Genomic DNA, 144,179 nt, shown 5'->3' on the forward strand with positions numbered 1-144,179 from the left:
CCCCGGGGCTGGGAGAGGCGAGCGAGTGGCCCGGGAAGTTAAAGCAGCCCTAAATAAAGAGCGGTTTTAAAAGAAGCCACGGTGTCACTGGTTTAAAAAGAGCTGCGTTTTTAGTGCTGTCGACTATGCTCTAGGTTGTCCTTCCAGAGCTCTAGTCACACATCCTCACCACGTACCTCTGCTTGCCCATTTATCTCGACAGAGTAAGCTTTGTGTTTCCTAGCAAAGTAAAGCTAGATTGTTACACTAAAGGGGCAGAATATTGCATTAGCAGGTCTCCAGAAATGTTTTTAAAGTGGTATCCTGTTACAGATGTGCAAGAGCTGAGCTATTGCTTAAGTCTTGTATGTGATATGTTAAGTCAGTAGCTGGCATTAGTTTGATTTCTATTTGTATCTGTTTTCGGTTTGAACAGCTCATAATGACATCACCATTGGCAAATGCAATGGAAGAGGGCAAGGTTGAAGATGTCCAGGATATCCTATGACTGAACGTGCGAGGCTGTTTATACACAGCCGGGTGTGAGTCTCCGTGCCACTCTGAGGATTCCAAGATTTCCTCTGAAAGTGGATGAATCAGGTAAATACCGAAGCTCTAAATATCACATTCTGATCGTGGAGCTCTCTGGCAAATACATGCTTTTATATATATATATTTACGCATTTTATCGTCTATCTTTTCCCAGTCTGCTGAGCATCAGTTGGCTTCTAATTCCCGGTTGTAAAACAATTCTGCATGCATGACTTTATCTATAGGTAGTTCATCTGAATTCCACAAATCTATTTGTGCTTGCAAACACACACATTTGTACAGTGCCACGTCCCTGTCCAAACTGTGGCTTTGGAATGTACTTCTTCAATAATAATACAAAAATAGATAAAACTGAAGTTGGCAGAGTGTTTGGCATTTATCTTGGGTCTGTCTGTGAACCCCTATAATCTCTCATTCCTTCTGTTCATTACATGAAGAGATTTGGGTCTAATCTTTATTTCAGACAGTAAAAATTGCATTTTTCACCACCATGACCTGATATAAAAGTTTGAATAAAACTATTCATGGGTAAAATTTCACACTTGTTTGTGACTTAGAAATCCTGCCAAGGTAGATCCAGTTAAAAGAGACGATGGATGAAGAATAGTAATTCCTTGTTGCGTACATAAAACTGTTTAAAATCCCGAAATGTTTAACATAAGGAGTTTGCATAACACAGCAGGACTTTGCTACCATCTTTCACAGTTGCAGTGAACAGCCTGTTGTACAGACCGTATGGTTTGGTTGGTTTTTGTGGGGTCCTTGAGCCCTGCAGGCAAAGGAGAGAAAAAGAAACAAACAAAGTATAACTTGAGCAATATTCAGGGAAGGTTTGACGAGATGTGTACTGGAACTGATGCTGATTTTAACTCTTTTAAATGGTCTAGAAGCAAAATTGAACAGATCCCTGCAACAGTGAGTAAAGAGTGATTTCACTGAAACTCCAAAGAAATGTTTACTGCACTAAGAATTTTATCTTCAAATAACAAATATTCCAGGAAAACAAAATACCATTTTAAAAGAATAAAGACAGTATACTTACTCCTCCTCAGTAAAACCAACACAGAAGTTTTGTAGAAAAGGCTGCTTGATGATTTGGTAAAGTATTTAAAATAACTTACTGTTTTCAGGAGCATATTTAATTGACTGAGGTGGAAACCTGTTTAAATATCTTTTGGATTGTCTTCATGGAGAAATTCAGATTCCTGGAGATGAAAAAGTTAGAACTGCACTGCAGGAGGAAGCAATTATTTTGGAATCCCCTATCCATACAGTCTGTCTGATCATGCTAATGAAATGGAAATATAGTTTTCAAGGCCCAATACAGAGCTTAAAAAGGTTCTGACATTTCTTAAAATTTTGATGCTGAATTCTCCAACCTGTGCCATTCTTTAGCATCAAACACTAAATCTACATAATGTCCAAGTTAGCACTTAGTGCCCACACTAAATCATGCGTAAATTCAGAGTTTTAGGTTATAAGTCCTAGTGTTGATAATGCAATCAGTATAATTAAGGACACCAGCTTTTGCCATCATTGCAATACAGCAACAGTTTAAATGTGAGTGTTGTACATGCAAGTCTGCTGTAGAACTTGTGTAGTAGGGAGGAAATTTAGTTTCCTGTTTGGCTTCAAATCTTACTTGAAATTAGATTTGATCCCTTTGATCCCTTCAAGTTGTTTGGGATGGGGTTTCTTTTTCAGTTTTACAAAGTATTCCTAAAACTTGTAAGAGAAAATGTACTCTGACGTTTCTTTAGAATGAGAAAGGAGAAAAGATAATTAGTGTATTATTTAAAATCCTAAGGTTTTAGAGTGTTGTAACTTAAAAGCTAATTCTAATTAACTGGCAGGAAATTAAGTCATACTACCAGCTCTGGCTGTTATTCCTGACAGTCATCTATGTTTTCTTAGCAAGTTATTTTTCTCTGTATTTCACGTTCTCCCTTACTAATATCCTTTTGAAAAGTGTAAAACAATTCCAGGCCTTTCAGTTTCTCTGCATGTTAGGGAGCTGCCTTGCCTTTAACTATTTCTGTTGCCCTTCTGGACCTCTTAGTTTCACAACATTCTCTGGTAACATCAGATAAGAAATAACTGCAGACATTATTCTAGAAAAACTATCTCCTCAATTTACTTAAAAGAGCTCACTGGTACAGTTAAAAAAACTTAAATATAAAAGCTTATTCAACTAAAAATAATGCATTCTTATTAATATTCTATATGTTTTATGTTTTTTCTAGGCTTTATTGGCTTTCTGTGATTCTTACCATTTAGTTTGCATCAAGCCTACAGTTTGGCTCCTGCACTATCTCAACACTTCTGGAGCAAGCTGTGAAAGTAAAATTATTGGTGTGTATGCCATAAGAGCTGATGGGACTGATTAATAAGGCACTAGGAATGAAAATTCATGGTAAAAGCATGTAAAAAAAATTAGTTGACTGTCAAACATGAAAGCACTCTGAAGTGAGAATAAATACATATTATAACTATGCCTAAATATTATCATATGGGGCATAATGCAGCATTATTGTACTATAAATCTGTGGAAAGAATCTTTCCAGCTCCCAAATCAGCTGGATAATAGAATGGCCAAATTAAACAAATAAACAAGATAAAAACTAAACTTGCAGGTTAAGAATTTGAGAGAATACACACAAGTGGTTAGCATGCAGTTGCTCTAAGTTCTTATTTTGCTTGACTTACTATTTTTAAAATACAATTAAAACAACAATTAAAAATTACTTTCTAATGTTTAAACTAAATACAGCGAATAAACCCCCATACAGAAAACCCTGCAGAAATATTTGCAAAGTTGGTTGTGATTCATGCACTTCTTTTGTGCAGTCTTCTAAGATAGCTGAACACTGAGAACCAAAGATGAAAGGAAATGGCTTTAATTCTTTAAAGAACATGTACAGCTGTAGCACACTATGAATGTATTTACATGGCAGTAATTGGAAGTTATTGGCAGACCTGTACTTACAACTGGAAGCAGTTGGTCTTTGTCACTCTCACAGTGCAGTGTCAGAAGTGTCACTGTGCATCTTTTGATTAAGATAGTGCTCTTGACACTTCATCATCTTTATAATTAGGATGCATATCTTCCTAAATTTAGGCTGGGAACATTAATATTCATTCCAGGGGTATTTGGCAACATATCAGGTATCTGTTCTCCTACTGTGTATTCTAGAAAAATAGGTTTTACATAATTAATTCTGTAATTATTCTTCTGTGAACATCTATCCTTTCATGAATATCCAGTTTTAGCAATAGGCATTCACAGGAGGATTAGAACCTCTTATTTGAATAAAAACAAAACCAGAGTAACAGTTTCCTTTGTGCTTTATAAAACATTTACTGCTAAGTCCTTATAGTTAGGATTTGGTAAAAAGAATGATATATTTCACCAATGATACATTTAAGGACTTAGCAAACTAATCATGTAACTGTTACCTTTAAAACAATATTCCTAGAGAAGCTGGAAATAACATCCAATACATCTGGAGCTATTACTCAGTAGCTGAGCTGAAAAAGATGATGGATGCTTTCAATGCCTGGGAAGGGAGATGTACAGTAGTAATTTTTTATTTCAGTATTACTACTTTTTAACATAAAAATAAGAAAAAATATTTGCTAACTAATTATAATAAAAACCTCTACATAAACTTTCATAACATTGTAAAATAGTAGTGGCTCTTTGGAGGGAAGAAAATGTTTTATGGGATGTTCCATAGAGGGGACAGGAATTGACATGAATTAAGGAGCATGTTGGCTGTCAGTAATGCTCATATCAGCAGGTTGAGACTGAAATTCTGCATAATAAAATACAAGTATTCATGTATTTAGTCAGGTGTAAACATGCATGGCTGTGTTCTCTCAGCTCACCAGTGCAATGCTGCTATGAAATGCAGGTGTCAGCTACTGCAGAGTGCCTCAGGAGCTGACTGAATGTTGGACTCTGGAAGAATGCCCTCTGAGAGGCAGTTTGCATCATGTGCTTCCAGTTTATAAAAGGTACGCTGATTCACATAGGTGGTGTAAAATTAATTAACAAATACAGTGCCATCTTTTTCTTTTTTCCCCCCTCTATAATTTCAGGTTCCTTAAATATCTATGCATGTTGAGATTTCTCTGGTTTTTTTAAAATTAATTTTTATAAAACATTATAGAGCTCTTACTTGCACAACTGAGCTCGCTAGAAAAAAATTATGGGTTTTTTTAGGCTGCTGACATTTCTCAGCAGCCTGGCAAGGAGTAACTTGAAAAACTAGAGAGCAGTATTAGTTAAATGGACTGCTAAATCCGAAATTTAAGTGAAAACTTTAAAAGGTTAACTAGTTTTCACATCTGTGAGATGCATTCTTTCAGAAGAAGTTTCTAAAACTTCCTCTCTGCAGTTTTATGGTGATATTTGTGATTACACCTCCGTTCTCCACATGTTACCTAAAAGCAGCCTTTTGCTGGCACAGTCACAGAGAGATTGATGGTTCTATTCACAGAAAGGCAGCCCTGGTTGTAGTGATGAACTGTTAGGAGCACTAATTTATGCTTCTTACAGTATCATTTAAATCTATTTGTGAAAGGCTGTTGCAGATGGTCTGCTTTGTAATAACGTTATAAAAATAACAATTTACATATATAGTTCATTTTAAAAAATTAAAGTTCTTTGTTTTACAGATGATTAATTGACTGTACTGAAGTGGAAGGCTGTTTACCATGTAAAGTAGGTCTCCAGCCAATTAGATTCTCAGGTCCCTCAACAAGTACCCACATAAAAGTCAAGAATTCATCTTCATTAAAGATAGCTGCTTGCAATGCTTCATATTCTGCAGCAATTCTTAAATGACCCCATAGTGAAAATCTGATGCTGCACAAAGAAGCTTCTCAAACCACATCCACAACATGCACACCAGTGCCCAGCAAGTCTCAGGCTCCCTGAAGAAGGCAGACTGCTGGCAATGGCCACTGAGCCAAATGCCATTCCAAGCTCCAGGGAGTAAGAAGCCTGTGAACAACCGTGCAGTGAAGGCAAAAAGGACTCCACTTTCCTTGTGACACCATCTCAGCCACCACCTTCTACATCCAGTAAAACAAGTGAACAGGACAATGTTGAAATTCCTACAGTGCTAAACAAGAAACAACCAGCTGTATTAGCAGAAAGTATTACCCTTCAGAATGATAAAAGGGGTAATGTTTGACTCAGTCTGATAGACTGGACAGATCTACATTATATGGTTGAAGAAGAGGTCATTATCTCATGTGATCCTTTATTCAAGATTAGGTAGAAAATTGTGATGAAAAAGATAATGAAAAGCACAGGAAGAAATTGTTTTAAGAGCATTGAAATGTGTTTTCTGCTTTATTTCTAGATATTTTTTAGATGTTGGTAAGTGAGGAAGAAAATGGATTAAAAAATCGCTCAGGCACATGTAGCTTAACATTCCAGTAACTCCCATTTGTATTTCTGTTGCACCGTACTGTAAAGTGAGTACTTGCACAGCATAAAAGAAAACCTTTATCAACTTTAACTACAGCGAGCCTCAGTTTGTACCTTTAAAGGGGGAAGGGGGAAGAATAGATAAAAGTAAGTAGCTTTTATTAGATAGAAGTTTGCAACAAGTGTACAACATATGTGTGCTGCAGAGACATGGGAAGATGAATGCACTTACTGGTGCTTCTGGTGAGGGTAAATCACCATTTTTTGCTCTTACTAGCAATGCAAGGGGTCACCTGTGCTTGTACACTGAGAGAAAATTCAGAAACACAGGATGGGGAGAAGTGTGCTGTGTGAGTAACAAGGCTGCTCTCTCTGGAGAGACACACATTTACAGACACACACAATACTGTGGTGTGATCTGCCACTGGGGCAAGGCTGGTGCAGCTGCGGCGTTTTCTGTCACACTGCTAGGGGCTGGCTTTTCTGCCAGGGTCTGAGTTACACCAGGGCTGGCTTTTCTGCCAGGCTGCAGGGTCTGAGTTACACCTGGCCTTCCATGTCCTTCTGCAGATCCTTTCACATTAGGAGGGCACAACCTCACCTTGTGTGCAGCAAAGCACAGAAGTTGAGGTCGAAGTGCGGTGGTTTAAAGAAAAAGCCTCCCTCCTTCCCCCGCCCCGCCCCGTGCAGGCTGGAGGAGACATTCTTGTAGCAGGGCAAATGTTGAGTAATGATACTGAAACAAAGAGGTGCTGTATGTTTCTATCAGCAGAGGAAAGGCAAGTTTGGATCGTTGATTTTCAAGAGCCCTTTTAGCGGTTTAAATCAGTGAACAAAACCTGGCTTTGTTTTGTACTCTTACTTAAGAGTTGCTTGCTGGGTTTTTTTTTGCTGTTTTTATGACTACTTTGCTTCCCCAGCACAGTAAATACAGCCGTCTTTGAGAACATTGCCAAAAAGCAAATTCTTAAAATTCCTGAGACTATCAGAATTACAGAAAGGTTCTTTAAATGTTCTATTTGCTAGATGATTTAAAGCCATCACATTTTCAGGTTTTGCTTCCAACCATAAGGACTTGAAACATAATTTGTCCAATAAAAAGCCCCAATTTTTTTCTGTATTAACATGTTTTTAATGAGACATCTTGCCATAAACAGTAGTGACTATAAAGGTGTAGAGCACCATAATTTTCTGCTATGGCGTGTATATGGAAAAACAGCTGACCTTAGATTATTAAAGCCAGTGTTTTTTTCTTTAAAAATAAACCTGAAGATCAACAATCCCAAGACCCTTCCTATCTCAACAAAAAAGTTTCACTGAATAAAGGACAAAGCAGAAATTATGGAAGGATATTAACATAATGCACTCTAGTTTCTGAACATGCAGTTCATTGAGATTATCTTTGTGAAATTTGTTTTTCATAATAATCTGACTGAAAAGCAATTTTTAATACTTCTGTGTGATTTCTACTGCACTATTTATTCAATGTCTGAGCACTTTACCATGCACCTTAAAATCTTTTTACAAGGCTGTCTAAAGCTGATTTCTTTCAACTTTTAAATTTAGAAAGCTTCTATAAACATGGAATCAGAGAATATAATTTAAGTAATAAAAGACACACAAGAAAAAGCTTTGAGAATATTCCTACAGTACTTTGAGTTTGTACTACCTCAGTGTTTACTTAATTATTTTGGTAGTACTTTTCGAGTAACATTTGTGCCATTTGCATTACAGCAGCATTAATGAGTCTTCTTTTTACTGTGGACATACTAGCTTGTGGTTAAAAGAATAACAAACAACACCCTTGAATTTCAGTAGATGAAATGAAGTTAAAGAAAGAAGGACTTGATTTTATTTATTTATTTTCAATTGGATGGGGTGCTAACATGGTGTTTTAACTTATCTAGGTAGGCACTTCCAGCATGTATTTTATATCACAGAATCTTGTTCACTTTTGATTAACTGCTAAGAGTGATACTGAAGCATTTTATGATAGATGGAGAGCATTAACTTTCATGATGACTGAACTAGATGCACTGTCAAGTGGTGTGACAATGGTTTACTTTAAATCTTTGTAAAATTATAAATCATTATAGCAGAGATCATGTTAAAAAAGAAATGCTCAGTAAGTTTCCAGACTAATTAGGTTTTCTTTAAAGGAGACATTTTCCAGCATATTAAGTGCTGGGTTTTTTATCTTTTCTTTTTTCCCAAACAAGGTTAACTAATGTAAGTATTCCAAAGAGCTTGACTGCATTAAGCTACCTTCACTTTTTAGTTTTCCAGCTGTGTATATGCATCTTTATTTTGCTGGGTTCTGCCCTTACTCCGAATTTAATCTTACACAAAAGATAAATAGATTCAATCTGCTTTAAAATACTGTCCCTTTAAGATGTGTTTCCACTTCTGGAAGAGCACAAAGTGCAGTGGGAATTCCATGTTTGTGTTTGAGTGCGGCCAAACAGCTGTATTTGCTTTGCTAATTGAGGGGACTTTTTATAAAAGAGGACTGGCCTGGAAGGGAAGCCTTGCCCTGCCATAAATTCCTTCACTGCCCCTCAACAAGTCCCTTAAAAGGAGAATTGCAGGTAGTTGTCTCTGCAATGAGAAGATAAAAACAAAGTTTTGTTGAAGATGGGCCCTAGAGCTTTTGGCTACTTGTAACTACCATGAAATTGGCAGATGTAATTCCAAGTATACAGACACACATGAATTGAAAGATGAAGATTCTGACACAGTTCTAGAGCACAGTCACATAATGTGGTCAAAATGTGCATTGGAATAACCTTCCCAAACCAGTACAGATACTAGACAAAACTTGGTGTGCTAAAACTGCAGCATTCCCACGATGCAGCCCTCTCTATAGCCTTACCAAACCCATGCACAGCTCTTTAACAAAAAAGATGTCTTTACATCATCAGAGAAAAGAGAAATGCCATCTCTCACCTGTTAGTCCTGGGTCTGTCACACACTGAGCCTCCAGGACATCAAAGCTTGGCTGGTACTGAAGAGAACAAGGTGGTCCTGTTGTGCTGAGTTATGACTTAGTTACAGATTTTATTTATTTATCTGCAGAAGATCACTTGTGAGAAACTGACTTAAGGAATAAAGTAACTTTCAATAATGCAATAATCAAGTGTAGAAGCTATAAGGAAAGAATAAATGTTATTACAGGTAAGTTAGATTTTCTTTTTTTTTTAGGAAGGATTACAAGATGAGACACATTTCACAACTTACATATAGATAAGAAGTTCCTGTGTAATATCTGCATAGAATTTGTAATTAAATCTCTTAGAGTGAGGTTACAGTGAAACTAAGGCAGCAGATAAATTTTGAAAAGCTACCTATCTGATGGGTACGCACAACAAAGATTCTGGAATTTCAGTTCCATCTACTCCAAAACATTCAGCTTAAAAGTGTGATAGGTAATTAACTAGGATAATAGCAGAGCTTGCTGGGCTAAGAAAGCCAGTGTCTACCTACACATTCATTTTTCTTTTACCACTCTTCCAGATGACGATGAGTTACTGGCCTTCTAAAATCAGGTTTTACCAATATTCACATGTGGGACACTGTATTCACATATAAAGAAAAATAAAAATATGGGAATGCACTTTGCTCTTCCCTTGGAGATTATTTTCCAAGGTCCCCAGAGGGGAATAATCCAGTCAGTACTAAGGAAGTGTACAGTCAGAGAACAGAAATTAGGCAGAGGAAATTGGTAAAAAGCAATGGTGAACAATCACCTAGGTGTAAACTTCTAAAGCTACTTAAGTGTCCTCCTGCTCTTACTGACCTTTAACACCTTTTTGATTCTGACACTTAGGCCAACAGGTCACTTGACACCAGCTTTGGATTCTGACACCTTACTATGTTAAACAGTAACTTCCTGTAAAATGTGCTCAGCTCGAAGGTGGCTCTCACGGCAAGGCTGTGGCATTAGAATCAAGCTAGAAGCAAAAGCCTAGTCCAGTCCAAACTCAGCTGAAAGCCTCCCATTGATACCAGTTCCACTATGCAAATACAATTTGAGTAAGAGCACAAGGTTAGGCACTGCAAAGCAGCAAACACCAGAGTATTTTAGAAAGAAGATTTTAATTATTTGGAAGAAACAGGTTTTCTGAAATACAGAATCAGAACATAAGGACTAAGTAATTTATTAGTCATAGCTCTTGTTATGGACAGATGGTTCCTACAGCAAAAATATAGAAAAATAATTTGAATTCAAGTCTAGAAGACCTGCAACTTTTCATATGCAAAAAATAAATCCAACTAGTCATAGAAAAGTGGCTGATAAGGATGGAGAACAGGGCTGTGCATCTGAATAGCCATTACTATATACATTCCAAACTTAAATGAGCGTATTTCCTCAGCCTCATAAAAATAGTTTGTCCATGAAAAATACCAATATGTAATACATTTAATACAATTTATACTTGAATTTAAAGATCTCAGATTATGGAATAATAAGCTAAAATCAAATAAACTGCTTTTTCAACTCTTCTTGAATAGAACAATACTTTCTGTGTATACAGTGTGCATGCATGTACATGTATACACACACAGAAAGAAAGAAGTGTATAGAGATTTGCTGAAAAATTCTACAAGATTATTGATTTCATTGCAGACCATAGCATACAGACTTCCTGGGATCCTTCTAAGACAGGCTGTTCTATGAAATAATACGGTTGACTGGTATAACCACATATCTACAACAGGTTTTTGCTATTATGAATTTAATTACCAATTTATCTTTCCAATCTAGATTTCATTTTTCTAAGAAGTAAATGCTGCTTTGGTAAGATTCCGTACAGTCATGACAAAATAAATGCAAACATATTGGGGAAAGCCTTGAAAGTATGATTTAATTTTGATAATTAGTAGTAATAAAGATACCAACAAGTTTTAAGCAGCAAAAGATTTAAAAGACTATGTTCTGACTTATTTTCTTCACCAACAAGCTTTTCGAGCAACAAACTAAAATGAAGAGATTGAACTTCTCTGCCTGCCATTACTGTGACATTTTAAGCCACCAAAGTCACAGCTGGCACTGAAAGAACAGTGGCATCAGCAGAGACCTCCATCCTTGTAGGACATAAATTGCATTGTGACACCCTGCCAACGCTGCCTTGGAAAGGCCTGTGCTCTGCGGTGTCCGGTGTGTGGTGCTTCCGTCGGGACTTCTCCGAATGCGTCGGATTCTCTGTGGTCCTTGCAGTTGTAGACTGCTCTTGATTTTTCATAGCTCCTTTATTTTTAGATCGAAAGCTGTTATGCTGCTGTCGTCTGTGTTCAGGCCTGGAACCACTCTTGGTATTTTGATCTGCCTCATTACTGGCACCTAGTGACTTATGAGATCCATTGAGCCGCATGTTTTGGTGCTGTGGGTTGAATCTCCGTCTCTGGCTAGAAGGCCCATTCTACCCAGAAAGAAATCAGATAACTGTTAGGTTGTCTGAATCCTTCCAATCGGCCAAGAAACACAGCAGTCAAAATTAACAGTGTTACTGTTAGGAGGGAACAGGAGAGGGAAAACACATAAAAGTTTTGATTGTTACCAGAGTCTCTTTATAATACCTATAACCAGAACTACGAGTACCATACTATATCTGAGTAGCCTGGAGATACAGACAGCAGGTTCATCGCTGATGCCAAATTAAAATCTGCCATGATTCAAGAGAATACAGAAAAGGGGATGAAATTCTAGACATCTCAACAGCAGTTGCTGAGAAAAGGGATCTGCATGTTCTGGTCAAGAGAAGTTAAATATGAATCAGCAGTGCCCTCCAGCCAGAAGGGCCAAGCATGTCCTGCAGGGCATCAGGCACGGCATCTCCAGCTGGGCAAGCAAGGGGATTGTCCTGCTCTGCTCTGCACTGGGGCAGCCTCACCTCGAGTGCTGGGGGCAGTTTTGGGAGCCATGATACAGGAAAGACATGAAACTATTAGTGTCCAAAGGAGAGCCATGAAGATGGTGAAGGCCCTTGAGGAGAAGCTGTATGAGGAGTGGCTGAGGTCACTTGGTCTGTTCAGCCTGGAGGAGACCTCACTGCAGTCACAACTTCCTTGTGAGGGGAAGAGGAGGGGCAGGCACTGATCTCTTCTTGCTGGTGACCAGTGACAGGACCAGAGGGAATGGCCTGAAGTTGGGTATGGGGAGGAGGTTTTGGTTGTGTATCAGGGAGAAGTTCTTTACCCAGAGGGTGGCTGCGCACTAAAACAGGCTCTCCAGGGAAGGGGTCACAGCATCAACCCTGAGAGAGCCTGGAGAAGTGGATGGACAATGCTCTGAGGCACATGGTAGGATTCTTGGGGTGTCTTGTGCAGGGCCTGGAGTGGGACTCAGGATACTCTGTGATTCTCTAAGCAGTTAAGAAGTACTGAAGAACTTAAAACTGACTTTTTCCAGAATCATGACTATTGCTCTTCTAGTAAAGCACTGTACAAGTACTACAGTATGACTGCAGGAAGAACAGACAGTCGCATGTACACTGAAGTCAAGTGAAGAATCCTCAATGTGGAAGACACGTCCATTGTGATATTTTGCTCAGAGGATGCTTTGATTCTTGTGGGAGGTGGCTGAATTACTTTTATTTGCATGCCTGACAGGACAGGTGATTCCATACATGCTCTGACATTATGCACTGTCTTACATTTCTCTCCTGGCATCTACTTGAGCCTAAAATCCCTACTGGGACAAAGTTCAGACCAACTTTAGTGGCAGCTTTACCTAAGAACAATAGTACTGAGACATTCTAAGGTGCTATTACAACAAAATATAATTAATATATGTATCATATATTTATAAAATAATACTACTAATATAGCACAATACTATAACCTGTATTATAGAGCTTCTGAAATAATATGCTTTTAAACCTGGCAGGACATGGCTGCTTTCAAAGTGTATCTAATAACTGTGCTTCAACAGCACATCAGCTGACCATTTGTCAAGGACTAAATGTTTCTCCTCCACAGCAGTTACCTATAATGGAAGGTTTTTTCCCCCCACTCTATTATTGCCACTAGATACTTCTAAACAGACAGCTGTCTTTACTTTACTCATATGCTATTTCTACTGTGTATGTTCACACTGACTTGAAAATGAAGCTGTAAAATATATGCTTATTACCTTCAAGAATTATTAATTAATTAAAGACCACAAACCAGTATTTGATTTTGTATTAACAACTTTCAATGCTGTATTTTTCTGAAAGTTTTGAAGCAATTTTAGTTCATTTCATGGCTGATTTGACATCTTACCTGCTTATTTGTTGTGACTCCTTGAGAAGAAGATTCTGTAGGACTGGAAGAAGGATAACTTTGTACTTTACTGCTGGCTGTTTTATTATCAGAGTTCTTGGCATTACTAGAGGACTTTCGGTTGTGCGTATTTTGCTTGCCAGTTGTTGCGTGTGAGGTCATTGAAGACAGCAGTAAACTACATGGTGTTCTTGAGGAATAGTTGTTCTTTGGGTGAGAAACTGTAAAAAAAAAAAGGGATTATGTGTTATCAGTTAAATGATCACCATCTAAACAGAAGGCTGTATTCTTACCCTGCTTACAGTTAATTTTGGAAGCACTGTTTCAGTCTCACTTTGACTAATGAAGTAAGCTAACTATTGAAGTAACTTGGTTGGAATCAGGCTAGAGTGTTCTACAACTGCAAGTCTGCCTCACTGCAAAGCACTTCTGGAGATAAAAGAGCCAACGTGGTGGCACTGCACTAAAACTGGAAGAATCCTGGCAGAAGGCCAGGCTTTTGGCATTCACGAGAACTTTACTTATTCCTCTCTAAAGGAAATGGGTAAAAAAGGTTCTTCTGTATCATGGGTATCTATAAAAAACTGGAACTGAATGCAATGCACTAATCTACTTCATGCAGACTACAGCAGTGTGCACCATCAGGAACCACTACTGCCCATCTCAGTATACTCCTACTCTCTACTTCTCAATTTTTTGAGATTGCCTAATTTACTAAGCACTGTCATGTTTGGATATGAAATGCACCCAAAATATCCTTGATTCCTCTCTGCATTTCTTCAAGCTGCCTTTGCGAAATGGCCCCTAAGCAGTCTTGAAGAGGATTCTGGGGCTAATGAAGTTCTTGATCTTAATTTGCTGTCCTGATTTTTCTGATTATGGAATTTTTCTGTTTCCTTCTGGTACAGATGACAAATTTGAGGCTCACTCCAGAGAGACACCTGTTGTTTTTATCTAGGAGGTACTTTTGTTTTTTCACTTCTAGTACAGAGAAGTAAGATGAGGAATCATTTTAGTAACTAAGCATAATCTGTTAGGTTTTCTGAGGATCTTATTCACTTACACCAACAGCTACTTCTCCCACTAGGTGTCCTCGTCAGAAAAACAATGCACATTGAACTGAATTTTCTCTCCTGAGCTCAGTGAGGCCAACCATCCCTGAATTCTATTAATTCTCTCTCATCTAAAACAGACTGCTGCACATGGAAGCCCATATAAAAATCCAGATGCTAGTCACAAAAATCTATTTTTAACAAAGAAGATGTACAAGGAAAGGACAGTGTGTATTCTGATGTATGTCAATCCAATTATTTTTGTTTCTTCCTGTCCTTCATTTTGAGTATAGGCTGTCTATGATCTCCCAATGCTAGAACATTCCTTCCTTTGCATAAATTCTGTGGGTTTGGTTATTGCTTTTGTTAAAGCTCTTAAGAGTGGCTGTTCTCCGCTATAGCTTTGTATAATCTCTTGTCTGAGGGGTATTTGCAGCTCCTAGCTGGGTATGGGTCTCATTGAGAGAAGATGCTAAGAGAAACATCTTTTCTACTAAAAAGCTCTTGTCAAAGACACCAATCATCACAAGCTGCTCATCTAAGGTCACTGAGGGCAGGTATGAGCAAAGCTCTTCAGACACGCAGTGCACTATCAATCATTTCTAGGATGACACTGCTCCCTGGATAATAGCTGCTCTTCTGACTTCACTGACCTGATTTAAACAGACCTGCATCACACTATGCTTATGTAATGCTTTACTGAAATGAGGTATAAATAATTAACTTGCAGAATTAACTGCAGCTGGAAGTTATTTAGGAAAGTAGTTCAGTGAGTTTTAAAAAATAGTCTATGGTTGTATCAATAGCAGCTGTGGTATTATTAGTCAGTATAATCTTTATGGAATTTTCAATCTCTTCTGCTTCAGGGTATTAGTGTCTATGAGGTGACTGTAAACAATTAGATGCATTACTGGGAAGTTTATGTCTTCCTCTGAAACATCCTGGGTTGGTTTCACCGAGAGACAGGATGTGGGGTTAGATGGAACTTCAAAGTGTTCTGCAAAAGCAATTCTTACGGTCTAATGAGTTAAACTGGTTATGCCTCCAAGCAGTCAGTTCTTAAGCTGTGCAATCAGAAGCTTGTATTGGCAGACTGTGTAGTACTTTCTCTGTTTTCTACTTTTAGGAACTGCTTGAAAACATTTATTATTTTCCGTCTGCCAAGATGCACTTGTTCGGTGTTGTTTTACCAGTTTTCTCCTGAATGGAATACCATAGGACATGGTAATGTACTGGGCAAAGCCTTCTATCATTTACTTTGTTTTAGGAGAAAAAAAAAGCATGACAGAGACAAGAAATAGGCTCCTATTTTGCAACAGGGACATGATACTTGAGGCAAAAAAATGTGAACCTGAATTCCCAAGCAGAAGGGCAGATGATTTACAAACAGAAGCTTGGAGAAAAAGAGGCTGAGGGGAGACCTTACTGCTCTCTACAAGTACCTAAAAGGAGGTTGTAGCAAGGTGGGATCAGTCCAACCTTAGTGATTCTATGATTTGGGACTCTAGATGGGCTCCTGAAAAACCCAGTGAATACTGTTAAAAAGCAGGGGAGTTACTTCTTAGGAGAGATCTGAATTGGTCTCATTACATTATGCTCACACAAAGAAGCTTCCAATTTACTATTTATTTATAAATTACTGAATTTGTGTATTCCCTAAAGTTGGGATCCTGTTTAGATTGAAAACTCCAACTGATCTGAGTAATACCTGGAAATCTCTGACAAAGATGGTACTGTGCACCTGCAGATGGAAAGTGCAGCCCAGGCACAGTGAGTTTAACATGTTGCAAACTGTTGACTTGTGTGTGTTCAGCAGCCCTGCTGCATCCAGAGACACCATTCATACTGGGCTTGCTGCACACTCACACACTGGCAGCACACGTGCTGTCAGCTCTGCTGAAGAGATAAAATCTGAGAAATTCAGTGAGAGGGATCATCAGCACTTACTTTCTCCACAGAGCTGAATCTGGGTCTTCAGCTGCTCTGTATCACAGGAAAATCGGGCAGATCTGCCCAGCTCTTCATCGTATTTCCGCTCACTCACAAAGTGCTGCAAGAATAGACACATGAACAGTGATTCACATTCTGAGCAAAAGACTGTGGGGATGGTAAAAGAACCAATCAATACTTAAGTTCACTTAAAGGCTCAAGAAATTCTGGACCCTGCCCTGTTCACAAGATCTCTGTGCAGAACCAAGTATTCTCCCTTCCTCACCAAATTACATCTCAGAGCTCAGTGATGGGTGGATCACTCCCACACTTGGGAAGTGGGTCATTTCAGTGGAGAATATATGTTTGATCATTGAACCTGAAGCTATCAGGTTTACTTGCTGAATCTAAATGATACACAAACAACAAAACTCCCCACTGCTACACTTAGGAGGAGATAGCTTATACTTCTCTGATAGCATCTGTACACGGCTCAGAGGTGCTACAATGCTTTAAGAAGCTAGACTTTCCCTAAGGAAAGCTATCTACCCCTCCACCCCTAGCAGGAATAAACAGCCTGGGCATGTTAATGTGACAACTCTTCCTTGGCATTTCTGCAAATGGCTAAAATACCCAAGCAGAAGTGAATGCCTGACCTTAATTTCAGCCCTGAGTTCAGAGAGTTGTGCTTCAGCCATCTGACTGGCTAGGTCTGCCAGTCTCTTCAGCTCCTCTGCTTTCTTCTGCCGAGCAGTCAGGATTTCCACTGCCAAATACCAACAGTCAGTCATTAATGCTAGGAAGGTAAATTGGTCTCTAATTTATTAGTCTTTGGGCATTAACGTGGTATATCCCATGTGATACAAACACATGGACCACTGATTTGCACAATATGATACTTGCACAGATTCAGTTGATCAGTATATTTCACTGAACTGCTTGATTTTGAAAAAGATCTGCAAATGGGATAGCTGTCAGAAACTCAAAGTTAAACCAATCATCCAACATTCAGATGAACAGGGGCAAAGACATGTTTTGAGTTTTCTAGTGCTTTATTTTGAAGCATAAAAACAGGGAGTCTTCCAGAGACTTGGAAAGAAGCATTACATTGAGTCAACAGCCTGTTTCTGAAGACATGCTGTATTTGATTTACAGAGAGGAAATTCACTTCCTCTGAAAAAAACCTGTTCATACATAGTTTATGTTAAAGTCACTGGCATCGCAATTTTACTTTCACATATGGAACATACGTATTTGCCATTTCAACAGCAAAGCAGCATTGAAGGCAAACAGTCTTTGTGAAAAAAATACTAAATATTCATTGCTGCCTGTGTTTTATATTCTATGTAAGGAAGGAGTGAGTAGTTATATTCTTATAGGGAAAGATTAATCATAAACCATGAAGCAATGGTTTAGTTGTACACAAGATAAGATGACATTATAATTTTGGTGGAAATATGTGCAAACTATTACCAAAATGGTGACTCAGAGAAAAAGCAACAGCTGATTAATTGGATGACGGGATCAGTATTTATGGGAGGGAGGAAACATCATCTAAATGTAAAATAGTAACAATCATAGTCTTTTGTCTTGAACTTACACATACAGTCAGGGGGAGTGGTACTTAATATAAATGATCCTAAGGACATAGACTCCATTACAGCAGTAGAGATTTTGGCTTCTTTGCCTTCTTTTTTTCTGCAAATTTCCACAGCACACTTGACAAGTCATGTAACCAGCCTATACTTTCTACTGCAATTTTTAAAGGTGAGAATGAATGATATTTCATGGACAGTTTGTTTCTCAACCCACTATCATTTATTTAATCAGATAACACCTTCTTTTGAAAGCACTGTAAAGTCAATAAACAGTTTGGGCCGGAAGCGACCTTTAAAGGTCTCTAGTCCAACCCCCTGCAATCAACAGGGATGTCTTCAATAGGTGGGGTTGCTCAGAGCCTGACCTTGAATGCTTCCAGGGATGAGGATCTCCTCTCCTCTGGGAAACCTGTTCCAATGTTTTACTGAGTACAACATGGTCCAGCAGGCACAGGGAGACACAGCTGCACCTGTACAGCTGTGTGGGAGCAAACAAACTGCAGCTGTAGAGGAGTGTGTGTCACACAAGGCAGGGAAGGCAGAGGGTGGCTATAGCTCCTTTAGCCCTGCTGGTAAATCTGTGCCTATATTATTATTTATGCTAAGAACTGCTGCTATCTTCCCAGCTGATCTTTTCTATTTCATTTTTTTAGAATATGGTCTACGAGAGTGAGAAAATTTTATCACATTAAATGAACAGTTTACCAGGCGCTTACCTTGTCCAATAGCTCTGCTTTACTGCTTATTCTAGGTAATGCGAATATTGTTCCTCCCCAAGATCAATATCCTCTCTTTGCTAAAGCGACTACCCAGACCATATGATCTCATCTCATACTGGCATTTATTTCCATAAGATGCCAGCCAAATACCCATGTTTTAAAAAAACCCCGAAATTATAATATTTGGAATTTTTCCTGGTGTTGACAGCAAGAATAAGATCACCCTCTATAAAACAGTCCTTGAGTGCAGCAAAGACTTATGAAAATAAATAATGTTCTAAATCTTGCTGAGCATGTTACAGTCCTGTAACAACTTTCTGCCTAAGTTTCTGAAGGCACTTTATAGCCTAGAGCAGCCTTGAGAGACAGCAGAAACCACACTGCTGGAGACAGGTACTGGGCCGTCCGCTGCCGTGCGTGGAGCTGGCAGGGAAATGGAAACAGAACACGCCATGTGCAAATGCAGCGCTCCGTGTGCTGCTAGGTAGGAATTAGGTTTACTTTCTACAAAAATTTCTATAACTGGCCAAGATTAATTAAGGGGCCCTATAATACCATCAATCCTGGACAGTGGATTTCCAAAATATGGATTTGTTTGTGCAGTTAGGGCTTAAAACTGTGTCTGCTGATCAGTGGGAATGCTGCCATTGCTTTTTCCTGGGAATGAGTGCATGTCCTATAGCTGATTATGGCTACCTGGTATCTGGTAACCAAAGGTAACCAAAAACTGCTGATATATATCCCTCCACAGGCCCTTCCCAGAATAACACAAAGCTTCAAATTCGCATCTCTTTCACGTTATTCCTAGAACATTAGCAAATAAAATTCAAAACACAAACTTTGCAAATCTTTGCTGTTGCAACTTTGTACCTTCTAGTTTCAACACATATACAACTGCAAGAGACTTGGACAGCAACAGAGAATTTAGAGCATTTTTTTTCAACAAAACTTCAATTGCTATACTTTTGTAAACTAAGTGAGTTCTAAATGCAGATGAAGCATTCAAGATGTTAAATGTATTTGTGACTGTGCTTGGAAGGACCTTAAATTCACAAAGCAATAAAAGGATTGTATGCATTAATATCAAGGACATCTGCCGAAAATATCATTCTAATAATGCTTTGGTTACTCTTCAATTTCTTGCTTAGGATTCTCTACTGAAACAGGTCCCCATGTACTTCGTGGAGGTAAATACAAACATTGTATCTTGGATGGAGCCTGAGACAGATATTGTGGCATCCTAATACAAGGTTCATCTTGCTTCCCTTCCTCCCCTAACAGAATATATATACACAAAAATGCAAAAACCAAAGGCAACATGAAAGCCTGGAATCAGACTGACTCCCATAGATTATTAAGAGAAAACAGACTGCAGTAAAGATCTGGTTTTTGATTTAAAAAAAAAATTCTAATTTACAAGCTTGATCACTATCCCTTAAAGCTATGCAAGGCAACACAGTAACCTACTCCCAACTTCCAATATTCTAACTTAGGGAGGTAACATAAGCAAGCAAAAGTGATTGAAAAATGGAAACAAAGTAATTGAATAGCCACAGAAATGAAAGGGTGGGGGGAAAGTGGTCAAAAAGCTCTGATATGTAAGCAGAAGGAGTAAGTAATTTAAATCTAACTCCTTATCACTTTTTGGTTTACCTTAACTTCATAATACTGAAATTTTGATGCACAACCCTCATAGAAACTACCCTGGCACATTAAAGCCTTATCTGACTACACATATAGAGTGAAAGATAATGGAATGCTGCTAACCAAATTTATGGATTGTGTTATTTTCTGCCAAACAAAATAACTGTTTCAACAGTATTCCAAAATTTCCCTGGGTATTTTTTTTTTTTTTTACTTACTGGCTTCTTCTTTAACTTTATCAATTTCTGCCATTAATGACACTTCTTTGTCTACGATGCTAAAAAAGAAAAAAAAAAGGAAAAAATAATTATTTAATTCATGCTAGAACTCCATCAAAATCAAAAGCTATAACTATACAGACTTCAGACATTAATAATGAGCAGTTTTGAAATGACTGAGACTTAAAAAATTGGAGCTGAAGAAATACCTAGACAAGCCAGCTACAAAAAATTAGTGATAATGACCGTGTGCTGCTTTACACAAACCTCTCAGTGGCCTCCCCACATATCTGCACAGATGTGGAAATCAGTCTCATTCAGCACAGCAATCCTCAAATGACTTAACAGTCTGTTTCCTAATTAAGCCAGATAGACCACTGCTGCTACCCAGATTAATACAGCTTAGGTGTCGGCATAAAACTAAGCATGAAACAAAATTAAAGATGGCTGGAATGAGGGAGTTCCTTTTCTTCCTTAGAGATATTTTTGCAAAATATGTCAGGGTAAACAAGAAAGTGGTTTGTGATGTAAATAAGCATTGAAGTATCTCCATAACAGAAGTCAGCTTCCTTGCCCCCTACTCCCTCCAGCACCGAGAAGGAGTTTTTCCACTTTTACCTGGCCTTCCTAAAGGATTTGTGTGCCTCTCCTTTTAAAAGTGCCTGGTGTGCAATCCCTGACAGTGCTTATATGCTGCCAGAGTGCAACTGATCAGGTGGGTCTGCTGAGAGCAGACAGGACATGTGCTAAGTTGGTACCATTATGAACACAGTGACATTGTCCAGGGGAATAACAATTCTGCAGAATGCCCTCCAGGGCACAGTGCTCTGGTGTGCCATTCTGTTTTCCTCTCACTAGATTATTCTTAAAGTTAAGTTCACATTTAATAAACACCACCAATGTTAGTGTTTGTGTTTGCATAACTGAGGAAATTCAAGCAGCTGAGGGGGAAATTGCAAAAAGTAGGTCTGACACCAGGAGTGGATCTAGGCACACACTCAAGGGAAGAGTGGAGCTCTCAACCCTGTTAGTAAAATCAACCTTAAGCATTAGCTTCTGGACCCAGTGAAGACACTGAATTACATGTGAACAGGCTTCTACTGAAGGAAGAAGTTATAGAAAACTTCAAACCAAAACATTCGTCTAGAACATCCTTAGCAAGAAAGGGAAGACCCTGCAGAGTTCAGTGGGCAGTAAAGAGAGACACAAACTTAGAGAAATATTGACAGGTCCTTAACTAAACCAGGGAAAGATTGGTGAGCAGGCAGTGTGGGGAACACACGGCAAACACACAGAAACAACCAAACATTCACCAGCTACAACATGTTCAAGTGCCATTCATCCTTCCTTGAAATCTTCCAAGCAACCTCACACAGGAGGTTTGCAACAGAAGCTCTGCAGTCTGCTGTCCTTGAGTTTTCCCAGTCTACCATGCCCCTGGAGAGGAGAAGGCCTTTACCCTGCCTCTCAGGAGCCAACAAGAGGGACAGAAGCAGGGTGGCTGATAACAAAGGTTGCAGCCAGACAACATAAATGCAGTAACACATTTTTTTTGTTTCATACACAGAAACAAGACTAAAATGTTTGTTTTAGCCTGCCAGATCAATTTAGTGTGACCTATCCACCAGAGGAAATAAAACAGCAGGGTTTTTTTACGGTAGAGCAAATCAGTTAAGAGGTAGTGACAATGGAAGGACATGATTGTTCCAGTTGGCACTCAATACTCTCTAGGCATAAGCGTTAAGCTTGAATGCCAAATAAGCAGGTGATGACTCCAGCTTGCTAATCTAAATAGTCACAGCTTCCCAGAATTAATCTATTTTCAATTAGTTTTGTAACTACACGGTTTAATAAACTTCCTTGACTTTCACAACAGGTGGCTGAAACAAGTCTTGTAAGTTCTTACCTATTTCTATTCTCCCCAAAGAGAATCTAGTTATCTTTACTACTTGCTCTTAAATTAAAAAAAAAACCTGCAGATTTTTACTTTTTCTGTCTCTGTTATCACAGTGTCTCCCTAGTGCTACACAATAAACTTTTGACTGGAAAACAAGGTCACAACAGCAGAGCTCATCAGAAGAGTGCTTTAGTGCAGCTCTTTCCAGGATTGTCCTCTCTGCACTCCAACAACAGATCCTTAGTAAACTGGTGGCCCCTAACATTTTATTTTGATGCCAAATTGAACTACTTTTAATATTAGAACGAAAACAAGGCCACAGCAGTCCTGTATTTATCATATTTTATAGTCAAATCCTATCTGTTACTAGACAGTTTTCCACTCCTAATGTTTCATTTTGTTCTCTGACGAACATTTCAGGAAAGTGTTTGTAAGTTGTAGCAGTAGAGGACAGAACTGATGAATTTAAAGAACAACCACCTGAGTACTTCCTTTCTAGCTATAAACTAACATTGGAAAAAATTAAAGAATAATACAACAGAGAAACTGTTCGGTACCTTTGTCCATGTAAGAAACTAAGTTTCTTTAACAGATCTTGAAAAGGTTTTCTTTCCCTGAAGACAATGCAGCTGTACTAATTTATATCAGCAGAGGACATGCCCTCTCTCTCTTGGCTAAAGGAAAGGAACATTAATTTTCATCTGGAAGCATACAACCACATTTTTCAGCTTGGAAACCATAAACTGCCATGTGTCATATATGGGGAAAGTTAATGTTTCTTTAGAAATGTCCTAGGCTAGCCAGCAACAGAAAATGCAAAACAGAGCAATACTGCCTCCAACAGAATTTATCAAAGTTATAAACAAATGAAAACAACAGACAGAAAACTGGAAAAAAAACCCCTGGCCTGGGGGGAAAAAAAAAAGACAAATGACAAATGCAAAAAGAAATCTTAACGCTAACATATAGAAGGAGAAAGGAGAAGAACAGTGTGGAAAAATCAATGGATCAAATCTTGTCTCTCATTCCTGCAAGTATCCCACTGTTGTCACACAAAGGTCTGACAGTCACTTAAACTGAACAGCTCCCTAACTTAGGAGTTCAACCATTTTTAATGCATTTTCTGGAAAAAATGCCCTACTCAGCCTTAATACAGTGACTGTGATTAGACCACAGCAAAAGCATTATTGAGAACTGCTCGAAGCTCAGCATGGCAATACCTCCCAGGAAAGCATTTTCTTTTAATGCTTCTTAGTATCATTTGGCACTAAAATGTTGTATCAAGTTGGTACACTCCAGTGCACAGCCTGCAGCCATTGGTGGGCTGTGGAGAACTGGATACTGACTGCTGCAGGAACTTTCTGCACAATCAGGTATGATCAGATTTGAGCTCTAGCAGGGCAAGGAACAGAAGCAAGCATCTCAGATCTAAAGACAACTGAGGGAAAACATTCTGCTAATTCCTTCCTCTACAGTTATGTTGTTTCTCTTGGGTTTTCTATAGTTGTTTGGAACTGGGTTTAAAATCATGAACATACTACTTTAGGTGATGTTCTGAAGAATTCATAATCCTGTCAATTTTTTCTGATTACTCCGAGCACTAAAAATCTGAAATCTCCTCACCTTGAATATCAGTATCAACACCTGAACATATTTCCACGTACTATTTGAGACTCTGGTGACAAACACACAACTCAGAACCACTTCTTTCTTTGAATGTACCTGAATCCATGCCCTAATCATCAGTTCCCCGCTGTAGTAGACCAAACACTGGGACTCAATTTCCCCCTTCACCAATCAGACTCAAGACAGATCTGAATCAAGTGAGCCTTATCTCTATGACTGATGATACAGAAAAAACAGAGTAACATTACTATCTCTTTCTTTTCTGCCTTCTTTCACTACACCTGTCTCCTGAAAGGATTGATTCTTTCATTTCTTACCCCTCACATTTTCAGGATCAGGACCTGGGTACCAAACTTGAGCTATCAGCACCATATCACTGTTCACCACAGGTGAGTATCTGCAGTTTGGAGCACAGGATTTAGCATTTTTGAGTTCAATATCCAGGTGAAATTTCGAAGTGGGGCTCAGGAAGGAGAAAATTTTGTTAAGGGCAAAGCAGAGGCTTAACACAGAGGGCATGCAAATGAGACACAGCCAGAGCATGTGCTGTAGAGGTATGAGATGCAGCAGGAGAGACAGCAGCTCTCTAGGAATCATTCTGCTGAATGGATTTTGAAGGCAAAAACAGAAGTGCCCTATTCCTGGTCAAATGAATAGTACTCATGCCTTGGCCTTACAGAGGATGGCAGGATTCACACTAGTGTACAATGGCAAAAGAGCTGCAAATGCCAAACTACACTGAGCTGCTGGCACAGCAATGATAGGGGCAAATCACGCTGACAGCTGCCTCATTTCACAGTTTTGTACTCAGAACAAATTCTGAATTTGTTCTGACATTAGTGAAACAAAATAATCGTCCTCTAGTTTACAGCATGAAATCTAGTACTTGCACAGTGCTAAAGAAAATATATTTTCAGTCAGCTGCAATACCTCCAAATTCCAAATTTTAACTTTAAAATGATTAAAGTTATTAGTGCCTCTTGAGAAAAGCTGCTTCAGATTGCCAGGCTGGCTGATTTGTAGCTTTACTGAAGAGAATCATAAGGTTTCCAGATGACCAGAATCGTCTCTTTCTTTCTGCCTCTTCTAGGCATTATGACAAACCTACTGTGCCTGAAGAGATGGGGAAATAAAAAGGCCAAGCTGACATGGAGGCAAAAATGCTGACACAGCTCTCAAAGGTAGTCCCAGCTGCATGGCACAGAGGTTACTCTTAAGCATAATTTGAATGAGTCCTTTCATAACCCTCTAAACCCTTCAAAATGCCCATTTTCTCCTTGGGGTGTTTAATAAGCTTTACTCCTCCTGAACCAGCTTTGTGCACAGTTTGAGAATTACAGTTCTTCTGGAGACTGAGGAACACAGTGTCAGCTGTGGCATCCTGAATAACTGCAGCAGGGCTCCTCATCCAGAAGGAGGAAGAGCTATTTTTCCTGGACATCCTCTGGGAGCTGGTTCAGCTGGAGAGCTGCTAAACAACGAGGTACAATTTGAACCCTTTTTTCATGAGGAAGGGAGTTTGAGTAGTGAGACACTGTTTGAGCCTGACAGTTTAGGCATCAACAAAAATACAACATACTCCAATGATGTTGCTCTGTCAACGCTTTGGAACAGACCCAGTAGCTCCTTGAAGCTGTGCTGATTGACAAGCTGCTGACAAGCCCAAGCAAGTTTGAGGGATGTTAGCACTGTTACTGTCTCTGCTGTATTTGAGCTGAGGTTGCATGCAAATTCATAAGATGGTCCTGATAAGCTCTGCTTTAAGTATTATGCTTTTTTTATGGCACGTATTTCCCTTCTGGCATGAACATACTTGACCCACAGGCAGTGTGAAAAGACAACTGATAAGAATCTCTAATCCAATTGTGTATTTCACAAAAGAATCCTGCATGTCAATCCAAAAACTACAACTGTCCCTGTCAAACTTCTGGCACAAGGAGCTAGAATGATGTGATGAGAATGTAAATATAAAGCCCAATCACCTATACTAGGTGATTATAAGTGTTACAGGTTTACTGACTAACCATGCTATTTTATGCTATAATTGGAGAAATGCTATAATTGGAGAAATGATATTTCTACTTTCCTTTATATTAATAGGAGATATATATATATATATTGTAGAAAATACCTTGTAGGAAAACCTGGTACATTACATATTTTGCAATGTTTCAGTAGATTATATTCTTCCAGTATTAGCTCAATATTATTTAAATGTTCACAATGCTTGAAGTTATTTGATTACCATATCAGCATATGCACAATGATTACACAGCAAACCAGATTACATGAATTTTCATTCTGATCACTAGTACAGTCTGACAATAAGAATAGAAACAAAAGACAGCATAAATCTATTTCACTGAAATTCTTCCCTCTGCAGAGCACAATCTAGTAGAACTGAAAATGCCCTAAGGCTTTTAGTTATTCAAGTTCATTTTGTGTAATTTTTTATCTACCTTCACCAATGCTGCTCTCTCTAGCAGCCAGCCAGCACAGTGTGATCTGGTAAATGCACCATAATTAAAGGCCTATTTGCAATTTCTTTTAAGATCTCTTTACAAACAATTAGAAATTTATTGCCTCATCACAAAAATCTGTTTAAGCTAAAAACTGACACGGAAAACCTTTTCCTGAAAGAACATTTCTAAATTTTACTTATTTAGAAATATAGGCATCATCTCACAATTTGGCAATTCTAACAATGGTGAGTATGAGTTGCACCATGGCTTGTTAGCATCCTGCACGTTTTTACACAAACTTGTAAAGTATTTCTTTCCTATTTGAGTTTCTGTTCTGATTCCTGATGTATCTGAATACCTTACTGGTTAAATATTTTAGCCTAAATGCACTCCAGCAAGGAGAAGACAGTTGTTGAGGTCCTGCTACAGAAAAAAAATAACTTTCTCAAAAGCACATTGGAAAGTCACCTCAAAGAAAGGTCTGGCTTTTTGGTGTAATGTCAGTTGAAATTTTTCAAGATAATTATTCTCTTTTTGTGTTTAGTACGCCAGATTTCTCATTAGTCTGACAACTGAGAGATCAGAAAGGAGATAGCCACTATTACACATACAAAATCCATGTACAAAAATCAAGAGTATACCTGCACAGCCTCAAAACTTGTGTGTTCTGTTTTACTGAGGATGACAAACACACCTATGAATGACTGGGAGGGAAGAGGGCAGACACAGCACCATAAAATATGGACAACAGCTAAGAAACAATGTAATCCACCTGTGAATCTCACCTCTTTAATCCAGCTTCACAAACTTGTTAAAAAAAAATGTAATGAAGTAATTGTAAAAGACAAAGGGGTCAGAAGAGGGACTTAGGTATCTCATTGAAACATAACTCCCCCAGTTCAAGAACTCTGCCTGTTTCTCCACTAATGCACAGCAAGGGTGATCCCAGACTGCTGGAGGTCGTGACAAAGAGCGCCAACACAAGCGCCTCTCCCAGTGCTGCAGCTCTCCAGGCAGGTACCCAGCCTGGAGATCAGGTTGGATCAGGTTCTCCCAGACCACCCAGGCAGCAGGGCCTTGGTCAAAGCACTTATCTTTGAAAGTACCTGAAAACCCAGCAGGGCTAAGGAAACAGGAATGCAAGATTATTTTTATCTTCTCTGTGCTGACAAGGTCAAGGACTGGATCATGTGACTATGGGCAAACAAACATCACAACAAACTGCAAGAGGATTTGAAAGCCTGGACTTAAGAAGAATAAGGACTGCCAAAGGCTGGCTGTCAGACAGACAGAAACCTCAGAAGAATTGCCTGGAAATGGAGAGAAAAACAGCACACAACTCTGTTCCATGTAAAGCAATACTAGTCCTGGCCTTTCCAGCCATCTGCCCATCTCCAAACAACCATAGCACAAACAGGCAGCTCTCATCTGGTGCCACTGATTCTGGGCTAGGGGTGACAGGAAACCATTATCTTTAGTTTGTCAAGTAGGGGTTCCAGAAAGGGTCAACTGTGTCCTCACTGTTCTGCAACTGAGCACTGGCACCACTGCTCACTACCCCACTCTGAGTCAGTACAAACACACCTATGTAAGTACAAAGATAATTACTTAATTTTCCCCAAACATACAGCACACGCTTTCTAATTGTTACCCTGAATCTATTTTATTTTTAACTGTCAGTATTGCCAAACTCCATCTTCCCAGCACTATGTCAGAATAATTTTTTTATCTAGCCTATAGCAAAGCTTTCAACTACTTTTTCTCCACTCCAAAAACTCAGTTGTATTGATTTTCATGCTCTCTACACAGCGCTGGACATATAGATATGTACAAAAGAGTAGAGAAGCTTGTATTTATGTGGTTCAGTTCCACATACAGCATAATTAAACCTGGTTCTTACTGTTTTCTATAGACCATTTGTGGCTGGCAGCAGACCATATGGGCAAGTAGCAGATGTTCCCTTTTAGTTTTCCATATTACTGTATGAATGCCCAATATGTGAAAATTATTTTCTGGCAAGAGGTGTTATGGGGAACTGTGGCTCCTTTTGTGCTCTACACATTTCACTCAGATTTCCTGGGGCTCTCCTTTTATCCCCAAGATGCTTATTCAGTCCCTTGGTGGAAAAGAAGTGAGAACTCAGTTAATGCCTGCAGGTTTTAAGCTTAGCAACCTTCCCCGGCAACTTAAGGACTATTTGGTAGCCTTCCTTTCTATGCTCTACACTACCATGGGACATGGCTATGCTCTGATATATTTTATATCAAAGTAGTAAGGGAAGCACCTCGTGTTCTCACTGACACCAAGGTATTGCGGGAAAACCACACAGCAAAGCTGAATGCAATGAGGACAAACACTGGATCAAGAACTACTATCAAGAAGATTTCTCTCCTAACTTTCAGGCCCATGTGAAGCTGAGGAACACTGCCCTTCAGCTACTTTGCCAAGTGCTCTCTTATCCTTGGGAAAGCAATGGCTCAGAAAGCCCAGCAAGAACAGGGGTGACCAGAGTGCTGGATCACAGCAGGAGCACAATCCACATGAGACTGCAAAAGACTTCTTGTGGGGCTAAGTGACCTGCCTGGTCCAGCCCATGGCTTGTAAAATGCTATAGTGTCTTCTAGCATGAAAAGAACTCAATAAATGCAAGCTGTTTTCACTTCTTCTGAGCACACAGAGAATTACTCCAGTTACCAGAAACTTCAGTGAGGTCCTTTAAGAAAGAGGAAGTGAGCCAAATGCAATGTTTTAAAATAAACATCTTTCAGGGATTGTTATTTGCCCCATTTTACTACAAAGTCAAAACTGAAGTAAGCATTGCATTTTCCCCCCAAGCTTTTACAGGGGTTCACAGCACATCTGCTCCTTAGCGCTGTTTTTCAGATTGTGGGAGGGTATGCACTATTTTGCCAGATAGGTGACTTTTTAAATAGCAGCATTACACATGTTCAGGAGTAACTTCCCTATTGTCTAGGTCAAGCTGTGAAAAATCAGCCAGAGAGAAGCATGGATATTCACTAGCAGCTATCACTCAATAGTTTCTGCTGTTAAGAAGTTCTTGTGAATATTTCTGCTGAAGCTTTCAGGACATCTTAGGGCACATGTGCTATTCATTTAACTCCATAATAATGGTTTCATTTACTGTCTGAAAGTAGGAGGAAGATACATGATATTATCTTTGCATTCTTCATTCTTTCTGTGATTGGTAAAATAAGGAAAGATTAAAAAAAAAACCAAAACAGATTATCAGAAAGTCAAAAATATTACTGACTCTTGCAATGCAGTTTTGATTCTGACCTTGATAGCAAAAAAGGACACAAAAGTGGTCTTATATACTATTATCAAAGGAAGAAAAATAAACCCAGAAGAGACAAATTAGTACGTGTTTCGGCATTCAGCTGAAATTCAAGATAAAAGCTTCTGACTTCATTTAGCTTCAGTAAAACCCCTTAGGTGGTGACAGCTGTGTGTAACAGGAAGGGGTTACAGTACTGAGCCCATTCCAGTGATCCTGGCAGGCCTGTACACAGACAGCACTTGGTGGCTGCTGTATCTGCTGTCCATCTCAAGCAGCCCATACTCCTGCAGGAACTGGGAGAGGAACTTGGAAAAAGCTTTGGAATCATGACTGCAATGGAGACCTGACATCATGCCCTTGCTTTGGTCATTCCACAGCATTCTGGGAGCCACAGTTTAGCTGAATTCCTTCATTTTTTCATGACAAGTTGACTGTGTCACAGTGAAGCTCCATGGCAAAGGAGAGTAAGAAATATGCTCACTGAAAACCTTATCCCTCCTGCAAGCACTGGGGATATTTTGTTCAATTATGGAGCAAGGAAACTCCCATGTAAATAACACACACCAAACCCTGCAGCTCAGGAATACAGTGTGATCCTTGTATGAGGTCTGAAGCTGTATGTATCACTGGTTCAGGTGATTTCTACACAATTCCAGTACATCTACAGCAGTTGTCAGGGAGTTTTTGGAAACAAGCCATTAAAACAGCTGTGCCCATCTTCCTCAAAGTTTAGGCCACAAGATCATAAGAAATATCACAACAATCTCTTTAATTTTAGCAAAGAAGAGGTTAAGTCAGGCAGTTTTACTGTTTAAACAAAAAATCTACTTCATTCATTTGAAAAAAACCCTAAATGTTAGACTTATGAGCTGCCAAAAGCAACACAGCCAGCACTGAGATTTCCATAAACATCTCCTGACATTGTACTGTCCTCATTGCAATGTTATGCTGAAGCACAAATATTCAGACCACAGATCTGTTAGATTCTAGAGCTTCCAGCAGACTCCAATAATTTAGGCACTGAAGCTGGTAGGAGGCAAAATAAAATGAAGCCTATTGAAAAGTTTTCCAGGCTATTTTAATAATTTTAAGTACTTGCATTTACAAACTCTTTTGGGGTATTTTAGTATTAGGCAATACGCTTCACTGCTTTTCAAACTGAAATATGAATACATGAAAAATGAAGAATTTCAGTTCTGAACTTACTACCTGCTGCATTTTTAGATCATGATAGAATTCTAAGTCTGTTCTGTGATGAGAGTGACAATTGCTTAAAGACTGACTTGCCTGTGACTGCCAGCAGTCAAGGTGAGACATGTGATGTAAGATATTTTTAACACTCCTACCAAAAATAAAAAAGTGAGTGTGAACTACTCAGCAAATGAGATCCAACTATAGATTTCTCAGAGAAAAGGTCCCCTCTGAGAACGACCAAAACAAGGTGCAAGGAGTTGATGAACTCTGCTCAATTTCTTTATCCCAACAATCTTATTACTACATATAAGTTCATTAGCAAAAATCACTGTAATGGCTCCAGAACAATCCTGACAACATTCCTGAGTTGAGTACAATGGGTGATCACAGCTCACATTCACTGGAGAAACAGAAACACAGCTCTCCCTGCTATACAGTAAAGTACACTGGGGGCTCAGTGAACCAGAATCTTCCCCAAAATGAGCACAGCAGCACTTGGATTTTCTGCCCATAGAGAAGTGGAGCCCCAGTAGCCCTAAAGTTCCTTTATATGCATCTTTGAAGACAATGAATATACCACTGAAGTCCAAAGTTAACAAACTTCTGCCAATACTACTGCTCTTTTATAACATACACTCATAAATATATGACAAATACTGTGATTGAATTAAAGGGGGAAGGTTTTTTACTCTTTTCTGATTTGTTACCAAGTATTGTACATTTTAACATGATTTTTTCTTTTTATTCCAACACTGTCTATACATAGGTTTTATATGACATCTATGCTTAACCAAGGCTGAGTGAAACTCAATGGAGGAAATACTTTTCTATGACAAGAACATATCAAAAATGCAACTTGCTACTACAGCAATTATTTCTGCTATAAGTTTTCAAAGGGTGTAGGTATACATGCCAAAGATCAGCAGTAATCAAAATTATAATGAAAAATAGATTAAAGACATTAAAAAATGAGGAAAAAGAATGAACTAGAGATGCAAATTGGAAATTAAATGATAGATGGGAAACTTAGAAGGAACTATGAGGGAAAGTTAAGAAAACAATGGTAGGATAAGAAGCAAAGATGATGGGACATGAAGAGACAGTAAAGGACTGTCTGCCAAAGGAGGGAAGATCAAAGATGCAGCATAGAAAGAAGAGATTTAAAGAAGGTAAAAGAGACTTCAGAAAATCCCAGACAGGATATTTAGAACAGCTTTCATTTGCTCATATATGTTGCCACTGAATCTGATACAAAAGAATTAGGTCAAGATGGATAATTAAGGAGTAAAAAAATCTGAGTTTTTTTCAAAGAACTTTATGTATGTATACAATATATGCATATATTACTTCCTGGTAGGTGAGGAGTGTCATTACTTAATGGCACCATGGGGGTTTTTTAATGAAACCAAATGCTGCAGACAAAGAGGGTGTTAGTGACCCCTCCCCACTAATACCAGTCGCTTAATTAGTCCCTTCTCTAAGTGAAGCTGATGGATCCCTGCAGCTGATTTACCTACCAGCTGTGTAATTCTGCAAAAGCAGCTTTGATCTTCTTCACTGAATTATCCACTTCCTCTTTGATCATCACACGATATCTGGTTAGAGAAACAGTGCAACGCTGCAAGTCTTTTACTGACTTTTCAATGTTTGGCCCTAAAATAGAAAACAAAAATTGCACATAAGTCAGAAAGTTGGTTTTAGTTTTTCTGAATGAGGTACCAGGAATAGTTGAACGTATTATTTGCCCAGTTTAGAATGAAGCAGGCATTCTACTGAAGTCCGTAAATCCAACTTTTTTCATGGTCCCTTCCTAGTGCCCTTCAGTTTCTAAACATGTTTGCTGAAATGCATCCCCCAAATCAAATAAATGTTAGAAAGGCATTATTAATTGAAATTATTCAGTTTAGTATGTTAAATAAAGCATAAATTGTTTAATTCATTTTGTTATAATTCTGCTTGTACTTTCCAACACATCTCTTTTTAACTTTTGTGAATTCAGAGGTTTTTTCCTGGAGGCCTCAGCTGTTTTTGACCTCAGAACACAGGAACCAGAGACCAAATTTACCTCTTTTTTTGACTGAATCATCTGTCTTTGTTTCAAGTAGGGTTGACACACTGGGTGATTTAACTGTGGAAGATTTTGACTTTGGCCTGCCTGCGTTACACTGGAGCTGAACTGGTGACTGAAGGGGCTCATGCTGTTCTACTCCATTCACAGTCTTTGGGTTTGATTCCACAGATACTCTCTGGCGTTCCCGTTCTCTGTCTGCAAGAAAGCATTAAGGAAGAAAACAGGGAGCTGTAAGATTAAGAAAGGTATGAAGCCCTACTGTTGAGTCAGAATGACTTTATGGTGTTCTCCTGGCTCACATTCTACAGAACCTCAGAGAGCTATGACAACAAATGAAATTGTTTTGGTAATTAAACACTAATTGGAACCCTTCTTTAGTTCAACAGCGTATGAAAGAAAAACTCAACAAAAAAATCAACTCTTTCATGCCAATGGGGAAAACACCTCATAACATAAAAAGCATGCAGCCAATTATAGTATTTGTCCAAATATACATATATACAGCACACATAAAAATATTCCTAATTTTACTAAAAAGCATTTTAAAAGCACTGACTAAACATTCCTACCTGAAATACTTACCTTGCTGACTACAGATTTCTATCAAAAGCTGCTGCTAAGAGGAACCAAGCAGGAAATGAAACTATGTCAAAGATTAGGCTCCTGGGTTCAACAGCTTCAGAGGGATAAGATAACAATGCCTGAGCCTGTTTGGCTGCCACAAGACAACCCGGTTTCCTCTTTCCAAAACTTCAAAGGGATTCAAGATACCAGCATCATTACAGAGGAACAAGCAGCCAAAGCATGACTGTGAAAACTGACAGGCAAGGTCAGCTATTACTGCCACTGTGAATTTTAGTTAAGGAAACAAGCATAAAAAAGTGATTTGCTGTGTTAACTCATTTTTCTAATTTTTACACTCACTTCAATGAATGAATGATTCTTCATTCTGAAGATGCTTTTTATGCATTACTTTATTCAACTGATAATGCGTGGTGTCTGGAGAAAAGGAACTTGTCAGATATACAGCTGGATTACGGCCCATGGAATGGGAAAAACACTGCTGGGATTGAGGGATATCAAATGGACAGGCACAGCATATCAACTAGTGACTTCTTTCTGCCCAGGCTAGGCATTAGGACAGGTGGAAAGCACATCTTGGTATATTTAATGGCAATCATGTAACACCAGAGGAACAAGGAGGAACATCAGTGCTCACATTTTAAATCAGCTTTTAAGGGCTTTAAAAGGTTGAGTCTAAAACCAGAAAAGGTATCTTGCATTAAACAGTATGTAAGAAGGTAATGAAAGAAGCCAAAGAAATCAGTGAATCTGTGAAAGCAAGGAACTCCAGTAATGCAGGGTTCTGGACACATCAAAGTTTTGATGCCAACACCGGTCTTGCACACACTGAAGAACTCTCCTCTGAGAGAATTGCCACTAACCCTGTTCAACCCTGGCTGCATCTCACACTAGTGCAAATAGAACATTCTTTATAAATCAAGGCTTTCTACTCTCAGTTGAGGCTGTCCTTGCTACATAATTCTAACAGCTAATTAGAAACCAGCAATCTATCAGCTGACCTATAAAGAAAGGCCAGGGCTCTTCAGGTTCTGTCCCTAAGATTTGATCTTCTATAATTTGTTGTTAACATGCATAAAACTGTTTTTACTGCATTTAATTAACAGCTTTGGTACACTTGTCAAGATAAATTACAAACCTGACAGCCTAAAGAAGGTCACCTAGAACAACAATTATACTCTAAATTAAACTTTTTGATCATCTTTTGTCCGCAATATACTTTGACTCTGTTTCTTCCAAAACTACATGAGCTACTTTGAAACCCAGTAGAAAGATGACCAACATAGTAGTTTTGACCAAACATGACCAAACAGTAGTTTTGTATGCTGTAACTGAACTTTCAAATTTGACTGAAGACAATCAACACAACTAAAAATAGATTAAGTCTGCAGCAAGTCTCTGAAGACTCGTACCAGTAAAGACACATGTATAACAAAATCTAGGAATCAAAGTCTTTGTCAAATACCTGCAAGAGAAGTCAAAAGTCTGGATAAGAGTAGCTGCAAGTAAACTGTTCCATGGTTGAGGATGTGGTGGCTTGGAACTTCAACACCAGTTTATTGTGTGACATCTGCTGTATTAACAGTCAAGTATGACCACACCTGCCAGCTGATGGCAGCAGCCCAGATTTACTTGCTCTGAAATATGCTGAGCTGCCATCTTCAAAATGAGTGGTTTATCTTTTTGCAGCAGCTTGTCATTCAATACCTTCCAAATCAAGTGAACCTCATAGATTCTTCAGTTGAAGGAAGAAAAAAACTGTATGCCTCCTGAGATCTAAACAGGAACTTTGAAAGACTCATTAAAAATCTTGCTACATGAAAAGTAAGTAGGGAAGAGGTCAGGATCTGATTTTACCAAGGTCCCTGCAAAAGCAATAGCATGGCAAGGCAGCACTAAATATCCTTTCAGTGCATTCACACTGCTTCTTTACAAGGCCATACATGTCAAGGGTAACAGCAACGAAAGATGTCTAAGAAAAAGAAAGATGGAATAATGGCAAGAAATAAGCATCCCTGAACTAAAGGCAAACAGCCAAATGTTTCTCTCCCTAATTTTTTATTTTTTATTTTTTTATGCATCCTCCCTTCTAGCTCCTGAAATTCCTTCCAGGCTGCCAGGATTTTATGGCTATGAAAGTCCTCACAGACTGAGAACTGGTACAGGCAACCTCATATTCCTCATGGGGAGGAAAGTATTAGGGACTCTCAGCAGACATCTATGATCCTTCTGAGCTGTGAGCCCTCTGAAGGAGAAGGTGACTACAGTAACATTTATTTGATAGGGAAGGAACCAAAACAAACAAGGCAGATAAGGACAATACAAGAGATCACTAACAGCACGGGTACTCTTCTCGCATTTTGTACCCCTGAGAAAACACTCCCCATGCACAGGCAATTAAGTCTACATATCTTTATTCATGCATGTATCATCTCAAAAAATGTCACTCTAAGAAGTCTGATTTGTACCACAAATGTTTGTGTCTTGAAAGTAAGTGGCAAAAATGCTTTTAGTATTATGGAAATGCAGAATTTTCTGGCTTATGGCATATTTTATCCAAAGTTAAGTGGAAGTCTAGCAAGGGCCGGGAGCATATCTCTGGCTCTTAGTGAGGCATCAAATTTTTAGGACAAATTTTCTTGGTAAGTAGTTTGTTTGGCTGCTATAGGTTGCATAGTCTTCATTTAATTAACCAGAGGCTGACACCACTAAAGTCATCTGAAAGCAGCAGATAATTCATTTCAGGACAATTCTTACTTTGGCACATTCCTTTAAAATGGAGTTTGAGACCTGCATTCGTAACCATGGAAAACGGGATTTCAACGAAAGATTTTAAGACACAGGAAGAAAATACTAACAGCAGCAATAACCCAGGCCTGTCAGATGTCTGAAATGTGAAGAGCTGAAGAAACAGTACCAGTACTGACAACATATAAATATGAGTTTTATGAACTTGTAGACAAAAGCTTTCACAGAGCTTCTGCCCCAGAGCAGTGAGTTTATTCACACTGGTGTTGGTATAAGCGCAACTGTGTACTTACCACAGCAAGGAAGAACTTTGTGTTACTGCCCCTCCCAGTTTCAGAAATGCTAACTAGATAACCAGACCTGTGAAAAACTAAGTGCATGTACTAAAAGGCTGTCAGAGGGCCTTTCCACATCATAAAGGCCCTCCCTTCCCTGCTAAGAAAAGCCAGTGGAGGTCTACTGTGACTAGGCTGTGTAGGGAAGATGAGAAAAACAAAAAATGGACTAGTTTGGACTAAGCAATAAAGAAATACAGTAATGTGCCAAAAATTCAGTGCTCAGATATCTTTACCCCAGATGAGGGATTTATTCATTTTGCTAACAATTTGACACTCAAGCCATTTTCTAACCCTGCATTTTTCTACATTTCTACCTGTAATATTCTGGATCACCAGAGCTGTCTATAGGAGAAGAAAGACATATTGCAAGGAAACATATTACAAGGTGAACAGTGTGCAGATATTAATGTATTGGCATAACACTGATAGTTATGTGCATTATTCTTCCATGAAAACATCTCTACAACATTTTCATGGCAATAAAAATACCACGGTCTTTATGTCAATGGAGGCTTGGCTACTGCCAGTTGCAAAGGTGCTCTCTGTCAGATGAACTGACCTTTGATTTCTGGAGAGTCCAGTGCCAATCCTGCAAATCCGGAGCCTTTGTTCTCAGGAGAAGTGGATTCCAGTTTCTGATTGGCAGAACCATGGCCAGAGTTGTCCTTAGGGCATCCATTCATATGACAGTCATTTATTCGCTGAGGCTCTTGAGATGCCTTCTCAGGTCCACTATTTTTGTTTTTAGGATCTTTATTGCCTTGGTGCTGTTTAGATTTGCTTCTTTTTCTCCTATTGTTCTAAATGGAGAAATATCGCAAGACCAGAGACATCACTCAATGCAAATTGTACAAACTCAAAAGACAATCAGTAAATTGAGCACTCTAAGCAGCTGTGACTATTCAGGACACAGTTTCCTATTAAAAGTGTTTCTGTACATGGGCTGTTTTGGGATTTGTCCTGTGCTTGTCCAGGGTCCCACATCCAGGTACACAAATGTGCTGTCCCAGAAATTTGCTCAGAACACTGGGCTTAGTGAGACAGTGGCAGAAGAATAGGACTAAAAATAGCACACACACTGTCTACTTCAAGTACTGTCTATAGGTGTGAATGAAGTCACCTGAGCTGGAAAAGGCCAAGTACTGACCCAAAGTAGTACAATTCAAGTTCAGACAGCTGTCAAGTGATTTAAATGCCTTGACTCTAAAGAGCAAGTACTTACCTTCTTTTTCCCTGTCATATTCCATTCCTTTAGAACCTGAGTTGCGCTGCCTAGAGAAAGATAAAACATTTCAACAGAAGTTCAGCTATGAAAAAGAACCATGTGTTCATGATCAGTTTCTATCCTCCCAGCTGAGGAGCATTTCAATTTGTTGTGAATTCTCTTATGCGGGGAGAACAAAATGGACAATGCTGCCTTTCTTCTTCTCAGTTACTGGTTTTGATTCCACTGCTTATAGTGGATGGTCTACTTGGTACTACTGGCTTTTTATGGACTTTACTGCACAAAGTGTGTGCCTAACTTAAAACATTAGCATAACTCCCAGAAAAATCAACACTCAAATATCTTGCTTGAAAAGTAAAGTATCTCAGCACCCAGAGTCAACAATGAGTACATTAAATAGTCCACCCTGACTCTAGAGCATTCAAAAGTTTTAAAAACTTCTGGCATTTTTATAACGTATTTTCTATGTGTTACCTGTCATCTTCAGAAGACATAAGAGTATAAAAAGTAAAGAATTACCATCCAAAAGAGTAATTTCATGGACTCTTGCTTAAAATCTGCATCACACAAATGCAGTAAACTTGGGCCTGGCAGAAAAGAATGGTAAAAAATTATACTGAAAAGTAATTACAGTTAGACTTGAAATTCTGCCTGTCAGCCATAATGAGTTGCTTAGATAAATTTATGGAACAAAGCAGGCAGAGCTTTGGTCAGACCAGTGCCTGCTGCCATGTTAGAAGAAAACTCTTCTCCTTCTAATTAACATCATCATTTTGTTCTCCTGTAGCCTAACGCTGAAAATAGATCTCATGGTAAGCACACAGTCTGAACTGTCATCCAAACTACTATGGCAGCATCTGCTACAATAATATTTTTAAATGCCAGCAGATTAAAGGTCTTCTGCTAGAATTTAACAATCACTTCACAAATCCAGTAAATACTCAATTATTTGCCTTTTCAAATGGATTTCATACTCAGGCATTCTTCTCAATCCTTTCAGTGAAATCTTGGTATTAGTATTAAGAAGAATCAATGTTTTCAGACCACCATGAGTTGTCAACCTGTATTCAGCCAAAGACGTGTGAGGTTTCTGGATGTACCAAAATTACTTTTCCATCACAATAAACCAGATCCAAGATTATCTGGTGAGCCTCTCACACACAGTAGGAAAGATTACTAATCTTGCTAAGTCTGTTAAATTGTAAAAAAACTTGCATGGAATCTATCAAAGCCATGTTTTATTTGCTAGATGACATGACAATGCAGATAGAAGGCTAAGACAACTTCTATTTCATGTATAACTATATGTATATTTACAATTAGTTACACACACACACTTATGTACATGTAAGTACAATCCCCTCTCCTAAAGGTACCTCATCTTTTGACAGGCACCATGTTTCTGTATCAAGTAATAAACATTTGCTCCTCATTTTACTCCATGCTGCTGAAAATATGTGATTTCACGTGACAGCTTTGATAACTGTTTTCACAGTAGCAACCAACACCCTTTTTGTGTTGGCTGGTGGTCTCTTTGCTTTGCTTCCCTCAGCTTCCCTGTGAATACTATGCATGCTGAGAGTTACTTTAGGGATTCATCCAACTATCCTCTCTTTCCTCCAATTGGAAATGCACTAACTGTTCAAATCCCAAAGGCCTCATTTGAATACACCAGTATATTTTCTCAAACACATCTACAAAGCAGCTGAACAGACCTTCTGGTTATGCTTAATTAGGTAAACTAACATAGCAAATAAAACATTTGAACCCTCTTTCATATAAATAAAATTTTACATATGGAATAAAATTCGTAACAGAGGGATCACCTAAATGTCACTCCAGATATGAAGCAAGATTGGAAACTAAATACGAATATTTCTTGATTCAGCAAGCAGCACCTCTGAGAGAAGCACTGCACGGAGGTGGCTCAACCTTTCCACTCAGCATGGCCACCCCAATGTTTTTCATTGCAGGACTTCTCAGCAAGTGTTATTTCAATCTTAGCAATTTTTGTCATTCGTGTGAAAAAATATTTCAGTTATTCATTCCATCCACAGTGGCAGCTACGTGGATATGTATCTTTTCTGCTCTTTCCAGACAGTAACAAATATTAGCAATTTTCATATACTCCCTCACAAAGACTTCTGAACAGTAATCATGAACTGGTGAAGTTCAAAAAAAGGTCATCTGAAGTCAGGTATAACAGCTTGCTTTTCTTCATGATTTCAATGCATTTCTTGCAAAGCTTGTGTTCGTCCTGTTTCTTCCTTACAGCAGGTGATGAAAGAACTTCCTCTTTTGAGGAACCACTGGCAACAATTCATAAGCCACAAGCAAGCTATGATAACTCTACTACAAAATAAAGTGAAAGCAACTTTCTGAATAGTCATCAAACAGTCCTCCGCTACCTTCTCCAGGATATACATTACAGGAAAAAAAATATTGTTAATTGGATGCATCACATTTCCCTTTTTCTGTGTGTGTGTGTGCACAGACAAATGCAATTTCATTACATCCCTCAGAATGTAACTGTCTGTGCAGCTGCCTGAAGCAAAAAGAACCATATAGATCTGATGGAAGAATTTTGATACATTTATAAATAGTCCAGTTTGCTGGCATACGCTTTTTGCATATTGGTAATTCCTGGTATACGATGATGCTTTTTGGCTGAAACATTTTGGTAAGTTATGCCAAATCAAACCCAAAAATACTTTGAAGTAAAACAGGCATGAATTAAACAACTTGCTGAGATAGCAAAAATGAGGCATTTTTCAGATATACAGGGCCATTTAAGACCACTGAACTTCTACTATCATGTATGTAACTAACCCCAAGCTACAAAAACTTTGAAAAAGATTGCTCATGGTATGCCATTACTTCTGCAAAGGGTTTCTCACAGATTCTGGTGAAAGTTCAAAAATACTTGACTTTACATATTCACCAGGAAAGTGATACTAAAATACAAGTGACCTTTCATTAGAAGTGGTCTCATGATGCAAAATACAAACACGGATCCAGGTTTAAATGGCTCGAACTTTCAATGGAGTCTTGGTTCAGCCATTATAAATGTCAAGGCTATTTGCAAAATTCAGATTGAGGTTTGAATGTCAATGTATGCATCAAGTACAGGGGTTTAGGGGCCTGGTTATGTGCTTCAGAACTAACCCAAATTGTTCTTAGTTATTGTATCTTCAGTAGTGAATAATTTCCTGACATATTATTTTAAAAAGCATTAACTTTCATGCAGAATAAAGAAGCAGGTCTGCAGTAAGAATGGCTTCAAGAATGGCAAAGTCAGGTAGAACAGACGAACAACCACGTCAAACTCGTACTATGAAGAAGCAAAGATGCAGCCAGGAGGATCAATTTTTTTATAATTCACAAGTGTCACACATCAGATTTCAGAACTACATAATGTATTCTGATCCACTAGAGACAACAAACACTTTGGCATGTAATTGAATCCCTCCTTCATTAGTGAAAAAGGTACATTGTACTCACCATCCATGAAAGCTTGAACTGCCTTGTCTACATTGTTATCAAATTGCTGCAACACCAGAACTATCTCATTATTGCTTTTGTTCGGAACAATTGATCGGATTGCATTGATCTGTAAGTAAAGGAAGACAATCACATGAATTTCTCATACTCCTTCAGACTATAAGGTACCTCTGTGCCAATGCATGTTTATACAAATGCCTGTTACACTGATGTGCTCACAAGCACACAGCAATGTATCTATCTGCACAAAGCAATACCCATCCTATCCTCACTCAGCCATGCAAATAATGAAGCAGTTTCTGCATGACATCAAAACACAGAACTGGCAGCCAGTAATACTGGAAACAAATCCAACTCTCAGTCACAGCAGAAGAATTCCAGCTTAATTCAACTGACAGAATTTGGCCTTATGCTCCTTTCCTAAATGGTTTATTTGCTGCTGAGTGTCTTGACATATTACCTATGCAAATTTAGTGAGCACACAACTTCTTCAACAAGGCTCTTGCATGGCCTTGCTACACCAAAGTTATGACTGATGTTTTTTTGGCATCTGAAAAACAGTCGCATGCATGAAAACAGTCGAAGGCTAAAAGAGAACAATATAATTTTTAAAAGTTCTAGTGGCTGCTCAACATTATTTCAGCTTGCTGTTCCATATACAAGTGACCAGGAAGCTTGTGTAACAAAATCCTGAACAAAGGACATGGGATGCCAAATGCTTCCTTCAGGAAACTGCTGATGGATGAGGTGTTACACCTACTCTGGCATGCAATGCTTAAATTTCACAGCATTTGCTACTAGCTATACTGTCAGTATCCATTGATACAAAATGGAATTCAACTCATGATATTTTAATAAAATATTCCTAATGGAATCACATTATCATTTATTTTTTCATCCCTACTGAAAGCAAACAGCTACATGAAACTTTGTTGCTATTTTATTTTAATGCTATAAAAATTTTAGTAGATCAGACCAAAACAAAAATATTTAAACATAATTAGCAAAACAAAAGCCTATGATAAAAAAATGAGAGACTCTGCCAGACCAGTTTAGCTGTTCCAAATTAGCTTTATGAGCTTCTGTGTATTTACAATCAGAAACTTGTTATTGTCCTGCAAATGTTTATCTGGCACCCTCCTTTCTCATCTTTCTGTGGGAATACATCCTTGATTAGCGTGTACTTTATTTACTGCATCCCAATGTCATCGTGCTAATTGTGAAGCAGTGTGGTCTTTTAATCGCACTGTGAAATATCATTTTGAAAAAGCAGTACATGGAGGTAGAGCTGTTTAAGGGCATTAGGCTGGCTCGCATGGCAAAAGCATTCACACTACCTTGTTTTAGCTGCCCAGTTAGGTGCTGAAGGACAATCTCTATGGAGTTTCCATTAATGGGGACATCAGAAGGTGATTGAGAACACTCAACTGCTCAGATTTGACCAAAAAAATCTTATTTTCCTGTAGTATATGCACCCCACTCCTCAACCACTGTGTTTTCCTGTCCTGTATACTACCATAAACCAGGAATCATGGCATGCTCTCTCAGTGCAGTGATGGGACAGCTCAGATTCCTGATGCCTACTGGACTCAGCTTCAGAACTGCAAAAGGCTCATACCTGGCTTCAGCACATGTTAGTACAGCTACTTAGGATGATTTACAGTGCTCCTGTCCATCATGCCATTACAACCCTCTCTGCAGCTTCACATTCACCCACAGCACCTCCCAGGTAGCAAGCCTAGCCTTGGACAGTCCAGCCAAACCCATAATTTAGAAGGCAGTGGAGCTGAAGTGCTTGCCAACTTCCCAAGGACCCTTTGCCAGAGGCCTATCCCATTGTCTGTCTAATGTTGCCATGCTACAACTGAACCAGGCCAGCCCACAAACTCGGCCCCAGCCAAGAGAGGCTGCTTTAGAGTATCTACTAAACAGGGGTAACTTTATGTTAAAGTTCATACAGAGTAGGCTGACAAGTGGACGGCTTGAACCAGAGTTTGTTGTTGCCAGAAACCATGCAGAAAATCCCCTGTCTGCTCAAGGCTCTCTCTTCAGCTGACATGCATGCATGGGGCAGAAGTAATGAATATAGCTCTCTGCTATGTACTGCGGGCAGCCAAGTGAAAACTAACCCAAATCAATAGGATGTGAAGATAAAGCACTGGAAAAAGGAGTTAATTAATCTAGTGATTGTGGGCACAGACATGCTATTTACTGATAAAGCTGCAACAAGTGTGAACAGAGCTGGCTCCACAATAAAAGTTGGCAAAGACACTAAGGTAGAGCAGGCCACAAGCTGCAGACATTTTATGTTCAAGCTCGTAGCTCTCAAACATTTTCACCATGTGGATTACATCTTCATATTCTCACAAAAAACTCCCCTCTTCTTTCACAATCATGTGAATCGTCTCTCTGCCTACTCAAAATTGCATAATCTCCTTGTGGTAACTGCTTACAGGAAAAATAGTAAAAGAAATATCTAGAGTATTCTACCCAACTTGAAACATAAGCACAAGGATCTCGCATCGCTTCCAGGTCCTCCTTTGCTATCAAAGGTCTGCAAGCCTAAGGAAGCATCTGGAAACAACCAAGTGAGGCTAAGACCTCAGTCAGAGGATCAGCCAACTTGCCACAGAGTGCACTTTGGAAACTTAAAAAGAAGAATATCTGTAGGGTAGGGACATTGACACACAAGAATTCAACCAAGCAGGCTCTGTTTTAGACTACAAAATCAACCAAAGACTTTCTGTTCGCACTGTGTGATCTTTGTTAAGAATTTTTTGATTATAGAAAAACCAGAATTAAAAGCTAAACTGTGCTTCATCCAACTAATACTATAATTAAATAAAAAAAGGTTATGGAAACATTTTAGTTGCGGAGATAACCCCAAAAAACCCCAGGATGATGATCTTAGGAAAAATGCTTAACAGTACAGAGAAAAGAAATTCAGCACAGCCCTGGTTTAGGAGGACTACTAAAAATTTTGATTTAGGGAATTAATATACTGTAAAGCTCAACAGTTCTACTGCCAAACCCAATAATATTTTTTGTTGACTGCTGCACAAAAAACTGCTGCACAAAAAATATATTTTCTATTTGGAAAATATAAAAAATTGAGCAGTTTAATGAAAGAATTACTGAGGAAAGAACATCAGATTGCAAAGGAAAGCACCCAAGATCTAGGAAATCCAAAATCAGAAGTTGCTTCTCTTACATATTTATGTTGTGATACCCAGGATATCTACAGGTGAGAGATTCTCCTACATTTCCATATTTGTACAGTGATTTAAGTGGGTGAGTAGATGAAAACTAAAATTTGCAACCAGTAGGATGCATCAAAATTAATACACACACATCTATATCTATAATCAATACCTATAACCACCTCAGTTCAGAACCAAAAGAACAGAGATCCCAAAAGGTTTTGCTCCAAAACAAAGTATTTTGTCTTGTAAATGTTTAGGAACAAAATGGCATCATGTTACCATATTTCTTCTGGAATTTCAAAGACGAAGATCTGTGTGCCAGACAGCAAGTCTACAACACGTGCACTGTTTTACCAATGTTGCAATCCAGAATACATTGGAACTGTTGTACACAGGCAATGAAAATGTCAGTAATTTCTGGACAGAAATTACTGACATGTGGTTACAAGACTCAGATTGTGACCTGGCAGTATATCTGGGAGGAGGACAAGGTATATGGAGGGAGACCAGGCCATATGACAGCCTTCACCTAGAAATGCAAATTTCAAGGTCCCAGATATTCCAGCCCTTAATCCTTTAACCCTGATTTCAAACATATATGTAGATTTCTAGGTCTGAAGCTCAGCTATGTCCCCCCACACAAAAAGTGTCCCGTTTGTTTCCAGAAAGGAACCTAGTGAAAAAAAGGAAAAGCTAAAGGGAGGGATGGGAAACTTTCTGACAGCATAAGCCTAACACAAATACCCTTCTCCAGCTGTAGGTCATAAGAGACCTAACACAGACTGTGATGAACAGAGGCATATCAAAGCCCCATGAATGTTTGACAAATGCAAGTAGACAAAGTGGATTTACTGAAGGGCTCAATGTGATTTGGATCCAGCCACACCAAGTATGGTGGCTCCTCTCTGGTTCACCTGCTAACTCAGGTGATAAAACAGCCCTTGTGCTAGTACAGCTATACAACTCACTACTTACAAATCTCCAGCTGCTTGAGACAACTCCATCATTTCCCATTCCAAAAAACTGTATAGAGCTCATTTTCCTTACAAATGTGATAGGATGATGCCAGGGCAGGAGATAATTCCTAACTTTCTCTCTCTAAAGTGATAGTCCTCAAACTCAGCAAGAATATCCAGCTTCTTAACATGTAAGCAACAGATTATGCAACTAGAATCATCTGGTATTTATGACTTCTCAACAACAAACTCCTTTAAAAAATATTCAGCATTCTAAAGTATGAAAGAAAGTACCAGAGCAAAAGAATCCCTTCCCAGGGAGTGGTACTGCATTAATGCCATTCTGCAAAGGCTAGCTCAGCAGTCTACTTCATTAGATTTCCATTTATGTGGGAGAAAACTTTTTTTTCTTCTTACTGAAACCTGATCATAGGAGCAGCAGCATTACCAGACTAATTATTTTGTGAAACATCCTGTTTTTATCCAGTGTAGATTCCCAGTGAACTGCTGTCATCATCTGGATGCTAGACAGCATTCCAGGACACTAAGAAAATTCAGTAACATACCTTCAGAACCACAGACAATTAAGGCTATTAATGTCAGCATTAGCTGAGAATCTGCCACTGACAGCAGTTAAGTTCCTGGGCTTTCCCTCCTGTAGCCTAACAGGAAAGCACATTACTTTGTTTACTAAGAAATGGTTCTTAGAATTTCAGCTTACAAAAGCTACTTTAAAGCAATCACAGATCTAGAATATAAATCTGTGATCTTGGAAAAAAAACTGTATACAGTCAAGAACATGAAAGACAGGACCCAGGTCCACCTCCATTTAAACCCATGATCCAGAGCTCAAATCCTGCTAATGCTTGCTGCAATTTGGGCCAGACTGTGTCTCATCAGGACCAGAATTCCATAGTCATGAGGATGTTTTTAGCTGTCTCTTACAAAAATCATCGAAGACTGCACAGAAGTGGAATCAAAATTGAAAAAGGTTTCAAGTCCCCTCAGACAAGCTGCTACCTTATAATAAAATCCTCTTGACTATTTTTCTGATGATTATTGTTAAACGACTCACTTGGGGCAAATTTCTGGCTCACCTAAAAAAAAAAAAATATATATATACACACATACACGCACACACACATATAAAATGAATCAGTAACAGGTTACTTTGGAGGAATATAGCGCACAGGAAAGGCTGCTGAACTCTACCCTCTCATAGTAGCTTACTCTAAGGCATCACAAACACCCATCTCACAAGACTTTCCAGATAAGCCAAGCTCAAAAAGAAACAGAGCCTGCCTGGAAGTTGTGACACCAGATTACCTATTCCACATGCAGAACCAAGCTGACAGTGTTCCTCTGAGCCCTTTACTTTCTCTGTCAAGTTTCAAATGGTTCCCAGGCAAGTGTAACAAGATGGACTCAATCACTGCCTGTTTGCTGCTCTGCTCCATCTGGTCCCCCTTGGCATCATCTCAAAGAGGATGTTTCTGGTGAATAACTAACATATCCGGGGTTCAGGGAGTTTGTTTATGTATTTCTGACACAGTGACAAGTTGAACTTCTTTGCTGAAAGCTCACGGCTGTTCTGAAACCCCTAAACACAGCTGCTCTAATCCCCTTGAAGTAAGTTACTACTATGGTCACTTAGACAGAAATATTCTTATTCATGCTTGGCTAGGAAAACTAACACTGATCCACCTTGACTTTGCACTAAACAGACCAACAGATTTTCCTTAAGTTAAGAACTAAATTAATTTATAAGTATGGTTATTGATAAACACAGACATTTCCTACTTTACTTTTACTGCATGTCAGTAGCAAATTTTTATGTACACATATACATCATTCAATTCCACTACACCCCCAAATTCTCCCAAATCCTGCAAGTGAAGCAGGGAAGAAGGGCTGCCAGCAGAACACTGCTGGTTTTGATAATCTAGGAATTTAGCATTAACAGATGTCCTGGCTGCATTAAGCAAGAAAATGCATTTTAAAACCACTTTATGGCAGAATTTTTAAAAAGGTTTTGAACTTCTACACAAACATATTTCATGAATACAATTTGACTTGGTTGTATTAAGAGGGTATTTCTTACATTGGAGACATTTTTCCAGAAGCTTTATTAAGTTCATCCTGGCAAATTGAACAAGTGTTGCTAATATCCCCTTTGAACAAAAAGACAGCTTTGATCAGATCTGTGCCTCTCTTTCTGCTACATGATCTGTTAATCACCCTCATACATTCTGATCATTAATTCCTAGTAAGCCCCAAAAAAGTTCCACTTGCTGCAGTGAACTTCTTTAGGCACTTGTCATAGATTTATTATTTCACCCTTATCCATCAAATAGAAAGCCAGACATTCTAATATGTTATTTCAGGATTCCTGAGAAGTTTGGCTTAGTAAGAACTGCTCTACTTGAGTGATGACAGCACCATTTACAGACATGAGTCTGTGATATCCTGAATCCAAGTTAAATGGCTCATCAAGTGACAAAAGTGCATTTTGATCAACTTTTCTGGTCTTTGAACAGTCCATTTACTTCAACACAAGGGCAAAGAACAGCTGCAAAGGTGAACTTTAAGGAGAAAGTTTCCAATCTGTGATTTCACTATCTGCTTTGATAATGAATGATTTCAAATTTACATACTACTTCCATTCCTTCCACTCTATATCCTACTCTTTCCTTGCATGCTGACTATTGCTTATGAAAACCACATTTATGGTGTAATGCAAACAAAACTGTGAAACCTCCAAAACCACATCTGAATAAAATTTCCTTCTTGCAGTGCTACCCATCTGCTCCTCCAGCTCTGACACTTGAAATGACAAATGAGAAAGCAAGCCTTTCAGGAGAACTTCAGCAAAACATCACTCCTAACAGAATCTCAAAAGGAGAATTTTCATCTGAATGAGTATTTTGCTAATTCCAGCTGACAGGAGATCTCACAGCAAACAAACAAAACCAAAACAAAACCCCAGAAACAAAAACAACAACAAAAACCAAACCAAAACAACAACAACAAAAAACCCAACCAAAAAAAATGGATCCAAAAGCAAATCCTGAAGTTTAAACAATTCCTGATAGTACTTTGGATCAAAACCAAAGTCACATGCCAGAGATGAATGGTTATTCTGGGGAGTGCCTGACACTCACTCTTCTCTTGTTAAACTAAGAGGGCCTAATTGTTGCAGGAGACAATACATCACTTGTCCTCCTCACTCCAATTTCTTCTTCTTTGGAAGACTTGTAATTCAGAATCTCAGCACCTCTTCTGGTGATGTACTAAGTTAATGCTTGAATACCTCCTTTGATTTTATGAATTTGGATGCAAGCCAATGAGTTTAGCTCATTTTACCCCTTAATCCAGTGAACTTTTGTGCATATGATCTGAACTATGTATAACACTCAGTCTCTGAAAATCCTCATACAAAAAATAAGCCCTTACTTATTTTCAGGCACAGAGATGATTATGAGTGTTATCAGAGGCAAGAGGGAGAGTGGCATAGTGAAGGAAGATTACAGCAAGGGTCAGGGCAGAGGGAATTATTCTGAGAGGTCCTGATGGTAAACTTCTTAAACTAGTTATGCACGCAGTTAATGACCTTTGTGTCTGCTGAAATGCAGAACTTAGGTTATTCCAGAAAATCTGTGGGTTATGTGCATGAAAATATGGTAATTGAAACAGTCCTGGCTCCCCCACAAGAGTATCACAGCTGCAGGAGTCTCTGCCAACTATGGAAACTTTCATTAGCCTTCCTAACATCGCAGGCCAACATTTATATAAATCTCTTGGGGGAGAAAAAAGAAGATACAAAATAGAATGTTTAACCTATTGACTCTATGAACTATTTCAGCTGAAATGCCAAGAATGAATTATACAAGTATCACTACCACAGTAGCATTCTCTTATGACTCAAATTCAGGGGTGGAGCTTTACAGAGCCTGGGTGTGAGTGTAATGTCCAAAATGTCTGCACTGGCCTCACACCACTTTTAAAACAGTGACAGAGGTTTTACTTTCTTGAATAACTAGAAGCTGATCACGGAGAGAACACAGGGAACAGTCACGACTGGAAAAAAAATCCCAAACAACTGCTGCCCCGCCCCCAAACAAAAGAACAAACATGCTGAAATCTGCATGGGATTTTCACCACATTTTTATCCCAGTGAAACACCCTTCAATGTAAGGAGAAACTTGCATGCTATTTTTTCAGAAACTTACTTCAGTAAGTATTTGTGTGCAGATGTACAGCTCCTTTGGCTTCATGCAAGTCCTAGCAAGATCAAAGTCTTAAGTACATCATGATCTGCAAGCACTAAGGTAGAAGAAAGGGAGAACTGGGAAGGGACTGTATTCTAGTCTGTTCTTTTAAACCAGACCTGCTTGTATTTACATTGAGGGCAATGGATTTGTGAAGCTCAGCAGAAGTATTATATTTATAAACCTTGTTTTTTTACCCAGAAATATTGCCTCCTAAAAGGTGGGTAAAAGTAAACATTAAACTCACTCTGCTTCAATGTTGTGAGGCATGACTATGGAAGCTCTGTAAGCCAAGTGAGAAAGGGACTGATTTTGACTCCCTTACCAGCACACTGTAAAAATGTCTGCTTTTCAAACAAGCAAATGAAATCCTCACATTTTAGCAGTTTATGTGCAAAAATTATCCAAGGCAACTTTGCAGGACTTATTTGTTAATTTTTTCTATGTATTTCTAGTGCATCACTCAAAGACCTTTGAAGCTCCAGTCACTTCATAGTTAGTTTGATGCTGCCCATACAGTAAACCAAATACAAGACAGCAAACAGAGCCACTGCAATCCTGTTGTAAAACACAAGGGACTTGCCCAGGTGCAATGGCTCCCTGAGCACACCACCTTCTCAACTGCACTATGTAGACTGTAGGAGGCTTACGCTGTTTGGTCACTAACCCTTTATGCATTAGGTTATTAATCTATATTTTCCAGAATAAAACCCAGTAATTTTGCAAAACAATTTCAATTGCTATTAAACTAAGTTTTCAATTTGGCATAGGGATTTAGTGGCACTAAATACTAATGGAAGATGCAGGAATAAAGAGTGGAGCAATTTATAACAGAGTGTATTGATTCAATTATTTTCCTGCCTTAAAATGCATATGCTCATAAACATTTGATTTGGGGCACTCCCAGCTGATATCACACTTGGAACAGCATATATCTACCGTGAATAAAATTCCTGTTGCAGTTCTTCATTCTTAAACTTGCAAAAGACAAACACGTGATTTGTAAAATCCTGCACTTGTAAAACTGACTTAAATAAAAAATTTCAAGCTACACAGTAAATATGTACAGCTTCAATTGATTTATTGAGTTATATTTTGGGAATTACTGTGCTCTGGCAGCAGGGAAAAGAATTCGATGACATTACTTTCTACTACAAAATCATCATGCCACTCAATTTTAAAACCCTGTGCTTTTATTAAGGACAACATTCAGCACCAAGACAGGTATTCATATTGACATGCAAATCCTCAAGCACAATGAGCAACACAGATGTTAACAACAAATACAAGGTAAAACCACTGAAAAAACAGGCACCTGGGCAGTGCAACAGGTAAGGGACTGTTTCCCATAAGGAGAGATAGAGCAAAAGAAATTCTATGGTTAGATGGTCTCTTCACAATCTGCCTGCTGGGAGTCACAGAAGATTTCCTGACCTACCTCATATCCTAATTAGCTTTAGGTCCTTCACTGCTCCTGAAAGGGTGATGAGGCTCTAGCTCTAGCCAAGGATATCGAGAAGACTCAAGCATATGGAATGCAGTTAAAAGCAGACGTACTTTCTTAGGAAAAAGTAATCTACTCTTTACAAGTCCTGCACTTTTAGGAATTGCATTAAGTATTATAGGTATAACATTTTTTGGCTGAAAATTATTTCTAAAGGGCATGTTTCTTCAATGATTACATTTTGTACAGCAGCAATCATCCCAAAGTGCTGTTCTCCACAGCATCAGTGTGCACAGGAATTACAAAGGAACAAGAGAACTCTAGCTAACAAAACAGTCTGCAAAAAAGTAAAAATGCTTCTCATCATGCAAGATTCAGATTAGTCCTACCAATATCTGTGTGTGTACTTAACTTCATGCACAGAGTCAATATATAATAAAGTTCAGTATGTAAACAGTGTTGGAAAGAGCAGAAATTAAATAGGTATGCAAACATAATTTTGGTTTGTATTGTATTGTTACTTGAACCTACCTTTTCCTTGATATTTACATGAGAATTGATTTCTGCCATCTTTATTCAGAGGAGAGTAGTGTCTCTGAAACGAGAAAAAAAAATCAGAGAAATTAATTTGGAGATTTTAGTCAAATCTACACCTGTAATGACTAATTGCATACGCTTACCTGTAAGCATTGGAGAAAAATGAGAACACAATGTCCTGCACAGCAGTGCTCAATCCTGCCAAAGGTAAAGCTAGTCCAAATTTCCTACCTTCCCCAGATTAGTTCTGCAAGCACATTTAAAAATGCCTTATAGCTATGAATCTGGATAAAAGGCATATCACATTTCTCCCAGCCATGTCTCCCAAACCCTGTTCTGAGGCTATAAAGAGCAGGAGTACCTTAGATGAACTCAACCGCTCCTGTTTTCTCATTCACCAGCATCCTCAGTTTTTGCCAAAAGAATTTATCAATTAATGCAGTCCTAAAAAGCAGCTAAATGTGCCAGGAGGTTGGGCTGACAAGTGCTGCATGGCTGTTTGTTGTTTGTTTTTAATTCATAACTAATTCAGAAGATTTAGTCACACAGCTTCTACTGAAACTAACAGGGTCTGTAGATTTAATTATCTCTAAGTCTTCTCTGAAAACTTGGGCACATGAATGGAATTTGCATATGATTAAGAAATCCTGAAATATGCTTTTTATTTCCAGTTATGAGGCTGGGTAATTTAGAGACACTCTACCACATGATGAAGAGTTAAACACAGGGAAAGGAGTCCCGTTGCCTATTCTGGCTTCCATCAAAACCAACTACTGTAAACTTCAGTAAGGAACAGAGCTGAATCTTCACATTTTAAAATTAAATCACACACAAAGAATTACAGCAAAGACAAAGTCAAATTAAATACAAGCTTGGTTTGGTCACTCTCTTTAACTCTATTGTACACTGATAAAAAGGTATACATGTATGAGAACGAATCCTGAAGTTCATTTTAAGTTTTGAAGTTGGAACAGCTCCTTTTCCCCATTTGAGCATTTGCTATGTGGACTGATATGTGCTCCAAAAATTACTCTAAATCTCTTTTAATGCCCTTAAACAATGCTCCCTCAACTTCTTCTTTGAAACACAGAAGTTTAGTAGAGTTCAAACTCCAGAAATTAAGCACTGCTCTTACAGTATTCACTGACAACTTTTAAACCTTTTAATTAATTTCTGTATGTACCCATTTTCTAACTAAAGAGATAAGAGTTGAGGAAGCATATGGGGAAGAGATAACAGGAAGAAGAAAAAGAAGTTCATTTGAGTTTTGGTCTGATGAAGAGTTAAAAGACAAAAGTAACCATTTGCACTGCCAGCTATTAAAAAGACAGGCTTGAAATAAGTGAGGTTGCTTGTGCCATCTCCATCTTGCTATTCTATGAACAGATGCTCTATTAGAACTCAAGTACTTTTACCTGTATTAAGTCAGTGGCTCAAATGCTTAGCCAAGACTGGAGTCTCACTAAGTTTGATGAGCCTGCTTGGCAGCTGGGCCACTGTGTCACTGGGAAGCAGACGCTTTTACTGTCTGCTGGTATCTCAGAGCGGAAGGTTGCCCTTCCTGCCCCTCCTTACATCAAGAACGAAAGAGCTTAAATTAGTTTCTTTGTCAAGCCCACCCAAAGGCCAGCGGCAGAATTAAAAACATCTGGACAGAGCAGGCAGGAAGATCACTCAGAAGGTAAGTTAAGTTCAGGGCAATTCCATTTCCAATATTTAGTGTGTTCCAATAACAAAAGAAAGGTGTTGAGGAATGCTTGTAGCCTGTAGTCCCCAGACAATTTTTTTTAATGTACTTCTTGTCTTTTGCTGTCAGCTATTTCTCATGCTGAAGGGGGAAAAGAACATGAGATATAAATGATAAATTTTCCCATGCAGACTGGAAAAGTCAGCTCTAAAGTTACTCTAAATCTTCATCTCCCTTACTGCTTCTCAAAAAAGCATGGCTTGTATCTAGCGACATCAAACCCATGGCTGGATGGGTCCTATTCTTTGTTTAAAGGGTAAGTATATGGTAAAGAGTAGTTAAGGAATTCAACTGCTTTGCTCTTGTATCCAGTATAGAGCAGATTTTGTAATGTTAGAGACAACTGATCAATGCACTGTTGCATACTGATTCAAATACACTTAATCCCATCCAGCACCTCACAACAACATTAACAAAAAACGTTAATCTGTTCCTGAAGAAGCAAGCACACAACACAGAAACAAGCTCATTAAGGGAGGTAACAAACTCTTCTGGCCTTAAAAGTTTATTAATCTATAAAAACCACTAAGTAATGGGAAAAAATCTTTGTGACTTTAAATCCTCAGGTTTCTTTCAACATGTGTTATCAATTTTGTACCAAAATTGTACATTTTAAAACTGCATCTTGTATGAAGCAAATGAAACCAAATAATGATACTTTGTGAAAGCCTCATGCCTCTCTCAAGTAAGGTTTCTTCAAAGATACTAGCTAAATAATTCTTGAAATTCAAATTAATTTTGCTGATTAAACCTGACTATTTAGCCAATTCTACTCTTAGTAGCAATGCTCTGACTTGATTTAAAACCAGATATAAAAATTTCATTCAACACCTTGCCAGAATTTGATGTGTCTCTTCTCTGCTGTACACTGCAGGTGTTACTGTGATTATAGCCTTCCACCAACAAATGTGGTGCTGATTCAGCTAGCTTGCAACTGCAAGCTATTTCAAAAAGACCTGGCATGCTACACGAAGCATACCCTCTGCTTCTCTCTTCCTTTCTCTTTTTTCTTTCCCTTTTAAGATAAAGAACTAAGAGGACACTAGCTTTTACAAATGGACCCATTTCTCTACACTTCACACACTTCATTAATATGCATTTTACAACTGTCAAAATGAAGATGCTAAAACTGAGTTGGAGCTATTTTTCATTCACCTTCTCCAAGGACAGATAATTGAAATACATTTATAAAACACTTGCTCGTTTATATAACTCAGTCCAGCACTGCTTGTTACATAAAATACAGATGATACACTAAATAGAAAATGTCAATGCTGCACTAATTTTTAAAAGCATCATCCTTTATGGCTATACTTAATAGCTAACAAATTTCTCATTGTAGCACCAACTGATTTATTGACTTAACTAGTGCTTTTTCATCTGGTGTTATTTTAATCTCAGTATTTAGCAATTATTTCGTTTCTGATCCTGTGGCAAAAGACCACAGCATATCCCATAATTTTATGAACAAAATGGCCCCACTGAAGTTTACAAGCTTTATCTCTAGGCTTGAGTCTAAGTTTGAGCTCCGACATTCTCATCCTCAGTTCTTCAGCAAAGCTTCTTTCTGTGTGAGTTGTGGAACATGAAAATAGGATCCTCAGCTGAGCCCAAAAGGGACCTAAAGCCAGTGGAGAACAGTACTTCACATGTCACCAACAGCATGCACACAAAAGAATGTTTGGAGAAAGATCTCTTGACAGAAAATTTTCTGCACTGGCCAAGATTAAGTTAATACAAGTACTAAATTTAAAACACAGAAAGCATAATGCACATGAGAGATTCTGAGCTTGAATGTCAGCTTACATGCTTTGCCTTTCTCCACATCTCCTGCTTGCATTTCTGCTTCTGAAATGTCATTGCAAATCATGCCAAAAGACTTCCAAGAAAAAGAAGTTAATGAAAAAAAATCCCAACAAACTACAAAATCCCTTATATAAATGGGTCATTAATTTCTGATATAAATTTCCAAATGCATTACCTGCAGCAGGAGATCACTCTCAGTTTCTCATTACATCCTGACCTCAAATACTGACAGGGTGTTTTTTCTAAAGCTATTACACACATCCAAATGAGACATTTCACTTGCCTTGTAAAATGAAGCATTTCAATTGCATTCAAGGGAATGCTGCAGAGAAGACTGGACTACTTTTGACAGAGTTTTACTTCTCTCTCCTACCAAATGAAGCAATTTGTATTAGTCTATGCAGTTTAAGCTACCATGAACCTGAACCATGAACCAGCATCTACGGTGCTGGCACATACTCTGTCCTGCTGACCTTAACTGTAAGCAGCAACGTTACAGGCAGACAGTTACAGGAACGGCCTTTAACCACTGCAGAAAAACATGCCAGAGCTCACCTGACAGCCTAAAGTATGTGCCTGCTGGCTCAGCCTTTACAGAAATTTCCTTTCTGTCTCCAAGCAGCAGTGAAACCCCACTGCTGCTGTGTTACACTTCCAAAGAACGCCCACCACCTTCTCACGGGTACCAGCATCAGAGGTGTTTGTCCCGCAGACACCTTCCAGCCAGCCAGACCCTCAGGTAAAGCTGACAAACACTCCGTTCTATACAACATTATGGATGGGGGGGATTGCCTGCGTCTCAAGAATCAAAGAATCACAACAACTCTGTGTCTTGCCACTGCTGCAAAACCAGGCATATTTAAATTTCACACTTTAAAACTCTGTCAGATGCTACCCACTCTTAACAACAACAACAAAAAAATCTCCTTGCAAATACAGAGAGAGGAAAAGCAGTCTATGAAAGCATAAGGGTTGCCAGAAAGATACAATTTGTGAAAATACTCTGTCACAGTAAAGTCTATCAGAGTGGAGACAGTGTGTGACACCTGCTCCACCACTTCTGACATCTGAAAACACAACTTTGGCAAGGGGGATGAGAAAACTTCCCATTAAACAGCACCTAATAATCTGGGGTTGGGAGGATTTCCCATCTGTAGGTTTATGGATTAATGCTTTCCAACACCCCAAAAAAGGTCTTAGTTCCTCATCTGCCCACTGCACTGTTTCCTTTTATAAAGAAATACTACCCCAGCAAACCAAGAATTCCAGTCTAAATTACTTGACCCTTGCCAATGCTTCTCTAATCCCAGTCATCAAGTGAGCCTTGTCTACTAAAAGAGAAACTAGAATTTACAATTTTGGCACTCAAACTTTTTCATGAAGTAGAACAACATCAGAATAGGAATTTTTAATTATTTTCTATTTTTAATTACAGATCATTTTCTCATTTGCAAATAGTTCAGTCAAAATCCCCCAGCTCCTAAAACATAGACAAGTATGAGCAGAACAAAGAAATCACAATTTTAGAGAAACTTCAAAAAATAAGAAAAAAAAAAGCTAAGTACCTGTGCTCGTTCTGGCTGGGATTTAGTTAATTTTCTTCACAGTAGTTCTAACACAGGGATATTGTAGATACTGCCAGCATTTCTTACACAGCATCAAGACCTTTTCTGCCCCTCACCCAACCCCAGCAGCGAGGAGCCTGAGGGGCACAAGAAATTGGGAGGGACAGAGCCAGGACAGCTGAGCAAAGGGATATTCCATATCATATGATGTCAGGCTCAGCATACAAAGCTCTGCCACTCAAAGCTCACTCCCATGGGGAGGCAGTGAATGAGCAGCTGTGTGGTGCTTAGTTGCTGGCTGGGATTAAACCATGACAGTATCTAATGAGATTCTAGCAGCCTGCACTATGCTTTCATCTTCTCTATTTCTACCTTCTCTACAGAATTACATCTCATTTTCAAATGAGATTCCGATCCATCCATATATATTACATTACACTGTCTTGCCTGCAGACTTCCACACGCTCTAGGTAAAAGCAAAACCAGCAGAATCAGAGACACATGGCCTCCATTGCACATTTGAATTTGTTTCTCGTTATAAAGAAATGCTACCAGAGAACTGCACATGAAGCCTGAGATTAACACAATTTTTCTAATGCAGTTTTAAACTAATATTGTTGCACTGAAAAAACTCAGACTGAGATTCCAAAGTTCAAGCATTTCAGAAAGGAATTCTTTTGGCTTTCATTCAGATTTTATTTAAATAGAAGAAAAAATTAATTAGGTCAAATGGGCAAACATCAGCATGCCACTGTTGGTAAAACTACAAGAAATACCAAGATTCAGACATTTGCCTTCAGTATTTTGAGATTAGAGAGATTAGCAATGGGTATGACTTTCTATTTGCTGTAGTCTCACATCTAAAGACAAACATAATAATTAAATGCATAAACGTAACCAGAGTCAGGAGCACCCACCACATATTAACAAGTATCCTCACAGCTGACCTTTTAGCCTTGTGTCACTAGGAATGAACACACCTAGTAAAATCAACACAAAATGTTCTAAATACAGAACTGGTGTTTTCCAGTACTATGTTATATCTTTCTAATGACTGCATGTAGAAGTTTTCTATGCACACCATTTGGTATTTCCTGGTTTTTGGAAGTTTGAGATTAGCCACTTCAGGCTAGTTAAGCACCCCAGATAAGTTTCATGACATTTGAGGGCTTCAAAATCCTTTCCTTTAAATGCCTGCATGAACATATACATATGGAAGTGCACAAACATTCCAGAATATTCCTCATTTGCAGAGTCCAGTCCTGTTACTGTCCCTGGTCACGCTTGTCTCAATCACAGAATGCAGCTGTTGCCTCTGCATTCTCCCTCCTGCTTAGCTACTGCAGCCAGACTCTCTACTGGTCACCACACTGTGCCTGAAACCCTTTGGCTGCACATCTAAAAACAGGATGCAGGAAATAAAGCATCTCACTGATTCCACATGTAGCTCTGGATTCCTACAGAAAGGAGGCTTATGCTCCCCCATTGTTTATCACCTCCTCCGGAGGATTTCTTAAATGCCTGACTACACAGTCTGAGGAAGAAGCAGATGTCTCAGATCTACAGCTTTGCAGGCTGCTCGCTTGGAAATGGGCAGTAAGGGGTAAAGGTTTGGAAAACGTGCAGTGGCACATCAGGAACTCAGTTATTCTACTTAACACTATAAAGTCCATATCTGAGAGATCACAGACCTATTTGCTAAAAATAAAAAAGGGACAAAGGTGAGAGTGGGATATGTGAGGAAAGACAGACCTTAGCACTTGAGTCAGTGTCCTTCTGTCTCCTATCCTCCTCAGATTTCTGCCAAGAGCAGGAATGGCTCTAAGCAGGTACCACAGACAAACTGCCAAGTCCAGTCAGTGTTGCAATAAAATGGTTAGGCATCAGTAAATTCTGTACCTCATTCTGATAAAACCCATTGCTCTTTGACCTTGTTATGCTCTCCCCTTCCTAAGCAGAGATGGTACCATCCATGTAATCCAGGGAGAGCTTGTGCTTCTCCCCTCTTGTCAGCTGACTTGCTTCCCTCTCCCAGTTCCAGTGTGTGAGAAGCCAGACCACTGCTTATGTGGGCTGCACAGGCATTTGTGTTCTCAGAGAGATGTGGTGTGTGAGGGATCCTCAGGCCCTCCCTGCACTTGGTGTTGCAGCTCCACTATATGAGAATCCTGCAGAGGAAGGCTCTAGTCCTCAACAAGGTCACAATAAGAGAGGGTCAAAAGAAAGCTGCCGACTGGCACCTTCCCCAAACTCCATTAATATTTCATCCAAACAGTTTACAAGTATTCAGTGATATAACCACATCTTTTGATACAGACATCACAAAAGATTCTGGCTGTATTTTCTATCACCAGTCACCCTTGGTTACAAACAAGGCTGCTAGCAAACCCTCTTCCTGTACAGCCTTTGAATGCTGGGTCTGTCCTATCAAAGTGAAGCTCTTCTTTAACACAAGTTTCAGTGTGGCTTCCCCAGAGACTGGTGTCACTGTATGAGCTGGTGTTCCCCCATGACAGGCGACTGACACCCTCGGACAGTAACCACCAGTTGCACCTCAGAGACCTGGAGGTGTAACAACCTGCCATCTCTGTAGAATATAGCCTGGGCTGAGAAGGATTCAAACCAGTAACTTACATTAAGGTCATTAATGCCATCCTGCATCTGAGCAATGGAGATCAATTTAAAAAGCACGTAAAGAAAGGTCACCTCTGCATTATTTACAGCAACTTACTGGAATTAAGAACAGAGCTGCAGGAGGGGACAAATGCAAATCCTGTGTAGAGCTACGTTTCCATGTTTCAACAGACAGGTACCACAGTACAAAGTAAATACTCTGTAACTACTGACATACACGTGCGCACACACACACACACACACATATATATATATAGGTAGGCACATAGACATACAAAGAATGCATAAAATGCTTTATGAAATAATCATACTTTTAAGTAAAATAAATTTGAAAATAAAACTAAGTACCATTATCTTTTTTAAAAGCAGCATTCTAAACATTGGAAAACTTCTCCAAAATACATGTGACAGTACACCTCTTAAACAAAACCTAGGAATTCAAATTCAAAAAAATGTCAAATTTCTGGAAGGGAGTCTTGTTGCATGGCAGTAGGCTTTTCCATGAAAGGATATTTTACAGGATAGAAGGGCTATTTCCTAGTGAACATTCAAGAGACTTAGGCACAACCTCTGAAAATTCCTCCCATCCTCTTCCCACACTGATTAGGAGCCAAACACTTATTTTCAAGCCAGATCCTTTCTAATATTGCACAACTTGCCATGTGAGGCAGAGTCAGTAATCTAAAGCCAACATTTTCCCACCTAAATTGGTGTACATATCATGTGTTTGAACTCCCTAACCAGCTGGTTTTGTCACCTGAACAACTATGAGATATACTGCTAAATCCAATTTATAGCACCCATTTACCAGAGAACGGAATGCTCAGCAACACCAACTCTACTCCACATTAAGAAGCTCTAGTGAACTACAAAAATACCAGAAGGCTGAAAGAGTATAAGGCAGAAATTCTCCTAACAATTTTTCATTTTGTGGTAGGAAATTATGGACTCATTAAAATCTTCGGAGGAGTCCTGTTCTAGAAATGTTTATATAAAGAACATGAAACAGCTCAAATAGAAGAGACAGAAAAAACTCATCTCAGCAGCCCAGTGACAAGAGAAAAGTCTCTAGCCCACTGAAGATCTAGTGCCTGCTCCAAACCTGCCTGCTGCTACACTAGAAGAGTACTTTAACCCCTAGGCCATTCTTAAAAGAAAAGGATTTTCTCTAAAGAGTTTTCTTATTTCCCTCAAACACATCTATGAGCCTCCTAGAACCAGGTAAGAGCCAGCAAAGGCATATCCCCACTCCAGAGCTCCAAAGGCAGGAAACCCAGCACCACTGCATAACTACCACAACTACGCAGTGGCTGCTCAGGATAAAATATCCACTTGCTGGCTTCTGACGCTCACCACTTCAGGGACTGCACGCTGGGGCTCCATACCCTCCCCACTCTGCAGGAGAATGTTGCTGGAAGCCTAGAGCCTGTGTTCTGCTGGCTGGCATCCTAAAGGAACATCTGCAGAGCATCACTGTGATTCAGCAGAATCTGAATTCCCGGTTTTACTATGTATATCATACTAGGAGAGCTAAGCCCAATTGATAATAGATGAATGCAGATACATGGTCAGTAAAACGGTTTTCTCCAATAGGCAGGAGGGAGGGATGGGGGTTCTGGAAAAAAAAAATTTGGACTGAGAAAACTCACTTTCCACAGTAAGACTTGCCAAAATAAACATTAGCCTCTTGCTCTTCCTCAAGTGCCTCAAGATATCTTCCTAAACATATAGATAAAGTTCAGTGAAATAGCAAAAAACAATCCACTCCAATTCTACATCTGCATGACCCTCCTACAAAACAACCAAAGAGGTTAACTTTCAATTTTTACAAACGAGGTATTATCTTCCAAGCTGTTCTTGCCAGGGACTTGAGCTATTAAGCCATTTATGCTGGCTCCTATTTCACCTCAGAACGGGGTGCCAAGAGACAGCGTCGGCTCATTTGCTTTTGCGGTTGCCCAAATGTAGACTGCTACAAGAGCACAGCATGGGAATGCTAACAGGGAAGGATGGAAAGTGGGAGCACTACTTGCCTCAATCCCAGTGTTTTCTCTAAACAGTAAGAGCAGAGGTAAAAAAGTGAATGTCAGGAAGTGCTCAAATTCACACTTGTTTTGGACATCATAATTTATCACAAGGAATCCAACTTCTACCGGCAGACTGGCAGAGTATAGTAAATTTTCAATGTTGGAATAAACCTCAAGTTCAAAGATAGTCTGATTTCTGGAGCTATTCCGATTTCAGCCTTCTTTCTATTAAGTATTCAAAGTCCACGTCAGCTTTCTTTCTTGCTCAGAAATCTCTGAAGAACCAGTTTACCTTGCACTGTATGTGTAAGGCTGACTCTCAGCAAATATAATCCTTGAACCAGCAGCTTGCTGGTCCCACAGGAGCCCCCCCCCAGCTGCAGACAGAGAAGTAGAAGTCATCAGAGCTGCCTTGACCAAGCACACAAGGAAGCACCACAGTCATGATGAATTGGCAAGTTTACAGTGAGTTTGGGGAAAGGAAGCATTTTACCTGAGCTCTGAAAGCACTCCCTGAATAAAGGGCTTCTGAAGAGAACTGATATGGCCAGGTGCTCAACTGGAGGCATGACAGACCTGAAGAAGCCTTAGTGTGGTGAGACTTCAGGTAAGTAACATATATTCAAAGTACAGGTAAGGTTATGTATATGCTTGAAGGTAAACACCTGATTTAAATGCAGCAAACCAGTCTGAACCTTCCAAAACCAAACACTGAAATTAAATGCAGTCTTTCATTTTCTATAACCAAGTCACCTCATATAGCTCCTTTGAAGAAGATGCAAATTTTTCCCTGAACAGTATTTAAATTATTATATATTATACACATGTGTATATTATATACACACAAAATATATGTACATAAAAGCTCTAACAAATGTTTACAAGTTTCTCTAGTAAAATCATCTGATGTATATCCACTATGAACAGACACAGGCCTAGCAGTATTCCCATATTAACAGTACTTGTAGAGTCAGACACTACACTGTCTCCACCACTGACATTTTGATATTCTCAGATTTACAACAAATACCAGTCTTCCTCTCCTCCCCCACCTCCCTACTGCTGAGGAAAACATTGATTTTCTAATGTTAACAAAAAGTATTCCTGGAAACAACAACAAAAGCACATAAATAAGTTAACCCATAATTGCATATTGTTTCATACAGTCCTTCAACCTAATTGCTGTTACAGATGAATAAGCAGCTATCAGAGCATTCACTGGACTTTGAAACACACTTTTTAGAGGTAAAACCCAAAAGAAACTCATCATTTTTTTCAACTGAAACCCACACTACCTAGCAACATTAACATTAATTGCAGAAGTACAGTCAATCAATGCAGACTGCATACTGCCAAAAATATGCAAAAGTGCCTTAACCAGTCCCCCCTTCAATACCCTCCCCAACAGTCAGGGGACAATCTCAAAAACTGTTCTGTTTCTGAAGGTCAATAGCATATGAAGTGTTGCTAACATGCATGAACTGAGGTCCCTGTTTAGACAGGTATATTAAGGTTTTGGATTTTTTTTTAAATCAGATGTTTCTTAACTTGGAAAGGACAACCCAAAGATAAAGCTGTCTGATTAGCTGCAACATATGGACAGCAAATGGAGTAATTTTATCAACAGAATAAAGAGAAGATAGTTTATTTACTGAGGAACATTTTCATGAAAATAAAAGTATGCCTTATTGTAGGGTACTTTTCTCAAGGACAGGTAAGCTCACTTACACTGTATAGCACAGATACACATTCTAGAACATCTTTCAACTCATTTGTTTGTGCCTATTCACTTTAAGTGATCTACCTCTGGCATGCCAGAATCCATGAAATTATAAAATCTGTGGACAAACCTTTACCTTGCATCTATCCAGAATTTCTGAAGATGAACTTTTAACACAGCTTTGGAGAATAAGATAAAATACTACTTGCTGCACAGAATTCAGTGTTCAAGAGTTAAGCTCTAACTTGTAGTTACCTAGGTTACTAGTTACTACTGCAGGCCCTACCAGCTGAAACTCTCAGTGTGCTAAAGGATGTCAAACCCACTTTACTTGGGGAAACATGGATAGCAGCAGGTTTCGGATACTGTATTGGCTTTGTGTGACAATGCTTTGATAGTGGAGGGGTTACAGACTTGGCTTTTGTGAGAAACTGCCAGAAGTTTCCCTCATGTCCGATAGAGTCAATGCCAGTCAGCTTGAAGACACACCTGCTGCTGGCCAAGGTCAATCCCACCAGCAACCATGGCAGTGCTTCTGGAATAACAGTTAAGAAGGGTGGGGTGAAAAAAACTGTGCAGCAGCAATTGCAGGTGGAGGGAGGACTAAGAAAGAACATGTCAAAGGAACAGGGGCAGGAGGTTCTGCAGGCACCAGAGCTGAGATTCCCCTGCAGCCCGTGGTGCAGCCCATGGTGAGGCAGCTGTGCCCCTGTAGCCCACAGGAATGCAGAGATCCACCTGCAGACTGTGAAGAACACCACGCTGGAGCAAGTGGATGCCTGAAGGAGGCTGTATCCCTGTGGGAAGCCCTCACTGGAACAAGCTCCTGGCAGTGACCTGTGGACCCTTGGAAAGAAAAGCCCATGCCAGACCAAGTTTGCTGTTGGACTTGTGATGCCACGGGGGGCTCACGCTGGAGCAGGCTGTGCCTGAAGGACTGCACCCCATGGGAGGGGACCCTTGCTGGTGCAGTACAGGAATCCATACTGGTGCAGTTTGTGAAGAACTGTAGCTCATGAGAAGCCCCCTGTTACAGAACTTCATACCGGGCTATGTTCCCTGGCAGGGACCCCACACTAGAGCAAGGGAAGAGTGTGGGGAATCCTTCCCCTGAGGAGGAAGGATCAGCAGATGCAATGTGTAATGAACTGACCATGGCTCACATTACCCACCCACCAGCACTACTCTGGAAAGGAGTTAGAGAACTTAGAAGTTAAGCCTGAGAAGAAGGGAGGGCTGGGGGGAAGGTGTTTTAAAATTTAGGGTTTTTTTCCTCATTATCTTACTTTTATTGACTGGTAACAAATTAAGCTAATTTATCCAAGTCTAGTCTGTTTTGCCTGTGATGGTAATGGCTGAGCAATCTGTCCCTGTCCTCTTGACCCACAAGTCTTTAGTTATGTTTTCTCTCTCCTACCCAGGTGAGGAAATGAGTGACAGAGAGGCTTTGGTGGGCACCTGGTATCCAGCCAGGGTCAATCCACCACAAGCACACAAAAAAGCATGTTTTGTATGGGAACATCAAAATTGTTTTGACTGCTATGTCTCTCTTCTCACTGCTGTTAATTAGGAACATTACAACAGCACTGACAAGCTCTTACATATTGCACATATAGGTGCTATCAAAAACCCAGTGCTGCTTAAGAGAGTTACCACACTGAGCAAGGCAAAGTCTCAGCACGTCCAACATCCAGTATTCTCAACTTGCGCTAACCATCCTGTCAGCAGTAAGAACTGCCTGACAAACTGAGCTAGCTAGGAATTTCCCAATCAAATGGGTTTTGTTGGGGTTTGGTGAAGCTACTTTGGCATAGCCAAAACATTTCTCAAACACCAGCTAAGCAAGGGTTCCCCAACAGCTAACTGAAATCCCTGTTAGTCAGCTATCCTTTCCCAAAAAGCCCAAATCACAGCAAAACCTGGAATAAGCAAAGTTCAGCTTAACAAATCAGGAAGTTACTGTGGCTTGTACAGACACAGAAGAGCTGATCACAGCATTTATTATCAAGTACAGCACTGTATCAGTCACGCCTTTCCTTCATTATTCTACAGTGTCACCAAGTAAAGGCAGAGATGAGTCCTGAACAGCTAGTCCTTTACAAATTTTCTGACTGTATTTTCATGAAGCCATTCACAAAGTTATCATCTTCATTCATAATGAGCAGTTCTGGCAGTCACTCATACAGATTTCTTACCATAGACAAAAGCACAGTCAAAGCTGCCACAAACTCACATCTCCAATTTAGCCACACACCAAAACAAGCAGGGCTGGCTCTGCAGGCAGCAGAATAAGCTGTGGCTGGATCCTGTGGTTAACAGAGCTCTGTCACTGGCATCCACAGAACCAAGAGAGCCGGATTTATAGTTGCTCAATATTTGGTCTCTCCAACAATGGAAGAAAAAAATAGAAGACCCATGTATGAGACACAATTTACACAGGATGAGATTCAGCTCCATTGGCTGTCTTCCTCAAACATGAAATTTACTTGCCAGTAATACTGACATACTTGCCAAGACCTGAACTTTATCACTATTTTTCCAAGAGTTCTGCTCATTAACTGAGATCAGACAGTCTAGCCACCTTGCTCACAATCAGAGCACAGCAGCAGGGAATGCTTTGGCTCTTTTTACACTGCCTGAACTGTACTGTTGGAGAAAAATAAAAGAACTCTTTCACCACTTTATCCCCACACACACACCTCGCTTTTGGACAGGGCACAAATTACTGCCTTGATCCTCCCTTCTAGCAGAACACACACTCCATCCTAGTAGCCTCAGAGAACACTTCTTCCTTTGCTCTCGAAAACAAAGATTTCAATAATTCTTCCAACCTGTTCCAACTGCCTGTTCCATAGAGGGAACAAAAAATGGAAGTTATCACTGTCAAACAAAAACTACCTGCTCTAATCATGAACCTTTACAGCTGAACTATTTCAAAACATACTGCAGGGAGGCAATTCTATTTTGCCTTCACCGTGGGCTGCCCTTTATGAATATGTTCACTCTTCTCCACCACACAAGGAAAGTTTCTTTAAAGTCAGTGCTTCAATGTTAAAAAGGCATGAGAAATTGCAGAGAACTTTTTATGAAGGCACTGGAGTCTCAGTTTCACTGTGCTCACTGCATGATCAACCAAATTCCATAATGTCATCTCTCTCCTGGAATTCCAGCATTGACTGACAAACCTAGTAAGAGGTTTGGAGGTGGCTGCCTTGAACTCTGACATTTAGACCAGTCACACTGCTACCCATTTGTGTATGCTTTGTAATGCTTTTCACTACCAGGAACAAACCCTTATCTCCCTTCACATTAACAAGTGGAATAAAGAAGGGCCACCAATAACAAAGCAGGCCAAATACACTATAAATAGAGAATCAATTCAAGAACTCAAGAGTCTCCTTTAATCTCAATTATTTCCTCTAAAAAATCTGTGAAAGCTCAACTTGCTTTCAGTTTCAGACTTTGATATTGATCAAAGTAATCTGTGAGCTCTAATCTCAATTACCTGAACTCTCTGCATCACACAGCTGCCAGTTATTTTTCACTGACAGCAGCATACAAAACCAAAAGGTGTTGCAGGGAAGAACAGGGCCATACAGACAGTAACAAGATGCACCTATAGACAATTAGAGAACTACCCATTTCTGACACAGGTCTGATGTTCACACTGGGTAAAATTTCTCCAGAATTGTTCTTGCAGGAGAGATTCAGCTTGAATTTGCAAACACTATTCAGACAAGCACTTGAGTGCTACTGAATTTCCTGAAACAATTTTTTGACACACTTTTCAGTGAAAAATGAAATTCAGCAAATTCTTAAGAGTCTTTTTGAACTGTTTCAGAAGTGTGCATGATTCTAATGAAAATTTCACATCTGCACATATACAAAAAACATTTTTAATGAAGAATACCCTGCTCTTAAGATCTTACAATATGATTTTGTTCTTCTGAGAATTCCTTTTTCAATACTACATTAAAAAGTAAGTAAAAAAAGTAGTTTGATTTGGGGTTGTGGTGGGTCTGAGTGGGATGGATTTAACTTTCTCCACAGCAACCCATATGGTGTCCTGTTCTGGCTCTGTGGCTACAGCACTGCTGACAACACACCAGTGTTTTGGCTATTGCTGAGCTGTGCTTGCACAGTGTCAAGGCCACCTTTGTTTCCCACTACACCCCCAGAGCCAGGCTGAGGGTGGGCAAGAGGCTGGGATGGAACACAGCTGGGGCAGCTGACTCAGAGTGACCAGAGAGGTATTTCATGTGATGTATCCTCAAGGGAAGAAATAAAAATTGGGATAAAGGAAGAAAAGGATATTTTTGTTTTCAAGCAAGTTTTTTAGCTGCTGTTTGGAGACTGGCTGGGTATGAGTCTGCCATCACCTGGTGTGCCATCTCCCTTGCTCTGCTTGTTTTTCCCTCCCTGAGCTTTTCATCACCTATTAAATGTTTTTTTTTAACTCAACTTAGGAGTTGTCTTTTGTTCTCCCTATTTTTTCCTCCATCCCCCTGTGGAGAGCGGCTGCAGGGAGTGAGTTAGGAGCTGTGTGGGTGCTTGGCTGCTGGCCAGGGTAAACCAACACCAGCAAGCCAAATTATAAACCCATCCCAGACTGGTGTACTCTCTCCTCAGATTCTGATGTAGAACTTGCCCCAGTATTCAGTATCTACAAAAACTCTATTTCCCTAGGTACTTGTAGGGCACTTTAACTCCATATATCTGAGCTGAGTATAATCCTCATCCCAACTCTACATTCTGAGAAAGCATTTGTTATTCTGCTGAGAGGTAAAGAAGTGGAGGGGACTACAGGAAAAGATTTTTGGAGTTCATTAAAAATCTTGGCCTCATTTGCAGAAAGAACATTTACATACAGCCATCTTTTAGTAGTGACCTGAAGGCCTCTCAGAGCTGAAAAAAAATCCCTTTGCAAGTTTAAGATCTTTACTGACCTCCCTATTACTACCCCTCCAAGTACAGGATTCACAAATATGGATAACAAGCCAGCAAGTTTCCTTATTCTCAGGGCCACAAGGCATCATTCTGGTGTGGAAGACCAAGTGCAGCTGAAAAACCAGCATCTTGACCAGAAATCACTGCTTCTGAGAAACCCCTGTACTGTGTAACACTGCTGACAAGGGTGGAGATGCTTCCAAGATATCTCGTTCTCTAGGCAGCCCATCTGTTTCTGACAGCTCAACTTCTGGTCAGCAACTGACCCAATGAGTCACTCTGCTTGTACTAGACAGAGCTCAGAGCCAGACAAGCAATATTTCATCATGCACTTGGCCACACTTGTGATCAGCAGATGCCTAAGAACCACTTTGGGCACGTATCTTTTTCTTCTTTCCTTTGAGGAAGTCACACAGCTCACCACTACTGAGTTCAGTATGCTGAATTATCAACTACCAGATTGACTCTATTCAGCCACTCCCTGTGAGCTTTCCACTACCAAAAGCTTTGAAAGTTTGCCATGTGGCAATTCTGTGTAAAAAGTCTGAAGCAAAAAGGAAATCCTTAAGAAACAGCATAACTACCTCCACCAAAGAAACAGGGTGCATGAAGTGAATAATATGCAAATGAAATGACTTCTCCTTCCATCTATTTATTATAGTGCCTGAGCATTTCAGAGACTTCAATACATAATTGTATTTATCATTCTGACACCCATGCCTAAGTACAGGAGTATTGTTATCCCATCTTACAGATTTAAAATTGAGGAATTAAGTGATTCAGCGAAGATTTCTCAGGAAGCCATTCATAAGGGGCACAATCCAGGTGTCCTAAGCTGCAAGGAAACTAGAGAACCTTACAGACATTAAAAAAAAAAAAGGTCATCTCTATTAGAATTACACAGAAGGATGAGGTCCTTAAAACTTTAAACTTTTTAGATTCAGGCTTGGAACAGACTTAGCTAATGATTTTTAACATGCTGGATACAGAGAAACTACGTCCTTTGGAGAAAAAGGCAAAAGCAATTACTTGGTATGTTCAAACAAATATTTTCTCCAAAACAAGTGACAAAAACCAGGGAGTTTGGACCTCTAAAATTAGGCAATTGCAGAGCCCTCATTTCTCAGTTTTGTAGTCTACATGCGTATATAATTTTTTTTTTAATTACTACAATGGTACCATTTCCCACTACCCTCTGAATGTCACCTTGGACTACACTTAGTATGATATGACTTCAGAATACCAGTTCAGCACAACTGTCAGTTGCAAATCATGCTACATCTTCACAGTCATTCAAACAATTACAAAAGATGAGGAGATGGTGAGGAGAAGCAGTAGGACCATACAGCATAAGCTGGTCAACTTACTGACAGAGAGAAAGAAGACGAAGGAGAGAAATTTATACAGAATGGTCAATGACAGACTCTGGAGAAAAAACTGCCTCATCCCTGAGAGTGCCCATGGCCAGGCTGGATGGGGCTCTCAGCAACCTGGTCTAGTGCAGGGTGTCCCTGGCCATGGCAGGAGGCTCCGAACAAGTCAATATTTAAGGTCCCTCCCAACCCAAGCGCCTCTATGATTTCCATATAATTCAAGTTCCAATATGTTCAAATAGACTGCACTGCTCTGGTGAAAGCAGCCCCCAAAAGTTCTTGGCTTCTTGCTCTTGCACTGACAGATCTGCAAATAAAGAACCTTACTATCTAAAAGCTCAGCAAAGAGATAAAAAGTATCTTACCACTGCAACTTACTCCAGTTTCTGTTCCTATTTTCTGTCTTCTCCAAAAGACTGTATCTCCTGCAAAAATAGCTGAAAGTTAAAAAAAACCCAAACAAGTACTTAATTAATTTTTTCTTAATTGGCTTTACTGTCTTCTTACACAAGACTTTTGTGAAAAAAACATTCCTCATTCCTTTCTGCTGTGGTCAACACGTAGGGGTGCCCTTACCTGTTTTACAGGGCTTACCTTTTCTAAGGGCCTATCTTCACTGCCATGAAAGCTTAGGCAACCACCTAAGCTTCGTTGTTAGTCCCATTCCTGACCACACATACAATTCTCCATTGAAACAAATCCATTTTTAAAGCACGTATTTTAAGCTCAAACTAGCCAGCACATGGGATGTGCAGAAAGATAAACTCAAGCAATGAAAACCATTTTATCATTAATGCAAGAGAACTGTAGGTGCAAGTTACAGTAACATAGCAGCTACTCATCCAACCCCTCTGAGCAGCACTAGTGCAGTTTCACTGTGGTCGTTCTCCAGAAACAACATTACCATCTCAAGAATACTGACTCAGATGAAACAAAGGGAAACCCAAAGGGTGACACCAGCACTTTGCTCGCAATACAAGGTCTTTGCTGATTTACATATAAATTTCAGAGGAATAGTCCCCAAAGTTAAAGACACACAACCACATGGAAAACTGAGTGCCTATTTACATCCATACACTGATGAATGGAAACTGATCTCCCAATTTCATCAGTGGAGGGAAGTAGTTAAGTTTTGTATTCTCTTGTGCAGTTGTGAGGACAAGGCAGTCATGGTCTATGGCTTACCATGTATGCCAGATAGAAATTATTCCTCTTTGGCAGCTATTAAGTGACTTGCACACTGGTCCTTGTTTGCTTTGGAATAAGATCTGTTTAGCAGTCCCTCAGCTAATCCTAAAAGAATATTGCAATGTTTCTGAACATCCTGATTGTTGAAATCAGCCTCTACTAAGCCACTATGACTGGACGGTCTTTACAGACAAAGTTTTCCTTCTGTACTACAAAATATTACATCTACGTACAGACTAGAAATGTGTGACTGCTGTCATATTTAATTCCTTTTATCCTTACTGAAACTACATATTTTGCCAAGGCCAAAATGAGTTTTACACTGCAAAAGTCCTGTCAGCATCACAGGATGTAATTAAAAGCAAGGCAGAAAGCTCTTAACTGCTTCTGCATCCAAAACAGCCAGATGTTCCCTGGAGCACTTCACCTGGCAAAGACTCCCACAACAAAGACTCTCACAGTTTATGTCCCAAAGTCCATTACAATCTAAGCACACATATCTGCATGGCTTGCTGAGTCACAGTTATGTTCAAAATCAAAAGAATGAATAGAGCAATTTAAAATGTGATGCTTCAATGAAGAAATACAAGTACTCACACATGTCAACGTTAAAGAGCATTTCTGGGTGTTGGAATCTACACAGCAGGCACAGATCCATGAGATGAATAGAGAGGCTGGAAACCTGGTGAGGGAGGCGTACCCAATTCCTTGCCTTTGGGCAGAATACCCCAAGCAAGCACTGGGGAAGAGGCCTATGTGATGGCCCTACCAGGATCAAGATTTGGCTGTTTCCCTCAAAGGGACACATGGAAGGACTGAGAATTCATCCCCTTTGTTCAGTGAGCACCTGAATCAAAGCAGAGAAGACAGAAACATTCCTACTAGCTATTGCACTTCTTATGCCAACATCCAGACATTTAACTCCTTCCAGTACTGCCTGTAGTTTGCAGGAAGTATTTTTAGGCTTCAAACACAGCAAATCAGATCATAGACATTATTGCACTGAGGCATCCCAGTGATTCTTCTTTTTCCCTGCATCACACCACCTCCTAAACCCCAGTTTTGATCTTTTTCAACCCAGGCTATGCAGGAGAATCCTCTCCAACTTCACTGGAAAGCTAAAACCTAAAAAAGCCAAATGGGAAGAGCTTTATAACTTAAATTTTTTTTTTTCCTCCCATGAGTTTTTTTGACAATTTTTGTCCTTTGGAATTTGACAAGATTTAAAGAAGAAAGTGACAGATAATGTCAGAATCCCATTTATTGATGTGGTCAAGCAATATGGTCACTGGTATGAAATTATTCAAGCTAGAATTATAATTATTGCTCCTTGAGAGCTATTAATAAAAATTATTTTAAAACACAAAGGAATGTAAGCAAAAAATCGAAGTCTGAAGTTCTTCTTTTGCATCACCATAAAGTAACAAAGCAGATAGCTAACAGCACACTATATGCACAATTCTAAACCCTCCCCATTTTACTGCGTGCAGTAAAGATTTGTTCTTTCCAAGCAATACCACATCTATCAAATTTGACCAAATGAGATATATTACCTTGAAAAAATTAATTCTATAGGACATCTTTCCACAGTTTGATCACCTCCCCTAAATCACCACTTTGTCTTTACCCAATGGTCCATGACATGTTATCAAACAGTACCCAGGAAAAAATGACTCAAGGGCGGAGAAAGGAAATTGCAAGTAAAAGTACAACAGTTAAAAGGAACTTATTTGACTTATGTATCATCACAGATAATACTGCTGCTTAACATGCAAATGTAAAGTAATTTTCCATTATAATGAAAAGTCAATTCTTGAAGTGACTTTTATTCTCAAACAACAAAAAGATGACAGAATAGGAAGGCATACTGTCACTGTGTAGGCCTTAGAATGCAGGCTGAAAAACACTGGCACATATTCCTCTGTGGAAGATCCATGGCTGATGAAGGCCATGTGCATGGAGATGACATGATACCCCCTCACAGAACCTTCAACATATTGTCCTCCACTGCAGAGTATGAGAGGGAAAAAGAAGAGCTTCAGATATCACATCACCAAACCACACATCCACCAGAGCGCAGTGACAAACAACTGCACCAAAACCAACATAAGCCCAAACACCTGCCAGGAATCAGTGCTAAGCACAGGGCTACAGCCCTGCAGGACATACAATTAACCCAAGCATTTTAATCCCTCCCCATCTTGAGCTGCGAGTTCCCTAGTCCTCGTATTAATGTGATATGTGACAAGAGAAAAACCAGACATGAAGTTTAAATCTAGATGACAACAGTTATTCATTGTGACACGGCCCTTAATGAACCTAAACAGCAGAATCAAAGCATAACACGAGTTATATAACACTCAAGATTGGAGTCTTCATCCTACAGGAATTTCTACTCTTCAGAATGGTAAAACAAGGCCTTTGCCCCCTTTTCTTCTAATGCACAACCCTGACTTCAGCCTTAACCCAGGATTTCACAACACACCCTTCACACAGAAGAGCTCAAAAACTTTTTAACACTGCATTCTAATTCCACTGTAGACCCATGAGCCTTCTAGACCCTAACAGCAAACTTAACCTGCAATCCCTCCATCCCCAAGTAAATATCCTACACAAACAGGATAGGCACACCCGGGCAAAATACTGTGCTAAATATATCCCATATCGTATATAGTGACTATAGCAGCACTGCAATTAACAGAAAGTTGTCAGAGTCTAGTAAGAATAGCTTGTTTGTCTTCTGTTTTGGGTTGGTTTTTTGCTTATTTTTAAAAAGTATTAGAAGCTAAGTTTATAGTGGAATCAGAGGCACATTGAGCTGGGATGAATGGTGATAACACAAGGAAACACTGGACTATAGACAGCTAGCTTTTACTTTGGGATGTTTCATTGGTGAGGCCACCGATGGAACACCTAGATGAGAACAAAGTCAGCACAAGGCAGGGGATCTTCTGAATGTTGATATGAATGACTGCAAAGGCTATTTACAGCCTGCTGGTCGACACACAAAAAAGTGAGATTTTGCTGACGATTATGGCACTTGGGGTTTTTTGGCCCTTTTCTGGGTTTTGCTTTTTGCCTAGCTAGTGAGTCACATTTCCCTAACTGCCAATGTATCTGTTTAGCACATGGAAAGCAAACCTCACTTTCTCTGACAGTCAGACCTTAAGACAGCTACTCTCAACCCTTACAAGTTCTGATGTGGCAAATCAGGGTTTCTCCTTGTCTGCCACTGCTACACTTCAACACATTGGTAAGATCCTGTCAGTATCAGTCAGTAACAACTTCCAAAGCTGAATTCTGCCTGCCTTTATCCCAAGATGCTCCATTTTGTGCACTGCAGTTTCTAACCCTGGCCAGGGCATGCAGTGCAAAGCACATTCAGCCTTTAGAGGACAATTCATATCAACATTTACAACGTGCACTTCTTACTGCAACAAAAGGTGTATAACATCGTAAAGCAGCATAAGGCTGTCTAAAACCATCCTCATCTGGTATTTGCCAGAGATTGTATAGCAAAAAAATCTGTCGACAGTAGGATTGGGGAACAACCAAATAAAAGCTTCAGGACTGGACCACCTCTCATCCCACACCAGATTTCTGTTCAGTGACACAAGTCAGGCAATGCTATCACAGTTGGGCAAATGATAGGATACCTGCAAGCACCTTTATTCTCCTACCAATGATCTCTCTTTATTTCAGTCTTTTACTCCTCCTAATGTTACATCAGTCAACAATTTACTCTCAAAGCATTATGGGCCTAATCCAATTCCTCCTGATGGCACTGGAGCCGGAATAGATCCAGAACACACACACAGATGAGCCAGATGACACGAGAATGTCAACATCTCACCAGATGAGAAATCTCTCCACTCTAAGAAGAACTGGACCCACTGGAAGCTCAAAATGGTTAGAGGACTGAGTTCTGGGCCTCAGTGAAGTACAAATTCTCAGACAATGAACATAGAGCAATCCTTAGAAATTCTACTTCCTACAAGAACTGCTGTCTGCTTCAAATATATACCATACTTCTGACAGATGGGGATAGTTTTTTTTTCCACAGCTGGGAATGCTTTACTTGGATGTGTTTATCTTCCCTCAATCTCTGATTCACAGATATCTCAATTTATTTTAGTTTACTCCACTCTCAGAAACTAGAAGGGTTTCTGTAACCAATTGTACCATAACCAGGTAGACTGTCTTATGAACATAGCAGATTTATGGAAAGCTCTCTTCACTAAGAAGCTCATCCACTAAGAAACTCATCCAATTTCCCAAAAATGCCTTATTTTGGGAGTTAAGTTCATGAAAAGCAACTTAAACTCATTTGTTACACAGCAATAGAATGACTGTCTTAAGGGTTGTTATCTATCTCAGCCTGGAAGTGATTTAAAAAAAAGATACCTTTCCATTCCTCTTTGGTGAAGCAGGGGCAGCAACAGAATAGCTACTGAGACATATGTAATCAAGTTCTCAGAGCATCTGTGTACTTTGTCAAGATTAAGACTGAAATTAAGATGAGAATCTTCCCTGAAACACATGAACCCACATGCCAAAATTATTCCCCTTAAGGGCAGGTGAGAACTTCTGAAGTTACATTTGGAAATATTAAAAAAATGACATGACATCCTTAGCCAAATGGTTATGATAGGTCATTATCATCATTACTAAAGAAAATACACCCTAACATATTCCAAGCTAAGATTTGCACGCTCTTCCCTGCCCTGATCTAAGGATGCACATAAAGGCTACCTGAAAAGGTATCCCAGCTGAACTTACCGAGACTGGCTGATGACACAAGCCATAATTTGTCAAGATTCCAGCTTCTGAACATGATGAGTTTGTGCTGAATCCCTAGAAGTTGTCCAGTATAAAACATATTTCAAACAGAAAGCCTTTGGGAGTAGCCAAGTAGAATACTTGAGGGAAAAAAAATGACCATTACAGAAGCTTTAGAGGATTTATAATTCTGTTTTGTTTGCAACTGTACAGTAGCCTAGCCCATAAATAGAAACCAGGTGGATTTCGTTTTTTACATTTGCTTTACTTTATTTATTTGAGACTTGTGGGAATTATGGTAACCAAGCAACACCACAAACCTGGAAAGCCCTAGTTAACACAATTGCTGATGAGGCAGGATGTCTTCTAGAGGAGCTATGGGATCTCCATTTCTGTACACTCTAGGAGCCACAAGATTCTAAAAAGAGTGAGGAAAATATTCTGTACAATCTGTGGACTCTCCATGCCTCAGTGTGAAAACTCCCTCCCTCTGAAATGAATTTTGTTGCCACTTGGGAGTCCACTGTGAGTTTTACTTGCCAATTCTGCAAGGTCAGTCTGTCAGGAGAGCTTCCCCTTTCCATGGCTTGGGAACTCAAGAATTCTGGGTCTCAGACAGCCTAACTACCAAGAAATTAAAAAAAAGCATCCATGGATTTATTAGGAATATCACTGTGGCTCCATGTAAATATGAGTATTCATTTACAGAGAACACATCCTTACAACTAAATGTTGATGATAAAAAGTGTAACTGAATTGAAAAATAAAAAAAATCCGCAATGTTATTTTCCGGTCAGAAAAGCACACCAGAAGAATCAAGCATTTTACAGCTTCTGCAATGAACAACAGCTGAAGTAACTCATTTTCCATGCAAGTGCAATCAGCACTATTTTCAAACTGGCACATCCTCCATGTAATCAGTCTTCAGCCTCCCAAAGAAGGAGAGAAGCTTCTGAAGGAAGCAATACTTCTTACTTTGCACACTAGCAAAATCAGCTGTGCCCTCACTCTGTCAAATGGTTTTTATTCAGCATTTTATAAAACAATTTTTCAAACTGCTCCAAAACAAAAGTAGACTTTTTCTCAATAGCAAAGTCAACCTATATATTTTTGTACAAATATTTCAAGACATAATCATACTCTGAGAAAGGAAAGTATGCAAATGATGCTTTTTAAAAAAGTTTAAATTATTTGCCTATTCAAATAAGCAGTGGTAGAGAAAATATGCCTGAGTGCATATGCTTTAAAGTGAATGAGGCATTATTTTAGGAGAGAAAGGGTGACTACTGCACACAGCCAATGTGTGGTGGATCCATCAAGGCTGTGGATACTGAGTTTATGCTGCCATTCAGCATACAGCAGCAGACAGCACCTTAGTCTCACAGGTAAGACAGCGAGATCAGAACCAAAAGCAAGACAGCCCAGCTATAGCAGACATGTGCTTAAGACACACAGTATGCAGGTTTTGGGAGTCACAGAGTGCATTAAAATACTCAACCCTGTGGATCAGGTTTCAACTTTTCCTCATACTGACATCCAGCTGCTACCGGGTATTATTGTGCAGCAACCAATATCAAAGGTTACAATAAATAAGTATTAAAATCATCAAAAAGCCCCAAGAGACTACATCTAAAGATGTCCCCTGAAAGTTACACTGCGACACAGACAAAAGGGGGCTTCAGGGAACTTGGTCTACTGCCACTATTGCTGAGCTTCTGAAAAAACATCACACCACGACTGTGAAAAGTAGAACAGTTTGTCAACACAACATCATGTGCTGAGTGTGCCTTCATAACAGGGTAAGTGGGTGAGGTTCAAAGAACGGAGTACCTCCCGGGAATCTTTACCAGGAGGGAGCCCAGCAGGGGGATGTACACTCTGCATCACCCACTGGTGGAGGTACTGCATCCTGCTCGGAAAGAAAGCACAATGCAGCATGGCACCGGGCCCAGCATGGCAGCAGCAATGGATCCACAAGTCCAATTCCACTTCACTCCATTGTCATGGCCTTGGTGTGTGGACAGTAGGAGGGTTAAGAACTCCCAGACTGCCATCACCTAAGCACCTTCACACTTCTCTCCTTCCTGACAGTCCTACAAGAGCTGAACACAACCACAAAGAATATTTGTACAGCACAGAGGTTAGACATATTCCTTCTTATATAAAACTCTAATGCTTCTCCACCTAGAATGGAGAAATACTCTTGCGCATTCAGATTCTAAGAGTGGGATCATAATGAACAAAAATGCAGGATGAAATCAATTAACAAACATAAATATAACTCTAGCCTCTTTTGAAGCTTTAATAGGAAGGAGAAGCAAAATTACCCAGGGGATCTTGGTCAGACTCAGCCGTGAGTGCAAATGAGATCTCATTCCCATGTGGTATTTCACATCACAAAGGAAAACACAGAGCTCTCACAGCTCTGTGAGACAGAAGGTTTCCATGAAACAGTAATTTGGTCGTCAAAGCAGCCTCTTCATGGGAATGACATACAAATAACAAAATAACACCCAAAGTTTTAAGCAAGTTTCTCACGCTGGAACTTAGACTGTTTCCTGATGATTTAAATTATTTTGGCCTGGGCTTCAGCTGAAATGCCTGTGTCAGTATTTTAGTTATGGAGGAACATGGGTAAAATAAAGCACAAATACAGTGTGATTTTCTATTCTGCCAGTAAGTTTGGATAAAAGCAAGTAGGTGCTGGTGCAAATCTGGAATCCCTTCAGGGAACTCAGATAAACTCTTTGTATAAAGCAAATGGAAGTTTGCCTCAGTTCATTGGCATAGCATCTTCTATCTGGATCATTTACTCTGAATTCATGTCTGCATTTACTTTCCTAGGAACAAACATGCATTTACTGCTGACACTGAGACTCAGCAACTGATCTATGACTTGGCACCTCCGCTCCAAGTGCCTCTGAGATATCAAGAGTAAAGTTTATTCCAGTAATAACCACTTGCCCACAGGACATGGTCTGAATATTTTACGGTCCACTAAAAAAATAACATCCCATTTAATGACAAAGTTGCATGAAAAACATTACATGCACACCACGTGGCCAAGCTACTATCTCTAGCCCCACCTCTGTTTTGTGAATTATCAGCCTTCTGTATGTTTTAGCTTTGCAAAGTTACAGTACGTTGATGTTATTTATTTTTCCATTTTATTTCCTAAGATACTTGCCACTTCAGTAGAAGAGGGGAATTGAACACAGTAACTACAACCTATCTTTCTTGTTTCCAAGATCTCCTGGCTTCCACAGATGGACCTGCAAGGTGGGGGCTCTTCTCAACATCACCCATAACTCTGGTTCTCAGTATGAACAACTGAAGCTTTCACATGTAAGCAAATCCCTCAACATCCATCTATAGCTGCAGATTTCAAACACACACACTGCCTGACCACCTCATGTTCACCAATATATTAAATACTAAAATTTTCTCAGTCACCCTAGGATATAAGTACATTTCTTCAAGTGAATTACCGAAGTCAGTGACCTTGAGAAGCCAGACAAGCAACTCCTGGAGTATGTTCAAGAATACAACACACTGTAAAAGCTAAGGATTAAAAGCAGAATTATCAACTTTCAAAATAAGAGTGAGATGATTATATCTTTTCAGAGTCACAGATTGGGACGGCAGATAACTGGATGAACATCCCTGCGCAGGCAGGGTCATCCCAGAGCCCACTGCACAGGATTGCATCCACACAGTTCCTGAATATCACCGGGTATAGTGAACACATCTCTGGGAAGCCTGTTCCAGTGCACAGTCACTCCTACAGTTAAGAAGTTCTTCCTAACATTAAGCTGGAACTTTCTGTGGCTGTTTTTTGGAGGTAGGGGTGTTAAACTGTAATCCACGAAGAGATACCTTTCTAGCTTTGTGTTAACACAGACAGTTAATGATTTATGGGCCTGTCTCTTAAGGAGTCCATCTGCTGTATTTTCCATTTCAATTAACAGCAGATTCCTTCCCAAAGCTCTGTGATCAGTACTGGAAACCAAAATCGTCCAAAAATGTAGCACATAAGTGTCCCTGAGGTCCCTTCCAGAAAAAAAAAAAATACCAAAAAAGCAAAAGGCAAAGCCTTTTATGGAGTCTGGTACCAAATTTGTTTAAAGACAAAATCCAACAAAACCAGCACACTCAGCAACAGCCCTTGCAAAGCAGCCCAGCTGCCAGCTGGCGGCAGCTCCACGGTCCCCATGTTGGCCAGAGGCCTGGCGAAGGAATGCAGCTCTGCAGGAGCCTCGCTCCCATCCACTGGGGAAGCACCCTCACCACAGTCTGACCTTACGGACTGACATCTCAAAATGAATTGTCCTTGCCCACGTCTTTTGGCACTGCAGGAAAACAGCCCTTGCTATCACATGTCTGACCATTTCCCTCTATTGAACAACTTCTGCAGAGCAGGGCTCTGACTACACAGACAGCTCAGTGAGGATGCACAGCCTGGTAGGTCAAGTTCAGCCCAGAATAAGTACCATACTATGGTACAAAATGTCTGGTTTTTGTCATCAGTAATAGCAATGCTGAGGTTTTTCTTTTTTAATTCACAGAAATTGCTAATATGAGGCTAAGCAGCTCTCTAGATGGAAGAAGATATTATTCACTTTAAACAGTGAACAGTAGTTGGAAAGTGTGCTATTCAGTTTAACTAATGAGTTTACATTGCTGCATTCTTTTAATATGAGGCAACAATGCTAATGACTAACCCTTTTGCAGTTTTATAGACCTTGTAACTACAAGATGATCCCTCTTTCATTTAAAAAGTCCCTTGCTACAGCTTAAGAAATCAGGTTTTGCTTTTTAGCAATTCTCACTAAAATGCTTTGCAAGGCACCATCACTCCTTTACAGGCTGATATTTAGAGGACCTGACCGTACACAAGTGCAATAATAACTTCCTGCATTCAACACCTCTGGAAAGTCAACACTGGGACAGCAATTAGAAGTTCTATCATTTCCTCATCTGTAAGGTAAAGCCCAAAATAATCATAGTCATATACTTGGGCTGACTTCAGAGCAGGGAATCAGGTATTAAAATACCAATATGTCAACCTCATCCCAGAAGCAAAAAATATGGAAACCCATCATTCTTTGTCAAGAGATCACAGAATGGGTTGGGTTGGAAAGGACCAAAGTGGGTCATCTGCTCCAACCTCCCTTTTCAAGCAGGGCCATCCTAGAGCACACTGCACAGGATTAGGTCTGGATGGTTCTTGAATATCTCCAGTGAAAGAGACTCCACACCCTCTGTGGGCCATCTGTTCCAGTGCTTAGTCACCACATAGTAAAGAAGTTCTTCCTCATGCTCAGGTGGAACTTCCCATGCATCAGTTTCTGCCCACTGCCTCCTGTCCTATTGCTTGGCACCACCAAGAAGAGCCTGTTCCATCCTCTTAAGACTCTCCCTTTAGGTATTTATACACATTGATGAGGTCCCCTTTTAGTCATCTTCATTGCAATCCTTGTTGTACTCATGGCAGGGCAATAGATGAATTTACATACATAACCATCCCATGCCAGGTTATGCAAGAGCAGAGTGACTTCCCAGACTGCCAAATCATGGAATAACAGAATGGTTTGGGTTGGAAGGGACCTTAAAAGACCACATAGTTCCAACCCTCAAGCCATGGGGGTAACAACATAAATCATCAGGTTGCCCAGAGCCTCACCCAAACTGGTCTTGAACACCTTCAGGGATGGTATCCACAACCAAAAAGCTTTCCTTGTTCAGAACTTCCTTAGTTTCGTAGGCTTACTCTCTTTACTACAAAATAAAGTACATCACTTCTAATTATGGAGTACCCTTCATCGTGAAACACCCTATGGATTCTGAACCCTCTCACAAAACAGTCAGAGTTTCAGGACTGAGCACTCAGTGGAACTGCTGCAGCCTGCTCCACGGCTGGCTCTCATGTCATATTCTTGGCTAAGGATATAGAACCAAACTCTTACTCACATCAAAGTGCTGCAAAACTGCCAATACATGTAGAGGTCTGACAGGACCTTAATGTGAAATATCTCTTCCCCAGAAACTCAGCTACAGAGGATGTAGACTGCACCTGTTTCAGACATGAAGGGCTTGTGTCTTTCACAACAGGAAAAATTTGTGAGGCTACCAGCCATGATGTCATGCAGACCCAAGAGTGCAAAATTTGGATCATATTGTTTCAAAAAGCCCAATCATCTTCCCCACCAGGGCTTCTTCCAACCACCATCTGCTGCTCTCTTCACAAGCCTACTTTTCTTACACGGCAGCTACCCTAGTTCATCTGTATTTGCCTCACACTTCAGATCTCTTCAGGGCACCTCTTGCCCCAGCTGCACTAGAGCTCTCCACACCTGACAGCACACATCTGATCTTTTGACTTCTTTCTCCTGCTCTTTCCTTGCATTTCAGACTTGGCTGCCTTTCTGCTGGCCAGATGAATTATCCAGTCCTTTTTGGCTTCCATTGTGTTTGTATACAACATAATCTGGTTACTGAAGAGGAAGAAACCCTCAAGAATTTTAATGAGAAGTAGGTTTCCTCCTTTCATCCTAGTAACAAAGTGCATGCAGCACATGGGAGACCTCAGCAGATGACGAAGCTTGTCTGCATCTTAGAGCTGTGCAGTCTATCTCCACACCATCCCTAACTCCAACACACCCTGTGCAAGGACAACAAGCTCCAAAAAATTCTAACACCAAAGCACAATGTCATGACAGCACCTAAACAAACCAGCCAATTCAAAACAGTTTCTAGCCAAAACTAAGTTATTAATGGAAAACAGAAACAGAGAAAAGACACCATTTCATTCAGACCTTGTCCTAAAGATCACTAAATCAAATTCTACACAGGCTAGTATCGCTGCATAAGATGGTTATTCCCCCAGCAACACAGAAAGGGGAAGTCCCAGAGTGATGACATTTTGGGACTTGAAGGTTTTCACTGCTACCATAAACCACAGCTTCTCAACTCATTCCAACTGAGAAGTGCCACCACACCCAAACTGCATGTGCAATGGTTTTATTGCATTTAATTTTACATAGAAAACCATACACAGCACTGTAATTTAGATACTAAAAGGGAGTAACTTAAGTGTAGTGCAGAAGAGGAAGCCACAAACTGGATATGTGTAGGACACTGCTGGTTTTATGTACTACTAAGTAATTTAGTCTGAAACACCCATTTGAGTACATGCTTGAGCTTCAAGTCATCCAGAGCCCAAATACTCTTTGGTGGCAGCTGTACCTAACCAATAAGAAAGTCTCAAGTCTTGATCTGCCACTATGAACCACTTTCCTGCAGCGATGAAAGCCAGGTGCCACAGTTACCATTCAGGCAAACACTTCAGGGTTGAACCTTCAGGGCAAGTACTGCATTCATTTCTAACAAAATTAACCAGCATCCTGAAGGGCTATGCTCATTTGGAAATGTCTCACCAACAATATCTTTTGGTGGTGTTCCAGGTAAGACTCAGTCAAGCACCATAAATTCTTGCACATATCTTACACAAGGTTGGGCTAACAAACACCAGTCTACCTACCCCAAACATAAGGTGTTTATTTTGAAATGCTGCCAGGCAGGTTGACTTTACCAGCACAGAAAGATAACTCCATGAGACTGAGCTGTCAACACAACAGTGGTAGCAGCTCCTTGAATGCCAACTCAAAACACACCCAACCTTCAAGGATAGTCACCATCCAAGAAATCATAATCACACTTTGCTTGATTATGCATAGCACAAACAGATAACATTGCTCAACTCCACCCAGGACATAAAACAGCATCAACCCTCTCAAAAACACAGTTCATGGCAACACCAGGCTTAAGTTGCCACTTTAAAAAAAAAAAATATCAGAACAGACTTTCAGTCAAAGAAAAACAAATATAACTGCACCAGTTCACAGGCCAAAATCTGTCCCAAACTCTGACTAGCAGCACACCAGTACTCACAAACAGGTGAGGCTTCTTCGCCATTTGAACTCTTACTTTTCCAACACTTGGGAGATTAGATTCCTCATTAATTTAAATACTGGACACAGTACACTGCCATAGGCATTTTTTTTTTTCAGCTAGCAAACCACTTGAGAGAGTACTGAAAGGCCTATTATGAAGGCCAATCGCTATCCTTTTCCTGAATGACCACATGAAAATCAGTGACTGTTCCACAATGGTTTGAAAGGGCCTTTTGTCTGAAGGAAAGGACAAGGAGTCACAAAGTATTGCAGATTCATTTGTAACTCATGGCTTTTGAAGAAACTGCAGAGCTTCAGTTAAAAGCAAACCAAGAAAAGAACAAGCTTTGAAAATGTTATGCCACAATCCTTTCCTACTATGTACATGCAGAGCATATTTTTAGTCTCTTTTGTATTATAAAAATATGGGTTGGCATTCCATATTATTGTTGTTTTACAAGTGAAGCTTAAAACACTTGCAGAGCTTTGACTTTATTCCCAAACCCTAATCAGGGCCTGCAGCACTATTATATAAACAGAAAATCATCAGGAGCTTTTTCTGGTACATCTAGTAAAAGTGTAATTGTACTGGGATAATAAGCAAAACCATTGTCACTGTTGCTTAATAATCACTTTAGTAATTGAGCAAATTTGGCATTGCACATGAAGTATAAGATGGCCAATTCAAGAAAAAGATTTCTTTTATACTGAGAAACCAGCATTACACTCTAATTTTGAAGTCTGTTTCTGAAGTCTCTCACAAAAAAAGCTAACTACATCTGCTGACAACTTCCCAGAAGAAAAAAATGTTTTACTTCTCTGCCTACCCCAAAGACACTTCAGTTCCTAGATTTAACACACCAAGGTGCACACACATTAAAAACAGGACTGGCACAGATGACTTCATTCCAGTTTCTAAACAAGCTTCACATGCACAAACTTCCAGCAGGAATGACAGTAGAAGTTAATAACCCAAAACAGATTTCTTCTAACCCATACCCAGAACAAGGGAATTACTGCACTTCCATTCAAAAACAAGAGTTACAGCTGACAGACTTGCCCTCTTCCCTGCATGTTCCACCCACATACCATGAAACCAAACAGTCAAAAAGTGTCAGTTTTCACTCCCCAGCTCCTTGCCATATCCCAAAATTTATATTCCCTGTGCTCCCACAATGGCACCGAAGCCAAACAATGTATTTTGCACACACCATTGGTCAAGGTGTCACTTACATTTAGCTCTTCTGACCACCTTTCAAATTACATCAGGCAAGGAGCTGATCCTTGGCATGTGACAAGACTGCACAAGGTCTAACTTCTGCTGTAGGAAGCAGCCACGATGTCACTCCCATACATAGGAGGTAAATGTCCTGCTGACAAATACACCCCCAAGGTAACTACACCCCCTCATCTCATGCTCCCCAAAACAAGACCTTACCATTCTGAGGACTGTAAAGAGACTCTTGCCAATGCAAAGTAGAAGCTAAACAATGCCACACATCTTTGAAGCTCAAGGTGCTCAGAAACCCAAGGGGCATAGAGATGTGACGTGCACAGCCCCTTGTTAATCTCAGCGAAGTTCAGTATCCAAATTCTTTGATTTAATAATGATGTGGAGCACTGTTTTCAAACAAATTTTAACAGGAGAAGGTGTCCAGTCTAAAATAAAAGTACTTCATTACTGTTTCTTCTTATTTTAGAAGACTGAGAAAGCTGGTGACACATCTGAGGAAGGCAGGCAGGAGGAACACAAAAACTGAAGCATTAGAACAGTGCAGAAAAACACAGAGTAGAGAGTAACACTAGACAGGAGCCATATTTCTCAAGAGCAATCCTTGATAATAGCTACAAATCAACTACAATTAACAGTTAACTGTTATTTTTCTTCCCTAGATCTTTGTGCAAAGTCTCACTGCCCTTTGGTGTTCTGCTCCAAGTCATTACACAGCTTTACTTTTATCCTCCAGTGCACAGTGAAAAGTGGAGTTTGACCTTTCCTTTAGATTTGTAAAGCACCACAGCAGATTGTTTAGAGAACATGACTGAGGTGGGGTTTTTTCCCTATTCTGCATGACTAACATTGCTAACAGTGTCTAAAGACGTCTAAGACATGGCCTCTGAAAACATACCAGGAAACACAGTCCCTTAGAAGGACAACAGAGGACATGTATGTGGGTAAAAAAGTACACAAATGTAACAATTTGTGAGAATTAATGCAAAATACAGTCTACAACTGCTGATAGGCACAGGTTTGGTACTTCCATGATTATTAGAGAAAAATTAGAAGAAAATACAAAACACATTGTAGGCCACTGGAAACTTTGTACGTTCTCTTAAAAACAGACCTGAATCAATTTCGGTTCCAGACAAGCATTTCCTTAAAATTTGGGAAACGGCAGGAAGGTGTCCTGACACAGTCTCATTTCCGTTTCTTTGAGCAAGAAGGACTAGATAAGAATAACCAGTCTACTTTCAGAACCAAACCTCTCCCAACACAAAAAGATGCCTGTGTTCAGTTTTTAGGCTCATTACTGTATGTCAGACAAAACAATAATTCTCAAGCACATTTCTTCTCCTGCATCTGCCTGGGCATAAGGACTGTGGAAACAGACCCTTCACTTAAGGATAACCCTGAGGACATTTTGAAGGGTACTTAGTTTAATTCATCCTAATCATAGCACTTTTTTATGCAGTAAATTTCCCGGAGTTGTGACCTTACCTCCTTACACAGTTATACAGCACCTGACACAGTACAAGCCTTATCTTGATTAGTGTGTCATTACATTTAACAGATCCTGCTGCTCTCAAAGGGCCAAACTCCTTCCACTTCCCTAGCACAATTAGTGGGAGAACACTTCAAGCCTAGCACCAGTGTTTGGCTCCAGCAGTTTGTGATGGCACCTCACTAAATTCATCAACCTGTTCTGACCTGGAAATCATTCTGCATTTGCACGGTTTGACTGCACTCACAGAAACAATTGTGGCAAGGGCACGGTGTCCTGCTCACAGTAGCTTGAAGACTCTAGTTAGTGGATTCAACAGGTTGCCAGCCACGATTTCTTTCATGGACAGTGAAAATACATTCCTAGTTAATCTGACATTCTACATGCAGCCTTTTCCACCTTCTGTGTAGGAAGTTTTTAGTTTACCTTCTTGAATCACCATATTTTGGAAAATACTTTATAACTGCACCAAGAGCTCAAAGAAACAGAAGGAAAATGCCTCTTGCATACACTACTAGTTCAAATTAAATAGTTAACAAAAAAAACCAAAAACTCCCACAAAAGATCCCTAGTTGCCTTGAAGCACATTTTCAAGCTAAAATCAACCAAATCAATCTAGTGGAATGTGACCTGAAATCAAACAGATGGATTTTCTGCGGTGTCTCTTAGCTGCCCTAAAGAAAACAAATCTGGTAGTACAAGCGATTCACATCTCCAAGTGATGAGGCTGAGGGTGGGGAAGGAGCTTACACTGTTAATTTACAGCTCAACAAAGGAGGCATTGCATTCTGATAGAGAATAAGAGTACTGCCAGCTGCCACTGCTTATCAACGAATTCCGTACCTACTCATTTTTTTATGCACAGTAAAAAAAGACAACAAAGACTTAAAAAAACCCAACAAACCCTTAACCAAACACAAAATCAGTTACAAAAAAACCCGTATCACCCTGGCAGTCTTTTACCTTGGCCGCGATAAAAAAGAACGCCGAATGGGTGGATTCACGCTGAAACAGCGGCTGAGGCACAGCAAGCTCCGTGCCTACCTTGCGGTGTGGCAGCGCTGGCAGCAGCGTTCACAGCCCTGCCAGAGCCCCCGGCGGCGGTTCGGGACCGACCGCTCCGCTGGCTCAGCGCGCCGGGCACGGGCGGCCACGCTCGGCGACACCCGGCTCCCCGGGCGCGCAGTTAATCATTTATGGCCGAGGCTGTTACCGAATAGCCTTGAAGAGCCGAGCCCAGCCCAGCCCCGCTTCGGCTCCGGAGGCGCCGATGGGCGGCGGAGCGGCGGCCGAGAGGGAGCGGCGGCGAGCGGCGCCCGGGCGCTGGCGGAGCGGGTCCCGACGCACGCCAGGCGGGGTCCAGGGAACGGGGCCGGCCTGGCTGCGGTCCCCGTGCCGCCAGGAGGGGCCCACCCGCAGCCGGGGCTCGGCGCCGGGATCCGAGGCGACAGAGCAACGGGTGGGGCGCCGCGGCAGCCGCACCCCTCCTTCCCCGGCACCCCTGGGCACAAAACTCCCGGCGGCCCCCCGCCGCCCCGCGCAGGTGTTGCTGAGGGGAGGCGACAGCGGCGCCTTACCTGGTGCGGCGGCGGCGGAGGCCGAGGAGGGGCTGGGGCCGGTGGCGGCCGTGGCACCGCCGCCCTCCCGCGGACACGCCTCGCGCCCCGCCCCGCGCGCCAGCACCGCCCCCGGCCCGCCCCGGGCTGGGCTCGGGGCCGGGCGGGAGCGGCGGGACGGGCCCGGGGCGAGGCCGCCGGAGGCGTCGCCTCCGCGTCCTGGGAGCTCTGCGTGCCGGGCCGGGGGAGTCGTGTGGGGCGGAGAGCGGCCCCCCCGGCCCCAGGCGTTGAGCACATGATTTACGTGTACCCCGCTTGCCACGCAGAAATAAAACACCCACGACGCGCAAGGACAGCGCTGGGCCTCATGTAAGGAACTAGTCACGAACTTCTCCATAAGTGAAAGTAAACAGGCGACATCAGTCACGGCCTCGAGAAGAGATGACCGAGGCGGGTCCCTCTTCATTAATGTGTATAAATATTTAAAGGAGGAGGGGGGGTGTGCGCTGTGGGGATGGATCAGGCTCTTCTCGGTGGTGCTGAGCACAAGAGGCACCGAGCAGAAACTGATGCCCAGAAGTTCCACCTGAACGTGAGAAAGAACAACTTTACTGTACAGTGACCGTGCATGGGAACCAATTGCCCAGAGGCTGTAGAATTTCTCTCTCAAGAACCATCTGAACACAATCCTCTGCCTTGTGCTCTGGGATAACCCTGCTTGAGCAGGGAGGTTGGCCCAGATGACCCACGGTGATCTCTTCCAACCTTACCCATTCTGTGATGCTGTAAATCTCTATGAATACTCGTGGCAAACAATGAGAATGTAAAAATTTACCACAAGTTTTTTAGTAATCAGTGTTTGAAAATACCACCTAAAATGTGCAAATAAAATACAGTCAATACCACAAGGATTAAGAAGCAATAAATAACTATCCACTTAAATTTAAACACAAGAATGCAGAGGTACAACCATACACTTGGAACAAAATACCAACCAACCGAACGACCAAACACACAAAAAAGCGCCCCAAATTCCATAAATGACTACAAACCAGATTCACTATCAGCATTGGTGTCTTACACTGTCATAAGCATTTCCCTTAACCCAAACACATTTCAGTTCTCATTTTTGTTGGCAATGATTGCCACAAGTACTGGAAAGTCATGGTGCTCCCTCTCCAAATGGTTGCATACCTCTTTTCCAGCTAGCACAAATAGGACTTGCTTGGTCATACCACCCCTCTACTTGACTCCCTCCCCTCAGCCAGGAAACGAACTTTCACCCTCACAGTTTGGAGGCAACACTCGAGCCTTACTGTTTTCAACCAAGAATTCTGAACCTGCTGCACTGAAAATCATTCAAGGTGCAATTTCTAATGAGAACGTTTCTGACCCACCCTGCAAACCAGGCAGAGCTGGCAGCGTTTCCTCCTGGCAGGGAACCACTGCAGTGGGACAGTGCAAGGCTCTCTGCGACTGCGGTGCCTCAGGAAACCTCACTGGGCACTTTCTCAGGCATGGTGCCTTTGTGGAGTGAGGATCTGTCAAATGCACATTTTCACCTGCTGCAGAAAGCCGGGCATGAATTACATATTTGATGTTACGGTGAGGCCACAGGTTGATGTCTGCAATTGGAATAATGTCTTTAATAATAGTCATATCTTCAGTAAATGGTCATTTATTTTCAACAACGTAACCTGGAATGTCCAGGCTTGTATTTGTGTAGGGAGAGTGCTCTTTACAGTAAAGCCAACATTTGTCTGCATTCTGAGCTGTATGAATTTAGCCTGGGAGTTTTGGAAAGAATTCTGAAGTTCAGGAGAATGGTAGATTATATTCATAAAACAAGGGTGCCACTGACCTTTCAGCGCAAGAGAATAGATGTGAATCAGGGACCTGAGATTCATCTAAAGGAACACAGTGGAAGTACACAAGATGAAAGGCTCTAAAGGCTTTACAAATTATATTTGGATGAGGGAGAGCAGGGAGAAAGAGAATGTGGGAAAAAGAAGAATGAAAAAGGATCCTGCTGTTTAGCTCATGCATAAACTGTATGTGTCTAGCCAAAGGTCACTCCTTTTATTTTCTCATTAATTTCAATGACGGTAAATGGTATATGAAGAACAATCTAAAAATAAGAACAACCAGAAATAGCTTAGGGTTTTTGTGTGACAGCATGGCAGGAAGAAAAACCTGAACTGAAACTTCATTCCAGATCTTTACTTCTGGCCTTTGAAAAAGTAGTGGCTTAATTATTTAAGATGAACTGAAAAACTATTTAGAGAAGTTAAACAAAAGTTAAGTGGTCTACTTTTTAATGTATTTTCCAATAAAGTTATATACTCTGTGTACACTGAAATTAATTCCTAAAGGGTTTTTTATCATCTACCGCTCTTGTGAGAAATGGTGTATATGGACAATTTCGAGGGGGAGTTTTCTGGATTCTAAACACAAGTTGAAAAAAAACCCCACTAAGTACTAGGCAGGTGTAAACAAATGAGGAGGAATAACACCTTTGGGAAGCTTTCAGGTGTGTGCAAAAGCTTGGACAAGGAAATTGCCATCCACAGAAACTGAAAGTAGAGGCTGAAATGGGAACATAAAAGGGATAATGTATGTTTTGCTGTAGGGGTCACGAATGGCTGCCTCAAACAAATCTTCAGGCAACAGGAGCTGTTCATACAGAGGCTGATGCAACATCTGCCAACCTTTTTTTCCTAGGGAATAATGGGTCAATATCTAGAAGGCGATCTACAGACAAGGTGAAACAGATTCTACAGGAGCATTGAAAGAATTTTAGCATTACTCCACCAGCTTTTTAATTTTTTGCGGCAAATGTGTAAATATGCATTGACTTGCAGCATATTTGACTGTATGCTGAGCTTACATTTGCAAAAAGAGGACACCAGCTGCCCAGAGTTTAGTTCTCATCTTCTGTTTATGCCAAATAGCAGTATGAACCTTGTGGTTAACACATGTTGCAGTGGTTCACTTTCTGTGTAGAGGTTAGTAATTGATAAAAGTAAAATGATAAGCAACAACAATTAAGCATCTCAGCTAGAACATTTGGGCTATATTAGAAGTGAGATGACCAGCTCAATGCACCAACTTTGGATTTTGCATTAAATCCTTAGGTCACTTTATTTCCTGCACAACCATGGTCATATTTCTGATGTGATCCCAGACAATGCATTTGATTTCTCTCCGCCTCAGTTTGCCATCTGCAAAGAAAGAAAGAAAGGAATTTCCAGCCCTCAGTGTATATGACAAAGATTAACAGATTCTCCAGGTGTAACTGTACAATGTAGTAACTTTGGCAGGAAAGGTGTCTGAATGATTTCTTGCTCACTTGCAGCCTCCCTGACTCCATCCTGGCACTGTAATTTATTATTCCATTCAGTTTTTGAAACCTACCCGCAGTCCAGACCACTGAAATGACCTGGGTTAAAAATACCACATCACACCCCTCATTCTTTAAAGATTTTTAGCTGAGATCCAGTTGTTATTAAAGCTCCAGCAGCTGGTGACCTGTCATGAAAAGGACCTTGAAAAGTGACATGTCATACTCTAACATCAGATAATGAGCTGCAGTAATCCAGAGGGATGTCACAACACAGCCTTTGTAAAGTGACTATTTTTGAAGGGGAAAAAGACCCCTCACATATGATGTGGGTTCAATATCTGGTCCTACTTGATTAGTCTTGGGGCTAGGGATGGAAGAGGAGCCAACTGAAAGCAAAGGTAATAGGACAATTGCACAGGGATATATTTTATCTCATCTCCTTCACACACCTACTGCTCCCACAAGACTGACAGACTCCAGCGCTTCCATTGCACCAGTAACACCACATCCTCTTGGACTGCTTCTTGGCTCTCAGTTTTAAGGTATACTGCCTGAAGCAGGTCACTGCTGGTTTTCCTGACTACAGATAAGAGACAGTAGCAAAGAAAGAAATGGTGCAGAGAACTTCTCAGCTGCAGAAATAAAGTGCAGGTTTTCTGAGTCCTGCCCAATGGACTGACTACAAAGCCTCATCTTCTGCTATTTGGTGAGGTCTGTTGCCTCCCCAAAAGGACTGTGTGCCATGTGCAGCAGCAACAGGAGACCATGGAGCAGGGAGGAGAGGTGTCTGGAAGGGAGCTGAGGTGTGTTTCTCTAAATATGTATTAGTTTGTTGGTTTCAATACCAGAATCAGTGATTAGGAGTTTGTTAATTAGCAACAAATTAAATCAGTTGAAATTCTCCTGGCTCAAAACTGTGTCTGGCTCACAACAAGGGAAAATTGATTCACACACAAAAATTTGGAAATAAAGTAGTACAGTCACAGTGGTCTGGCAACAGATCTGAGGCTGAAGATATAGAAAACAGCAAATTACAAGTTGTGTAGCAGTTGCTAATCTAGGGCATAAGTACTACAAGGGTCTTTTAAGCCAGAAGAAGGAGTGATAATAACATTTTATCCTGCCTTTTGTTAACAGCAGTTTAAAAACTGGAATGTTAGAGTAAAGAAGTTCAAAGAGAGAAGTGATTAACAGGAATATATCTTCAGGAGGTAGGTGTTTACATGCTTGGCTTATGAGAAAGCAGCCAAGCAAAGAAAAGACAGAAGATCCTTTCAAGGGACCTGGGTGGAATCCCAAAGAGCATTATATAGAGTGTAAGCATGGAAAGAAGAAAAAGAAAATTCATGATAACTATAAAAAAATCTGACAGCCACAGTGGACCAAAGCCCTAGGGAGGCTGGCTTCCTACATGTTATCAGAAGAAAGTTGTATTCAACATTCAGAAAAAAATTAGAAATAGAAAAGCCTCTCTACTCGCCTGTGCAATCCCAAGCAAAAAAAAAAAAAAAGAACGACAGCATCTTTTTTAGCTCTCAAAGCAGGTCAAATTCAGAAAGAATAATTCACAACCCACACATAAGTCAATGGCCATTATGTTTGCTCAGACAAGACCTGAATTTGATTAAATGCTTATAAGCATGCAGACTATATACTATATTAAAAAAAAAAATCTGTTTTGCAATGAGACTATTTATATCAAAGTTAATTTCAATTGCTTTTCTGAGATCTCACATTTGGCTAAAAATACCAAGTCCCCAAAGGACTGTGACAGTCAGAATGCAATATTCTAAGAAACATTTTTATTTTTATGTGTTCTTTTTTAAAGATTGGCAAAGAGGCTGGTTAAAACCTTCACAGAAACATGCAGCTGAAAAAAAAAAACCTGAGCATTTTCTGATTCCAGAAGCAACACAGCCGTATCTTATGGTGTCTGATGTCTCAGAATGAGTGGACTTGAGCAGGGTGGTAAACACTTAAGAATGACTGAAGTTCAAAAACAAACAAAAAAAAGCCTTGAGCTCACTCTTGTAGTAAATGAGAAAAAAGTGAGGGAAAGCTTGGCAAAAATCAGCATAATAGTGGGCTTATTGTTGAATCTGAAAGCTTCATTTTCCAATGGTGTCCCTTTTCTGGGAAGCAGCACAACCACCCTGAAAGCGCTTTCTATAGAGATGATAAATCTGTGGTGGAGATTTATGCACATTCAGATTAAGTCAGGAAATCAGTAATGAAAAGGATAATTAAATAGAGAGACAAAAACCTAGAAGAAAAATTACCAAAAGCTCCCAAAACAAACACAGCTAACAATACACCATATATATCAGGTCCTGGGATTCTGACTCTGACTTTGGCACCCATTCTTGCTTGAGCAACACACAGGGTGAGCAACCTCATCCTCTTCCTCACTGTGTTTCCCAGGACTCTAGAGAAGGGCAGTCTGCAAGGCAACAGATTCTGTGTGAGCAAGATGAGGCTTGGTATCTTTGGTCCTCCCTCTGTTTCTTTTTGCACAAGCTCTTAATTCATCAGTAGGTGGAAAAGCATAGGAAGAAAAAAATATTCTATACTTATTAATAGAACTGTTTGAGGCCACAGCACTCCTGGCCCTGAGGGAGCATCCAAAAAGGAGGGGAAAGATACAGGGACAACTCTCAGTGACGTCACTCATTCTCAAAAAAATTCCAAACAAACAAAAAAAAGTGGTTCGTTGGAAGAGTTCCTGATAATGGCTTGCAGTTCCAGGATATTGAAGCTGGGTTAATGCTCATCTTTTTGAGGAGTCCCACCATGCATTCAGAGTGCTGGTATGCACTCAGCACTAAAGAGACAGCCAAAGAGGTACCTCTGTTAGCAGCTGGGGTAGACTCCTGCTCCGTGGTTGAACTGGACCCTGGGCTACAGAGGCTGCTCTCACTGTTCAGCTTCAGGCATCCAGCTTGAGCGCCTAAGGCAGCAGCCTCAGGGCCTGGGCTGTCAGGGGAGCTGTGGGTGTCCCACTGACCCTGCAGGAGCCTTCAGCCCCATGATCACTAGACTGAGCTGCCAGCAGTTAAACTGTGAAAATCCCCAGTGCAGTGATGACTTTGTCACAGCGTTGTTTGTGTTACTTTCCTGCAGCACCTGCCTGTAAAGAAAACTGCCCTCAGTAACCCAGAGGCACTGTGCCACTGTCTGATCTAGCAGCTTTATATTCCAAAAGGGCTTGGGCCACCCCAAAACTTCAGCAACAAAAGAACAAGGAACTTCCACTAGCTGATAGCACTAGCAGATTGCTGTCCTCTGTCTGGACTTGGTACTATGAGGAGAAAATCAAGAGTTCCTAAGCTCATGAGAGCTTTTGAACATTACAGTCTCCATTTTACAACCAACAACCCTGTCTCTCCAGGCACAAGTAAATGAGGGTCTGTGAGAGCTGCTTTTGACAGTGAAGTCACTTCTTCCCTTTTGACTTTCAAAGATGTACAGCCAACTTAGAGTGTTGATGTTAAAGCAAACACACCGACTGGACAAAATTTAGCAAAAAAGCCCTTCTCTTTTTCATGGCTGTAACTCTAAAACATGAAAACTCAGTACTGAGTCATAGTCCAGTGTGCAAACTTTTCCAGCTTTAAAGATATGGTCTACAAATGCTGTAACTGTGTGACAATCTTGAGTTTGTGCACCATGACTTTTAAAATTATTCATTAATTAATTAACTTGCTAAATGTTGTTCCACTTCTCTAAAGTGCATTCAGTCCTATAGTGTCTCATTAATCTCATGTGGGAACTAAAGACAGATGAAAAAATTGACATCTTAAAGACATGGATCTGCTTCCAAGTTTTGCAGTGCAAGATGATCTGCAGTAGAAACTATTTACAATCCTTTCTCTCACACCACTGGACAAAAAAAAAAAAGCTCCACAAAGAGCGTAGCAATTCTAATTTCTGCTTCAGAGTTCTGCTCTAGGCAGTGTGCGAAATGCTACTTAAGCCCCTGCCCTACTCTCCTTTCTGCTATCAATAATTTACAACAGTTTGAACTTTTTTCCATGGGGCTGGATGAGTTTATAGATGACAATTTACTTTCTTATGTGCCAGGCTCAATTTAACAAAAATCTCCATGCAAAAAACACCATGTCATTTACTAATACAAAGCAAGGCAATCTCCCTTTTAACATGAAATCTGATAACCAAGTATTCCACTGCCATTTGGAGATGTATGGGAGTTTAACTACATTCACACTGGTGTAAAGAAAAAGTGCATATAACAGGCAGCCATGCAAAGTAGGGACCACACTCCAGGACTGGCTTTGCATGAGGACATTACTCTGGTCTCCTTCACATCAAAAAGTCATCTGCACAAGATAATCCTAGCTGGAAGGAAAAGGCGAGCAAAAGTATTGAGTGCTTTGAAGTGTGGTTTCAAGATCCACATGAAACTTATCTGGGAAGTAATGTAAATAACAAAAGTGGCACATTTAAATGATGGTTTAACTACTAACTCAGGAGTTTGGCAGTTGAGATTATGGTTGATACAATGACATGTCTGACAGTATTTGAAAGAAGGGATGGATGATGAACAGGCAGAAACATATAATCAAGTTGGAAAAAAACGATAAATGTGAGTACTATAGCATTAGTGTTGTTACACAGCATACAGGAAATTAAAGGACAGTACTAAAACATACTAATTACAGAAGAAACTAAAAGGTATCAAATCCCCAAAGTCTGATCAATCAGCAGAGTGCTTTAGAAGTCCAGTGATCATAACAGAAAAGAAGTGAGCAATGTGATTCAGAAATTACCAAGGTAACTTAAGGTTTAATATGGAATAAAGCCAAGCATAGATTTGGTTTATCTCAGAAAAGACTGAAGGAAAGCTCTACAATGTAGAATCCAAATTCCTCAAAAGCAAAAGGAAAGTGCCCCCAGGGCTCTGCACTAGGAAAGCAGCCCCTCTGTTTAACAAGGAGAGAGTCCCAGCTCAGAAAGTGCCTCACCCATGGCTGCACAAGAAAGCTGTGCAAGGACTGAACACGGCCTTCCACCAGGAAACTTACCTTATAGTGGCTGTTGAAAGTTATCCTAAAATTAAAAAAAAATAATAAAATCATCTGCTTAAAACAACGTTCTGGCTAAAAACAAGAACAAAACCCATCTAGGTGGAGTTACTTGATTTAACACGCAATTACAGCTTGCTACTCTTAAAGTCCAGAAAGGACTGCTCATGGACTAAGAGAAGAGAGAGATAACATTAAAAAACCTAGAAGACAAAACTGAAAAAGGGACCTATATAAACACATTTTCAGTATAAAAACCCTTCAGCTTTGGGGTCATCCTTTGTACAAGTGTCTTACTGCATGTCACAGAATTGAGACAATACTTCTGTAGTCACGGTGCCCAAATCTTCTAGAATGTAATGACCATGTACCATTTGTGACCCAATTTATTACACAAGAATATAACCCATTATTAATTATAATCATTAGGCTGACTTAATTTTTTTTTTTGAGAAAGATGATATTATTCTGTCAGAGTACTTCTCCCTGAAGAATACATAAGGAGTTAACTCACACATAGATGGATATTGTTACTTATCAGCACTTCACTGCCATTACCATGGCAGCAAGGCAAAGACCATTTTGTTCTGCCCCATTCTTCCCTCAGAACTGACAGTTCGCTTCCAAATACAGAATCTTAACAGAAACTAATGTCTGAGGCCAGATTTTGCATTGTGCCCTAAAAGCTCAATCTGATATGAAGTGTAATGAAAAGGTGGAACAAAAGGCTGTCGTTTCGTAAGCCTAACTGAACATTAGGAGGCTGATTATGCTGTTTGCAGTACAATGTGCATAAAAAGAAGCAAACAAAACTCAGATCAAGCATTTTCTGGGTAAAATGTGCCCCAAAAACTATCTGCGTCTTTGCTGCTCACAGACAAGTGCAGGGATCAGCATGCTGCTGCTGCCTACAGGACACCTATGATTGCCAAGAAGGAACATGTACAGTGAAATTACAATGGGTTCATCAGAAACATGTGGAAAACAGTGAGTGGAGTGCTCCAAAGGAGTAGTCAAGAACGTGTAACATGCCAGCCATCATTACACTTCACATCTGCATATCCAGTTATCAATATTAATAGGACAACTGGTGCATGAGGAGGCTCTGGGGCATCAGAATTGCATTTTCTGATTTACTCTGACACTTTAAAACTTGTCTAGAGAATAAACAAAGGGAAAGAATGCCACAGGCAAATACCCTAAGGAATATGATCACTTCCTAGCTGGTTCAGGCTCTTTATCTGATTCCATAAAGGTCTAAATATTAAGGAGTCACTGTGACATTAAAAAATTCCTCCACCAATCCCATTCACCAAAGCTTTACTGATGAAAAACTCATAGGAGGTCTCCCACCATTCCTGAGTAGAAACAATTTGGATGAAATATAGAAGGCAGGAGAGCAAGGCTTAGTGAAACTGAACTCTGACGCAGACAAGCACAACAACTGGAAGGGAAAGTTGAGAAGACAGAGAGATGCAGGGGAAGCAGAAGGCAGCAAGTCTTACCCTTCTGAACAGGAAGTTCAGAGTGTGTGAGTGTGAACATCATGAAAGATCCAGATGGTCTTCTCCACCCAACAGTGCAGTTTGCTCATGTAGGTCCTGGGAGACAGTTACCTGAACAACCTGTTCTCTCTTGTAAAACCTGTCATGTAATCCAAGTTTATCCTGCTGAGCTGACCACAAAATAACAAAGCACTTAGCTGTTCCTCCCCTTATGTCACAAACATTGTATAAACTCTGTTTTGTCTATAGCAAAGCGAGAGTTAATACCTGCGCAGGAACAGAGGCAGACAAAAAGAAATCAAGAGAGGGGATAGAGAGAAGCTGCAGGCTGCAACAGTTATGCTGTTTGATTCCCAGCTTTAAATAAACCCTTTGAAGTAGAACAGGTTTTTTATGTTAAAAAAGCTGCTTTTCAGTCTGCATCACTGTTTACAGTTGCAGAAATTACTCCACTTGAACTCCAAACTGGGTATTCAACATTGAAAAAAATAGCAGAAAATTTATGTGCAGATCCCCATCATTTCCCCAGCTCCCGTGCCACATCCAACACTTATTAGCTGCAGCAGTATTAAATCTTACAGTTACAGGTGACATGGTTTTGCAGGCACAGTTCAAAAACTTTACCTTCATCTCTACAATGAATCATACAGCTTCACAGTGGAAAAGTCTGAATTAACTACAGACAAATATGTACCATTTCTGTGAACTTCACTTATTGAAAAGATCTTCAAGAGTCACAAAAGAGAATATCCCATGTGAACAAATAAATGCTGAAGCTGCTGAGCTGCGTTTCATAGCACTCTCCTCTCTCCTACACCTCATTAAATTAGACTATAAATACCAAGGAGAAGTGCAAATAACATCCTAAATGGAGACTAAGTTTGCACCTACCTGAGGAAGCTTGGCAATTTTGCCAATCAAGTCCATGTAATTTATCCTTTTGTTAAAACCAGAAAGTTGAAGGACAGGAGGCATGTCTAACAGAGCTTTCAAAATTATAGGTAATGTACACACACAACAGTGGGAGAATGTCATTGTTATTTTCTATAGATCTTTCTATATATCTTTCTATAGATCTTGCTTCAGTATTTAAAGGGTTCACCCTTGCTACCTATGAGATCACCAGGACTTTGGAGATTTGATAGCCCTTATATCGGTATCAAAATTCCCAAAGTTTTATATTCTCTATGAGAACTAATGAAGAGGGCCTCAACAAATAGTTCCTGAGCATTTGTATTTCTGTAACAGCTGTAAATTAAGAGTTGCAAACTTGACTACGTGCAATATCAAACTTAAGTCCCAGAAGTACTGAGCTGTAATAAAACAGGCTGGAAAGCAGTTGTTAATTTAAACTAAATTGTATAAAGGAACAGCTGCATTTCCAAGAACAAAGCCCCAAACAACAAAAAGCAATGAAGAAAAAGACAAGCCTACACATATTTCTTCTAAAATGGCTCTCCAAAGGGAGAAAACTTCAGATTTACAATAAAATCTAATGTGGGACTTTAAGGTACAGTAAAATGCAGTTCTAATACTTGTTCCAGAGGTACCAAAAAATGGCTACAAACCCCTTAGCAAAGAGTTGTGATTAAAAAAGACCAAAAGTAACACAATGGGCAAGTGAGATGAAATGCTGGCAGTTAGCCAAATATGGGTTCAGGATGATATAATTTGTCATGCTCGGCATTGATTGCTATTGCAAAGTTGCTCTGGGATCAAAATTCTGATTATAATCCATCAAACCAGTAACTACAGTGAGTTGAATGGCTGAGCAATTGTGATGACACAGCTGGCTGCAAGGATGGTGATAGAAACTAATAAGTGAAGCTGCTATTAGCATGTAGAAAGCTTTAGAGAAATGAAAAAGCAGCATGGTAATTGCTAATACCCACAACACAGGAATGTCATCAAAAGTTTTATTTAAAAAAACCCAAATCATGTAATCTTGATTTTTGAAGGAGAAGAACTTATGCCTGCTGCTCACAATTTAAACAAAAGTGTGTTTATACATGTCTTCACCTGGTATAAGCAGAAAAACTGTCCTCTTCTGAGTCAGCTACAGTCACAGGCTATATTCAGGGAGCACCAGGAGAAAGAATCAGAATAGTGGATGATTCACACCAACTGGAACCAGTTTTCCCAAGCTGGCAATAGGAATACCACTGTCACACAAAACTGATTTTGCTTGGGCCACTATTGGGACTCTGCCTCTATCTTGCCTGCTGGACAGGGTGTGAGAGACCTACATGGACTGTCCATGCAAAAACCAGTCGGGCACTTCTGCCTCCATGAAAGCAGAGCTCAAGGACACTCAGCAATTCTTACCAAATGCTGTTTAGCTTGCTCTGGCAAGTCACCTCAGAGAGGTCTTCATTGTGACTGAAACCCAGCAACAGTATTCCCCACTTTGGTTTGTGCTTCCTATTGCCTTTGACCCTTCATCTCCCATCTGTGGGATTCTTGCCTATAGTGTATTTTTTTTTTAATCTAAATATAGCAGCTCTTCAGTCTTTTTGTCTCTCTGCTACAACCTTGGCTTCCTTTAATGGATCCTGCGTGAAATTTGACCTAGTTTGCATTCTAATCAACTTTGGTGACTTATGCTTTTAATTAATCCTTAATATTCCTTCAGTCTCCATGGATGGTGCATTATAAAAACCCATTTATATGTGACATTGTGGTTTCAGCTTCAGGGGAAAAATGTCTGACAAATGGTATACATATAAGAAATATATGCAATTTATCATAAAACATTATGATTTTATTCTCTCCAGCTGGAGTGGCAGACAAGTTAATATGTTTTTCCAGTTGAAAAAGTTCCATGTGATTTATTATTCCACAAGGAGCAGGGGTCCAACAACGTCCCTACTTGGATACAACCTCTATGGGATTCTCAACATATTGTAACTTGCTGGATCTCAGTAACCCCTCTCCAAAACCACAGCAGGCCTCCAACTGCCTTGCACGCAAAGATTTAACAGGTTAATTGACCAAATCATGCTCACTTCAATAGCCCCTTTGTGTTCAAAATTTGACCCACAGAAGAGCTCTGAAAGTTTAGAGCACAACAAAAGTGGTAAGTATTACTGGGTCACATTTTGAGGTTCAGAATCAGTTGTTACTTAATGTTTATTCAGCTTCCGTTAAAGTAGAGCACTGAATCAAAAACCAAGGAAGGACCTCCAAATTTTACCCATTATTAATCATTTGATGTTATCAACTCAATTTAATGTTCTCTGACATCTTTTACTCTTGCCTGAGTATCACTCCAGATAAAAGATATTCAACTGTCACTTATAAAGTGTGATTTATTGCTAGCCTACCTGCTCATCTGATAGTTGAATGAACCAAGAAGTTTCTGTGAGGGTTCTTGAAATAATCTTTCACTTCAGTTATATTTATTGCCAGTTTCTGACTGTATTTAACAATAATTACAATAATCACTCCAGAAATGACATTTGGAAAAATGCATATACTGAGAGTATTCATAAACCAACAACTTTTTTTAAGACATCAAGGTGTTTTCCCATCCTATCAGACATATGGGACTGGCATTAAGTATAACCTACAAGTGGTTCAGGGTATTGAGAGTTTTCTTCATACCCATAAGATTAGTTCTTTTAGCATTTCACATCTCCTACTAAGTATGTTTTAGTAAAATATTTATTCCCCTTTTTTATTTGGAATAGAAGAGTTAAAAGATAAGTTGGGAAATAAAATTATGAACCAGTCATCTAAAACACTCGGTTCCAGTAAAATAATACAGGAAAAATAAGGGGCGCACTGCCATTACTGCCACTAAGATCTCATCTGTTCCCTGCCAGCTCAGCAGCTTGCAACACCAGGACTAAAAGCATATTTGTCAGTGTTGTGGTTTTCAGATGTTATTTGTTTGGTAAAGTAACGCGATGCTCATTTCTACATTTTAAAGATGAGGAGACACACCCTCTGTCAGCTGAGGGAGTGACATTTCAGCCAGGAAAGAAAACTTGAACTTGTTAACACCAGGCACAGGGGCATATCACAAATCTGACCTCAGTGTCTCATTTCTCAGTCACAGTCAGTAACTGATGGTTAAGAAAGAGTGTGACAAGAATGAAAATGGGCAGTGTGTCTTCTCCACTAAAGTCTCCCAGTTTCCAGGACTGTGCAGCTTGGGCACCTTCCTTCTGGCATGGTGGAAATTATCAGAATGAAGATCTCAATCTTTCAGGGTTTGAACAAGGGAAATGATGAACAGCATCAGAGTGTGTCATTTATATGGATGACAACTCCTAAAATCCAAATAGTTGCCTGGATCAAGGCCAGGCTTCTCAGCCCCTTGCAGAACTGAAACACTGAAGTCTAAGGGACCATGGGAGATGGAGGATAATTTCTTAATCCTGGCTGATTTTACTCTGAGGCTGCCAGAGTTTGAAAGAAGGGAAGCCTAAACTCTGTTATTATCTCGGTGGTTACTCAAAGGTATCATCTGGAGTGGGCACTTCTGCCTCCAAAAACACTGGGCCAGACTGGAGATCTTTTTCTTTCCACTTCTGCAAACTTCCAAAGAACTTTAACAAGTTATGCAAGTTTAGAATATTTCACCCTAAAGTAAAGGAAGCACATAAAGAAAACTTACTTGCAGTTCAGTCCTAGGAAAGGAAACAACCCAGCTTCAGGATTTAATCCCTTTAAGGGCAACTGACTTTATTGAGGGAGAATTTTATCCCCAACTCCTAAACACATTAAATATATAATAATTACCAAATAATTATTTCTTGCATTTTTTTCTTAGTCAAGAGACCAAAAGAAGTCTGGGATTCAGTAATTCTTGGAAACAAGAAGATACATGTTTTCAAAACCATCAGTAAAATAAATCAGAAAAATACTGTCAGAAGTGCAAGATAAATTAAGGTGAATTACACTTTTCTGTATCAAGCCAAAATTTGTACTTACAAAATTAAATAAACAAAAAATTATTACTACTGCATATAGTCACAGGTAACAGTCAAATGTAGAAAGCTTGAAGCTTGGGGTTTGTTCATATGCAAGGCAGAAATATTCCATAATAATTTGCAATACATACAAAACATATATAAATTAAAAACCCAAATTCTGTAAATCAAATACAGAGCTGCTCTCAGCAGCAAGTTACCCAAAGATTTCACTGAAAGCAACTTATATCAGTATAAAGGTCTCTCCATTTCCAAAATTCTTGTTCTGAAAGTCTTTTCATTGGCTTTAACAAAATCTGGCACTTTTGCCATTTGCACAAAAACATTTCCTGTTTGCTATGTAGGAACTGAAGCAAGGAGCCATGTAAGTGCCAGTCAGCTCTCCTATCTGAAACACTGGGGAAATATATTAAAATAACTCAGCACAGTCTAGACGGGCTCAGCACTGTCTGCCTTAAAAACTGTGATTCAGGCACATCCAAATGCATGACTTTGTTTTCAAACTAATATCCTTCAGAAATAATTTGTTTACCTTTGATTTTTTTGAATGTTTGCTGTTCAGTCAAACATGACTGAACAGCAAACCATGATGAATAAATTTTTCACTAGTTTTGAAAAACCAGAAACAACATTTTACCTGATCACAGCTGCCAAGGAGCAGGAACTTGAAACAAAATATAACATAGTGCAAAAATCATAATAAAATTGTGAGAGTGAACAAAGCTGAACCGAATGGGGGAAGGTGTGATGTGTCCCTAAGTTAAACTTTTAAAAAATAATAGAAAAGACAAATAAAAAAAGAAAAATTAGAAAGCCAAAAGGTTTATGTTATTACTTGCACATTACTAATATTAAGAATCAGCTTTCTGCAAGAGCAAAAAGTGGGAAAAATCTTGCCTTTACTGTAGTATTAAAAATTAAGTTAGTGCGTGAAAATAGATGGGATGCATAAGAGAATGCTGGAATAGACTTAGCCCATCCTGGCAGGTGTGTGTTCAACATTGCTGAGGAAAGTTCCTCAGCCTCCTTCAAAACTCCAGCATTTCAAAGCCTGTATAAGCAAAAAATATTTCCTCTTATCAAACTTCTATTTTCCTTGTTGTGTATTAAATTAATTTCCCATGCCTCGTGGAAGGACAACTTATCACTGTTCTTCTTAGAACCATTTCTATATTTTCCTTTTTATCTCCATTTTGCTCTTCCTTTTCTTGGACTTAGAAGTTCCTTTCCTCACTTTAGCTCATTAGCTATATTTTCCAGGCTCGGGTTCTTTCTACAGTTCTCACAGAAACTTGTCACCCACTTTATATATACACCCAAAAAAGTACATATGTAAACAACAACAATTAAATCAATGGAAACAAAACCCCATTACATTTAAAAATATTTATATTAACTTGCCAGTCAACAGTGTCATCACTGCCAAAAGATTCATGACCCCTCCACACCAATCCTTCTCTTTTCCTGCAGTACTTTTTTCAGTTACACTTGGTTGAAGAACTTCACTAATATCTATTCTGTACTGTACCGTACCTTTAAGACAATATACAAAACCCTTGGATAATATCACTAGAAGTTCTGAATTTTAAACATTTCAAAATTGCTGGAATGTTACATTTCTTTTAAAGGTGATGACATTTGGTGTTTTTTTCTCAGAGAGAAGTCTTGTGAGAAGCTCAAAAGTCTGGAGCCACAGATGCCAAGGAAAGGAAAAGAGATCAAAAGACTTCCTTTCTCCAGATTCAAAAAGTATCTGCAGTATCTTTGCAGGTGAAGGGGGCAAATTGTATGACTAATTGCACTCCACGTGAGAACAGAACATAGCAATTTTTTTTTAACCTAAAAATGTGAAAAGAAAGGCAGAAAAGCTATAGGGGGAGATTATAAACTGACCTGAGGAGATGGAATCAGTCTCAAGGAACTTCTGAAGCTGTTCTAAGGAGACTGCAGGAGAGTTAGAGTTATAAATGGGTCAGTGCAAGGTTGGGTTGTTCCTGCAGGCAAATAAGGGTTACAAAGGCTCCTCAGCACTGTGAATTAGGGAGTGAAATTGGCATCCAGCTGCTCCAAACCAATAACCTGAAAGAATTGTTGAGCAAAGATGAGGATGGATGTGGGATGTCAATTTGAATAAAGACACTGAAGAACTGAAGGAATTAAGTGGGTTCCAGTCATAGGGAAATATGACAGTGAAGGCAAAAGTAAATTGCTCACAATTGCTCCAAGAAAAATACAGAGTATATGCAAATATGCAGTGACACAAAGTCTAGAGCTAGGCATTATACCCAGCAATTTGGTTAAACACTAGACACACCTTGTCTGGTAGTAAACTGTAATGGGGATGCAGCACTGCCCCAGAATCTCACAATAATGATTTTGATGACTGGATTGGAATGAGATTGTTCTATGTGCCTGCGAAGGCCATGATCTGCCAAGACAGGGGCAGATGTCTGTCACAACAGAGATGGTTTGGAACTGTTGGGTAGAAAAGCAATCATAAAAGAGAGAAATGTGAAAGACATTTAGTGACTGAACAAATAGGCCTAATAACTTTTTCTACTGGTCCTAAATGAATAATTTTGAAGAACCTGTGAAGACCTACCCGGAGTATCAAGAAGAATGCCAGGCTAAACAAAACAGATTTTGCTCATAACATAAGCAAGTATAGGTCTCAGCCTGCTAGTGAAAAACATGACAGAGATCATAACATAGCTGAATAGGCCAAGGAGTCTCAGCAGCAATGAAATGTGGCAGCTACCTGAGGAAAACTGAGTATTCAATGTCTCTACAGTGAGAAAATTATTTCAAAGAAAATGGAAAATCTGAATTTTAAACTAGGATATACAAAGCTAAACTGAAAAAAAAAAGTAGTTTGATTTGGGGTTGTGGTGGGTCTGAGTGGGATGGATTTAACTTTCTCCACAGCAGCCCATATGGTGTCCTGTTCTGGCTCTGTGGCTACAGCCTTGCTGACAACACACCAGTGTTTTGGCTATTGCTGAGCTGTGCTTGCACAGTGTCAAGGCCACCTTTGTTTCCCACTACATCCCCATAGCCAGGCTGAGGGTGGGCAAGAGGCTGGGATGGGACACAGCTGACTCAGAGTGACCAGAGAGATATTTCATGTGATGTATCCTCAAGGGAAGAAATAAAACCTGGAAGAAGAAAAGGACTGTGGTGCCATCTCCTCTGCCTCACTTGTTTCCCCCTACCCCATTCTTTTCTTCACCTATTAAATTGGTTTTTATCTCCACTGTAGAGTTATCTCAATTTCCCTTTTCCTATTTTCTCCCCACTGAGGAGCTGCTGCAGGGAGTGTCAGCAGCTGCTGGCTGGGGTCAGGTGCTGGTTAGAAGTACTTTATTTAGTACTGTGCTTTCACAGAGCTTATCTTGCATTAAAGGGGGAAAAAATAAATCTAACTCCAGTGTTTGCATTTACTGCAACTACCCAGAGTTGCAACCACTACTATAGGTAGAACAGCACCTGCCTGGAATTTCTTCACCCAGTTCAAGAAGCCTTCAATGTACAATAGTACACAGTTTCAGGAGCACTTTACCTACATATGTGCCTATTATAAAACCCTAAGACCTAAATGATGCCACCAATGTCAATCACTTACATTTGGCACCCTGGGCCAGCCTCCAGCTCCTTGCTGAATGCAGCAAGTGGAGGCTGGTGTTCAGTTCTGTGGCACTTAGAGAGCCCATTTCACATTCAGGTTGGACATCACACCCCCCTGGAGAACAAACCAAGCTTTCCCATTTTTAGTCTGGTTAATAAGCAGTTGGTTTCACTGGAGACCTGATAAATGGGAGATTTCTTCTCATATCCTCCAGTTATGTGGTTCAGGCATATATAATCTAATCTTAAAAAGCATATGTAACAGCAGATTTTGCCATCTACATTTTAATGATATTTAAATCCTTCTAATCACTGGCACTTAAACTGATGGAACTCATTACCAAAGGACACTATATATTAAACAAATGTGTATTTATTTTAAATGGTTTAAAATAACTGTATTTCAGTCCCATCAGATTACTATAGTTCTGTTAGTTTAAAGAATAGGTAAATTCAAAAAATAACAACATTTTAAAATCCAGTATCATGCAGAATTTCTTGGCACATGAAAAAATCCTGAGTATTACACTAGACTCAGTCCAGTGAAATAGAAAAGTTTTTCCATTTACAACCCTGTACTCTCATGTGGATCTCCATTTCCAAGAAAGTGAAACTGCAGAGCTGACAGACTATGTGTGTCGGGGTCTTATCCTGATTTACCCTTTTCATGCCTTTCATTATTTCTGCAAAATGGAAAAGGCAAATATTTAAGTGAAATCTAATTTATCTATCCCTCAAACACCAGTTCCAATGCCACACAAGTTCTAACTGAATTAGTGACTGACTTCTAAGCAGCCTTATGGGCCCACGTTAGAAATAATTCCTGCCGGTGCTAAATAAGATGAAGCTTCTGCTTTGATATTGATTTATTTTCCAGGAAAATAAGGTATATTTGGTTTGTGATTGCTGATACAGAGTGGACACTATATCATCTGTTTTTGATAGAATGGTGGAACTTTGACTACTTCCCTTTCCCCTCCCAAAGGGCTCTCCTCTCACCTGGCTTGTCTAGTGAGGTCACAGAGGTTCTCTCTTTCTGTCATGTTGAATTACCACCCAAATCACAGAAGCCTTTTTCTAAAACAAAGACCTACTAAAAGTTAGCTTCTCTAGGAAAACTGTTTTGTGCTTATATCATCTTTCCTTGCAGATCTTGATATAAATATTAGACAGAGACAATTATTGTTGATATGTTTATCAGTAGTTAAGAACACAATGAAGAATGGGACCTGGGAATCCTCACTCACTGTCAAAATTATGCAATTTTAGAGAAACAGTTTGTCCTTTCACTTGAATATATAGGTGGCATAGAGAACCAGGACATACATATTTAATAGCGAGATTGTTTAAGAGAGAAAATATTTTTTTTTTAATATGTGAAAGTGATAACACATTTGATTAGGAGAAGATGCTGGAGATAACAGGTTCTTGGCTGCTGGCTTGGTCAAAGTACATGTGCTTATTTTTCTACCATATTCAATGAAAAGGTCACAGGCAAGAGATTTAACCACATCTTCTCCCAGAGACCCTCCATTAATCATGATTATCAATTCATGAGTTCTTGATAAGCCTCTTTTTGTTCAATCTGATTTTTTTCTCCTCCTTGTTTAGAAGTTGAATTAAAGCATAATTGCTTACATTATGCCACTTGTGACAGTATGAGCTGATTAGCTTGTAAATCACTGATTAGTTTGGGGCTACCTTAGGAGAAAGCTATGAATTATAATGAAATTCACAGATAAGCTTGGAGAGGTACTTACGGCCTGAACCAAATGAATTTTCTATATAATTCAGAATGAGAGTAATTCATAATTGCAACCTATTATAAATTGAAGAAATGACACTATGTGACAGATTATGCTAATCTCATATCCAAACAAGTAGCATCATTTCACAACCAGTATATCCTTCTGTTTTCTGGTGCAGCATCTTTGTGCCCCAAAGCATCCCTCCCTCTTCAGCACACTCCAGCTCCCAGCAATGGGTTCTCTCCACACCTGGCTGATGGGAGGAGTCCCGCTGGTTCCACCATAAACATTTTGATGGAACCAGTGTGTTACTTTGTGGCATGTCAAAACAGATCAAACTCAAACGAGAACATTTTGCATTTTGCATTTCATAGCTCTGCTCACTGAACTACTGGTACTCTCAGGCCAGGGCACAATGGGTGGGCTCGCCATAGCTCAGTGGGATATCTTCTGCATGTCCTACTGAGTAATGAGATTTTGGAACAGAAAACATAGTCATAGCTTTTAGTGCCTTTTCAGCACATATGAGTAGGAGAATTCAATTCTCAGCACTTTTCAGAACTGCCCAAATCTAAATACTGTAATCTATTGCTAAATGCCCATTCTAGAAAACAATAATTTATTTTTTCCAGTTAAGCTGAAGTGAATTTTACAGGATGTGATCCAACCGGTTTTTCATGAGCCTACTCCCCTTAATAAATTAAATAAATGATTGATTGATTGATTGATTGATTTACATGCTTTTGCTGTTAGCATCGGGGTAAGATAATGCAGTATCTTCTGAGAGGGAGTATCAGCTTGTGTGAAAGAATGCAGATGCACTGATGGTTTTGGAATGTGCAGCTGAATAAGTGACTGGCCTCCAGCAGAACTGTTGCAAAGGTCACAGATGCACACACCCAGAAGAGCATCCAACAGTGCTCACACTTTATTTCAAGCTGGATTCCTCAGAGTAATCCACATTGTATCACACAGCACAGACCCTTGTCAATCTACTGACTGCACACACGTACGGTGTAACCTGGGTTACAGTACTACAGAATCAGTCTTTTCACTTGGGCCTATGATTTGATTACAAACTGCAGCTGAAAAATGTGTCATGAGGTGGTGGATTTACATTTACAGAAATCAGATTTGTTTTAACAGCTTTTCCCAACTTTAGTTTATAATGTGGAATAACAATGGTACACTTCTGAAGTGTTCTTCATCCACTGTTTATTATTTTTCACTAAAAGCATTTCTGGAAATTTCTTTCACTTTGACAGCAGATCAATTATCTTTAAAACTGCTTTCTAAGCATGTGCATGGCATTCAGTGATTTCAAATGTTTATGTAGCACTGTATATTCAGAAATCAATGTGTAATCTGAGGTTCTTACTTCCCCCTTTCTAAAACAATGATGTCACTTTTCAATTTTTTTGGAAAAATCTACTACTCCATTAAAAAGTCAGCAAGAAAATGAACACGTTGATAATCTATAAGTTTCATTTAGTTATTTTGGGCCTGATACAAATCACACAAGTGAAATCGGTGGACTTTGGCTGACACCATAAGCCTTGTTTGGTCTTCTACTTTAAGTTATTCTCCATTTCACACAGAATCTTTGGCATTTTTTAATGTCATTAAGCACATAACACAGAGGAACTAAAGGATCAATTTTTCAGTATGATATTGCTTACAGTTGTGAAGGAGATTTTATAGAATAATAAAATCACATGATAACTAGTTGGCTATAATAAGCCAAGTCTCCCTCTGTCAGCACAATTACTCCTGTTTCAAATCAGAAAGTCTTTCTGTATTCTTGTAAGCTCAAATGGATTCCTGCTAGATGCCTGTCTTTTTTATTTCCCTAAATGGACACATATTTTTCTTGTTACACTCTCTGTCATAATACTCACAGCAGAGTAAGGAAAGTGTTTCGCTTGGGTGTTATTTTTTTTACTAAGTATTTTGTCCTCTTAGAAATCCCTTAAAAAACAGCAAAAGAACACATCTACCAAGAATAGCAACTAAAGAGAAAAGCCTTGGGCTCACAAAAATAATGGTTCAGGCTCAATAGGCCTAATTTGTCAGTGAATTTTCTTATGGCCAGAGAGATAACCAAGAGCTCTGAAGGAGCCTCAGCCTGTGTTATTTAGTCACAAGGGATTCTGCGTGGTGGACAAACACCAGAGGAAAGCACAGTGCATAAATCAGAAGAAGGACAAAACAATTAAGAATCTTACAGAGTCCAACAGCACAGATCATCAGCAGCAGCTAAGGTAGAAAATATTCTTTAAATTCAGTATTTTGGTTTGTAGATGAGCCCTTTGTCCTTCAGAGAGTTTTGAGGTTTATCTGAAGGACACATTCTTCCCTGCTATTTTTAAGAATCCTATGCTAGTTACACATCCTGTTCTCAGGTCTTCAGAAGAAACAAAGATAGTCTTAGTTCAGTAAGTGTACAGGTACCCTGCAAAGACAGCACACATCACCAAGCAATCTTCTTTGCATAGCTCCCAGTTCAACAACAGACTCCTCTGCGTTTATCATTAAATTACACTGTCAATCAAGCCTTATCAGTTACTCCAACTGGATTTTGACTTATCATCATGTACCCTGATGCATCATTTCACTATCAACAGCACAACCCTTCAATCCAGAGGAAAAGGAGTACTCAGAGGATATAAATGTGTTAAATTCCCTTCAGCACATTTCATTAATGAGCTTGTTTGCTTGTCTGCCACGTAATCCTTGGTTGGGGAGACAAGTACAAATGCAGCCCCATAGCTTCAAAGCACACATTAAGCCATCTAAGTAAACAGAGATACAATAAGATAAACATTTAGCAGGAAATGGACATTATTGCCAGGGCACATGGTCCTAGTGAAGATAATTTTTTGCATACTTCTATGGTCACTGATATGCTGCACATATACTTGCAACAACATCCTTGTACTTAACACAGCTCAACACACATATATAACTCTTGGGAAAAGAGAAATAGAAAATTTTGTTACTGACCTGTACTACATCTCCTATTTGCTCCTGTAATCTTCCTTCCTTTTCTTTAACATGAAATAATGTATTTTTTCTAGCAAGCCAAGAAGAGTTCACACAATAATATTGTGATGTAAGCAGCCAGGTCTGCATGTGCAGACCACTTGTGAATTACCAGAAGAGCAATCAGACATTTCAGAACCTTTCACAAGAACCTCATGGATCCCAGCCTTGTGTGGTTTATGTCCCCTGAGTGTTACATAATGCATGGAATAAACCATGTTTACAGCCACAGTTGGGGTACAGGTCGGACTCTGATAAATCACCAAATTTTGCTGATTGTATCCAAACACCACAGTGAGCTGTCTTCCTCCCTGTTACTTGCCCCATTTAACCTGTGTTACTCCTTTACAATAATTTGGGGCTTATTCTCCTGCACATCTCTGCTCAGTGTCTTATCCATAACTCAATGTTTTTCTGCACAGTCCCTTTCATGTTCTGTAATTGAAACTAAAAGCTGCAGCAATCACTCTAGCAAATTTTTACAGGGGAAAAAAACTTCTGCCAGGTCCCTGGAACCATGGTAGCCAAATTACTTGACAGTCCTGGAGTGAGAACAGGAGAGCTGGAAATACCATGTCCTCCTCAGCCTTTGGAACAAGGATGTCATAACTGGGCCTCAGAAATCATTTACCGGTGTGATTTGCTCTAATTTGAAAGCCATGCCTCGTTTGGCAGGAAGATACAAAGCCCATTCAGCTAGGTATTGAGGTTGCCTTGAGGACTATAGAGTTAGCAAGAAGACCATCAAGAGTCTGTGACCTATTTTCTTCAGAAATCACCGGCCAAGCAGGATCTTATAAAGCCATTCCTGCCCTGTTCAGAAACACTGGTGCTAGATATGCTTCAGCTACACGGCATCAGGGGATCCCACGTCAGTATCACTGTCTTTCCAAATGTTTACAACAGAGTTTCGGTTTTATCAGTTAGTTATGTCCTGACTGGGCAGAAACTTCAAACAAGTTACCCATTTATTTGCTGTACAGTACTCCCAATACTTAGTAAAAAAGTTGAAACAAGAGCCTCAGCTTTTTTTCCCTCCTTTTCCCTTGTACACTCAGCTTTTGAAGCTGTGTGCTGGTCTGTTTTCACTTATTTTTACAAAAGCATTGTACACAGTACAATATCAGACCAGTTATGGTTTATATATGTGAACATATGTGGCTACATTCTTTCTCTTTAAGTAAACAGTGAGCAGCAGAGTAGTCTGTAACCTTTTGGAAAAAAAGTCACCATTGGAAAAAATTACTTCGTAGATGGCTTCATGCAATTGTGGCTACAATTCATTATGCCAAAGATGGGAAATAAAGAAAATAGCACAGCAGTCCATCAGACCCTGCTGAGGCAAACACATGAGAATCCTTACACATACACATACACTCCTAAAATAACCTCAGAGCCTAGCTTCTGGGTGGGGAGGTGGTAAATTCAAATTAAGGCTGAATCCCTGGACAAAGTCCATCTCTGATGTAACTCACTGGGGGCCCCTGAGACTATCAGAGCCAAGTAAGCAGAGCAGTCTGACAGCACAGATGGAAGATGCTGTTCTGCATGCAGGTGCAGACAGTGCTAAGCAATGTCACCCTTGCTTATGGCTGAAAGGATGCCAGCACTAAAATGAAGACAGGCTTTTTAGTACCTGTACCTTGAAAAATTTTTCACTCTCTTCCATCTCTGCAACATATTAGAGCTCTGAATAAGCAATAGCTGCAGACAGTAGCTTGCAGCCTCAAATCCAAATTTCCTTTTTGCAGAAGGCGAATGCTTTTCTCAGTTAAGTCTTTAACAAACTTTCTGCCATCTTGCCTGGAGTTACAATTTCAGCCAGCAGGATGAAAGAAGATATTAATCAAATGTTAATTCCACCATTTTGTCTCAGTACCCACTAAAGGAAAAGATCATTATAATGTGTCTTTTTTTGTTGTTGTTTTGTTATGAAGAGGCTTCAGGAAGATTCCATACCTTCTAGCATAACCCTTGTTCTCCGTATACTCCACAGCAATATCAAACCCATGGGAGCACTTGTAATAGCAAAGCTACCTGGGCATATATTCAGTAACACCTCTGTACCTAGGAGCTCTTTGGAACACCTTGTATCCAGGAGAGAACTAAGATGTCAAAAAAAGTGTGATGGACGCTTTAAGCCTGAGGACAGTTTAACTAGCACAGGAAGGCTCAACAGTTACATGAATCCTGGATGCTGGCCAAAGTATTCGCTATTGTAGAACTTCCCAGATCACTGAAATGTACATTTTTGTTCTGACCTGTAAGTAAACAAACCTGTTGCTGCCAAATAGGACAGGTAGGAATGGAAGAGATGACACAGCTGAAACACTGCAGAGATACTGCCATCTGTGTGGGCAGCCCCACCCAGACCTCTATTTTTTATTGTGTCAGGTGCAGCACTTTCGAGGGTGATAGGCAAGCAGAAAAAAGCATGAGAAGAAAATATAAGTGATTTGCCTGCAATTTGGCATCAAATGATAGATATGGAAATAGGACCTAGGTGTCTGGCCTCTCAGCATTCTGCCCTCTCCAGCCCACCTTCTGGTTTTCTGGAAGTAGCCTGTTCATGTATGTTTCTTATATTTCTGAAGTGAAATGAAATCAGAGAGTCAACATGTACGGTTCCCAAGACGTCATTCCTGAAGTAAAGGACACTAAGTCCTTGCCAATGGTCTAGCTTTTTTCAACACAAGGAAGTTGGAAATGGAGAGTAATTTTTCAAATTCGCTTTCAAACTGCAGAGAAGTAAACTTATGTCCCATCCCATTCCATCTCTACCCTCTTCAACATACAAAATATGTGTTCTTTTGGTGAAGAAGCCAATTGAAAAATCCACCCTTCAGCTTGCATTACTCATTTTCCTGCACAGAAAAATTAGGAGATTTAAATTAAGCTGGCAGTAATAAAAAAAGCTGTTGGAAACGTTACCAGGATGTGTAAGTCAGACAGGTAATGCCACATCCAAAGGTTCTCATATTTTATTGGTGATAAAAGTAACACCCCCAAACCCACTGTGGAAAGTCAGATGGTTGGAGACAGTTTTCAGCCAGCTGACACTCTCATCCAAGGCAAATGCTTTTATTGGGAAAACAGCTGCTAACATTGATTTTTGCAGTGTCTGTTGTATCAAGAACAATGTCAGCCAGGAGTGAAAGGACTATCTTGGAAGCAAAATCATACACCTCTTCCTTTTCCCTTCATGCTTCCCCTGAAAGTGTGGAGAGTCACAGGAGACAGCGGCTGTGGCAATTACTCTGCAGAGGCCAGTTCCTGGCATTGCTCCAGAGCACTGAGCTGCTGCAGTAAGTTGTGGCATGGTAAGTGGTGGCAAGTCCTTACTCTTCTCTTCCAGGGAAGGGAAATGGTCTTGCCATTGCCTTGCCAGGACCCAGACTCCTTGTCTGATAGCTACTTAGTGTTTAGAAGGATGTTAATTTTATCAGCAGGCTCTGCAGAGAAGCTAGGTGGGTGATAAAGGCCAACAAAAGGCCAATGAGAGTAGGCTGGTTACTCTGCCTATCTGCTGAGTTGTTTTCTCTCTGTGAACACTCTGTTTACATCTCATGTAAACAATCAAGATCTACAGCAACAATAAACATACAGAGAAATTTCCTTATCCTATACAATCTCACCCAGATGACTCAATGACTCAATTTTAAAGAGCTGGTAGACAAATTCCCTGCACCTCACACAAGAAAATTTGAAAGACTAACATATAAAAAAAATTAACATGAAACTTATAAACATTCCATAAAACAAGTAAATAAATAGAAACTTGACATCTGCTAACTATTGTCACTCAGTTGCTAATTTTGAATTTGGCAGAAATTCCATTTCTAGAAGGATTTTTCTGTATTTTTACAGTCTTACTCAACTTTGAAGCCAAATAACTCATTTCAGTCAGAAATGCTGCACAGTGTGGGCCCTGTTGCCTCTATTTGCAGTGTTTGTACCTTTCTGTTTCCTATTGAAGATTTGCTGTCTCAAAGCAGTTCTGGGTCTGGAGCTGCAGCAAGTAAACTTTATCCAGAGGGCTAAAACCCATCTGAGCTCGTTCACTGAGCAGCCAGTGTCAGCTGCAGTTGTTCCTCCTGGCTTGGCTGCCTATTCTTGCAGACTATCACTGCAGCAAGACAAACAACCATAGCTACTGCTTCTTGCCAGCACTCAAAGAACAAATGACTCTGAAACTTTCATATATATTACTCAAGTCCAATTTAGTTTTTGCTGGATGACTTTCATGATCTGTCAGTTTTTTCACTACCAACACTTCATAAGGTGAAATTCAGTCTGTGTTTCTAGTTATTTACTTGGCTGTTAAAAACCAGACACTTTTTGCATGGGCAAATAGCTGATACTCTTTCCAAAAATCCCTGATCTCTCAGACTAGGCAGATATCTGATATCCCCATTCACAGAGATTTTCTATGAACAGTGAATAAGGGGCGAGGTGTTTGACTCTGTATCTTTTCCTTTTCAGCTGTGATTGGAATTGCTTTTGGCAGAATCCCTGAAGTAATGTGAATATGTCAGATATTAAAACCTAAAATAAAAATCAGTGGAGCCTTCCAATAAATTACAAGCATATTAAATACAGCGCTGGCAACTCTAAAGGTCAGAAACACTGTTTTCTGTTGAATGCTTTTAACTTCCAGGCACAGAAATCCTTTCTGATCCATGCAGCTCAACACCTTAAAACATGGCAGAAGAAATAACACAATGCAAATTAAATGACAAATCATTTAACTGGCATTTGCCAGAAGGTAATCTTCCTGCTAAAGGCAAGTTTCACCCTTTGGACAGGACCATATTAGCAATCACTAAAATCCCAAGACAGGAACACAAAACAACTCTCCACTTTGCTAGTCATCAGACAATACTTTCAAAATTGTCAACAGTGAGAATTTTGAGTAGGTGAAGATTCATATAAGTACTCATGGGATTTTCAAAAAACACAAACAAACTCAATTCCCATGAAAGTTAACTAGCAGTAAGCACTAAATGAGATTTTCTAGTGCAATGAGGGATTTACCTGCCATTTCAAAGTGCCTGGATATCTTTCAAAGCTAAATAAAGTCCCCTGTGAAAAGTTTAGCAGAAGTGACTCTGGGTTAGTTGTGAACGCCAGTTCAGTTACAGTGCACTGTGCAAACTGAAGTTAGTCCCCACAGGACAGGAACTGCTGAAAACTCTTCACAGTGGGATTTGTGCCTGTTGAGGGGATAATGCAGCCCCTGGATCAGATCCTCAGCTGATGTAAATCAGCACCCTTCAGACCTTTTCAAGATGTGTCTTTATGTGGTTAAATCAAGGAGCTCAGAACCCAAAAGGCACAAAATTTGGAATCCATATACGAATATTTTTATGTAAGGTCAGGCTTGAGGGATCCATGTTCCTATTAGTAGCCACTGAAGGAGAAACTGGAAACTAATGTTCCTTTCAATGTTCACCTTGCAGCAACTTCTGCTGCAAATTCATCTTCCGGCTTGATATTACCTAAGCACTTAGTTTTGAATTGATTTGTAAGCTTGTGTGTATTGTCCCTGCACTAAAAAATAGCACAAGCTTATACATTCCTGCACATAAAGAACATGTACTTATGTTTTTGGTTTTTTTTTTAAATTTAAGGAGAAAATGGCAAGCCTTTATTTTGTGACTGATTTATCAGTTCCTGGCTTATGCATATTGCTATGCATATCTTAGCAGAAAGCATCTCAGTGGGGGTGGGTTGCTCATATATAAGCATAAATGCAAGTATTCCCTATACAGGACATGCCAGAAACTGATCATTTAGACAATATCTTTGTAGAAGTAAAGAGGAATTTTTTCCATAGATACATTTCTTCCTCTCCACCCTAAACTGAACTCCCTTAAACCCTTATTTTAGAGCTACTCTATGCAACATATATCAAACATTCAGGTGCCTGAATTAAATATAGAATTTAAAGATCATCCTGAAACTTTTTCACATGAAAAAAACAGGGAGACATACACAATGTCCAGCCCTGCTTCATGCTGCAGACACTTCATGTTCCTCAGAGGGACATGAGCACAAGGCCAGGGTGCCCTCCAAACACCCAGTGAAGCCTTTTCCCTGGTTTTCCCAAGGCCCAGTTCCTGCTCACATGAATGGAAATGCTTTATAACTATTAATAGGAGTGAGCTCTGTATCACAATAGCACCTCTGAGGACGTACTGTACCAGGTGCTACACACAAAATGAGCAGGAAGGAGACAGCTCTGCCTAGAATATATATGATCCTTACAGAACAACCAAACCAACAAATCTAGGTAAATGAGCACCCTTTTGAACAGATGTACTTGAGGCACAAAAAGATCAAGTTAAAGGAGACCATAATCACACAGGAAGGCCCATCAAGTCCAGAACTGGCTATTCCTTGCCAAGAATATTCATCATCACTGCACAAGCTGAACAATTACTTTTACTGCTTGACTGTGTAGAAAATGCTCTTCTACATTCACCTCAGGTGATGTCCCTAAAGGCACTGCTCTGTTTGCTCAGACAGTAGTCTTTCACTTATTAAAATTAATGTTTCAGTACCAGTCTAGAAATTAATTATAGAAATAAGTAAATAAATTAGATCACAGCCATGTTATCATCTTAAAAAAAAATTTTTAAAACAATGAATTACCAAACGGATAACTGAACACAAAAATCCCCTCTCCAGTGCAAATGTACACCAATTGCTCCAAATCCTCTTTAGTTATATGCAACAGGGGCCTCCTCCTTTAATCACAGACATCCCAGATCCCAGTCTTTAACTAAGCCACAGGGAAGTTAGATGTGCTGGAAAACCTGAAATGACCATGTTAGTCTGAATCCGTGACATTTTCGGCCAAGTTTTGATTCTTAAGATCACAAAATAACTAAAACTTTTTTCTTCCCAAGCATGCTGCTATTACAAGGGTTTGAGTCAGCAGGAACACATGCATATTTTTCAGAGAGTAATTTTTCCAGTGACTTAATGTCTGAATGAATTTATCATGAGACATGGAAGTGTCATTAACATTCGCCCCAAGCAAAAGAGTAGCTTTGAGTGTGTCCACACACATTTGCGTCATTCCAGCCACGGTTCACTACCTTGAATACTCATTCCACCAGACTGTTTGGTCCTGGTAAACACAGAACAAGTTTTCCTGGCTCCTGTACTTATTAAACCTAAGGATCATTTTGCTGACAAGTGTGTAGCTGGTGTATTTCAGAAGCCCAGAAAGCAATCATAGGTGATTTCTGAAAAAGTCTCTTTCATACAAAATCACCAACCTGGTTGGCACAGTAAAGAACAGAACTTTGGACTATATAAAGCCTTTCAATAAACCAGCAAAATATTTTGAAGATGGAAAAAGTGAATCTACAAGAACTTCCCAAAGATGAAAGGAAGCTGTGCAGAAGGTGATTTGAAATTACATTTCCTTCCTATGAATACCTAACATCTATGCCTTAGAAGGAACTGCTGCATCTTTCCAAACAGAAAATGCACACGACTGAGACATTTTTGTGAAGCCAAGTTTGTCAACTTTTCCCACAGATCAGGATAATTTTGTTCCCATCCAACTGCAGCCAGAGATCTGTTCTGCATCAAGTGCAGATCCTCCCAGAACCTTCCCAGTGCTTTCCCCCCAAATGTCAATAGCATGCAAATGAATTCCACATGCAAATGAGCAGCTCAGTGAATATGACAAAATTGTCCTGTTATTCCAGTTCTGTGACTCGAGAAAAACAAGGCAGCTACACTACCTATGTATTACCCTTTATCCAAAACCTCTGTTAAGCACATAGTGGCCAGATTCAGAATAACACACACAACTTTACTGTGTCCTAGCCCAGGAGCTCACTTAGTGCAAAGCTGGGATTTATCGCACTGTTAGGTGGAAGGTAAAGGTAGCAAAATCCAGTTTCTAAAAGCAATGAAGTGTTGTATGGGTACTGATGATTCAGTTTCTTCACTCTGTGTGAAAGCCTGAAGAGGTTTTGTATGAGTTTATATCAGGGTTTTGGAATACAGAATCCTCCGCTCCCCTACTTGCTAAGAGTCAAGTACAGATGGTTCCAATAATCTCCACAGCCTTCCCCTACAGACCCACAGTCACAGGCTGGGAAAGTTCTGCCTCACTGCCCCCACACCTCTCCATATCAGAGACATGCACCATGGAAGCTCTCTCACAGTCTATATACAAAGCAATTCATGACAAAGCTTTAAATACTTTGTGATGTATCACATTATGAACTAACACGTTATTGTTTAGTTGTACCAAAACTTCTGGCACATTAGAAGCAAGAAGAATAATCTAAGATCCCTCTCTTGGTTCACAGTTTTAACTTCCATTGGATAAATGTGAATAAAGAGGCTGTGGATGCATCAAGAGAGGATAGATCATAATTTTTTAAAGGAAACCACTGTCAACACCAAATGATGAAAATATTAAAAAACTGAAGTAATTTATAGCTAGATTCTATTCCAGAAACTTTACAGCTCCTCCTGTACAATAAGTACACACTGTACTTTAACAAAATGGGTTTATAGCTCTTTGCAGTTTAATTACATACATCCTCAGAACTCATTTCACTGAGTTGTACCACTGTGCACTGCGAAAATTCAGGTATCTCATGTAAGCTCATGCAACAAAAATTTCTCTCCTGTCATCAAGTCCTTGCAGGAAACTTATTGGGTGACCCATAAAACACATCCTATATACTAACAGTGCCCTACTGATTTCAGTAGGGTGTCAGACACATCAAACATACTAACAGTTCTCATAGTAAGAACGTTAGTAGCACTTAAAACTGAATCACTCTGGCCATTATAAAAATTCTTCAAAACTAGTGTTACAGTACCAGCACTTCTTTTAACTAATCTATTAAGTTCCTGCAATTAGCCATTATATAATTCATTTCAAACAACAATTTACAAGGGCAGTATTTTGTTTTCTATATAAATCCTCAACAATTATTAAAACTTCAGTAATTCTTAGATGTTAATGTCACCTGTTTAGAACAAACATCATCTGCTAGGTAACAGAGACAATGGAGTTAATTGTGTTGCTGCAGAACTGGGGCACAAATTTTGCTAAATTAAGGAATCTCAAGCAGCTGCAATGATCATAAGGTTAAAGAGCAATTCCTGAACTTTAAGAATGCAAAATTTGTGCTAAAGTCTCACAGATCACGGGACTTCTGCCCATCCTTCTCAAAAAAATTAGTAAAAATCATATGCCAAAATTATCCTTGGAAGTGGGAACCCACAGAGAAAAATGTTCGTGCATCAGTCTGATTTAATTTTCATGTTAGTAAGAAAGATGTCATGGTCCCAGGATGTATCTATGTAATACTATTCCAGAAAAAGCAAATATTAAGGCTTTATGTGATTCAGTTTGAAAAAATCCTCAGACATCATGCCCTAGGAGTTCCAGGAAAATATAGGTATTGATTTCAGAATAACTCAGTTTATGGATCAAAAAGCTTTTGCTTTCTTCACCAATTATTTTTTTTTTAAGCTTAAATATCTACTCAGGTATAAATCCACTGCAGCCACAGTATCTGGCTGGAGTCCCCTATCAGAGGCTGATTTAATAGAGAAGATTTGAGAAGACTGTCCCTCCCCCCTCGGCTCCTGTCATATAGGGCACATGTTCCTAGGACTTCTGGTGGACATGCTACAGTGACAATGCACAGCTCTCCTGTTCCTGCATCCACACCAACCAATGCAGTTATCCTGGAAAAGCCACCTGCCCCACAGACCCCTGTGGGAGGGGCCCTGCCACAGCAGCACAGCTGTCCAGTTCTGCTTCTCCAGGCAGAGAGTGTTTGTGTGCATCCACAACCAACAGTCCCCTGTCTCAAGTCTCATCAGGAGCCAAGGACTCTCCTCTTCAAAAGAACAGCTCAGCTGGTAATAAAGCTGCTTGATCATCAAGTTCATGAGTGAGGCATCAATCCTAATGGTCTCGGAGACAAGTCTGAAGCACTCTGCCAGGCTGTGTTAAAGCATTCAGCTCCATATGGCACAGTACAGGAGCAAAGCCTCTCCCTCGGGAATATTTGGAGCCTGCTGTGGACAGAGCGCTGATGCTGCACATCAGTGAGGAAAACACACTGCACTGAAAGCTCTGTGTGACCTTGGAAGAGCCTCATGTCCCTGGGGAGATGCACAGCAGGAGCACATCTCCCACAGGGATCACAGCAGCATATATTTGGAACTATAAATACAACCTAATGTGAAGACATTATAATACATTTTTTATTTACAGCTGTTAGGAACTTACTTGTATCTCTGAAATCTCTTGGGTCTGTTCTTCCACTAGCCTTGCAAAATGGTCAGGAGCACTCTCCTCAGTTACTAGAAAAACAGTAGGAGCAAGCCAGACTAAAAGAGGCTCTTGATACAGAGTGCTGGTTAATCATTTGCCTGTTAAATTAAACATGTAAACAGAGCTTCATAGCAGAGATGCTTGTTAGGGAGTATTTATTTGCTCCTTCATGTTTCCCTTGTTTAAAGTTCTTTTATTCTTCAGCATTGTATCTTGATGCTAATTTTATCACATTCAGCTTCAGCAATATAATCTTGTAGTATAAAGCATCACCAGTGGTTATGCAAGAAAAGGAAATTAAAAGAGAGCTCAAAGGCAGATATATGTCTGTTACAAGGTTTGTCAAAACCATGCATGTCCTGACAGATGCTGTGAGTTGAGTGGCAATTACACAGAGCGGAGATAATCACTGGGTAAGCCTGTGTAAAGTAATCTGGTGAGCCCACCTGCATATGGCCTTATTTCTATTACTACTCTGAAAAGCAGAACTGAGGATGGACTTTAGCACCCTGTGGTTCCTGTACTTTGATGTATCTTTATAAATCCAGTGCCTGGCTTTTAGTGGCAACTTTGCTTTTTCTGTCACTTAATAAGACTCACGCTCAGTAACTTCAGACATTCTGCAGTTAAGAAGATATAAATGTTTTGACGTAATAGTCATGACTACAGATGAATTTATTTTTTTTATTTCAGCAGCTGAACTGCAAATGTGCACAAGTGAGGAAAACATTTAACAGTGGTCTGTCAAGAGGATAGCTTAAAAAATCCCACCAAATGGTTAGGATTGAATAAGTAAATTCCAGTTCATCAAAGTTGAGAACAAAATAACACGTAGTCGTCATTGATGCAGAAAGTTGGAATATGCTCTCTAAAATGTTAACTACATAAAGTTCAACCTAAAATTCTTCAGCCCACCCTAGCAAAGACTGCAAGGTAAGGTACTTTTCAGTTATAATGCTGACTATGCCAGTATGACAGATGTTTCCTGTCCCACTGGCTCCATTACTGTTTCATTCAATTTCTGTGTTTCCAGCAAATGTTGGCTAACTGATAGGTTTTAGTCTTTCTCATTCATGCTATTGTCTCTGTATCAGGCCAGTACAGATGCCTCCAAATTAGCTCAGAGCATTAACATTCCAGATTCTTCATCTTTTGCACAAGACTCACGCATCATATTTTCTTCTGTGAGTTCTCAGAGATGATTTGAAGATGCTTTTCTGTTTGACATATGCTTGTGTCTAGTGCTAGATGCTTTGAGCTCCCTACTACTTGCTTCAATTTTTCCTATTTTCCATTTCAATTTTCCAAATAAGCTTTTGGAATTGTCACCAGGAGGGAGGATGGAGGAAAAGGCCCCATAACTAAGTGCTGAGCTCATTTCACCATATGTGAAGTTGCAACTAGAAGCCAAGGCATTTTTTGTGTCATCTAATCTATTGCAGAAAACACCAGAAAATGGAGGAGCCAAGGACTTACCAGGTACTGGGCCAATACAAGAGCACTGAAGGCCTATCCCAGCTGTCAGCAAAATCACTGGGGAGACTGGATCTGGGCCTAAAGTTTTTAAATCTGAAGCTGGAAAGGTCTTGCCATAAGAAGAAAAATCTGGTTCATGCGACAACATAATCATCTTTATTTCAACTCCAGCAGTAACCTTTTAAAATTGCTCCCAGTGTAAACAGCCTCTTGAGACAGTAATGTTTGGTGCCCATGGAAAAAAGCTGTGGTAAAATGAGAATATTAAACCATATGGAATACATAGTTCTCTGTGTGTGTGTGTGTGTGTGTGTGTGTGTATCCACCAGATCACATAACAGACTTAACAATGATCTTGGACATTTTTGTAGATTACTTGGATTGGTCCTCTAATTCTACAGGAAATAAAGCCTGGATAGCCCCTACAACAGATTTTTTTACAGCTCTTTATTCAGCAATGCCTTCTGTTATCTTACTCTGTTTAAATAAGGGGACAGACAATCACAGAGCAATGGCACCAACCAGCAAGTAAAATAATGTGTACATATTCACAGGACCCAGGCATTGTGGTACAGTTGGAAAAATTTCTAACAGATTCCCATACAAAAGGTTAGATTCTCACACAGCAAAAACTGGTGCAGCTCTTTATTAGGAGAGCTCATAAGGGCTTCCTTTATGCTGCCAACTGTCTCCAGCTAATGTTACAGACATTTAATGTGACTTAGGAGGATATCAAAAGGAGTCAATCCACTCTGATTTTATGACATTTTAATAGATTTCTTTTGGCAGTTTAGAGGAATATGAAAGGGTTGCAGCCTTCTGCAATACATAATTAAACTGAGTAAAGGGGAGCACTGTAGTTATGAATACATGAACTGTCTATTAGAGCTATACACACCTACTGAAATGAGGGAATATTTTCGGTTGTTTGAACAGGGGAACTGGAAGGCAACAAGCAGAAAGGCAGGTAACAGCCTAAGAAGTAACCATCCAACAAGCCAACAACAGGAGTCAGACCCTTACAGACACCAAGATGCACCCAATGAGGATACGTACAGCAGAGAGTAGTCTATGTGACACACAGGATAAACACGGTACCTCTCATGTTGAGAAAGCCCCATCTGGGATCTCCTGTGTGTTTGGGGTTTTTTTAATCATCTTTTATTGCTCTACTTTCCATCTATATACCTTCATACTAGAATAGGAAATTTAGTTTGGGATTCCAGATACTTCTCACCTGACCACCATTACATGCAAATACATTGGTCTTTCACAGCTAAAATCTTGTGATATAGTCCTCACTGAAATTGTCTAGCTTTAGCTTCCAAATATTAGATGCTACATATCATCCTCTACTCAACTAAGGGCTGCTAGAATTACCTTCCCCAGTTATATATTTGTTAGTATAAAACAAGTTCTCTCTAAATCAAGACTGAAATGTACTAAGCCTTAAATACCTCACCCTCAAGTCCTTCTGCATTCTCAAAAAACATTTACTTTCTACATGTATTCCAAGTGTCCAACTGACTTTCGAATGCATGGACACCAAAGAGCCAGGCAAGTTACAATGCGGAATGATTTTGCTAAAGCTGTTTATAACTTTAGTGCCTTCTCTACAACCACATGATGTTCCTTGTTTATATGTCCCACAAGCACTCCACTGAGCTGCAGAATTGCACTGGGAATGCACCTGCTCATTCAGATGGCCCCCAGTCCCTGCCAGGGTTACTGTATGCAGTACTCTGGTAATTTTGACCAACATCACACCCTGCATTTCCCTGTATAATCTCTTCCTCCCCCACTACATGACAGAATAACACCTGTACAAGTACATCTTAATCCTTGCCAAATGCAAGAAAACTTGCATGAAAAAAATGTTCTAGAGCAACACAACGCAGGGATTGGAGATCTAACACAACTCTTACTTAATTTCAGCCTTCAGTCACCTCCACCCCTTTATCACTTCTTGCAAGAATGGTGAACTCTCAAGGTTTACACAGGGAGTCAGAAGCGGGCAGGAAATCAGGACATCCCTTTCCGGGGGCTGCAAGACCTGAACTAGTCTAAAACAAATGACTCCACCATATTACCTATCTGCTGTTATACAAAAGCAATAAAAAGACAGAAGCTCTCCACATGAAAAAATAAGACCTGGGATTCACTTAACAGAAAGATCTAACTAACTAAGCATTAGCAGAAACTCCCGTGTTGGCTGCTGTTAACACCTGTCAGCACCACTGAGATAACATTTGTTTCACACATGTCCTGGCTTGGCAGGCACCTGATTTACATTTTCACACTTTGTATCAGCTTTCTACACACTTGCTCTCTAGCATAGTGTTCATACATCAGACACCACTGTGGTCTCATTTTGCAGTACTGTCACAGCTATATTATTGCAGAGGACAAAACTCTTGCCCTGAAATACACCTGCATCAAAACACAGTAACCTTGAGGTAACATATGAATTAATGACACACAAATTTTAGGTTAAAAAGCCTGTTAATAACCAAGCCTATTTAATTTTCAGACTTCTCCTTATTGCACTCTAATAATGAACTCTGACTGTTCAATTAAAACACAGTAACCAGTAACTATGACTTCACTTGTCTTAACAGAATTGCACCTATTCCTAACAGTTCTAAATTTGGCCTAGAAGCCACTGAACTCACAAGTCCCATTTTCTCAAGAGCCAAGGTAGGAGAGACCTGTGTCCAAACCCTCTCTTTTTAACAGCTTATAGTGAGTTGGCCTCCAGTTACAACAAGTGCCAAAACTATAAGGTATGTGTTTACCTGCCCTGAAGGATGCAGTGGTGGTGAGAATGCTTCGTGTCATTTGCAGCTCCATGGGCAAGACTGAATGAGCAGGCAAAGATACTTCTGGCAAATCTCTTAACTGAAGTTAACACTGCTTTTCTATGATCACTAGAGATGCATCACTGAAGGAATGATGCTAAACACTTATGGACTGTGGCTTATTTGCAGCCACTAAAAAGTATTAATCAACTGCATTATGGCAGAGGCATAAGTCCGAGAACACATATAATAGAGGACCACATTCCTCAGAAATCGTGGTCTAAACTGACACAAGGGCACGGTGAAACAGAGAACCCAAGAGGCAAAACGATCTATCCATGGTAAGTCTGTTGCAATGTTTGTAACAGTACCAAGGCATTTTGCCTTTCAGACCCTGTTCTACAGTTTTTCTCCAGAAGTCTTAAATCCTACACTACAGACAGGTAGGGATGTTAGGATTTTCCAGAGACATCTGTCTAGTGTTAACAAAAAAGCACTTCTGAGTAATATTTAAGGCCTACATGAGTAACTTAGTTGTAGCTATGATTGATAATGCAAGACAGAAAATATTAGCAACTTTTTCTTAACAAGCTCTTAACAAAGGAGGCTCCAAATCTGCATACAGGGTGGTCAGCAGAGCAGTGCAGAGACACAGCAGATTGCAAGAACAGCAGCTATATATCTTGAGTGCAAAAACCCTGACAGTCCCTACAAACAGAGATGTGGAGCAGATTACTGAGTAACATCCAGACAGATTCCCAGAGAATTACACAGACAGATCTCCAATTGCATGAGTAAAGATCTCCAATTGCATGAGTTCCTGCAGAACAGAGTTTTACTGGGCAGCAGCAAGCAGCAAACTTCTTAGTTCTCCAGAGTAGCCTGATCCAAGCATTAAAGATTACAAATTCTGGGAGAGGTTATCACTGACAATGAAAACTGTGTCCTTCCACCAGCAGGATGGATGTTGCTGTCAGGGCTAGTAGGGATATTCCTCATGTGTTTCTGCCCTTGTGTAATCAGGTTATTCTTATAAGAAACAGGTCTGGAAATGCAGAGGGCTGCACCCCTATGAGCTCACATGCCTAGTACAGGGATTAGCCCAGAAGGCTTAGATATTTGTGTGGAGTTTGCAGTGGATGTTTATAAGAGACCTTATTATTCTTTCAGCTTTCCTGTCAGATGTCATAGCTGAGGTGTGTTTTGTAGAGCAAGCAGAATAACCTAACCTGTGAGAGAAACCAGCAAGGTCTTTCATGTGCCATTTTCACATGTGACTGTGCTCACATTAAGATATCCTCAAAGCAGTGTGCAGTTATGCCTCAATCCTTAGCCCATGTGTTTTGTTAAAGCAACAGAGCTCTAGTAGTGAAAGTGTTAGTATGGCCAAGAAAAAGAAAAAGGATGAGTGAGACAAATGAGAGGAAAAAGAATAATCAAGCAGAAAAGCTTGGGTTCAGAGTCTTTCCCTTCAGAGGCACAGAATCAGGAGTGCAGAACAGGAATTGGATCACTCCCCACAGGCCTCACTATAAAGAAGAAATCCATATTTGCCCTGCTAGAATGGTGTATATTAGTAGATTAAACACAAATAATAAATTAATATTTTACATCTTCCTCTATGATGCTGGGGCCAACAGACTCCCAGTTGGATATAACTGATAGTAGAACTTACAACTTTCAAAAGTCTCTTAATTCTTAGCACAATCTTGTGATAGTGGTAAGAAAGTTCTGAAAATATCTTACCTGGAGAGAAAATGGAATTTTACTTAAAAACAAGAAAGGCAAATGACTACAGATCAGATATAATCATGTATCAGCCCACTATGTGGTGGAATGACGGCCTGTTAGACTCCAAACTTCTCTTGGAGCCATGTTTTTCAGTAAGTCTGTGTTACAGGATGTAGACCTATTTCAACAAAAGCTCGAGGAGTTCTGTTTTGGGTTAATCAGCTGATTCCCAAAAGAAATGGCACTGTGACTGTTACAATGGAGGAGTAATTTTTTGTGCATGTAGGCTCACGTCCTGTGTGACTTGTAAATTTATTAGCAGATTTCAAACAAAGTTGACAGAGGAATGGGCAATTCAGAGTTAAGAGGAAACAGGCAGCTAAATAGAGGACACTATCTTCAGCATCTGGCTGAGGGAACAGCTTTTGACATCAGAGAACATAGTTGGAATGCTACTCTTCTAAATTTTGCAACTATAAAAAAGTCAAAGTTTGCATAAATCATGAAGCAGAAATCTATAGAAACCAGATTTGTTACTTCATTTGTTCTTTTTGTTCTGAAGGAAAAGTTCAAAGCTTTTCTGGATGGGATACTATTCCCACATTGATTTGTCAGTGGTACACAAATCCCATTACAGTATCACAGCACATATAAAATGGGGGACTAAATGCTTCCCCTAAGTGATTGAATGGTAGACAACAAATATAGTATTTTGCTTAAGAAGTTAAGAGGTTACTTTGGTACAGAAACTGGAGCAGAAAAAGGTTATTAAAGTATTCTTGGCACCAGCTTCCTTTCTCCCTTGAATTCTTGTTTTAACTCAGTTTTCACTTTAACCTTGCCCTTCATCTTTATGGAATTTCATTGAATACAGAATAAAGTGGTTTTTTTGCTGCCTGAGCTAATGAAACCTGTTGGTTTTGCTCACTCTGAGATGTAGGTGTGTCACCAACAGAGGATTTTGCTGCCAGCATGACAGCAGATATTGCTGTCAGTACAGCTGGACTCAGGTTCCAGAAGTGTGTGACCCTGGGGTCATATAAAGGCATCTAATTATAACAGAGGGCTGCATGCTTTACAGAAATAATAAATTCTAGAAACAAGAGGCAAACAGGAGCATTGCACAAAGGGCTGAGTAAATGGTACTTTGCTGATTTCCACCAGATACTCTGTGTTTGCAGTGCTGAAAGTGCCATGTACCCTTCAGACTGGGATGCTGCATCTCAAGCTTGGCTGAAAACATTTCAGAGCCTCGATGGCTTTCACCTGACTGAGGTGCTCAGGGTGCTGCAGAGGAACAAGAAATCTGGAACCACAAGGGAAAGATTGTAATTCTGCGATCTTTAATAATATAACATTTCTAATTCAATTTCAGGGTTATAAAGCAACCTTGAAAAAAGGCTTTCAGGTCTCAAACTAGACTTTATGGATCTGACATGTGCTTTAGTGTCATTCTCCTAGTGTCAGGGGTAGAGCTTAAAGAAGATGCTGAAAAGCAAAAATATTATCCTTTCTCCTGGTACTCACTGATGTCCATTCTCCTCTAAGTCAGAAGATGCCAGTCACAACCCCAGGCCTATGAAGTCCTGGAGGAAATGTTTTGGTGGGTCCTGACTGAGTGCAAAGACACTGCCCTTGCAGAATCTCTGTTCTGTACATAATTAACAAGATGAAAGTTGTCACAGAGTAAAGCAAGTGATTAAAGAGGACAAATAGGCTTTTTTCACCCAAGTTTATCCCAGCACAGGAAATGATGTGAGCTGTGAAGTGTTTTCACTGGACAGATTTGCATCAAACACCCACTACCTTTCCTTCTCCAAACAACTGATGAATCCAACACGGCCACATTTGGCACACTCCTTTCCTAATTTAACTCCTGTATGGCTGTCTCATGAATCAGATGCTTTGTTGAAAAGATTGTGCTTTGATGCCGATGCAAAGGACTGTGAATAGATACAGAGCTGTTCAGACACTGGCTCAGCTGAGAATTTAGAAGGAAACCAAAACCGTAATGACACACGGGCTTTAATTTGCCATCCAGCATTAGACATGAGCCACTCTCTCCAGTTCTCCATTAGGGCCAGAGGCAAATGGCAAACAGAATCAATCCAAGGAAAAATGCAGGTTTTTATTTTGCTTTAACCAGCAATTTCAGGAAATGCTTAATATTCTTGCAGTTTGCACAAAACAGACATTTATTTAAATAACAGAGGAGTAACAGTAGAGAAGCTGACAGGAAAAACATACTTGATAGTTAAAAGATTAAAAAAATTACCACTTACAGCAGTCACAGCTCAATGTCTCAACAGCAGTACAATATCTAAAGCTCCTGTCAAATGATTTCTATCCAGCATGAGTTTTCAACTGATACCACTAATCATATTTTAGCCTCAGTGTAAGATAGTTTTTGAAGAACTAGTAGCATCTTGCTACTAAAGACCTTTTCAAAGTAAAAAAACCCCTCAATCTAATTATCTTAATGCCATCCAAACTCTAGTATCAGTATTGACCTTTTTACTTCCTTTAAAAATCACAATCAACATCCATCCTGCAGATTAATCCCCTAAATTGTTTCCTTGTCAAAGTGTCATGCTTTTTCGTTAGTGATTATAGCTAATTGCAATTCTCTCCAATCTGCTATGCAGCTAATTATCTCAAACAGACTTCACTGCCAGAGTATGCATGTTGTCTCTGTTATATGGTAAAATGTACCATCATTATTTGTATCACCATAGTACTTAGCTGTCCCAAATGATGTTCTGCTGTTCATCTGCTAGTGCTATACAAACATGGAATTGATCTAGCACTTCAGGATCAATAAAGCCATGTTCACTTTTGAGTGCCTGGTGCTTGGGTCTGAGCACATGTAAGCAGAAAGCATTGGAGGAAAGGCAGACCAGTCAGTCCTTACTGTCTGGAGGCAGGAGGGCCATACAAATGAAACCATTTCATCCAAGATCATGAAAAACTTCAGACAGAAGGGGTAGAACCCAAACTTGGAATCTTCTGATCCAGGTTTACAGCTTCACAAACAGCTCCCTTTCAAGCATTTATAGTTCATATATGCCACAATCCAGACTAGGAAAACCTTAAACTGAGTTGTGATAACACAGCTGGCATTTCTCAATTACACAGTCAAAATACAGTCCTGGTCTCCAGAATATGTTTGAAGTACATTCTCTCTAAAGAGAGAGGAAAAGATAGGAAAGGCAGACAATCCGCTAGCAGCAACATGGAAAGAACCTGCTGTATTTATACATATATTTTTCATGTACATGATTACAGCCAAGAGAAGGGCAGTGAACTGACAGCATTATCCCCTCCATATCAGTGGTGGGCAGAGTGCAGTGAACCAAGATCCTGAAAGGAGCTCCCAAGAAACTACTTGAAACTGCCAATTTAACATTTTCCTGAAGAGGTACAGAGGTGAATTACAAAACAAAACATTCAGGAATAATATTCCCAAAAACCAAAATAGGTTGAATTTTAAAGACTTTGAGAAAACTCACACAATCCTTTCAAGGCACAAAGTAATTAAAAAAATTAAATGGAAAATTTCACTTAAGATAAATGTTACTGCTCTTTTCACACAAAGCAGGAGAAAAGCAGCAAGACTTGTGGGATTCTGATGGAAAGGGAAATTTAAACAAGAAAATATTAAACTGTTCTTCTTGGGGAGTTTAAATTGGTATAAATTGGAGATGGAAAGTGATTGGGACTGCAATAGATGCTGATGAGATTTTGAAGGGAAGCAGACTCGATGATATGTACTAACCAGGCCATGTCTTTATGAAGCAGTCAGCATCAACTAGTTGTAATGCATCAACATTTCTGACTTCTTCAGTAAGCTTAGGGAATTTTTGTCAACATTTATCTGAATTTCCCACTATTCTCCAATAACATTACAGCCCCAAGAGATGGGCCTGCTAAGGGCCCCAAATCTCTGCTTGTCCATTACCTCCATCATCACTGCAACTTGCAAACACACCTTTCATGCCAGAGGGGGCTTTCTTCATTACCATCTGCCTTCTCTCCATCCTCTTTCCTGGCTTCTATACCACCACCAGTCTGCAACTTACATGACACCAGTGCACAGAAAGTTACAGTTTATGGTGATTTATAACCAGAGGAAATTCTGAAAATTATTTGTTGATTGGCACAGCAGGTAAGAATTTCTTGATGAAATTTAGTCAGGTAATTGGACTGTTGTAATCAAACCGTGTCCTCACTTACTTGTGGAAGGTTATCTGTCAATAAATGATCAATAACAAAGTTATTCCCCATTTGTCCAAAATTAAAATGGCCACAGCTATTTAAAAGACTTCACGGTCAAATATTGTGGTCAATGCTATAAAACAGAAGTTACTGATATATACTCCTAATTACAGCCAACCTAAAGACCTTTCTGAGTGGAGATTTATATAATTATTACCAGATTGCGCTTATATTTTTATTTCAGTAAGTCACAGTGCTGTTGCCAATTCATAAAACAGCTTCAAGATCTGTTTGTGCTGAAAGACATTAAGGTATAAGGGCAAGAAAATATTCACCAAAGTTCAAGGTCACCAATATGTCATGTGAAATATATACTGAAATTAATTAACTGCAAATATACCACATCAAACATTCCAGAAGCTTTACTGTTTATGCCTGTTTAACTTTTATAGATATATACATACATATATACACAAACACACTCATAAACATATATTTCCCAAAAAATAAACTTCAGATCCCTGGCAGTATTATCAACGTATTACCATTCGGATATTGCATCTACCTCATTCTTTGGCCTGATAGCTATCACATGAACTTTAAAGAAACAGACTTCTGTTTCTAATTAATAAGAACATAAAAGTGTTTATGCAGGAGGAGAACCCAGAGAGTTTATTACACTGAGGCCTGTCCAGAGCCAGTGTGGTTTTGCCATGTGTATGTTAAAACTGACACAGCCAAGTTTGGTTACAGCCCGTAGAGCAACTGCAAGTCATTTACATTTCAAATGCTGCAATGATAAACACACACAGCTCTGTGACCATCTGATGGTTACGTCTCAAAGTGAATGAAGGGAAAGCATTCAGAAAAAGAGAAGATAAATTGCTTAGACTGAATTTGGGGAAGGGTGGGTGTTGGGAAGGATGAAAGTTTGACAAGAAAGTCTCACAGATATGTATGCTTAGCAGAAAGATTTTTAAATTTAGAGTCTGATGAAGGAATGAAGATGGAAGCAAGTTTTGATATAGAAGAAAAGAATTGCTGAGCCAGTCTTACTGGATAACCAAGGAGGCAAAGGGTATGTAAATCAGAAGGGGTTTTTATGACTTAGAGCGAAGGATAAACCCACCTCAAACAAGATGTTTTTACCAAGCAGAAAGATAGCACAGGCAAACAAGTCAGCAAAGTTGCAAGTAGAAAAAAGGTCTCAGAATTTTCTACTGCAAGAAAACTGAATAACAACTTCTAGCTTAAACTGTAATGTACTAACTTTTAGTGATTGGAGAATAGTAACATGAATATGGTAATTAGAGCAGTTATGACAGGCTATAGATAATAGTTAAGGGATAGATTGCTTCTACTGTATTAAGATGCTAAGCAAAGAAAAGTATATAATGCATTGTAACCAAAACCAAAGAGTCTCCAGGCCTGCCTGCAGCTGGAGCTGACAGCTGTAGGCACAGGCTCTGTCGCCCACCACCCTGGACTGCTGTAATGTCTTGGATGGAATAAACTGCATTTTGGAGAGCTGCCTGGAGTCCTGCATCTCTCATTTAGGCTCTTACAGGTGGGAATGAAGAGGAAGAAGCCCAAAAGATATTTCTAAGGACCTGAGCAGAACTTTTTTTGCACTCCTTATTCTACAGAAAGTTACTTCTGCCACATTTATATTGTGGAGGCATAGCCCAGGGAAATATGGCTATTCAGACAGATAGGAAGTGAGTTTGCTTATCACACAGCTGCCTGACTGACCTCAGCATAACTCCCCCGGGAAAGCTCATTTTGGGCAGAGACTGATCCCAGCACAGATCTTGTCTACTCAAGACCAAACTTCTGACTCCAGCCTGAGCTAAGAGTTTATTTCCTCTCATACACTGGACAGGACTCCTTCTCAGATGTTGATTTTAATGACAAGAATCAGCCTTACTAGCAGCCCCAAATCAATCACTTCAATGTAAGTATTATTTAGACATACCCAAAGAAGGCCTTTTTTTCTGTTTTACTTTGAAGTTAAGAATCTTTCACTCTTATTTCAGATCTCTAAGGAATGAGAAAAATGTCCAAAGTTGGATCTGCATTCACACTCTCACTACAGCCAACTCCAATGAATAGTCCTGGTAGTAGCATTCTAGTTTAAGGTCTTTTTGAAATAGCTTGGGGTGTTGGTGACTCTCTAATCTGCTTTATCCATTCATACAAGATCTATTAAAGGACTAACAGGATGTGGTGTAAGTTAGAAGGAATGTGTTTGGACAAGCACTTTGCATTATGTACTTCTTGGCTATGGCCGTCGGCTTCTTTATAATTTTTTTCTTTTACAAGCAGAAAAATTACTCTAAATTTTCAGCACATATAAAACCCCAGTAACAGCCTCCTTTGAAACACAGAAAAATGTGTGTACTTGAAAGAAAAATATAAATTTGGAAGTTCTACAAGTTTTATTGATATTTCTGACATTCACATTAACAGAGACCATCAGCTGACTCCTCATTGATGACATTCTCTTCAGAAAAGTCAGATCTCTGATCTCTGTAGAGTTTCTACTTAGTCAAAAGTTATCAGTATATTTTTAGATCTGGATTTACACAGCCTACTGTCTTTAGCTCAAAACATTTCCTATTAAATCCAGAGGACAAGTGTTCCAGTCAACCACAGCCATACACGTAGTAAATGTACCTCCAAACCAGCTTCAAGACTGCTCTAATTTACAGTGGTAGAAGTAGGGATGAGGAAAAGCCAGTTAAAAAACCTGACTGGCTTGAGGATTATGTAAGCAAAAATAGCTGTGATTTCTTGCCACAAAATTAGCAATTACAGCCTGGAGGCCTGGCTATAAAGTCCCAGGACAACGATGATAGATGGATTGTACTGCCTTCATGCTTTTATCAAGGGACTGAAAAAGAGAAGACATCATTTCTGTTGTGTCTGCTCTCTCATATATCATAATGGCCACATTTTCCTATAATTTGACTGCAAGAGTGAGTGTGAATGTATGTCCAGTTGTGGGTATTTTTCTCTCTCCTTAGACAAGATCTAAATCTTATAGCTGAAAGACAAAGAGGAAAATTAATTGTGATCAAGAAGGTTGAATCTGCACAGATGAGCAGGAATACATTACTTGAGTTAATGTCTTCCTCATTGCTCTCCAAATTAAAACTAATCAATAATAAACAGCAAAGAGCTACAGAAACCATCAAATATGATTCCATAATGGTAAAAGAATGACAGCCCATATACTGGGCATTACTACTGTCTGCTCAAGTGCCTCATGGTGGATTAACCTGAGTCATTTGATTTTGTGTTGGTGATGGACCAGGCACACAGGAGTTTACTTCACATTTCTTATGTGCAGGGGCCTTGCACAACCTAAACTCACATTCACAGAATCTCACTTGCAACCAGTGCAGCAAAAGCACTCCACAGGATCAGAGTGAAAGATACACAGAGATATCAATGCCCATACAGGTTGCTTTGGCAAGAAGATGACACATTGCAGTGCACACCTTACTACCATTCTTCTAATATTCTCAAATTACACCATTGCTTCCTATGGTGCTACTTGTGATTCCTGCAGGTATAAGCAGGAGTTGATAAAAGTACAAATTCTCTGGAAACGGTCTTGAGAGAAGCAGTAAAAAAAAGGGGGCAAACATGAATTTTTTTTCAAGTAGTACAGCAAGCAATTTGTCCTAAAGACAGCAGAAGTCACATCAAACAATTATTCTTCTATCTAAAAACCAGTTGAGATCACTACTGGTAGAAGCTACGATCCATGCAGACAAACAGGTGGGCCTGAGTGGAAGTGGCATGTCAATGGGACACTGTGCTTAACACAGGACATGTGACACAAAGAAGTTTGCAAAGAGCTGGCTTTTTACATACTTGTAGGCACATGTGGGCAGAACAAGCCCACACAATGTTGGAGCAGTAATGTAAACCACTTCTGCAAAACAACAGTTCTGGGCATCTGGCCATGTGACTGAATACAGGGATGAGTCAATCCTAAACCTAGAGATGCTCAATAAACTAAACAATCAAAGAGTTTACACGCTAGCAAACTTGGATAAACACATCTGTAAAATTTTTAACTTTGTTAAAGATCCAACACCTCTATAAAAATACTTCTTACTCTGTTTACTCCTGTATAATTGCAGGCTTGATAAGAATCCTAAACATCTTGGTTGGGAAAGTGGAAAAGGTACAGTGACTGAAATGGCAAAAACTGATCACCACTATCAGCTATGCCTGGTATAGAGAGCATTGCAGCAAAACACAGACTTCTGTTGCCCAACAAGCAAACTACTTCCTGCTTCTGAAATTGTATTTCTGGACTCAAAAATATATAGACTAATAATAAGCATTCAAAAATCTTAGAAAGATACATAAAATCTTAAAGAAAGTATATAATCCATAGACAAAATGTCCAGGATAAAAACTATGCCCGAGGCAGGGGGGGAAGTCACCCTTGTTTGACCACCTGAAAGTCAGGATATTGGCTTTGACCAAAATGGGTTGTTAATGTGAATCTACGATTCCCACTACTATAGCTACCCATCTTGTCTATTTTTATGTGCTGTTCAATCTATTGAGATTCAACTAAGTACCTTCTTTTGTCTGGCAACTCCAATGAGGACAGGATTGGAAGACAAAGACAGGAGCTTGATTTTCTAAATTACTCTCTGGCGCATATCAAACAAGTGTCCCAATTAAACTAAACCTATTCATATCATCTGAGACCCACCAACTTCTGTGCTTCCACAAAGGGACACAAGTATATCTCAAGCAGCCAGACTCATTCTTGTACTGTGGGGTCCAAGGTGCAGTAGGCAGTGAAAAAAGGTGATGTTATGGAAGTATCAGCAAAGCAATATTTATGCTTGAGATGGGCAACTGTTAAAGACCTGGAGCAACCTCCTGTTAGAATTATTGGGAAAAATAAAAAAGCCAAATAAAACCCATGCTCCCCTTTAAACTAGTTTAATAGAGAGTCCCATAAGGTTATAACACATACCCTCAGCTGGTGCCAAAGTGATTATTCGGGGGACAACTTCCAACTCCAGGTCAATAGTCTAAGCCATACGCTCAGTGTCCTAAATGTCTCTGGGAGGAAGAAAATTATTTCTGGGAGCACATTTAGTAACTCACTTAGCACAGGTTTGTGCCTCAGCTGCTCTCTGCACAGCTTTGTCACTGAAACTGGGAGATGCCCCCACAGCTTTCTGCAGTGCTCTCCTGCACGAGGAGCCAGCCATGCTGCCGCAGCTGCCACAGCCATGGCAGCCAGCCAGGCTAATCTGCACCGCTGCTCAGAGCACAGGCACTACAAACAGGATGGCCAGAACCACATCCTGGACATCTGTACTTTCCCCTTGCTAGCCCACCTCCATAATGTGCTCTACCATCAGTCTTGAGCTCCCATTACTAACCCCTGTTTTATTTAACTGCTTAGAGCAGAGATCAGAAAGGAAAAAATCCCTGTAGGGAGTATTACTAATTAAGTGAAATCCTGCAGGGACTCAAAAAATCTGCACTAAAATGAAGCATGCCCTGGAGTTTTCAAAGGACTAGCAGAGTTTGAGAGAAAACAGGTACTCTCAAGCTGTCACTGCTTTTCTTTGCAGAGATCCAGCTTTGTGGAAAAATGCAACATTTTGATTTGTGAATCTGATCCAATTTTTTTAACTGGGCTGCTGTTCAAAGTAATGTATTAAAGAACTTCCTCACTTCAAATTATTTTCCCATTTTAGCTTTCTGGAAGTAGATGCTCTCCACTGACCAGATTTGTTATTTTGGTTATTCACTATTTCCAAAAGCAATGACATGTTTTTCATTTAAGGGGCTCAGTTCTCAATTCACTATTATGCAGTCACAATTAAATCAGTCAATCCTTGGCGTTAACTTGAAAACCTGAACTTTATTTTTAAAATGCTGTTCCCAACTGCAGTATAGGCAGGTTTTGGTGTGTAACAGGACATTGTATTGGAAGTACGGCAGAATTTAGCCAGAGGCTTTTTGGTACAGAGCCCCTCACGCCTCTTGCCCTTTTCCTGGATTAGGCATATTTCCTGGATGATGGTTAGGCATATATAACTAATCTCAGTAGCCACCTATCAAGAACTGAAAGAACTGAGCTGGCTGGTACACATAGATTACTTCATAAATCACACCGATCTCAAAGGCACTGCTTGCTGAGCAGTTACAGAAAATACATCCTGAGTAGTTACACGTGGCTTTTGGAAACTAATGCAGTATTTACAAAACTGTACTAATAAGACTAATAGCTTCACTTTGTGCATCAAAATGTTGAAAACTGGCACATCAATTCTCAATATAACAGCTTAAGAAAAAAAAAAGCCACTTCACAGAAGCTACACTCTGAAGTCCCAGATGCCATCATGACATCTCCTGAAGGCCGAGCCCAGGACCACAGAATACAAAAGCACAAGTCCCTTCTGCACTACCCCGAGATCAGGTGTTTGCACATGCAAAGTTGTTCAGATATCTTCTGAGACTTCCAAGAACACCTAGCCCAGTTTTGTACTTAAGAGAAAAAAAACCCAAACAATGATTTTAAGGCTCCACCCTGTTTGAGCATATCTGAAATATTTGCTAGCAATTATCAGCTTCAGTGACATGTACTGTGTAAGACCAATTTCTGGCCTCACAGCTAAAAGCTGATCTGAGTATTGATATATGTTTCTGTCCAAAACAAGGTGGCAGACAACCACACTCTATTTTCCATCGTGGGCCAGTCATGTAGAGTCTGAAGGTCTGAGCACCTATTTGGTGCAGAGAATGCCTGTCTATCTTTTACTAATTTTCACTGTATGTAACACAGACAGAGATAATATTGAAGAAAAGTTGCACGTCAGAAGCAATATAGACTCAAATCCTAGCATTTACCCTGGAAACCTCATCCTAGAAATCTCATAGATGTGAAACAGCCTCACCAGACTGCCCCTGGTAACTTCAGAATACAGCTCATGGGAGCTCTGCCCTGTTCTGGCACAGCAGCTCACGAAAGGACATGCTTTGTGTTTGTAGCAGCACAGCTTTAAAAGACACTAAGTTAATGTACTGGGGATTTTTGTACCTCCAAAAAAGCCAGGACTAAAAGCAGAAAGAAGAAACCATGGTCCAAAACACTTCTGTTTTTTTCCAAAGCCTAAACTTGCAACTCAGCTACAATTACCCTGAGGAGGTAATATCATGTTTGCACCGCAAGTTTTGTCTAGAGGAGATAAGTGATGGTTACGCAACACTGCAAGAAATCGTTCTCATCTACCTGATGCCTCTAAAATTGCTTCCCTTGCAGCCAGACACCAAGACAGAAATAAACACTGTTGCCACAACCATGAAGAAAAAAAGTGCAGCAGCAAAACTAATAGAGGATTGAAAATCCCTTTGAAGGTCCCAAAGCTCTGTCCCATGCCCAGAAGTGCTCTTCAGGCACTGAGTGAGGGCCATGGGCTACTGCCCAGAGCCCAGCACAGTCCACTGTGTAGTGTGCTGCTCACACTACACAAACAGTGTGAGAGAGCTGGTGCTTCATAAACTGTCTGCTTTTGTGCTGAGCAGGCAAAGGAAGAGCTTGCTTTGTGCTTAAAGAAACAACAAAATTTGATGTTATTAAGTTACTAGGGCTAACTATGCTTTCAGTGAGCCACTGTCTAGCTTCTTATAAAACACAGCAAAAAATATAACCAGAACAAGAGAACCCTCTTCTTCAGGATAGCATTGTGTGATTTTATGCTTTTAGATTAAAGAGGCACACTGCTAGAGATATAAAATACATAAACACAGCCATAAAACTGTTTTTCTGCTTGTACCTCTAAATCTTTCTCTGGGTTTTAAAATGGAGTACTCCTCCTTTGTTTTGAGCACATTTCCTCTGCATTTCATAAGGTGGGGGCTCTCTTTTGCTTGAGAAGGTTCCCTTTATAGAAAATTAAACAATGAGTTTGGAAAAGTTTTGATTGATAATAGCTTACATATGGTGCTACAGAAAAGGAGTCTATTTTAAGGATCCTTCTTCTCCAAGAAGGGATTCTAAAGAGGCACCATGTGTTCCAAACTTGCTGGCAACACTTGAGCCTGTTCTCAGAGCCTGCCTCTGGAACTGCTCCCTGGCTTGTGATGGAAACCATAATCCTAAGAGCAGTGGAAGTACATTTTATTTCCTATGCTTGTGAGGCTCTGAGAATACAGCAGGAGTGGTGTGTAACACATGCTGTTCTGGAGGAGATTCCTAAGAAACATTCATCCACTGGTCTCAGGTATATGAATACAGAGACACATAAACCCACACATAAACCCAGAGAAAAGGGAGGGACACTTGGTTGTCTACTTTCCTCCCCAGTGTCTGCTTTTAAAAATTTATTTAGGATATATTATTACAAGGAAATACATTTTAGCTAAAGAGACGTTTTGCAATCTATTTGACTCAACTATCTGAGAAATGAAACTGCATGAAACCTTTTATATTGAGTCTTCAGGTCTTTCTCACTTTTCCTCAAGATCTAATCCTAAACCATAATGGTTAGTTAAGGGTATCAGGCACAGTGGCTTCCAGATAAGAAGCTTGTGTTTCTGGCCATAATCAAGAATTCCAGGAATTCTTCTTTCAGCAAATAATAGGCAGGAAGGACATAGTGACCTTGCAACATTCAACCTGCACCAAGAGCTGTGTGCCAACTTAAATCTTGCCTATGATTTCTGTGATGACACAGCATTTCCTTTTCTAAACAGTTGCATTGCTTTGTGTAACCGTTTAGGATGTTATTTACAGAAGGGTGAAATAATTCCTATCAACTTAAGTGATTACAAAACTCGCCAAGAACAAAGTAAGATTATCCTAATAAAATTTTGTAAGAAAAGAGGATACTGGCTTATAATAATTTAAAAACATTTTTGTAATGTCTACAGCTATGACAAGTCACATGAAACAAAACTGAAAAACATGCAGAAGGGAGTTTCTGCTTAGAAGTCCTGTGAATTAAATATGCTTTCTATAAATATATTATCAGCATTGTTCATGTACAAAACCATTTGATCATGGTAACAAGAGTCCTAACAATTATCTGTCATCTGTGACATGCCACTTGATAATGCAGATCATAGTGTTTCTGTTTTCTGGCTATCTGCAACTATGTATAATGGAAGCACAACTATGCATACAGGGTTAAAGTTTAAAATATTATCAGTTACCCTTTTCCATTTTCAGTATAAGCTGAGAAGTAAGAAAGCCCTAAAAAAGTTGTCTGCTTTATTTACCCCAAAAAGGTTTTTGACATAATGATCATCAAATGTCAGAGGTCATAAGATGACCTTCACTGTGATGGAAAAAGATAGTGGTTATCAAAATAGCAAACCACGTTGCCTGATTTTGGTTAAAGCACTTCAGTGCTTGCATACTTCTTCCTAGCAGCAGCATGAATTAACTGCCATAGAATTTCATAAATATACAAGGCCAAAGTTATCTCTAAGGTACAACAAAGATTATTTTGGTGTAAATTAAAACCACCTGAATTTGAATGCAAAAAAAACGAAAGTGTCATGTGCAAATCCACTCATCCAAAGTTCAATATGTTTGAAACTTCAAATCAAAGACTAGATTGGAGCCTTCTGTCTGACTCAAAGAAATGTTTTACTAAGGATATTAACTTCATTGACTTCACAATGCACGTAAGTGAACAAAAGAACTTGCCATTGGGCAGTTCATAATGCCAGCACCACCATTCACATCAGTAACTAGAGATATTCATGTTCCTCAATCTTTTAACTGATGGGTGACTGTGCAGTATTCATAGCAATAGCTTATACTGGGAACATCAAATGCATTAGGCAACAAGCTTGGCAGAAGGGCAACCTCCACATCATAATCCTGTGCAATTAATCCTGGCATTGTGAAGGACCGTGAGATCAATGTCTCACTGCCAGGTCTTGTCATTTTAGAGATATTTAACATTGTGATATTGTTCTCACCCTTGTGAGAGCTTGTCCTGGTTAAACTGTGGAAAAGCTCTTCCTTGCTCCTCAGTAAAGCTTCCCTTTTCCCTTGTGACACAAAGGTATTTTGCAGATCCAGGCAATTTCCAAGTGCACACCCACAATTCCTTTCCCTTGATACTTCCAGCTCCGGGAATGATGTTTGCTAGAAAGGCAATTCATCTCCCGCGAAGAAAACAGGGAGTAGATAAATGCTACCACTAGGGAGCATTTCACACTCTTCATAAGCAGTTAATTCTAGTCAGTGCATGCAGACTCACAAAATGCAACTGCTAAGGAAGAACATATGCTTTCCATACATAAACAGTAAAAACTTTCCAAAACTGCCTTTCAAGATTGTCTTTCTTCTTCAGCCTGAGCCAATGCATTCTCATCCCAGGGAGTTGTCTGCCGCAAGTGATGCTGCATTGCTCCTTGCAGCCTTCTGAAGCGGTTTCCTCCTCTGTGAGCTATGCTTATCACATCCTGTGCTTCATTATGTTTCCAGGAATGGTTCCCCAGCACAAGCCAGTTTCTCTAAAGCCCTTTTGCTCCATTCCTTTCCTCTGCTGTTTCATCACATGAAGGAAGTACAATCACCTCAGGGAGAAGAGATACACCATGGCTGGTCTGCCCCCCTTTATTACAACCCCAGCTGATAGAGAGGCCAGAAGAGAGTCTGGATCTTGCACAGCTTGAGACTTCACATCTCAAAACCTAGGACTTCAGCTGACTGATAGTTTCAAACCAACACTTCCGTCCAACTGTTTCTCTGCAACATCCTTCCTAAAGCACTTTAAATGCATAGTGTCCATGTAATTAATGTACATAAAAACCCCCTGTGTCTGCCCTGCAGAAAATAGGAGGTTTTATTTTTTAAGGAAATAAAGACATTAAGGTAGCTTTCAAAGAGAGACCCCAAACAGATTTGTCACCTGAGAGAGCAGCACATGGAGCTTCACAAGAAGATGTTTACTTACTCGGGCAGCCAGGAGCACCGCGTTATGGTCATCAAGATAACCCCCTTCCAGATCTTCTAACAGTCACATTAACCAACAGTAACATTCCTAACAATTTGATCCCTGCTACCTTAAGCTATTCAAAATACACAACCTCTCAGTTTGGAGCCTGGCTCTCTCAGTCAAAACTCCAGAAGTGCTGACAACTTCCAGGTAACAGACTGGCTGAGGGTTAGGAATTTATTCTTAAAAATTCCCTAGATTACTTGCTAATTCCCCCAAACTTCCACAGATATATGCAAGCACATATGAGTAGAGGTAAAGGCCACAGATTATATTCTGGGGCAGGAACTAAGCTGATCAAGAGGATTTCCTGTTCGTTGAAAAGAAGTTGAAAAGATCCAGTTTCATTGTGTAGCTACTTCTTTGTCTAGTGAGAAGTAAATTTCATAATTGTCATTAGAAGTGTAATACTCTAGACAGGGAAATACAAACGTAGTTAAGTTAAATACAAAGGCATCCTTTTTTTCATTTGGACACAGATCAAACATTCTGAGGAAAGTCTGCCATACAAGAACACCTTTCTACACCCCTTTCTTCCTAATAGAAAAAGTAATGGTTGGGTGCTGATCTTGTTTATACTCAAGGGACCGTTATGAATTCTGGCCTTGTCTTATGGAAGATGCAGTGTTAGTAAATAGTGGGAAGATTTGTTAATAGTTGGGGTTTTTTTCATATATATTAATGATATAAATATATAAAAAATATATATTGAAGGGGAACACGGAGAGACAGTCAGTGTTCCCAGCGCATTAAAATTCTCCTGAGTTGGATGGATTAGAAATGTTTTCCCTTCTTAAGTCTGAAAAATGCGCACAGGGTAAACTACTTTCAGTACTATAAAACAGAAAAGGTGCAAAAGTTTAAGCCTCAGGAGACATCAACCTGTAGAATTGCATTTAGATGGTTTTGACTTACAAAGTACAGCTTGGGCAAGAATGTCATCACCTCCTTGAAGAGGTACGTGCCGCTTAGGAAAAGAGAATCTCAGCTGCCAACGCACAGATGGAAAGATCTGAGTATGTTTTTTTGGTTTCCACAGGCAGGCCTGGTCAGCTGGCTCATGCCTGTGTATTGTCCCCATCTGCAAACACAAGTAAAACCTGCAATCAACTCCTGGGATTCTCATCATACCTCAGATGGACCCTAAATCCTGATTTCCTACAAGCATATGAACTAGGGACAGTCTTGGTGGCACTGGAAGACACCATCCTTGTCTTCAATATCACAGAGAAAAGCTTTCCAAAATGTGCCTTTAATGAACATATAAACTCAGAAAGTCAAAATAAAACAAACCAAAAGCAGTCAGATTTCAGAGTTTAATTCATTAAACAAATATTAAGCCACTGCTATAATTTTTACTGTTTGTATTCAGGAACACTGGATCAGAACAAGTATAAAAAACTAAGGGGGAAGATGAGTATGTAATTTCAGGATGCCAGTAGCTATGCAGGTGATGGTCTGATGTAACAAGACTCATTTGAGGACAGGAGGCTGCCTAAGCACTGGTTCAACTGCAGAGACAGGCTCCACAAGGGACAACTGCTGCTGAAAGAAGGCAACCCAGTACTGCAGGGCTGATCACATGCAGAGATGCAATAAAACTGGTTTCTCACACTTT

At 39.8% G+C, this 144,179-nt stretch overlaps 2 protein-coding genes across 4 annotated transcripts; one reads left to right on the forward strand and one right to left on the reverse strand.

Annotated features, from left to right (window-relative positions):
- Positions 1 to 445: 445 nt before the first annotated feature.
- KCTD18 (potassium channel tetramerization domain containing 18) lies at positions 446 to 5,732 on the forward strand (the record flags this gene model as incomplete). The annotated part of the gene is given in 16 exon segments (XM_084209063.1): positions 446 to 484; positions 488 to 549; positions 551 to 579; positions 1,662 to 1,678; positions 1,682 to 1,775; positions 1,778 to 1,836; positions 1,840 to 1,869; positions 2,775 to 2,914; positions 2,916 to 2,954; positions 4,008 to 4,102; positions 4,446 to 4,548; position 5,212; positions 5,216 to 5,377; positions 5,381 to 5,468; positions 5,471 to 5,575; positions 5,578 to 5,732. Coding segments are annotated over 16 exon segments (1,218 nt in total).
- Positions 5,733 to 10,112: 4,380 nt separating this feature from the next.
- On the reverse strand, positions 10,113 to 87,853 carry SPATS2L (spermatogenesis associated serine rich 2 like). 3 transcript variants are annotated; one of them, XM_084208897.1, is made up of 13 exons: positions 87,783 to 87,853; positions 69,929 to 69,988; positions 51,739 to 51,802; positions 41,337 to 41,445; positions 37,833 to 37,882; positions 37,170 to 37,410; positions 32,937 to 33,137; positions 32,389 to 32,524; positions 20,395 to 20,453; positions 16,872 to 16,981; positions 16,234 to 16,336; positions 13,235 to 13,455; positions 10,113 to 11,391 (listed from the first exon to the last, which is right to left on the reverse strand). In XM_084208897.1, exons 3-13 carry the CDS (start codon positions 51,775 to 51,777, stop codon positions 10,996 to 10,998), a joined length of 1,665 nt encoding a protein of 554 aa, XP_084065023.1. In that variant the 5' UTR covers positions 51,778 to 51,802; positions 69,929 to 69,988; positions 87,783 to 87,853; the 3' UTR covers positions 10,113 to 10,995. The 3 variants fall into 3 exon arrangements, with proteins under 3 accessions (XP_084065023.1, XP_084065024.1, XP_084065025.1); XM_084208898.1 differs by lacking the exon at positions 69,929 to 69,988 and having other exon boundaries at positions 87,783 to 87,849; XM_084208899.1 differs by lacking the exon at positions 87,783 to 87,853 and having other exon boundaries at positions 69,942 to 69,989.
- Positions 87,854 to 144,179: the final 56,326 nt, after the last annotated feature.

This window comes from Fringilla coelebs (assembly GCF_963513975.1).
Source record: "Fringilla coelebs genome assembly, chromosome: 7".
In the NCBI taxonomy this organism is placed as follows: Eukaryota; Metazoa; Chordata; class Aves; order Passeriformes; family Fringillidae; genus Fringilla; species Fringilla coelebs.

What these genes read in the sequence shown, in the direction of transcription:
- SPATS2L (XM_084208897.1), bottom strand. Translation starts at nt 51,777, where the DNA reads ATGGCAGAAATCAATTCTCATGTAAATATCAAGGAAAAG. An exon ending in ATATGACAGGGAAAAAGAAG is followed by an intron (nt 37,411 to 37,832) that starts GTAAGTACTTGC and finishes TTCTCCATTTAG; the next exon opens with AACAATAGGAGAAAAAGAAG. An exon ending in GATTCAGCTCTGTGGAGAAA is followed by an intron (nt 13,456 to 16,233) that starts GTAAGTGCTGAT and finishes TTTTTTTTACAG; the next exon opens with TTTCTCACCCAAAGAACAAC.